The 144,179-nt window shown below is 38.3% G+C and overlaps 2 protein-coding genes across 21 annotated transcripts; one reads left to right on the plus strand and one right to left on the minus strand.

Moving 5' to 3' along the window:
• Positions 1-38,435: 38,435 nt before the first annotated feature.
• On the minus strand, positions 38,436-99,671 carry Ppip5k2 (diphosphoinositol pentakisphosphate kinase 2). Of its 15 annotated transcripts, XM_034521255.2 has the most exons (31): positions 99,359-99,551; positions 92,079-92,474; positions 89,835-90,030; positions 87,512-87,602; positions 86,550-86,635; positions 85,709-85,863; positions 83,546-83,647; positions 81,804-81,965; positions 80,764-80,885; positions 79,154-79,255; positions 78,017-78,103; positions 76,966-77,041; positions 76,728-76,837; positions 75,634-75,719; positions 71,491-71,616; positions 71,254-71,372; positions 70,881-71,063; positions 65,065-65,206; positions 64,019-64,242; positions 63,662-63,789; positions 62,456-62,570; positions 60,029-60,136; positions 59,825-59,941; positions 56,195-56,359; positions 53,750-53,923; positions 52,487-52,559; positions 50,140-50,259; positions 49,242-49,304; positions 45,540-45,680; positions 44,158-44,283; positions 39,807-40,129 (listed from the first exon to the last, which is right to left on the minus strand). In XM_034521255.2, exons 2-31 carry the CDS (start codon positions 92,190-92,192, stop codon positions 40,017-40,019), a joined length of 3,726 nt encoding a protein of 1,241 aa, XP_034377146.1. In that variant the 5' UTR covers positions 92,193-92,474; positions 99,359-99,551; the 3' UTR covers positions 39,807-40,016. The 15 variants fall into 15 exon arrangements, with proteins under 15 accessions (XP_034377147.1, XP_034377148.1, XP_034377149.1 ...); XM_034521256.2 differs by lacking the exon at positions 49,242-49,304 and having other exon boundaries at positions 38,436-40,129; positions 99,359-99,564; XM_034521257.2 differs by lacking the exon at positions 53,750-53,923 and having other exon boundaries at positions 38,436-40,129; positions 71,254-71,375; positions 99,359-99,513.
• On the plus strand, positions 99,620-121,343 carry Gin1 (gypsy retrotransposon integrase 1). 6 transcript variants are annotated; one of them, XM_076914689.1, is made up of 9 exons: positions 99,620-99,756; positions 101,022-101,215; positions 107,454-107,599; positions 109,308-109,501; positions 111,597-111,902; positions 113,517-113,708; positions 113,817-113,984; positions 114,777-115,059; positions 119,994-121,343. In XM_076914689.1, exons 3-9 carry the CDS (start codon positions 107,461-107,463, stop codon positions 120,266-120,268), a joined length of 1,557 nt encoding a protein of 518 aa, XP_076770804.1. In that variant the 5' UTR covers positions 99,620-99,756; positions 101,022-101,215; positions 107,454-107,460; the 3' UTR covers positions 120,269-121,343. The 6 variants fall into 6 exon arrangements, with proteins under 6 accessions (XP_076770804.1, XP_034377154.1, XP_076770805.1 ...); XM_076914690.1 differs by having other exon boundaries at positions 99,656-99,772; XM_034521263.2 differs by lacking the exon at positions 101,022-101,215 and having other exon boundaries at positions 99,624-99,756; positions 119,994-120,468.
• Positions 121,344-144,179: the final 22,836 nt, after the last annotated feature.

Here is a 144,179-nt window from a genome sequence, read left to right on the forward strand (position 1 = left end):
ATACAGGCTTTGGGCAACTAAAGGCCGTAAGAGGAACTATCCTGAAGGCAATGCCTCTATTCCTTGTCACATGAGGATAAGACAACGTGTGTGTTGGGGGTGAGGGTGGGGGACATAAACTAAGGCTTCAGCGTAATATCCACATTGTAAGTAAGAGGTGACGATTGTCATGAACCATGTTGAGGAGGGAAGCAAAAGGAACTTAGGTGGAATATGTCTGAATTGTTGACCAAAGCTATCGGGCATGAGGCCGGAAATATGGAGGCAAGCTTGGATGGGATTACAGGCTGCCTTCAGCTCCCGCTAGACAGTGTATGGTTCACTCCTGTATCTGACCTCTTGTCACTGCAGTATGCACAGTCACGTCCTGCACAGAGCATTCTTTACTAGTGTCTCTCAGGCAGACTCAGTCCTTGAGGTTGTTAGTGTCACCAGAGGAGTTGTCCTGGTTCCGGACACTGTGCTCTTTCATCGCCAAACCTCTCTCCACATGGTGCTGGCTTACATGTATATTTCCCTATGCTGGATGGTCCCTGAGACTTACATTGTAGTGTTTAGTCAGAGTTAGCTTATTTTTAACAGATGGGGACAGATGACCCCAGTTAGGCCTCCAGGAGTTTTTATCCAACTCAGAACTTTGTGTTGCTTTTTCCGAAGCCAGTTCCTAAGACATCGGTAGTTTGTAATCAGTCATGGAGAGGATATTTGCAGGAAGGAGGATGGTAAATCCTGTAAACAAGACTTCAGGGCTTTCCACCACTCTCCACTGTTCCTAGATGCCAAGAATCTGCTTATAACAAACCTCTGGATAAGGATCAAAGAGTTCCTCCTGTGTGCAGGAGCATAAAAGTAGGTCAGATAATTAAAACCTGTGACAGAAAAATCCAGAACCCCATGGTTTGCATAGGAAAATCTAATTCTTAATTTGATTATAAAAAGAGATAGAAAGGCAGGCTCTAATCCCAGCACAAGGTCGGGGTGTCTCTGGGAGGTCCAGGCCAGGCTGGTCTACAGAATAAGTTCCAGGACAGCCAGGCTCTGTTACACAGAGAAACCCTGTCTGGAAACAACAATAAAGGTGGAAACCAGAAGAGAGAGAAATAAATAAATAAATAAATAAATAAATAAATAAATAGGAGAAACTCTTATAAACATAACAAGAGAACTCCTTTGCAAGTTTCTGCTCTGGCAGTAGTTGGCTGTGGGAATTCAGATTGACCACCATGGACCGATAAGAAGCCTCTGAGCTATGCTCATGTGTGTGTGTCCCCTACGCAACAAATGTTCGGAGAACTAATCTTTGGATTGTGCTGATTAGCTTTACTTCTGTTGACCTCAGTTCTTTCATGGATAATTCTGAGGAGGTCAGCGATAGAGTTCTCCCTACCTGACTCCAAACAACTGAAAAAGAAGACAAAGGCATAATCCAGACGGAGCCATGTTGTTTCGACAGATCTGAGAAACATCGTTTAGTGTCCCATTCCAACAGCTGAATATCTCAGAATGATAATAAACAACACTGGGCCAGAAAAGCCTCTTTAAAGACAGACCACTTAAGGATCACTGTCTCATTTGCAGAGGACCTATCCTCAGGAAAATGGGGGACCAACCAAGTAGAGCAAACCTGATGTAATTCCCCAGCAGAATTCTTTTCTTGGGAAGCCAGAGAGAAGTTGTCGAAATGGCTCTACCTTCATGAGAAGTAATTTTCAGAGAAAGAGAGAGAGAGAAAAAGAGAGAGAGGGAGAGAGAGAGAGAGAGAGAGCACTAAGAACATTCAAACCCATTCCCATTCTGACTTATGAAGACACACTGTGTGCTGGATCTGTGTTACATACTGGAGGTACAGATAGAAGATATAGTCTTGCCCTAGCCAGCAGGAATTTAAGGCCAACTAAATAGGCAGATAATTAATTGTGGAATTATAATTTGGTTGCAAAACTGTTTCTAATTCTTTCTGTGATTCTCTGAGGATATATTTATATAGAAAAATTAGGTTTAGAATTTCAAATAATTGATGCATAAACTTGCAAAATTTAGTCCCATGTTCAACTAAGGAGAAATTTCTGAAATTTCCCTCTCTGGACCCTGATGGTCATTATACTCCCATCACAGAAGTAAATGCAAGTAGTGTCATCATTATTAGGGGTTCTTAATTAAGATGTGTACAAACTGCTGTCACTTTTTAAAAAGTTGCTAAAGATGAGCCTGGAAGTATGGCTTGATTTTGCTGTCTTTGTTAAAGAACAGAAAGAAATGACTTCTGAAGACATTTCAAATAGTCAAGAAAATTATGTTTGTATATTTTTGTTGACCTACAGTTTTTTTTTTAAGTAAGCAGCATGCTCCTCTAACCTTCTTCTCAGACACTCCTCAGATACCCACAAATCATCAGTGCAGACTTAAGTGCACAAAAACTGGACAGGCACTAAGGCTGGCAAGCACCAACTTGTCTGCAAAACACACCAACTGAGGGACCTTGAACTATAAGAAAATTAAAGAATTTCTCCTTCAGGGAAAGACCTGCAGACAACATCAGGACATTCACTGACACTGTGAGAGGGAAATGGGGGCCAGATTCTCCATCTCTAAGTCTTGGAACATACAATGTCACGTCACAAAGGAAGAAGATTTAGTGGACCCCAAAGGTATACCTTGTGCTGCTGATTTCTGTATTGTGAAATATGGTAGTTGAATTTAATACTCAGTAGTATTTTACTGAAGTAACTATAATGAACTAACGCATGTGATGCTACTCGTTGCAACATCATTATGAAAAAAAAGTTTATTTATAAGGAGCCTCACTAAAGAAATAATGATATTTAGTTTCATGATAAAATGGGTGTATATAAAGAAGAATGAAGCTCAATAATAATTGACATGTAAAAACCTCTGGATATGACAATTAACATAAATGATAAAATACTGTTTTGTATTATATCATTATCAAAAAACTATCATCAAAATATTTTTCTCTTCATTGTGGTTAGAATTAAGTGAAGAGATTTGTTAGGGAAGATAGAGTGGATGGATGTTTTCCTAGCCCTCCAACAAAATATAACATGAAATTCTTGACATTTTATATTAAACAAATACAAGACAATTGTTAGGTCTATAAAGGAACACCAATTACAGATACTGGAAGCCCATCCCATACTTGCAGTTGTTGACTCCCAGGATTTTTTAATGTTTACATACTACAAAAATGATGTCAGAAAAGATAATGGCCTAGAAATATCAGTGGGCACAGGTAGAAAAGGAAATATGAACAAAGTCCTGTTCTCTCTAACCACAGGGCAAGGAGAAGAAACATTCTAGCAACACAGAAACAGTCCATAAATAGCCAGTCTACTCCAACAAAACTCTTATTGATGAATTGGTTTTAAAACTGGTTCCTTGACCCATAGGAGTAGAGACCAAGCAGGGAGACAGAAGCTTCACCTTTGCTGGCTGTGAGAACCCAACACCCACAATCTGGACAGTGTCAACGAAGGTTACATGAGGAGCAGAAGTGCCCTACTACTTATAGCACCAGGGGCAGACACATGATAAGTCCATACCATGTGTACATCCATACCATCTGGCATCTGTACATATATCTTCCTCCTTCCCCAGAGTTGGTACCATGAGCCTGGTGGTGTGAGCATAACGGTGCCAGGGAACAGTAACAAAATGATTCTACCTATGTGGCATCAGTAGTGGCAGGCATAAAGCTCCACCCATTAGTGCCAAGAAAGGCTGAATGAAGAATTTGGATGTATCTGTTGCTAATTGTACCTTTGTTTCCCTTACCATGGTGAGGTACAGGGAACCTGATAAGTTCAGAAGCTTAAATACAATTCACAATCACACAATATAAAATGTAAAAGTTTCAGTTTTAAAGGTACCTGTAGCAAAACCAGAAAATGCCAAGTTGAGTGATATACAATAAATAAAAGATAAGATATGTTCTGGAATCACCTCATAGGTTTAAAAGTAATCTTCATGGAAGGTTTTAAACAATTACCAATATACTTGAAATGGATGAAAAATCACAAACTTCGGTGAAGCTGATGTTTGTTAGCAGAGTCCCTGGGAAGGGGCATCATTCAAACCCAGGAGTCTGCTGTCAGTCAGGGCAGTACAGGAAAATTCCATACTTAACATCAAGGACGAGGAGAATGGGGATAAAAGATGTTAGAAATTGAAAAAAGAATGAAAAGATGTTAGAAACTGAAAATATGGTTAACAAAAAGTTTTCAGTGGTTGAGCCTGATAGCATGGCAGAGATGACTGAGGAAATCATTAGGAATTAGAGTAATTTGGAATTGGAAACAGTGGAAATGGTGCAACCTAAATAATGGAGAGACACTAGACTAAAATAAATAAATAAATAAATAAATAAATAAATAAATAAATAAATAAATAAGTGGAATCTTGGGAGACCTGTGGAACTGTGACAAGAAATGTAGCATCTCTGTCATCAGAATCTTAGCAAAGCAAAGGCAGGGCCAGTACTGGGAGATGGCTTTTCTCTTGAGGACTGAAGACTTCCCAGAAGACAGACACACAGCCCTAAAGTGTTGAAGTTAAGAGAAGTCTGGAGGGAAAACCTAAAGAAAAACTGGAAGGGACCTGTTAGAGCCAAACCTCTGAGAAAACAAGGATCCAGGAAGCCTTGCAACAGGTAGGAACCTTTGTTTCATTGTAGCAGAAAATCACTCTCAGTGACAGGAGCCCTCACAGGGAAAGCCGGGAAAGCAGCAGTGCATTTCTCACGCCCTGAAAGAACAGAGCTGCCATCCCAGAATCCTATGTCCAGCCAGAGTATGTTTCAGGAGTGATGGGAAAATCAAGATCTTCACAGGTAATATAAACCAAAAGATCTGTTACTGTTGGACACACCCTCTCTTGATAATAGCTTGAAGGAAAACTTAAACAGAAATGAAACAACAGAAGGAACATTGGCACACCAAACAAAAGGTATGTGTGTGGGGGATTAAGTGAGAAAATTCGTGGGTATTAGCACACAGATTTCCTGTCCTCTTTGCATTTTCTAAATAATCCTCCACAAGGGGAGAAAATATTATAACATCTGATGTTATCCTCATATACATGCATTGTAGATACTTAAGCAATTAGGAGAGGGAAGGGAAATGGAAAAGTTTCTAAGTTGTGTTTTAGCTACGAAATGATGACACCACATGTACATACATCAGTATTGCATATCAACAGTGTATACTGAAATCAACCCTTCAAATCTCTACAAATGAGGTTAACTGAAAAAGCACCATAGATAAATCAAAACAGAATGCTAAAATACCCACAAGCTATACAAAAAAAGAAAGAAAGAAAGAAAGAAAGAAAGAAAGAAAGAGAAAGAAAGAAAGAGAGAAACACCAAAGAGAATTAAGGTCCTATCAAGAGTTAAGATAACATGGTCAAACCCTAGCAGATTAATAATAATATAAGGTTAAGAAGTTAGCTCAATGGTCAAGTGTATGCTAATCATTTTCTGTTACCGTATTAAAACCTCTTATTCTTCCCAACATATCATCAAACTCTGTTCTGTTTAATTATGAAGGTATCCAAATCTGAGTACCCACCCTTTGCCTGAAAAACAAAATAGTTGGTGAGGACCAAACCAAAGCTCTTGTTTCCCATTGCTGTGAGTTATTTGCACATGTGTGTAAGATGGAATAGTCTCGACCAGGTATCATAGAATCTGATTACTTCATGAGCTACTGTGTGACTAAATCTCAATAAACACTATGGACTTTGAGATCATGCAGTCAGATTGTATAGTTATATGACCTCAGCCATATGGTTTAGGCTACCTACCCAACACTCTTTTCTTATCCATCATGCAAATAGAGTTATGTCTGTTTGTCTAGACTTTCTGTATGCAGCCTATGTGCAATATATGCATGGAAAACTAAACTTGCTTAAGAAAGGTCCTCTGCAAAACCCAAGATTCATCAAGAATGGGGCCACTTTCTTAGCACTTATCACAGAAAGCCAAAGTACCTGCTGTAGCAATCTAAAGAGAGCTAACATGGTTGCTCTTTGATGCGAAGTATATCTCAACTTCCTACATTAGAATGCATTTATATAAATCCAGCCTTGTCTGCCATGAGATATACGTCCATCCTTGTGAACGCGCAAACATGCCTATGTACATAAATGCATACATCACACACACTCACACACACACACACACACACACACACACACACTTTATCCATTACCATTAGTTTCTTCCAGGAAGGATAAACAGTCATAACTCTATTGGAAACATTAGGATACGATACTCAACACTGGAAACAGCAAAGGCCATTCCATCTCTGCTACCTTTTGCTACAGTCCCTTGATCTTGTTCCTACAGTATCTTAGAGAGTTCAACCACATGGCTGAAGAGTGTTTCATTTTATCAATTGCGCTTTTAGAAGAGACAAATGAAAACTAGGACAAGATGAGTTCCGTGGGGGTGGGCGGTAGAGTTTTACTAAAAAAGAGCTAAGTGAACACTGTAGACAAAGGGAAAAGGAGAGCAAGACACAGAGTGTGTCCTTGTAAGAACCCATCAAGGTTCAATTCCTCTCTCTCTTTTTACTGTCTTCTATTGGACCAGGAAACAGTCATATTGAAGAAGCAGTTTTAGAGTTCATTTCTCCCTAAGTTATAATTCATTTTCTTGAATTTCTCTCAAGTCGTCAATGACTGCTTGTGTTCTTAGAAGTTCACCTGAACTTCTTCAGTAATTGAAGAAAGTGTGGAGTTTCCACATCACAGTCAGAGTCCAGCTGAGCATCCTTAGTGTGGAGGACAGAAGCCTATGGCAGAACTGGGAGAGCATGGTTTAAAGAGTCAGTTGCCACCCTCAGACCTCAAGACTAGACGAGTAATGTACCTTCTCCTTCACAAATCCAGTAGCGGAAACAACAGGCTGACCTGTGGGAAGATGCCACAGAGCAAAACATAGGCCATTAAACCATCCCTGATGAAAATAACTGCTGTCACTCTCTCTTCTTTCTCTCGGTGCTTTGCTTCAATATGAACAAACTTCCAAAGTCAAGCAATTGTCGGCTGTGTGCCCTCCTAACTAAAGGAGATAACACATCAACCTGAAGCCATTTTAACAGGATAACCCTTATTAAATTCGCAGATACTTACTAAACAGTGACATTGTATTGTGTCTGCATTTTAATCCACTGTAATTGAACAAAGCTTCTGATCTATAAGCCTTAAACTATGTCAAACGGAACTTAGGCAAAGCACACTTTCTTATTTCCACACTGCTGTCACAACCTCATACATTAAATTCTCTCCCAAATGATGTAAGAAAATAAGAAAGGATACATTTTAACTTTTACTTATGTGACTTTTTAGTGTGTGTGTGTACATGTGTGGGTGTGTGTGATGTACCTACAGAGGCCAGAAAGAGGGTTAGACTCCCTGAAGCTGCTGGTGTCATGGGTAATTGTGAGCACCGGAGATGGGATTGAACTCCTGACCTTTACAAGAATAACCAGTGCCATTAATTACTGAGTCATCTCTTCAGCCCCCACCCCCAGAATAGGTTTTCAAGATAAAATTTTCACATAAGTTTCCACTTGCTATCATGGGGTTCACATAATAACATATAATTCCATCTTTCCAGTCACAAAGTATTCTGCGTTTGTCAGTGCGCAATTTGCATTCTCTAAATTCTTAATTCAAACCTGTAATTGACTCCAAAGAACAATCAAGTCATAGGAATTTTCCTACTTAAATTATGTGCATATTTGTAAGTGCACGCTCTCAGGTGATTACCATTGCTTAGATATCTTCAATTCTAAGACATATTTGCATTTAGATGGTGATTCTATCTTGTCATCGAGTAGAATTAATGAACAGAAGACTGATGGGGACATATTGTCTGGATCCCAAGGTTCACTAACCGCAATCTTAGTGCTTTCAGCTGTATGTACAGTGGGCTTGCTAGAAGGAAGAGCTCAGCTTCAGTTCTTTTTGAAAACTGCTTTGAAGTGTTGTTGACAGATGTGCACAAAGCTAATATAATATCCAAAGAGTACCAACTGTTCCTCTTATTTCATGCTGCAATTTGACTACCCAACTAGAAAAATCACCCATACCCTAATAAAATTCATTACCTAGAGTTGTATAAAATAGATTTCAATAGATTTTAGTAGAAAAAACCCACCTCATCACTTCTCTGGAAACAATATATTTCTAGTAAGCAAAGCATTGTAATATTATGAGCTTGCCTCCTTAACATTTGATGAAAGTGTGTGTGAGCTTCATAGCTAGAGACTTCAGAATCATTCATGTTGATCCATTCTTGGGAAATACAGAAGCGCCTCAAGTATTCCCGTGTAAAGACGGTCAGTTCCTTAGCCTATCCTTTCTTGTCCTTTGAACAACTAAGCGCTGCGTTTATAAGGCTCCTCTTTCCAGGGAGAACCTCTCTGCTTGACCCTTTCTCATAGCATCTTCCAACTAGGGCCTTTTAAGGCTGCCACCACAAGTTAGCAAGCTTAATCAACAAGTTGTCACGTCAAGAACCATTACCAAGCTGTATGATGACCACACCTTCCTTATAAGGTGCCATGGTTTTGCACCACTGCTTGATTACTTGGGAAATTTAGATGCATTCTACTGACTCAGTTCTACAGGTCATAAATCTGCTCTTCGGTTCACATACTGTTCAGTAACAACCATCTCAGAGATGCTGTTTTGAAACCTTTGCAGAGGCACATGGAAAGCTTTGTTCCTCAGTGCTAAATCATCACCGGGTCGCAGAAGTCACAAATAGTGTAGTTCAGGTAGACACTTGACTGAGGTCTGTTGAGAGAAAGAGATAAGAGATATGCCACACAGAGTCCCTATTCTGGAATCTTCCTCTGGCCTTTCCCTTCCTGTAGACTCTGGACTTTCCTCATCCACACGTCTGCTTACAAGTAAACAACAGCTCTGTGGCTTCTGTGGTCCAGGTTCTTTGCACCTTCCAATCTCCCAGCCCATCCCCATGGCCCAGCATACTTAGCACAAACCTGACAAGCATTGCACAATGGCTCAGCAGTCTTCTAGGTCTTCTTGCAAGTGACTAATCATTTCCTGTTGGCTCCCTGTAAGTAATTCTTTTCCTGTTGAAGGAAGAGGAGAGGAAGTAGGGAAGGGAGTAGGAAAAGAGGGAGGAAAATTTTGAAATTGATCTGTGAAAAAAAGCTGAGTGCTTGGCATTTTTTATTAAGAAATTAAAATACAAAATAATGTGTTTCGATTTGAGCATTTTCACTTTTGCTTCCTTTGTATTGATCTACTTTCCCCCTCTGCTCCCAAACCTCCACCATCTCCCGCTCCTCCTCTTTCACCCCACAGTAATTCCCTTCTGTTTTCATTCCCACAAGTGTTCTATCATGCTATTTGCTCACCATAAGATTTCTTCTCCAGCCTCACTGACCCCTTTCTAGTTTATTGACCTGTATTCACACTCTGTCCACACGTGTACTCACACATACAGAACCAAACTCTATGTTCCATACAGGCGAGAAAACATCTTTTCCTTTTGTTTGTCTTTCTGATTCCGGGTTTCTTTGGTTCACATAATTTCTACCTTCACACATTTTCCTGAAAGTGTCATAATTTTGCTTTCTGGCTGAGTAAGTTCTACTGTGCATATGAACCATACATTTTATTTCTTTAGTGTTGATTGGCATCTAGGATTTCCCTATTTTCTTGGTGTTGAGTACTGACGTCATAGCTATGTCTCTATATGATGCACATGTGCATGAAAGACAGAAAGACAGAAACAGAGAAACCCTTGTTACAGAGTTTATGATGAGTGTGAAGAGAATAGTGATATTGAGTGTCGATGACAATTCTTGTTTCACACCAACTGGTTTTACCTTGATGGCCAATGAAAGATGCCAGGGAAAACTGCATTTCTGCAACTTCCTGCATGAACCGCTTGCTGCCAAAGCCAGGCTTTGCAGTAGTAGCACGTCCCTTGTAAATGTGTTCTCCAAGATTTAGTTTCCAGCTGTGTGCTATTTTTCTTTTATATCTCTTTTCTTGAAATTTTAAGAATCACTAATAATATTTCTCATTGATTTCAATGTCTGCATATATACATATAGATAAAATTGAGTATTTAAAGTATAAGCTCAAAGCTAAACAGTGATGGTAGAAATTGTATGTTTGCTATGTGTATTCCATGACCTTTCACACCTAAATTCTTGGAATCCTCTGCTCCAGGCCTCTTTCCTCTTCAACTGTTTTCTTCTGAACATTTTAACATGAACATATTAAATTCGCACTGTCCACCGTCCTTTGATAAACCAGAGTTTATCAGTAGTAACAACATGAACACATTCAAAAACAGACAAGAAGAAAGATTACTTTATGTTTCTTGTTATTAGATCATTGAATAACCATTTGTAAGTGTCTCTAATTGGGGCTACACAAATAGTGATAATTTCAATGCCAAAATATTTGGCAACAAAATTATTTCATGTAAAATTTTCAACTGTTTACAAACAGTGTTGTGTTTTTAGGATCATAGGACCAAAATAAATACATTCTTGAAAATATTGGAGGTTATTTTTATTTAAAAGATTTTGAATAAATATGTAAACAATAACCGAGAATCAAGATTTCTCATTAATTCATATGAAATTTTATTGTGCACTATGTTTCAACACTGTTAATAATTTTACTTTGAGATATGCTCTCTAAGTGCCAAGAATAGATTTTAGATGTTGAGTATTTTTTTCTGATAAAAAAAGAAAGCAAATCAGTCACATGTGCATATGCACGCATGCATGTGTACACACACACACACACACACACACACACACACACACTCAAAAACTACTACTGGCTGTAGAGAACACAAATTTGGTTTCCAGAACACGTAACAGGCTCACAATCAGTTTCAGCTCCAAAAAATCCAAAGCCATCTTCTAGCCTCTGAAGGAATTTAGTACATAAGCAATCAGTACATACAACACACACACACACACACACACACACACACACACACACACACACACACACTTTCTTAAAAGACAGACTTTACTTAACTTTTAAGGAAGCTGTCAAACTCTTTTCCAAAGTAATGTCCCCATTTTACACCTCACCAGCAGTGTAAAAAGTTCTAGTTCTGTGGTTGTCAACAGCTTTGTCACTGTTCTAACCCTGGTGTTAGAATGATACTTAGTATCAATAGTTTAAGTTTTCATCACTCTAACCCCTTTACAGGAGTTTACTTTTCTCGAGGAGCAACCTTGCTACACAGTTTTCATTCGCATCTCTTTGATATTGTTTGTTTGTTTGTTTGTTTATTCTGATTGATAATCTTGAGAATTTGGGGGAAGATGATAGATTCTGGCAGCAGGTATATGGTATATAACCTCCATCTTGACTTCTTTTCTTTCTTTCTTTTTTTTAACTGTGTCTTTTAAGAGCAAAATTTCTAAGTTTGGAGAAGTCTAATTTAAATTTCAGAACGATTTTATTCCTAAACACAAAACTCTTACTGTGATCGTAACAAACCCATACACACCTTGGCTCCATCTCTTGGGGCTGATGGAATCCCCTTAGCTGGTTCCCAGCAGCACTCTCAGCCCTCTATTTATTCTAGCCCATCACTGTTCCTTTTGTGTCAGCACTGATCCACAGAAACACTATGTACCAAGGATCCCCAGTGGCCTCACTGGACTAAGATGCAGGTAGGTGATCTTTTTACTATCTTTCTGGCCCTCCATTCCAGTCTCTTCAGAATTATTTTTAGTCCTGTAGCAGGCTGCATGCAGAACCCCCTACTCCCACGTCCTTCCACTTCCTGGAGACTCTCCCTCTTGGTGTAACTGGTCTCCTGAGCTCCTTTCCACTGTCCCTCTTAACTTTTTCTCCCAGTCTATTCCTATTCGTTTTTTGTCACTCCCTGACCTGAATGGAAACACTGTAACAGGGACCCCACAGCCACCACACTTGCTTAGCTTCTAGAGTGAGTAATAGCAACCAAAGAACAGAGCACCCACCCAACCAAGACAAGGCCAGATATCTAAAAGAAATACTGCAAATGTCATAACCTTAGAAACATGGATCCCAATACAAACATACAAATGTGAACAGCTATGATACCATGCCTCTTCCTTCTGAAGGCAGTTATTAATTTTACCTTTCCTAGTATGATGTTACCAGAACACTGGTGAGAGGGAGGCGGATATGGGCCCTGACCAAAATGGTGGTCAGTTGGTAAAATGTCAAGAAATATCCTGGATTTATCAAAATTAAAATTTGTGACTTTCAAAGCCATAATATTCTCATGTGCACACCCCATAGATGTAGTGGGGGTGGTTACAGCATTTCACAAGCTTCTTTGACTGGTAATAACTAATTTTCTGATCTCTATATTACCATCAGTACTTGGGAAGTTGAGAAAGCATCACTGAACATGTTACCTTTACTGAAATGTGGGAAGGTCTGTGGTGGAAATGTTAGGGGTTGGGGGATGGATCCTGAAGGTACCATTGGAGCTGCCCAGCTAGTTCTTTGGAAGCCTGGACAGTTTCCCACCACAATCCCAGATGTTATCCAGCCTCTGTGACCTAGCTGTAGCTTCATGCTCTAGACTTCACTCAAACAGTCACTGAAGGCCCAGCATAGCCAGGGTGAGCACTCAGCTTCAGTCCTTATTTGAGATTATAATCTTACCCAACAGAGTCTCCTGCTCTAGGGACTCTGGGCTGAGGATTGGAAAATATCACTTAGCTGTTTGAGTTCAAAATCTGCCCCCCCCCCCCGCCCTTGCCACACACACCATTGATCCTATTGGGGCCTATCTAGCCTCAGGAGTGTACTGCATGAAGGACTAAAGAGAGGAATGACTTCTGCTGGCGTGCTTTGACATCCCTGAGAGGTTCATTCATTTACTTCACAGAGTATGAGCTGTGTGCTTCAGAGACCAGCTAGTAGCAAGCATGGACTAAGAACATGGATAAAGTGAAAAACATTTATACACTCTGGTAAGTGTTTTTATATATGATAAACTTACTTATATTTTACCTAAGTATTTTCAATCCCTGGATGGAATCTGAATGCAAATCCTTAAGAAATTTTGTATTCTTAGCAATAACATCATCTGAAGTCTAGCCAGCAAGGTGGAAACTATCCCAGCATGGTTTTGCTACACTCTGCAACAAGGTGTGTGGTCTCTTTGATGGTCTTACTATCAAGTCTGACAGGTTACCCAAAGGCAATGGCTATAACCTGTACTATATGGAGGGGCATTTGGAGGTTTTCTGGGCAATAAATCCTAGAGAGTTATCCCATACCTGTTACTGGGAAGATTATGTTTATTACCCCGGGCTTCTGGGACTGGCATCACTAATTCCATGCATGGCATCTTCATTCTGAGCATCTTTTATGTTTTAAAATAAACTATTGGATTTCCATGTGGATTCTTTGTATAACCTTAATTTTCACTAACCCTCTCATGTACCCCATCTTCTCTATGGTTTCTGTATCCTCCCTGTTTAAGACTTGCCACCCCTAGTATTTCTTCTTCTGTCTTCAAAGCACATATGTTCTTCTGTCTCCATCCCAGCAAGTCCTCTGCTCCCCTCCAAGGCTACTTTCTTGTTTCTAATCTCTACAGACTTTCCAGCAGAAACAAACAAATCTAAAAAGCTAACACCATGATCCACATACGAGAGAGAAGATGCAGCATTTTGGGGTGGGAGGGGCCTGGGTGACCTCACTCAATATAAACTCTTCCGGTTCAGTTCATTTTCCTGAAAGTGTCATTTTCTTGACAGCTGAATAAAATTCCAACTGTGTATGTGTACCATATTTTCATTATGTAGTCATCTGTAGAATAGAATAGTAATGAACACAGATGAGCAAGTATCCTTCTAATAGGATACAGAATCCTCTGGGTACATCCATGAGTGTTGTAGCTGGGTGTTATGGTCATTCATTTCATTTCTAATTGGATTGTTTTTTTTTTTTTTTTTGAGAAAACTTTAGGCTGATTTCCAAAGTGGCTATACTACTTTCATTCTCACCAATAGTTTGTGAGGGTGATCTCTATTCATCTGTAGTACATATTCCTGATTGTAGCCACTATGACTAGCAATGAATTCTTTAATTAGCATTTCTCTGATGACTAAGGATGTTTGAACATGTTTCTTCTGAGAACTGTCTGTTCATTCCAAATCCTGTTTTTAAAGTGGGTTGTTTGTTTTCTTGATGCTTAGTTTTTGGGCTACTTACATATTTCTTCTAGATACTAATCTTCAGTCAGATGTATAGCTGACAAAAATTTTTCCATTCTGTAGGCTGCCTCTTTATTTGATGGCTAGGTCCCTTCTCCTTCTCATGACATGCTGCTTGTCATTTACCAGTACTATTTCCTGTTCTATTAAAGTCCTATTCAGAAAGTCCTTACCTGTGTCTACATGTTGATTCAAATTTCCTACTTTTTCATCTAACAGTTTAGAGTATTTTGGTTTTTTTTTATTTTATGTTTTATTTACATTTAAGATGCCATCCCCTTTCCACATTTCCCCTCCATAGAACACCCTTGTCCCATGCCCCCCTTTCCTTTTTGCTTTTATACGATTTTTTAAAAATGTTAATCAAAGGATTTATAAGTTTGGTAATGCTCAATCAGAAGCATAACCCAATACCCAACCTAGATATAAAAACTATCTTTGACTGGTGGAGACATGTGAACATCTGCCTCCATGCCCCCTCTCCCTTTCTCTCTCTCATCACCTAGCTTCTCCTCCTCTTCCTCTTCTCTCCTTGTTCCATCTCTTCCTCTCAATACTCCTTCCCACTTAGCTCCTCCTACATATCACTCTTCTTGTTAAAGTAGAACTTTTCTCTCAAAATACAATTAGAGCATACTTATTCCTAATTGTACCAATGAGGTACAAGATAGTCCTAATACCCAGTCCATCATTCTGTTGACTAACCAGAACCTCTGTCATCTCTTCTAACTAAAACACTTACTTTTGATCCTGGCTTTTTTGGCTTTAGAATGAATGTCAGCTGAAAACCATCTACTCAGATCTTTTCTCTCAAAGTAAATAGCCAGGATTGGCTATGAGACTATAGGTCTTCAACCCCATCAGAAATCCAGAATGGCTGAGTTAACTGAAGTTATGGGAAGCACTAAGCATAGCTTCTAAAACTTAGCCAATTTATAGAGACCACTGAACACCTGAAAAGCCCCTATACTACCGAACGTTGGAGCATCAAATCTTCAGCCTTCTGGCCCAGAATCATCTGACAGACCTTAGTGATGCAGAATTATTAAGGGTTGATTACTTTGTCTAGGCAGATATAATCAGTCGACTATTCTGCATGTGTGTCCTTTTCTGGACAGTAATTTGTCTGTAGATGGAGAGAGGCAATTCTTGCCTAGTGGCTGTCACCGCACAACTGGAGTATCTCCAAGGATGCTCAATTTCTTCTTAGAATCCACGACAGGAAGCTGTCAGGAACAGACAGGTCTCTAATCAAAATGAACATTAATATATAAATATTTGTAGCGTCAGTTCTATGGACTTCTGATGTTTTGAAAACCAACTATCCATGTAAGGTAACCTGGACTGTTGTCTGTTCACTCCTCTCAGCTATTTCTAAATAAAATATGGAAAACACCCTAACAATAAACTCAAACCATGAATAGTCCCTTAACTCATAGGTTAACCGTTCCAAATCAGTTAAAAAAGTTAAAAAAGGGCTAGGTCTAGGCCTTGTATTCCTAAATGTGTTATACAGGCACAATGCCCATGTGAGTATCAATATTCATCTCATTTTTATATTAATAAGAGGTTCATACCAATGAAAACCTTAAATTTGAAATCAAAGTAAATTTTGTACCATTTAAGAAATTATAACTTCATCTTGATAATAATTATACAGATTTCTACCAATAGGTTATGGCTATGCAATAAGTCCTAGCTAATCCCCCCGTTCCAACAAAACCACTACTTTTCCCTAGAAAGACAGACCATTATTAACCACCTTAGTCCCCAAGCTCAGGGAATAGGGGTGCTGACTCTTCTTTAACTTCTTCAAGCTGATAACGAGCGTTGAGATATTAGAAGAGGGGTGGGGGGAAGAGTAAATTGATAAGCCTCTGACGCTGAGTCTTCACTGAATCCAGATGGAATTCCAGGACATTGGAGGTTTGGGCAGATCTGCTCAGTATGCTTGATGAGTAGATACACCAAGGCTGTATATTCTGCAATATACAATTCTCAGAACAAGCTTTAGTATCAAGAAATCCCCCCCCCCAGGGGGCTGACATTTTTTTAAAGATGTTGGTTCTGGCAACTTTTTTTTCGCTTGTTAAAATTGGTTGTAGTATTTACGTTTCTGTGCTGTGTCTTATGGCTGCATCATATTTTGTGAATATTCCCTCCAACACCTTCTGATTGGTTTAGTGAAGACCTGAATGACTTGTAGCAAAGCAGAAGAGGCAGGACTTTCAGACAGAGTTAGGAACTCTGGGAAAGAGTCTGAGGTGAGAGATTCACCAGTCAGATATGAAGGCAGAAGCAAATGCTGGTACTCGGGAGGTAATGAGCCATGTGGCAAAATGTAGATTAGAATGAATGGGTTAGTTAAGTTGTAAGAGCTAGTTGGGCAGAGCTCCCAGGGTCTAAACCACCAGCTTGGGAGCACATAGGAAGGGACCCATGGCTCCAGCTGTATATGTAGGGGAGGATGACATTGTCAAGCAAAGGTGGGTGAGGAAGTCCTTGGTCCAGTGAAGGCTGGATGCCCCAGTGTGGGGGAATTCGTGGGTGGGGGCACATCCTCACAGAAGCAGGAGGAAGGGGGATGGGATAGGGGGATGCTGGGGGAGGGAATGGGGAAATGGGATCACATCTGAAATATAAATAAAATATCCAATAATAAATAAATAAATAAATAAATAAGAAAAAGAGCTAATTGGGGAGAAGCTTAAGCTAAGGCCAAGCTTTCATAATTAATAAAAGGTTTCCATGTCATTAATCTGGACCATGTGAAGGCATGGTTGTGGCATTCATGAACTCACAATAGCAGTGGGTACCTGGGTAGGTCCTCGTAAGGCTGAGCCAGCTATAGTCACAGGTAGGGAAGGAGCTCTGAGAGCACGTCCCGCCCTGGTTCATGGTAGTTAGTGGCAGTGCAGGACTGCTGGAAGGGAGGAAGCCACTGCCTTTAATGGTGTGGCTACTGAAGAGGTTTTCGCATTCCAGTGGATAACCTTGCACCTGTACCCATGCAAGTGACCTTGGTTAAATCCAGTGGGTCACAAAGCACACACACACACACACGGAATGGGAACTTGTTTTGAGGAAAGTAAAATTCGTGGGAGTGGGATTAGGATAAGAGTGTGTGGAAAGATGACTGGGAATATAAATAAATATATGTATAACACATATACATATATATATATATATATATATACACATATATACATGTCTATTTATATATATTATGATATTGTTAAATAACCAATGAACTTTTAAAAGTAGCATCCATGTCGTAATCTCTCCTTGATACAAGAATATTCTCATTTTAATAAACAATATGTTCAGTGCAGTACAGTAGTGTTGGAAATCCTCTTCAGAATCAATGCTCCTTACAAACTTTAGCTCAGATCTTCTCTGGGCTGTAAGACCCATGCAGAAGGACGGCAGAGGGAGAAAGAGCAGCCATCGTTCCCTCTCCTTGGGTCCTGTGTGGATAGTTCCTGGGTCCTGTGTGGATAGTTCCTGGGTCCTGTGTGGATAGTTCCTGGGCCCTGTGTGGATAGTTCCTGGACCCTGTGTGGATAGTTCCTGGGCCCTGTGTGGATAGTTCCTGGTGCTCTTGCTCTAGATGTGGAGTTGGAATGAGTTGGGTAGAAAAGTAAGGGACAGAAAAGTTCTACTTGCCTAGATGAGACATAAGCTCTGGGCTACCTGGGCTGATGATCTTCAGTGTTTTGGGTTTTTTTGTTTTTATGTAGCAGGGGTGTGTGTTTGTGTGCGTGTGTGTGCGTGTGTGTGTGTGTGTGTGTGTGTGTGTACATACGCTGCAAATGTGAACCACACAAGTTTAACTGCACACTTCACCTTCCTTCTTTGACAATGTCTTTGATTTATTACCTCTGTGTACACAAGACAGGCTTGCTGTGAGCTTCCAGGGTATCTTCTGTGTCCTCCTCCCATTCCTCTACAAGAAGCACTGGGATGACAGCTTTGCCTAGCTGTACATGGGCTCTAAAGATTAAAACACAGATTCACATGCTTACCAAGCAAATGACTCAAGTACCAGGTCATTCCCCAGTCACAACGTGGTGTCCTTTAAGATACTGCTGAGATTTTCAGACTGGGGCATTGCCAATGCCTGACTCAAAGATTCCTGTGGGGTAACCTGTGCATGTCTGGTGCATTGTCTCTGTAGAATATCAGTGTCCCTTTACAAAGGGATTCCTAGTGCCTTTAGAGCTCACATCTGGAGCACAGGAAACTGGTGCTTTGTGGCAGGTCAGCAAGAGGCATGCCTTTCTATTGAGCACTGCAGGCCTACAGTAGTACACTCACTCACTTCAGGTGCTTCAGGTCTATAAGCTCCAGCCAGTGATGCTTCTGAAGTAGTTCATTAAGATGAAAAAGAACATTAATTGTACTCAAACATGATGGGGATGCACACTTCTCGTAAAAATTTCCCTTTTCAAAAAAATATGAAATTTCAACCTATTCGTGCATCCTCATATTCCTGCACTACAGATATAGCCAAAATGTCCAGTTGTTTGACATTCACTTTGAGAGTGCAGCAATGGGGAACTTCTGTACGACTTGCTGTAGAAATCACTTTGCTTTGGAACTTTTGAATTTCAGTGAAAATTGGAATAGCAAATGATACTTCAGCATCCTGGTACCAACTTGGATCTGATTGCGAGTGACACAGCTCTTCACTATGTTCTAGGACCTAGAATATAAGCTTCATTGAATGCAAGGGTTTCTGGCCTTTCTTCACTTTTAAAATACATTAATCTTCAAGGTAACCAATATGTTTATGTTTCTATATATGCATCTGATATACTTTGTACATAGTCACACATATTCTATTACACTTTTTTATGTATGATCCATTCACCTCTCTAATAACCCCCTTTATTTTTCTTTTGCTTCCCTAAATTCCCCCAAAGGATAAAAAAAAATATGCAATACTTATTTTTAATATATCCTGAGCCAATGCCTGGCATAAAATAAGAGTGTAAAAAATGTTTTCAGACATTGTGTAGTGACACAGCTCAGAGGTGAAAATACTTAACTAACAAGTACAAGGTCCTGGGTCCTATCACCAGAAGAAAAAAAAAGAAAGAAAGAAAAAGAAAATTAAAAGTTATATGCTTGTAATAGTTTTCAAGTAAGAAAGTTGAGTCTTATAAATAATAAAATTGCCCCTGGCTATCTGGTCAGCAAATCATGGAGTCGTGATTTGAAAAATTCGTGACAAAAAGCATCTAACATCTATTTTAAGCTTAAATCTATTTTGAGCTATTCTCTTGCATATGCTTCCGTGGTCTAGTATAAAATTATTTGCGCTGCCACCTGGTGGTTGATATGTGAATTGCAAGTTCAACAAGCCCATATTACAGTCCTGTAATCATCATTTTCGAAACTTTCCATGTGTTTCCTTCTTTACTCCTCATGCCAACCCTAAGAAGAGGCATCTGTAGAATACCTACTTTATATATGATTTTTACAACAGAATGATCAGGACTTGACTGTAGGCTATCAGCACCAAACTTGACTTAGAACTATTATATTCTACTCTAAGGTAGAATTCCAGAGAATCCATTTGCAAGTAAGTCACAGAAACTTTCATTAGATGACAGTGGGATACAGGAAGGTAAGCTCAACTACAGGGAGCCAAACACAAGTGGTCTTGTGTTCTTCCTTTGTCTTGAAGTCTTAATAATGCCAGTGTTCCCCTATGTAGTTTCACATGAAATAAGTGTTTTTTTTTTTTTTTAAAGAAATATTTTATTACTGTGTTCATTTCCCTTGGGATTCTGTAACCAAACAGCAGAATCGCTGGCTTAAATAACAGAAATTCTTTTTCTTGTACTTCTGGGAGTTGAAAGTCCAAGCTCAAGGTTTATTCTGCGGTTTCTACCCTAACTTGAAAATGGGTTCAGTTTAGCTGTGTTCACGTGGGGTCATTCCTTAATTTGTGTGTGGTCCATAATTTAACCTCTTCCACAGAAACTCGTCATGTAGTGATGAGTTGTGTATAACAGCATTGTACATAGGTTATCTTCTTAAAGGTCCTATATCTAGATACAGTTATATTCCAAGATACAAGGAGATGGTCATGAGGTCAACTTGTGTATAGGAGAGATACAGATGGCTCATAACAACCCCATGTCCTTAACCTGAAGTTACTTTGATAGTGGACTCTGAAGCCTCCAGGACTAGGAGACAATAAATTTGTTTGTTATACATTATTCAGTCTTGGGTTTTAGTATAGCACCAAAAATAGGACTAACCTATTTTTTTTGTGTGTGCTTTTAGGGCTATTATTCTCACTGGTAGCCATGTATCTAAAGCTTAGAAGGGTAAAATTCAAAACCCTTACATTTCTAGCTTTCTCATTTCTTAGTATTTTATCCCTAATCCAAGTGAGAGGCATGATGCTGTGGTATTCTACATGCAATGAAACCGCTAACATGTATCCTCTCTAGGACAAGAACTCACATACAAACTGGTTGTAAAAATAATGATATATTTCCTGTGTACTTGATAACTTCAGAGCTGTGATGCCTAATGCAAATACTTTACAACTTCAGTGTCTTAAAATGAACAAGTCTCATGGAATTAGGGAGTTTAGTCACTGCAGATCACCAGTCCAAGGACAACACATTCCTAAGAATAAGTAGCCTTGGGTGGGATGGTGAACAGCTTTTATTCCAACACTCCAGAGGGAGAGGAAAGTATGAGTGTGAGGTCAGTCTCTTCTACACAGTGAGTTCCACGCCAGCCAAAGCTACAAGGTGAGACCCTTTCTGAAAATTAAAAAACAAGAAAATAAATAAATACTTTAAAACACAAATGAAATGCATAGGTCAAGCATTGCTAATGAGACCAGTTTTTAAGAGGGAGACACATTATATTCATAATGCATTATGCCTGTAAAATTAAAATACCTTGTATTTTTACAGGATGCTTTCATAGGATTTTTTATTTTAAAAAATCCTTATAATTGAAGTAAGCATTTGTATTCTATCTTACAGCTGAAGAATTGAGTCTCGGAAAGCTGAATGCACCATCACCATAGACAGTGCATCTCTATAGATGCACATCACCATAGACAGTGCATATCTAGATGCACATCACCATGGACAGTGCATATCTAGATGCACATCACCATAGGCAGTGCATATCTATAGATGCACATCACCATGGACAGTGCATATCTAGATGCACATCACCATGGACAGTGCATATCTAGATGCACATCACCATGGACAGTGCATCTCTATAGATGCACATCACCATGGACAGTGCATATCTAGATGCACATCACCATGGACAGTGCATATCTATAGATGCACATCACCATGGACAGTGCATATCTAGATGCACATCACCATAGGCAGTGCATATCTATAGATGCACATCACCATGGACAGTGCATATCTAGATGCACATCACCATAGGCAGTGCATATCTATAGATGCACATCACCATGGACAGTGCATATCTATAGATGCACATCACCATGGACAGTGCATCTCTATAGATGCACATCACCATGGACAGTGCATCTCTATAGATGCACATCACCATGGACAGTGCATATCTATAGATGCACATCACCATGGACAGTGCATATCTAGATGCACATCACCATGGACAGTGCATATCTATAGATGCACATCACCATGGACAGTGCATATCTAGATGCACATCACCATGGACAGTGCATATCTATAGATGCACATCACCATGGACAGTGCATATCTAGATGCACATCACCATGGACAGTGCATATCTAGATGCACATCACCATTGACAGTGCATATCTAGATGCACATCACCATGGACAGTGCATCTCTATAGATGCACATCACCATGGACAGTGCATATCTAGATGCACATCACCATGGACAGTGCATATCTAGATGCACATCACCATTGACAGTGCATATCTAGATGCACATCACCATGGACAGTGCATCTCTATAGATGCACATCACCATGGACAGTGCATATCTAGATGCACATCACCATGGACAGTGCATCTCTATAGATGCACATCACCATTGACAGTGCATATCTAGATGCACATCACCATGGACAGTGCATATCTAGATGCACATCACCATGGACAGTGCATATCTATAGATGCACATCACCATAGACAGTGCATATCTAGATGCACATCACCATGGACAGTGCATATCTAGATGCACATCACCATGGACAGTGCATATCTATAGATGCACATCACCATGGACAGTGCATATCTAGATGCACATCACCATGGACAGTGCATATCTAGATGCACATCACCATGGACAGTGCATATCTAGATGCACATCACCATGGACAGTGCATATCTATAGATGCACATCACCATGGACAGTGCATCTCTATAGATGCACATCACCATTGACAGTGCATATCTATAGATGAACATCACCATGGACAGTGCATATCTATAGATGCACATCACCATGGACAGTGCATATCTATAGATGCACATCACCATGGACAGTGCATATCTAGATGCACATCACCATGGACAGTGCATATCTAGATGCACATCACCATGGACAGTGCATATCTAGATGCACATCACCATGGACAGTGCATCTCTATAGATGCACATCACCATTGACAGTGCATATCTATAGATGCACATCACCATGGACAGTGCATCTCTATAGATGCACATCACCATGGACAGTGCATATCTAGATGCACATCACCATGGACAGTGCATATCTAGATGCACATCACCATGGACAGTGCATATCTAGATGCACATCACCATGGACAGTGCATCTCTATAGATGCACATCACCATAGACAGTGCATATCTAGATGCACATCACCATGGACAGTGCATATCTAGATGCACATCACCATGGGCAGTGCATATCTATAGATGCACATCACCATGGACAGTGCATATCTATAGATGCACATCACCATGGACAGTGCATATCTAGATGCACATCACCATGGACAGTGCATCTCTATAGATGCACATCACCATGGACAGTGCATATCTAGATGCACATCACCATGGACAGTGCATATCTAGATGCACATCACCATGGACAGTGCATCTCTATAGATGCACATCACCATAGACAGTGCATATCTAGATGCACATCACCATGGACAGTGCATATCTAGATGCACATCACCATGGACAGTGCATATCTATAGATGCACATCACCATGGACAGTGCATATCTAGATGCACATCACCATGGACAGTGCATATCTAGATGCACATCACCATGTATAGATGCACATCACCATGGACAGTGCATATCTAGATGCACATCACCATGGACAGTGCATATCTAGATGCACATCACCATGGACAGTGCATATCTATAGATGCACATCACCATGGACAGTGCATATCTAGATGCACATCACCATGGACAGTGCATATCTAGATGCACATCACCATGTATAGATGCACATCACCGTGGACAGTGCATATCTAGATGCACATCACCATGGGCAGTGCATATCTATAGATGCACATCACCATGGACAGTGCATATCCAGATGCACATCACCATGGGCAGTGCATATCTATAGATGCACATCACCATGGACAGTGCATATCTAGATGCACATCACCATGGACAGTGCATATCTAGATGCACATCACCATGGGCAGTGCATATCTAGTGTGCCATCTCAATTTTAAAAAGCATTCCTAAATGTCTATGCTAATCTCAACTTCTGCATCTTTATTTCCCACAGTGTCACATTCAGGAGAAAAGGATGCATGGTCAAATAAACTTGGAAGGAACAGTAGTCACTGCATTTCCTGGAGTCATGTATTTGTTTTAAATGATCAGAAGTATCATTAGTGGAGAATTTAAAAACCTGTTTAATGGACTCCTGGTTCCAAGACCCAATTGTTTATTAAATATTTTATCTCAAATAATTTCTCCTATTGTCCCGTGGACAACCCACAAAATCCTGGATCTCTATTGGGGCAGGCAATATTCCACATAAGAAAGATCAGAGCCAGAAAGTGACTTTAAGATAACAAAAGCGTATGATTTTGTTCTGCAGTCAAAATGACCTTCTCTACAACCAATAAATGAGTGAACAGGCACATAAGTGTGTACTATAAAAGTAAGAACTAATTTCTAAATTTTTACCTGAGACATAATCCACGATCGAAAACAGGTTGACGAAAATACACTAGCTCCATCCAATTACCTGTGAATTTTGTTATTTTTTGGACAAGTGAGTAGTGTTCCACTGTATAAATGTGCCACATTTTCTTTATGCACTCATCTGTTGAAGGTATTTAGCTTATTTCTAATGTCTGGCTATTATAAACAGAGCAGCAGTAACGATAGTTGAACAAGTTTCTCTTAAGTAGGATGAAGTTTCCTTTGGTTATCTGTCCAACTGTAATATAGCCTGAAGTAAATTCTGCTCTGATTTCTATACTGCCTGTAGCAATTTGCACTTGCACCAGCAATGCTAAATGTTTTCCTTGCTCCATATCCTCATGGGCATGAGCTGTCCCTTGTTCTAGTGACCTCAGTCATTCTAATAGCTGTAAGATAAAATTTCAAAGTAGTTTTGATTTGCATTTCCTTGATGACTAAGGATGTTTCACATTTGTTTGACTATTTTTTAGCTATTTTATTTTTTTTCTTTTGTGAATTCTCTGATTAGTGCCCCATTTTCAATAGTTTTTGTTTATTTATTTGACATCTAGTTCCTTTAGTTCTTTACATATTTTGGATAGCCTCTATCAGATATAGACTTGGTTAAAAAGAAAACTTTTTCCATTCTATAGGCTGCCACTGTCTGAATGACACTGCCCTTTGCAGGTTCATGGGATCGCACACACTAATTGTCGATCTTAGTGCCTGTGCTAACGGTATGCCATTCAGAAAGTCTTTTCCTGTGCCAGTGAGACCAATCTTCTCTCTATCACATTTCTATCAGGTTCAATGTGTTTGGTTTTATGTTGAGGTCTTTAATACATTTAAAGTTAATCTTTGTGTAGGGTGATAATTTTTAATCTACTTGGATTCTTCTACATGCAGCTATTCAGTTTGGCTAGTACCATTTGCTGAAAATGTTGTCTTTTTTCCAGTGTATATTTCTTGCTTCTTTATAAAAATGTAGGTGGTTTGTGTCTGGGACATCAATCCGATTCCATTGATCAACACGTCTGTTTTTGTGCTGATAGCACGCTGTCATAGTACAATTTGATATCAAGGATGGTGTTACCTCCATCAGTTCTTTATTTTTTTTATTTATTTTCAAAATTGTGTTAGTAATCCTAGGAGTTTTTTGTTGTTGTTGTTTTGTTTTGTCTTTCCATATGAAGCTGCAAATTGTCTTTCTTTTTTCTTGAAAATAGCTTCTCCTCTCATACAATACATCCCAACTACAGTTTGCCATCCCTCTGCTTCTCCTAGCCGCCCCCCCCACCTCCCCTCTCCATCAGATCCACCTTCTCCCCTCTGTTTTCTCTTCAGAAAAGAGCAGGTCTCTAAGCGGTGACAGCCAGGCAGGACAAAACAAGATACAATAAGACAAGGCAATGCCCTCATATCAGGGCTGGACAAGGCAAGCCTACTGGAGAAAAAATCTCAAGAGCAGGCAACAGAGTCAGAGACACACTTATTCTCACTGGTAGGAGTCTCACAAGAACACCAAGCTAACAACTAGAACATATACACAGAGGACAGGATGCAGACACATTCAGCCCCCATGCTTGCTGCTTCAATCTGTGATCATCATCTCCTGATGTCCTCCATTCCCTCTGACTCCTACAATCTTTCCTGCCCATCTTCTTCCTGGTTTCTCAAGCTCCGAAGGGAGGGATCCAATGGGCACCTCCAATTTACACACACACACCCTCTCTGCATAATGTCTGTCTGCAGGTCTCTACAACTATTCCCATCTACTAACAAAGGAAGCCTCTCTGATGTCTACTGGACACGGCACCCATCTGTGAGTATAGCAGAATATCATTAGGAATCATTTTATTGATTTTTCTTTCTTTCTTTTTTTTTTTTTTTTTTTTTTGCCAGTTGTGCTTGGTTCTCCCCTAAGTCTCTGGGTTATCCTGTCTCCTGTTCCTGACCATCTAGGCAGCATAGGGCATGGGTTCTCTCTCATAGGGTGGCTCTCAAGTTAAACTAACCATTGGTTGGCCACTGCCACATGTTCTGTGCCATCACTGCCCCAGCACATTTTCAAGGCAGGACACATTGTAAGTGCAGGGTTTTGTGGCTGGGTTGGTTTCCAGGTTTCTTTTTCTGTAGGCTTCAGAGTATCTCCTTGTGCCAGAGAGACTGGAATGTAGGGGTGAAGGCTGCAAGCCTGCACTAGTTTGAACTCTCTATGTTCAACGATCTGAGTGGAAATTGTTCTTGGCAATCGGGCCCTGTTGCCCACTTGCTGAGGTCAACCTTCTGTCCTGGCTTCAGCCTGGGTTGTTCAGGGATCTCTACAGCACCTCTTTGGCAAACCACTCAACCAGCTGTAACCCAGTTCCACCATCAGAAGCCTTGCCTGTGTACAAACAACGGCCAGTTCAGACTCCATACCCTCCATGACTAGAGTCCTCAATAGGGTCAACCTCATAGATTCCAAGAAATTTTACTGTACTAAATTTCCATACTGTCCCAAATGACCCCTGGGACTCTTTCCTTCCATCCCTCCCCCTGCAACTTGATACATCCCTCTCCGGTCCCCACCCCCCACCAGTCCACCCACACAATCTATTCTATTTTCCTTTCCCTGACCTCAACAGAAAGCCAGACACATTGGCCCTGGTAGAAAAGAAAATGAGGAACAGCCTTGAATGCATTGTCATGACACAGGAGACAACTTTCTGAACACAACACCAACAGCACAGGCCCTAAGATCAACCATTAATAAATGGGACTCCTTGAAACTAAAAAAAGAACTCAAGAAACTAGACATCAACAAACAAAATAATCCTATTTTAAATTGGAATATAGATATAAGGAGAGAATTCTCAATAGAGGAATCTCTGAGAAACACTTAAGGAAATATTCAACACTTTTAGCCATTAGGGAAGTGAAAATCAAAACTACTTTAATATTCCATCTTACACCTGTCAGAATGGCTAAGATCAATAACCTAAGTGGCCGCTCATGCTGGTGAGGATGTGGAGGAAGGGAAGCATTCCTCCATTGCAGCGGGAGTGCCAACCTGTACAGCCACTAAAAAATCAATATGGAGGTTCCTCAGAAAATTTGAAATTGTTGTACCTCAAGACCTAATGATAACACTCTTGTTTACATAAAATGCCCTCCATCCTTCTACAAGGTCACTTGCTCAACTATTTCTGTCGTAGCTTTATTCATAAGAGACAGAAACTGGAAACAATCTAGATGTCCCTAAGCTGAAGAATAGAAAACGGAGGTATATTCACACAATGGAGTGTTACTTAGCAGTTAAAAAAATGATATCACAAAATTTTCAACAAATTAATGAAATCTGCAGGCAAATGAATGCAGCGAGAAACATCCTGAGGTAACATAAAATGAGAAAGATAGTGTGTATTCATTATAAGTGGATATTAGCTGTTAAGTAAATGATAATCAAATTACAATCCACAGACTCATACAGGTTAGAAAAATCTCAAGATCTATGAAGAATTGTATTGGGGTTTTGATGTGGATTTCATTGAATCTGTAGATTGCTTTTGGTAGGATGCCCACTTTTACTAAATTAATCTTTCCATCTTCTGATATCTTCTTCAGTTTCTTTCTTTGATTTCTTAAAGTTCTTAATCAGACAAATATTTTGCTTGCTTGACTGGAGTTAACTCAAGGTATTTTATATTATTTTGGGCTATTGTGAAAGACACCGTTTCCCTGACATTTTTCTAAGTATGTTTGTCATTTTTATTTAGAAAGGCTACTGGGTTTTGAGAGTTAATTTTTTATCTAGCTACTTTTCTGAAAGTGTTTATCAGCTGTAGGAGTTTCCCAGTGGAATTTTAGAGTCAGTTATGTGTGTCATCACATCATCTACAAATAAAGATACTTTGACTTTTCTCTCTAATCTGTATTCCCTTGATCTTCAGTTGTCATATTGCACTAGTTAGAACCTCAACTATACTGAATAGGTTTGGAGAGAGTGGACAGCCTTGTCTTGTCCTGATTTCAGCGGAATTGCTTTAGGTTTCTCTCCATTTTAGTTGATGTTGGCTGTGGGCTTGCTGTAAACTGCCTTTATGGTGTTGAGATATAGATACAGGATTTTATTACTTTTATCTACTTGGTTAAATGTCATAATGTATTTTGCATTTATTTGTCCCATGTTGGACTATAAATGTGTCCTAGACAGCTTAAAATAGAATTTTATGAATTTCTCATTAATTTTGAATTCTTAGCACAACTCATATACAGTGAGAGGACACTGGATTTATTTCTGAATTTCTGCTGTTTTTCTCTTGTTTTCCAGGCCAAAATCTAAAAACAAGAAACAGAAAGAAAATATTCATGGAGAACAATGAATCTAATCAGTCATGTTGAATGTGAAACATATTTACCGAGTGAGAGACAATGGCACACTAAGCAGAAACAAATGTTATACAAGGAATCATCAAACGCCTGGGCTTAGAAATGAGCAGTATTTACACAGCCTTTCTGTGAAGCTCTGACTAATGACTTAACAATAGCATACCGCTGGGAGAAGAGTGGGGTTTACAAAGTTAAATTCTCTCACTAAATGAGAAGTCAATACACACTAGCAAAACCAATGAATCAAAACATCATCTTACATAACTAGTATATAAAAATGTGAAGGCAAATATCTGGAGAAAAGATAGAGGACTTGGAAGGAATTGTCTTTGAAAATGAGACGCAGAGCAGGTTGAGGCAGGGACAGAGTGATGACCTGATGGGACAGAGTGCCTGTAATGGGCAAACTAGTTGTAAACACCATTTTGTCATAGACAATGATTGCTTCTGAGTGTGTGGTCACATACCAGATTATAAGTTCCCTTCTAAATGGAAACAAGATGTCCACTTATGTCCATATGCTTATCAATGAGCATAGTCATCTAGAATACACTCATTAGAATGTATACATTATTTCACTTAGCACACACTAGAGGTTTTTTTTTAGAGCCTGTTTATGGGCTACCATGGGAATAGCTTCCAAATGTGGTCTTATCAGCCTTTAAAGTAAAGTAAAAAAGTCCAAGGACATTGTGTGTTTAAAAAGGCCACCTTTATATTTAGCACAGGAAGATCACTGTGTTTTCGTAATCTATTGTTTGGTTTAGTTTGGTAAGAATTTCAGATCCTAGATCTAGCAATCCCTCCCACAGTACATTTGATGAGGTGGTTTGAATGAGAATGTCCTTCATTGGCAATGCTTAGTCCCCAGTTAGTGGAACTATTTGGGAAGGATTAAAGGGTATGGTCTTGTTGGAGGGGGTGTGTTTTGGAAGTCCTATAACAGACACAATCTCCCTTCCTCCCTCCCTCCCTCCCTCCCCCTCCCTCTCTCTCCCTCCCTCCCTTTCTTTCCTCCCCCTTTCTCTCTCTGCTCCAGTACCTTGTCTGCCTGCCTACATCATCCCTACAATGATGATCATGGACTTGTCCACTAAAGCTGTAATCAAGCCCCCCAGTTAAGTGATTTCTTCTCAGAATTGCCTTAGGTTTGTGGTGTCTCTTCATAGCCAATCAGACTAGGCTAATCCATCACACATGGTTGGAATATTGAACACATCCTGAACACTAAAAATTCCCTTACGTGCATCTGCATTTAGGTTATAGGAATGTATGCCTACAAGGACTGACCCTGGACATATTTGTTGGTGGTGGTGTAGCAGAAATATACCCATACCTATGTTTTAATTGGATAATATAAAAACTAGCTAGCACTTATGATACCAACTAATACTCAGAACTATGCATATTCTACATAATAACAGGAAGCTATCATCTAAATCAATTCCATCCTCACAACACTGCTCGGAACAGCGCTGAGGAACAAGAGGAAGTGATAACGGGAATGGGAACCATCCACTTTCTGGTTATGTTCTTTAAGCAAGTGCTCAAAACCATGCTCACCAGGATGACAGAGGGAGGCAGTGATAATAGAAGAACCAGAAATGTCCCAGAATTCTAAGGAAGAGGGAACGGAAAAGCAAGCCATATGGACTTTGAAGTTACCGAACCTCAGGTGAACCTGTGGGTCAGGTAAGAAAAGCAAGACCTGGCAGAATGAGGAGCTTGCAGGGTTTCCCAGGTAAACAGAGTGAGAGTTGAGAAGAAAACTGAGATTTGCTTTCTCCCATTTCCTTCCGCCACATGCCTGGAGAGATTCAGAGAACATACCACCAAACATCACCACTACGAAACAGCACACATCCACTCATGCATGGCTGGTGCTTTACTCTCCTGCCAAGCCTGCAGACAAGCCTGCACGCTTGGTGCGGCTGAACGCCTCTGACTCCAAACCGGACGCTTTCCTTTCTTTTAGAGTTTTTGAAAGGGTTCCATGTTTTTCTTGAGCTTTCAGTCTATCAGTTTTAACTTTTCAAATCGTATTTCCCCAGGTGAAGCAGATTGTGTCTGTTCTGTAGCAGGACCAAAGGCCTGGCTTCCTCTCTGCTCCCCCATCCTGGGGAGTCTACCACGTGCACATGGCAAGTGACTTACACGGTTCTAGATGTCCTTCTGAAGCATGCGAGTTTCTTATTTTCAGCATGGAAGGGAGCTACAGGACAAGTCGGCGTTTTCGTGTAGAGTCAGAAGACAGACGTTAAATCGTATGGCTTCTGCTTTCTCTCCTGAGCAAGAGTGCTTCCTGATGATCTAACTGTGGATCGTTCTGCTTCGCCCATCCCTTGCTTCCTGTTTTCCTTTTTGTATGTCGATCTATCCATCCACCCTCTTTTCTTGAGCTTTCTCCTGAGCACTGACTCGCTTAAGGAAATGGGCTTTTAAAAGCAGCAACATTTCCAGAAGGCGTTTTCATAAACAAAACAAAAAAAAAAAAAAAAAAAAAAAAAAAAAAAAAAAAACTTTTCCATGTAGCGAGTGCTCCTGAAGCACCGTCCACAGACCCTGCTGTCCTCATGCCACATCATTATAAGGGCTTTTAAAATGGGCATCCAAACGGTGCTTCCATCATCCCGCAGGGTAACTCCATGGGTACAGTACGAAGTTCATGCATGGGGGCTTGTGCCTGTGTTCAACAGTAAACATGGCGATTTGCGAGGCTTTTCTTGTTTCCTCCAACACTGTTCTGAGATTGCACTGTTTCATTTTAAAGATTTTTTTCCCGAAAAATATGGAAATTCTAGAGTAACCTTGATGGGGGGGCGGGGTTATCTATTAGATTGTTACCACACAAGCTGTTCCCTTGGCAACACATGCATTCACAATAGTTTCCAAAGTGAGGAGAGCATCCTTGGCTCTAAAAATGTTAAAATGCCACCAAAACCAGAGGTCTGGCTGACATTTGTACAATGTATACAACCCTAATAGCAGAAGACTCAAACAGTGGCTCAGATTTGGTTTTCACCTTACAGTGAACTAAAGGTCATTTTATTCGATTCTGACAACGGCCTACTCTAGGTGGGGCTATCATTCGTCAAAATTTGTTATGAGGGGAAAAAGGGATGCCTAGTTGAAAAATGGACCAAAAAAAAATCTGTTTTCAATAATAAACAAACGTCAGATACAAAAATAGAAATAAAAACTGTCCTCAAAAACAATTAAAGGAGCTTTGGCCTCAATTCTGAGGAGCCAGGGCCGCCAAGTGAAATTCAAATTGGAAGGTGCATGGAGGGGGTGATGAACTCTTCATATAGCAAGTGATGATAGTTTCCAGTGCTGATGGCTAACTCGTGGTGGGGGGGGGTACCAGTGCTGATGGCTAACTCGTGGGGGGGGGGGGTACCAGCGCTGATGGCTAATGTGTGTGTGGGGGTACCAGTGCTGATGGCTAACGTGTGGGGGGTACCAGTGCTGATGGCTAACGGGGGGGGTGGTACCAGCGCTGATGGCTAACATAAGGGGCGATACCAGCTCCTTGTCTAAATGATGGAGGAAGGACGAGTGTATACCACAAAGCATTTCCTGTCACCACGCAGTACCAGAAGCAAGCCTGCTGAGGAAACACCAGGAACCACCCAACTGCAGGAACACAACTGAGAAACATGTCCTTGGGAAAACTTAGCATTGTGTGGATATTGTAGAAGAGAATTCCATCAATCTGAATATGAAGACTGTTAGGAGAGTAAGCAAAAATAACATAATTTTGAAAGCTCGAAGAATAGCTGGGCATGCTGACTTACTGTTTCTGAATTTCAGAGAGTAACCTTCCAGGAATTTGAAGACACTGAGAAATTTTGTATAGGTTTGTTTTTGTTTTTTTTTTTTTTCCTTGCCGTAGGTTGTAATTCTAAAAAATTACAGAAATCTATTTTATTTTTCAAAAAGGAAAGAAGTGATAGTCCAGATGCAGTGACACGCTCCCTTAACCCTAGCATTCAGAGGTTGAAATGGGAGATTCATGAGGTCGACACCACACTGGTCTACACGGTGACACCCTGTGTATAAAGAAATGAGCAAGCAAACATCTCAAGATGCAATAAATCTAAGAAACGTGGGACCACCACCGCCTGCGTCCCACAGCCTTCTGTTTAGTGGCAATGACTGATAATAAGTAGCTCTTCTGTAAAATAGCAAAAACATACATTAATAAGAGTGACATATTATCACTATTAGAATATTATGACTATTAGGTCCTACGTGTTATTTACAGTTGAGTGTGCAGTGTTTTTATAGGACTTGCAGCCCAGTAAGTTTGTTTATATCAGCATCATTAAAAAAAAAAATTACCAACATGTGGGTAAAACCCTGCACTGGATTACTAGGTGTATGAATGTTTTGGGTCCATTACAGTTGTATGGGACCACCGTCATACATGTGTCAGGCTGCGGAGCAAAACACAATTATATGGTACATGCCTTACAGCCATGCCAAACAGAAAGCAGCAGCCAGCCTGCAGCTGAGGCAGAGAGAAGGAAAGAGACTAAGGCTGAACATCCCTGCAGCTCTGATTCCTCGCCGCCTGAAAGAAAATAAAAGCTGTCAGATCCCTCAGGCTCACGGTCCTTTCCTAAGGAGCTTTGCTTTAAGAGGGAGTTTTGTGTTAGCTCCAACTGGTGCCCCACAAACTGTACAGATAAGATGAAAAAGACGTTTATTACCTAAGGATAAGTAGCAATTAAGAATGAAGATGCAGTGCTTATACAAAATCAGTCCAAGAAATGGGGGAAACGAGCAGGAGAAATGGTGGCATTTATTCTGTGGAGGAAAACCAACTCAACTGAGAAAACGGATCCACTGAACGCATGGAGACTGTGACCAAATATCCAGTCATATACCACGCTGGGTAAGAAAATGAACGGAGTGTGCAGACAGAGGTAAGCAGAAACAGTGTGGCAAAGCCACAAAAAGAACAGCAGCATCAGCCGAGTTCCTAAACAAAATGGAAAGAAGAAAATAGAGCCGTGCTGGCAACCAGTGTGCAAGAAACAGCGGATGAAAGAAAAGGGCAAAGGGTGACCAGGTGGAATAATTTCATCATCCTGATGAGCTGGGGGTTCAGGCATAGCACGTCAAATGATGAGCTTATGTGTGGGCAAAGAGATCAATAACAGAAGCTGCAAGTGGAGAAGCCAACAAACTAACACAGCAGTTGAATCGAAGTGCAGACCTACTGACTGGTTGGGTGCTGGGTATAGCAGTGAGGCCACAGCCAGCCTATGGTTTGTAGTTACGATGACAGCCTTTAATGGGACAAGCCAACACCAGCAGACATGCTCACAAGTGGTGCATAGAGACACTGCTGGTATTCAGCCATTACCCGTCCCATCCCCTTCCCATTCCTATCAGAGTATTATTTGGGTTATGCTCTTCTCTCTCCCATACATAATCATATGTGTTTCTAAGTAGGATACATTTGATAATGTGTATACCCTTTTGCCTGGCTATCTGGGGGGGGGAGGGGTGTTACTGGCATGTAGTGCACAGACTAGGATATGTCAGCTCCAGCTCCAAGTCCTGTGTGATTTTACAGGCTTACTCACGGGAAGGTAGTCCTGGTATAGTTCAGGTCAAGAGGGAAGGCTTAAGCTCAGAGCACAGCAATGTCTGCAGGGACCCAGCTTTACCCCAGCCAGGCACTCTATTTACTTCAAGGCCTTGACTGAGGGTTCCTCCACTCGGCTGTTTTCTCCCACTTCCCCACTTGAGGCCACAAAGCAGTAAGGTGTTGTTCATTGCACATCAGTGAATTTATGAAGTTCATTGCTATCAGTGATAGCAACGGATTACCAGTCCTCATGCCTGTCCACCAGAGGGAGATGGGACAGGAGCCTAGGGTACTCTGTTTTTTAACTCCTTCATCTTGGTCCCTTACCTTAAATGACTACTGTGGCACCTCAATTTCTCACAGATGTTGCTGCTCAGTATCATTAAACAGATCAGTTATCTTGTTCAAAGTGTCGGTGCTGAGGCTTCTGATGGGCCTATTGGTCATCAGCTCCAGGTTCATGCAATTTCCCATGAATGCTATTAACATGGGCGAGGACAGATAGGTGGTCAAACTAGTTGTTCTGACTATACTCAATGAGTGGCCATTTCATTACTGGGGGAAAACTGTCTTCATTTTTGCTGGGCTAGTTATGAACAAGGAAGGATTGTAGCCCTAAATGCCATTGAAAGCTAGCTCATAAGCAGAAGTGAAACACTGTTGTGATAAAGTTTGTTACCTCAGTGGAGATAGCTAGACAACAGAGGCCACTAGTAATATAATTGCAGATAGCAAGATGGCTGGAGCCAACTCTGCCTTTAGACCTTAAGAAATGTATACTGACTGTCTTAACAGTTTAAGTCAGTTTTAACTGGTAGTTCCTTCTCCACTAATTATGGTTACAGAAACATGAAAAGTTTAAAGACAACAGTACCAGAAAGCTTTGCCTCCAAAGGTACATCACAAATACATGGATTATACAAACCTCTTGCAAGAGATCTTAATATTAGTTTTAAAGCAAAGTCTATTGTAAATTATATGAAAACTCCTACAAAAGGAGTACAACCAATATAACATATGAATACAAACAAAATCATAGGCCATAAACACAATACATAACCACTTAGGGTTCAGAGCACTCGATAGGGTAAAATGATATTTTAGGGTAAGAGTACAACTTAAAATGGTCATAAATAATTTATATGTGCTACGAAACAGCCACAAATAAAGAGTAAGGTAAAACCAAAGATTAAAAGAATGGAGAGAAATTCCTAAGTGGAGATTTTGATTTTGCTATTTCTATCCATAACATGGTACAAAGGTCAAAGGGGAAGTAACTAGTGAATCTCAATGATTCACACACACACACACACACACACACACACACACACAGAGAGAGAGAGAGAGAGAGAGAGAGAGAGAGAGAGAGAGAGAGAGAGAGAGAGAGAGAGAGAATATACAATGATTCATTAAAAATATATAGTATACATAAAGGAATGTAGTTTAGAATATCATATATTCTAAAGAGAGAATTTGGGTCTTCCATAAACACAAATAGAAATATGATGGAGCTTCATGTGGTAATATTTTGGTGCCCAGCTTTCGAGAAAAAAGGAAAATGGTTTTTGCTCGTTCTCTTTCAAGAGGGATGAATCTCAGTGTGTATGGCCACACGAAAAAGAGAGGGGCTGGAGCGGCAGCTCCTGTAGTAGAGGTCCCATCCCCCACAAAACAAGAACAGGGTACTCCATGCCGTCCAGACAATGTGGCAATAGGAAAATGGTGTTAATAAAGCAGTCTGTAACGTTCACAGGAGACAGAGAACCTCCTAACAAAGCATGAACATCAAACAAGTGAAATCTTGGCTTAGCTCTAGCATGAAACTACATTGACAGTGGGAAGTAAAAACTCTAGAAACCCGGGTGGTCCTAATCAAAACACTTTCTCATTAGCTAACTTTTATTAAATAAATGAGAATTTCATACCTGACTATTGTATTTACAATTCTTCCTCTCTCCCTCCCCTCCCCTCCTTTCCTCATTCCCTCGGACCCATGACCTCTCACTCTCGCCCCATGCTCCTGCCCTTCTAGCCATTGACTGAACTTGCTAAGTCCAGTTAGTATTGCTTGTATATACATGTGCTTTGGGCCTGAAGAAGGATGATCATCACTGGAGAACATTTATTCTCTAAGAACCCAAGGATTGTCTGTAGCCCTTCAAGAGGCGAGGCCTTGTGAAACTTCTCCCATCCATGTTGGTATGTCAAAGAGTGTCGTCATTTTTCAAGTCTTGTTTAGGCAACCATATTCCTGAAATGTCATGCGTGCAGCTTCCCTATCAGGCTTCCAGCTCTTTCTGCCCTCTCTTCCGCAATGTCCCCTCAACCTCAGGCGTGTAGGGGTTTGCACTGCAGACTCATTAATTGGCATCTAGCACTCCAGAATCAGTAACAATCTCCATCTACTACAAGAAGAATCTGCTGATGAGGTAAGCGACCTATACTCATCTGCTGGAAAAAGGATAAATATTTAGAATGTATTTAGAAAGTGTACTTGTTTAGGAGAGGCAGTCATCGGTTATCTTCTGGGGTTCGTGATGTCTGCAGTCACAGGTAGTTAACTTGGTTCATAGAACTAGGCAGGACTTCCCTTCCAGTGAGTTGGCCTCAAGACCAATTATACAGCTATTGGTTGTTCCCAAGATACAAGTGCTACTATTGTACCACTGGGAATATCTTGCTGGGCTAGTCACTGTTATGATTCATGGGTTTATAGCTGGTTAGGATTATTAACGTCTTATCTATCTTGGCAGCTTTCATAGGACCTTTGGATACTCTTATCTCTAGTCCCCACAGTGATTCCCTCAAGTCCTATGTCCAAAATGTGTGGTATATTTAGCAATTAGGTCCTTCAGGTTCTGGGAGGCAACCTAGGACAACAGCAATATCCTATAGTGCTTTGGGAATCTCTTATTCTACTCCAACCAACAACTTGAGACAAGCTTCCCATTTCTGGAACTAGGTTTTTTTGCTAGCTAGGCTATGGCTTTTGGATGAAATATTATCACTCCAGGTGGCATATGACATAGCTCAATTTAAGTCTCATATATATATATATATATATATATATATATATATATATATATATATATATTCTTCCTATGGCTTTTTCAAACATCCTGTGTTATTTACCCTCACCTCTCCTTTTCCTTCTGTAGAAGCCCTGCCTCCAGTTAAGGGCTCCAAACAGCCCTGAGTTTTACATCAGACTCCTCTCAGAACCTTTAATTTTCTTCATGGCTGTCACCTATCGTGTTTCTGCACTGTACAAACATCAAGGACAGTGCCATGTACTCTGCCACGTTACCGTTTCCTTTCTGCCTCGATTTTCTGTTCGTGACTTAAAAACTGTTCAGCACATTTCTTTTTAATACAAAACTGCTGTGATGCCCTCTTGAGTTTGTTTGTCATTCAGAATGGACTATGTTCCTTATTACAGCAGTTCTGCAGGGTCTGCCAACAGGCTATTAGGCCCGAGATACAGGATTCCTGAGGGTAAAGGAAGGAATGAAATTACTAAGACTAACAGCTCAAGGTGAGGTGACAACCCCTCAAGCTTGGCTTCCTCATTTCTTTGGTGGCTGGAAAACTGGGCAGCAAAAAATAAAAGCAAACCAACCCCAAAAGTAAATAAACAAATAAAAATTTAAAAAACCCAACAATATGTTTTAGCACTTAAAAACTCTCAAATCCCACATCTCCTGAGTACTGTTGGAAACAGCTATTTCAGATAAACTTGCATAAATGGTGGTGACTTTATTTTGCTGTTATGAAACTGACTCTCTGATAGTGTGTTTTGAAAAAACAGTTCTAAGATTCTTGCAAAGTGATGAGTCTACAAAGCAACAGTATTGATTTGGGTGAATAAGGAAAAGCCACAATTGCTGAACGATACTGAGGAAACTGAGTATCATCGGGCAGAGGACAACACACTGCTATGAGCATGCTCATTCGTGAGTTTTATTAAATAGTATTTAATGGAAAATGCTTCTGGAGATTTTCTATTTCAAAACATAAAAGAAAGAACAAAAATAAAATGCTTTAAATTCAAGTCACTCTTATTCTAAAAAGAATTTTAATTCATTCCACTTAAAAAATAAAAGTAGTCTCCTCACACCCCATGAGTACATTAACCACATATTCACATATAGAAAACGTACATACATTCAATTGTTTACAAGATTTATCACCATAGAATCCATTTACATTCAAGTGAAGTATATGAACTTACTTATTTGTATATATTTGGAACTGCTGTATCTCATCCCTTTTTAAACCACTGAGATAATATAATGTGCCTATTCTCTAGAAGTCAGTTCATAAGATGACTTAAGGTTAGAAGTCTCTTTAGAAGAATTACAATAACTATTTATACAATAAGGGTCCAGTACTTCTAAACATACGCTCGAAATACAGCTCACTACCTTAAGTTACAGCATATCCAATGTTTGAGAGTTCTATTTAGCAGGCTGTTTAGTTTGTGAGTAATTTCAAATTTTTTAAACAATTATTTGTGCATCAAGGAGAAAAAGCACCAAGGAAAATGATGTCCTTTTTAAAAATATTAGATGAAATTACAATAGTCACCTCAATCTTTCTTCCAAATCTCATCATTTGTAAACACCATTTACTTACTACGAATGTTTAATCTTTTTGAGTTTTCTTGGTGAAATCAGCAAATACACTGGACATAAGAATGAAAACACAGGAAATACACCATGGGTGACACTGGACATAAGAATGAAAACACAGGAAATACACCGTGGGTGACACTAACAGCAGAACTCCATTTTAGATCTGAGTCCATAGGTCTCAAGAAAAACTCAAAAAAATCAAGTGTAAGATTTACAAATTTAGCAGTTACAGTTCATAAAAGGAACTCTAAAAATGCCCCTCTTGCTAATACAGAAAAAAAATTTTCTTGATGAACCAAGAAATTTTTCTTGATTGTAAAGAAATGTATAAAGAAAATATTTTCTACAGATTAACTTGTAAATTTATGTGTATAAAGGTATAGTTCTCCCACCTGCATTTGTAATATCTTAAATAATTCACAATAAAAAATTCAAAGCACAAATTGAAAAAATAATTCATGGTCTATATAATCCAGTCAATAAATATTGCAGCATATGTTACTGTAACAATGACAAAAGGATTCTAATGTTAATGGTCAACGAAGTCTCTTTGGAAATGTACTTTTTAAAAAATTCATCAACACGTGACCTTGCCTGTCCAATCTCACTAAGTGCAATCCTGTAGAAATGCAAGTGTGTAGAGAGGCACCTGAAGAGAGCGCACTTTGGTACCCGTCAGCTGGATTTCTGTGTCCTTTGTCTCTGCCACAGGCACGTGGGAATCATCACAGTGACAGCGATAGCAGTTGTCAGGAATTTCGTTACACAAAGCGGACAGACATTATTTTGAACATTTCTAGATCCTGCCAATGCTTCTTGTCTGAATTAAAAACAGAAGGTCCTCTAGCTTTCGAGGTGTTTAAAGAAATACACAGATGTATAAAGTAAAGCATGGTAACACATGAAGCTGGCTCTGACCAGCATCAGTCAAGATCTCTTAGACATCCTTTGCTAAGCAACAAGTCCCTTTCTAAGCACGGGAACTTCCGGTTCTGGTGTGTGCTCATCTTTTCTTCCCAGTGCTTTTCTTGGGTTCATGGCCCTCAGTTTTGCTACTTAAGCTCTTCTTCCGAGATGAGGTGTGGGAAGCCATTGCCAGAGATGGTCCGCCGACTGCTATACAAACAGAAGAGAGAACCAGTGCCATTGGGATTTGCACAAGTCATCAGGGTTAAGAGAATGCTGGTGGGCAATGTGGCTATGTGTGTTACAGTTGTGATATCGAAGGCTATCAATATAACACCGACTTTTCAGAAGTCAACACAAATATACAAAAGTAACAACAAACAGACTGTGTTCCTAAAACCAGCGTTTCGGTTCACTCTGTATTCTTCATGGCAAATACTCACTTCCCATCGCTGTAAGTACAAGCCATTCTACTGATCTCATTCATACTTGTGGCCTGGCCTCTCTCCTTAGCTCCTCGTATAGAAATCCAACTGCCCATTAGAACTGTCCCTGCTCATATTTGACAGGAAATATAAACAAAACTTGCTTAACACTGGATGTCATTTCATCTCTAGAAACCTTATCGTCCTATGCCTTTGATCTCGTTACTATGTTGGGAGGCTGGCACTCCCTCTCAACTCAGAACCCACATCAGGGCCAGGCCTGGTCAGAGAGCTCATCTAAATGAAGTCATACCTCTACTATACACGTACATGCTTGTCAGGCTGAGATTTCTTCATGACCTGCAATCACCTTAACGACAGCATATCAGGACAACAGAAAGTGACAGAATCAACATGTGTAAGGAGAAAGCAGCAAGAGTGGCCTTCCATCGCTCCTTCCTAATAGCTTTTATCTGAGAACCGTTTATCACAGAACTTGGCTAAATCTCTAGCGTAACAGTCTTACTAGTATGAAGAAACACACAATGATAAGTGAAACTGACAGAAAGGGCAAGACTGTAATTCACACATGAACTGTGATCAACCTACTGCATGCACAGAAAGCCTCAGGTGGCTCAGGCGACAAGAAAAGAAAGAACTGAATATTGAGTCATTGGCCACTTCAAGGACGTCATTTTACAATCTGAGTTTGGCAAATTTAACTCTTTACTTTTAAAATAAAACAATATTCTTTGTGGAAATATAATTGAAATACCAGAATCTAAAGCTTTTGTAACATATCATTTATGATGGCTAGGATTTAATTGTAAAGTTACTTAATACACAAGATTAATATATGGTATTATAAATATTTAATATAGCAAGGAACAGAAAACATCTTTCTTGTAAAGGAGAAAACTGACACAGGCTAATCAGAAAATGAATAATTTAAAAACAATTTTTAAAGCTGCAACTTCATGATCTGTAGTGAAATAAATCATCATGTTCATAATGAATGAAAACCTTTAAGTCTCAAAACAAAAACTAAGAAGAATCCAATAGAATGCTTCAAATTTAAAAATAAAAATAAAGTAACTGAAATTAAAACTGGTTGGATTTAAAAGGCATTTGAGGCAATCAGAAGAGTAAAGAGCAGTGAGGATTACCATGCAAATCCAAAGGAGAAGGAAAGGAGGAGGAGGAAGAGAAGGAGGAAGAAGAGGAGGAGGAGGAAGAGGAAGAGGAGGAGGAAGAGGAAGAGGAAGAGGAGGAGGAAGAACAGAGGCAGCCACAGTCACTGCTGAAAGTCAGGGGCAGACAGAGCACAGGCACACGCAGAGGCAGAGAAAGCTGAAAGCCCGCTGTAAGCACAGCACATTTAAATCAGCTAGAGCTTGTAGAGACACTGGGAACCAGAGGAAACATCAGCAGGACTGCCAAGCAAGGAATCCTTTCTATCCAGAATTTGATAGTAAAATTATGTTGCAAGAATAGGCAAAGACCTTTCTCGTCATGATAAAATAACTATGTTGTCAACAGACTATATGGTCAATAGTAAAACGTTTAGGCTAAAGGCAAATGAAACTGGACAAGAACACAGACTCCAGTGAGAAAATGACAAATATCAGGAAAAAAGCAAATCTGAGTAAGTACCCCCAGTCCCCACTTCATTTTGTTATGATAAATATAATTATTTAAGGCAACTATTACAGCATTGTATTTTATTGTTTATGTTGTGAGTGGAATTAACACACACACACACAACTATGTAGGAAGGATGGAGCAAAGAAGAGGTAAAGGAAGCCAAAAACTTCCTATGTATTGTTTTGGATGATACACAATTAGACCATGAAATGCTAAGGAGATATATTTACAACAATCAATAAAAGAATATTGGAAAAAAAAGAAGAACCTAGTTAAGTGAAATTTTTCAGATTATTGAATTAGTTCAAAATAAAGCATAATAGAATACACATGAGATAGAAAGAAAAAAATAAAAACAAAACCCCAACAACAAATAAACAAGGCCTGTCAATAATCATACTGAGAGTCAACGGAAACCAAGAGGAGAAATCACTCAATAGATAGAGCAAGCAGAGTAACAAGTAGAAGACAGTCTTTTGTAAAGTCCAAAAACTGGAAACAAAAAGGCAGAAGACAAGTGCTAGTATGTCAGATATTAAGACAGCTATGAAGAATGAGCAAAGCAGACATCTTAATACACAGCAAGTCATTCCCTGACAAACGTGAGGCATCAAATCTGCCATAAAAATAAAACATAAAATTCATTTACCAAGGGCTTCAGGTGGAAATTAAAATCTTATGAAACATATTCAGAGAACACAAAAGGAGAACTAGTTGTCAGACACTTATGAAAAAGGACACCCTGAACACAAACAACAGAGCAAAGCCTTCTCGTATGTGACACAGAAATCCACACACTTGCGTGTTGCCCACTGTGTTCCTGGAGTTGTGTGTATCACATATCATGAACAAGTAGCATTCACCTGAGGAATGCAAGAGGGCCACAAAACACATTCTACACCATTTTAAGTTTGTTACTTAAAAATGTTCATGCCATGCATTCATAGGATAATTAACACGTAAAGAACAGCCATGTGTCCTGTAATTCCGAGAGCATGCAAACCTCCGGTCACCTGAATCCTGGCCATGCTGACAGAAACAAGCCATACCCTTTCAGCTGTTTTCTTCACTGCCACGGACAGAAAACAGTATTAATATCTTAGGAAAAGGAACTGTACAATTGTCAATTTTATATTGTATAAAAAAGCATCAAAATTATATTTAAGACAAATGTACAGTTTTGAACCCTGTATAGCCTTATTTGACTGTACAAGACTTAAATCTACTTATACTGATTCATAAGGCAAGAATACCAGGCAGATTTATCTGGCAGAAATGGAGGTTAGCTATAGCAAAATAGCAGTAAAGGAAACTGCCATCCACTGAATGTTTACAATGTAGCCAAGTACTTTTTTTTTATCCTTGCATAGTCACTTTTGCCAATTCAGTAGAAGAATCATTACCCAGATTGTTTTTTCCTGGACACTGAGGATTAGTGTGAGGCAGGACATATGATTAACAAGTAGCAGAGCTGAGATTTTAATATATACGTCCTTCTGATATCCAACTATAAACTCATAATACAAAAATATGTAAAAACATTAAAAACTTAGTAAGAATCCAGACACCCGAGCCATGAGTTTTCACAGTGATAGCACAGAGCTCTAAGGTAAGCTGGTATCCAGGAGAGAAGATAAAGTGAGAACAACAGGAACAGGGCCCCATCTGGGAAAAGCACAGGGACAAACGTCATCAGAGCAGACAACAGAGCTGGACACCGGGGAAAGCACGGACATGGGGTAACTTGTCCGCAGCCACGGATGAAGGAAGGATCCACACACAATCACCCTGGCCAGAAGAACAAAGATGCTGGCAAAAGAGATGAATTTGGCAGTCACATCGCCAGACTACAAATGGAAGATAAAAAACCCTGGGCAACAGAATTGTTTTATTTAAATATAAATGATGTATTAGGCCTAGCAGAGCAGAACAGAGTTTAGAAAGAAGACTAGGAGATCTATGTTATTAACAGATATAGAAGAAAACATGAAGGCAAGAGAGGAAGGGAGAGTGCATGGATAAAGACGTGTGTGAGTGAGTCAGGACAACAGATTTTGAGCTCAGCATCACTATGGGAAAGCAGTGGTTTAGGACTTTACACCACTGGACAAGCGGCTGCCCCTGCTACCACCGCTGCACGGCAGCCACAAACTCACGCACATCTCTAACCTGCTTTGCTGCTGGCTTTGGTGCTCTTTAACACAGCCGGCGGTGTTGGGAGGATCTTTGTAGGCGTATATGTATTTAAGGAAATTTTTCTTCTCATTCCTGGACTGGAACGTGAGGCCATAGAGGCTGAAAAGAAATAAATACAACTGAATAGCTTCGTACCAAGTCTCTCTTAGTACTACAAAACCTCTTTTTTTTTTAACTATCATTTTACAATACTGGAAGTTGAACCTAGGAACTTCATACATGCTAGGGATGTGCTATAACACTAAGCCATATCCCTTGCCCTCTTTCTACTTTGTATTTTGAGACAATCCTAAGATGTTCAGGCTGGCCCTACATTTGCTCTGTTGCCCAGGCTAGCCTTGAACTTGTAATCCTTCAGCTTCAGTCTCCTGAGAGGGTAAATCTAACATTAACCACCTACTTCCCAAGACATCTTCAAAGGAAAATAGATTAGAAGCATCCTCATCACTAAACACTATTGATTGACAGCTGCCTCTGGTTCCAGAAACAAATGATATGGCAAAGGGTAACTAGAACAGCTCTCATTTCAAACTAATGTTTCCAAACTGGAAATTCCAATATGCTCAGGGAGACCATGGAGCTAAAAGCAACAAGTGTTATTTAAAAAAAAAAATTTTTTTTTTTTTTGCAAGAAAATCTGGATTATTTATAGAGCTTTAACACCCTAATGTAACTCTAAGGAAGCATAGAGTCAATTTGAAAACTTACTTATCCACGAACTCTCTTAATACACATGAATAGCTTCAGATTTTTTTTTTTTTTTTGAAATATAGTTTGATAGCCCGTGGTTCTAATTTGGTATCTTTTCAAAAAGATCTTTTAAAAGCCTAGATGTGGTGGCACATACTTGTAATATCAGCTCCTGGGAAGTTCAGGAAGGAAGATCACTGAGTTTGAGGAAAGCTGGGGTTACAGAGAAGCCCCGTTTCAAACAATGAAACAAAACAACAGTAGCAACCAAATGTCTCTAATCGGTTAGTAAAAACGGCGAGGGCCAGACATGTGTAAGTCCATGTCTCTAATCGGTTAGTAAAAACGGCGAGGGCCAGACATGTGTAAGTCCATGTGAAAGTTCTGTGACTTATAAAAGATTAAGGTGAGCTTTTAGACAAGTAAGACAAGTATAGCTTTTCAAGAAAATGACACTAACTCTATATAATACTGTTTACTTTTACTGTTAGAAAAACGATTTTGATATATCACACAAAGGAGTTACTAGTATTATCCCCTTACATCTGTCTCTCTTAAAAATTCTATTCACAATTACCACCAAGCTTACATCTTTAAAATTTGGGCTATATTTGTACAGTATCTACTGTCCAATAGTAAAATAACAAAGAGGGTGAATTCCATACTCATTTCAGGGACCTTGCGTAGAACCTCGGTTGATGGAGAAGCAATGGAAGCCAGAAAGTCATCCACTTGCTTTAAAAAGAGGGCATTGTGAAGCGTTTCCAGAGGACAGATGGATGGTACCATGGAATACAGCTCAAAGCCTAAAAGAGAAGACAGAATATAGTAAGGGTGGCTGTCTTCCAACTCAGTCGAAGTCAAAGGAAGGCAACTTACTTAAGGCTGGAATGTTCAGGTTTTTACATGCAATCACACAAGATCTTTCAAGTCATGACACCAGATGCTATGCGACATGGAACCAAGACAAGCTATGACCATGATCACTTTAGATGTAATCAGACAGTACAGCATGCACACAATCCTTCAATGTTACTAAAGCCTAAGAGTAAAAAAGAAGAAAACCTGGGGTCGGGGAGACACACATTTTCAGGTTTCAATCTTTTAATGTTAGATTTATTTAACAGATGAATAAGCTGATGCCGTGTTTTCCTGATACCAGAATCTTACAGTATCAAGATAATATCAACTTCAACAATTAAATAATAATGAAGGTAATTTGCTGACGCAAATTCCAGAAGTTAATTATGTAGTTAATTGTGAGGCATAGATTGTTACTTTTCTCTGAGGCCAATAACACCCTAACACAGTCCTTGAGCAATGCCTCCTCCATCAGGCTTGATCAAACATTCTGAAACATTACTTTACTGAACACCAGTAATTCCTTGCTTAGAAATCCCTGGCTGAGCAAAGTTAGACCAAGTAGACAGCAATACGAAGTGAAGGACCTCCATGTTTAGCAAGTGCACAGGCACATAAATTTCCTGGTGAATCATGCAGCCATGTGTTAATATAATCAGTGACACAACAGCACATGTACATACAAATTACGTTTCTAAGACAAAAATATTAGTTTTTCATTTTTAAGAATAAAATGACCCATTTAAGCTGTATTTAACTGAGTGGCTTTAAAAATTTTGTTCATATACTTTTGAGATCACAAGTGTTTCCCAAAATTCAAACTAAGTTTTCTGTGAAGAAATACCTTCAACATTCAAATTCAGATTGTATTATTGGTTAAAAAATAAAAATGATCTAAACTCAGACTGTAAAACAGACTCTTTTCAACATACATATGCTCATTATGAGATTACATGCTATTGTATTTATTTAAAATTTGGGAGGAATTCAAGAATTGCTGGAATTCTCAGTTGGAACAGGGGAACTTTTAAAAAGGGGAACTGAATGTTGTTATGAAAATAATCAAAGGATTAATAAAATTAATGCTTGGTTTCCAGGTGCAAACCAAAGCATGACAGACCATTTCACGTAATGTCAAACAAAACCAAACAGAAGGAACAATCAAGTATCACAGCAGCAGCTGAAGCCACCTCACTCAGTTCACACTGAGGAATGGCGCTTTACAATTCCTTTTCTTCTGAAACATAAGTGGTTCATGCAAACAAGCACAAATCCTTTCTTTGCAATATTCTTAACAATACGCCTTTCTCCTTTGTCAGGGTGCTCACTCTCGTTTGTGACAGTTCATTTGCCAGCTGGATTTCAAAGCAGCAAATGAGGCCCGATCCAACTGCTCTAGACTATCTACACTCTTGCCATTGGTCTCCTCAGCTCCCAGCACACAATGAAAGGGTTAGTGCAGCAAGCTCAAAAGCCACCCTGCCGACACGTTGGAAGCCATAAAAACATACCACTGGAGCCTAGAAACTCCCAGAGGAAACAGACCAGCACCTAGAGGGGGACAGGTATTCTGCACAGAGGCCCAGAGAATATGGTAAAGCACTGTCAGGAGATACTTTTCACCACACTCCTCAACTAAAGACAGAGGGAGGGAAGTCCATGATGTGGGTTAAGGTGGAAATGACACGGAGAGTCATTGGAAATAAAAAGTGAAAGGCTCACATGACAATTCACGCGACAGGTAAGACAGAACAGTAGTAAAGAAAAGGGACGTATGGAAAACCCAACAAGAATGTTTCTAGAATTGAAAGGAATATATTTCTATGTGTCAAGCTGAATAGTGTAGAAAAGCCACATGTAAAAGAAAAAGCCTAAACCAAAGGAATATAAAATTACTCTTATTTTCTATTAAGTTACAGTACTTACCACTACTACTACCACCACTCTCACTACCACCACTCCTACTAATCCTGTGACCTCAGTTAAACATAGAACTTTCTCAGAAAACCCACAGTGGTCCTGGGAAAGCACATGCATCATACAAAGGTGAGCCGCCTTCTGCAGACCCCTCCTTCCGCACGGACTCCTGTGAGCCTGGCTTCCTTAGGACTCCTGTGAGCCTGGCTTCCTTAGGACTCCTGTGAGCCTGGCTTCCTTAGGACTCCTGTGAGCCTGACTTCCTTAGGACTCCTGTGAGCCTGGCTTCCTTAGGACTCCTGCTGCTCTCTGTTGCTCTTCTAGGAGGTCACTAAGCATGCGTTACCTTTAGAAGTTGCAGCTGAATCAAATCAGAATGAGTTCTCAAAAAAAAAAAAAAACAAAAAAAACCACCCAAAAAACAACAACAACAAAAAACCCCATTTAAGCAGCCATGGGGGGCGGGGGGGGGTGAAGTTGGCTGAATTCTTAAGCTTTATAAAAGTGAGTTTTAAAAAGACTTATTTGCTGTTAGAAAATTAAAAATTAAAAACAAAACAAAACTCTTTTTCCAGGAATAGAAGTATCTTCATTACAAGTGAAAGGAAAAGCCTGTATGGAATTTGAAAACCTTTAGTAAGCCAAGCATGGTGGCTTCCATCTAATCCAAGCACTTGGGGAAGTCTATAGCAGGATGATTCCAAGTTTGAAGCCAACCTGGTCTGCACAGGAAGCTCTAGGCTAGCCTGACTAACAATATCAGATCCTATCTCAAGCAAAACAAAAACATTGCCCTAACACACACACACACACACAAAATCAGTAAATTCTCCCGCGGGCTCAGGAAGATCAAGCTTTTAGCAAACAGCTGTAACACCGCCACAACTCCATTTATAATAAACATGCCCCTATCCAGCCTCGCTATGACAAAACTTGAATATGACCAACTCGAGTTTCTACCAGAATTCTCCAATGTTTAGGAAAAAACCAACGGTTTACTGGGCCAGCAGTAAACCATGCAGTCCCCCAAGGACGAGGTGATCCTGGAAAGACTCTGAAGCGGTCCACACACACCACATCCAGCAGTGTTTCAGGCAGAGGGCCAGATGGCTGCTGTACAGTGACCTTGGATGTACAAGACCTCTCCATGTCTCAGTGGGGTTCTTTGTTATGGATTGCTTTGTATGTTCGTCGACTACCTCAATAAAACAATGTGATCAGAAAAATTAGAAAAAAATAATTGTTAAGAATTAAGAACAAATTAAGAAATAGTAATTGTATTTTTTTTAAAAAAAAATTGTATAAACTGATCATTTAAGAAATCAGAATTTTCAGCTGTTGATTTAGAATTAAAACTCATCATTCCTGTGGTCATTAGACAATTTGTAATGTTCAATTATTGTGGAAGTGACAGCGGAAAGGGGAGCAAGACAGTATCTGTGGTCTGGCACATTAGTTGGAACTGTATGCCAACTAAAATTAAAGATTGGTAGGTTAAGTGATACTGTGTACCCCACATTTTGAAATTTAAAAAAAAATTAAAAAGGGATGAAGCAGGGAGTATCTTTTAAAATAAAAAGCAAACGTACCATTGGTTGGGTGTCGAGCAAATGAGATAGAAAACCTTTTAACAGCAGACCCGCGTGTGGCGTCTGAGAAAGAGAAAAACAGGTACCTGAAGTTCACAGCTGCCAAAAGAAGAACACTTAAAACAGGGAAAACAAATATGTGAGGATGGCAGGATTAGGTGACATGCAGAGGGGACAACGGAGGAAGGAAGCCAAGGACTGGTTAGAAGCAGTAAACTGGCTTGATGGTACAGGCAAAACGTTTAATGAAATACACAAAAGAAAAGAAAGCAAGATGACCTGGCAATTCCAGTAAATCCATGTTTTCCTGTCTAAAGTCAATTTGTACACATAAAGAGCAAATGTTTTTAAACAGTGCTGATTCTAAAAGAGCCCCTTCTGTCATGAGGGACAAATTTTCAGGCCTTTCAGACATTTTCAACACCAGAATATTAAAACTGAAGTCATATCAACAAGAATCCTAAGAATGTTCCCATTCCACTTTGTTTTTATAAAATGACTACCAATCTATTTTCTCTTACTAATAAATATTCCATCTTTTCTATGCTAAATAGTATTTCAATATTAATAAATGAGTGTTAACAGTGGATAAGAGTTTAAATGTTGAGAAATTTATTCTTCATAATCTAGAGTCTCTTCAGCTGAAATAATGACGTTTTAAATTTTCTTTTTTGACAAACCACTTACTGTACATGTATTCTCTATTTAACTGCTCTTGACTGACAGAACCTGGACCTCAGATGTGGATCCCAGGAAGCACTGACAGACACTGACAAGCGTTTGGAGGGTGCTGAGGCGCCACGGCAGTCTATGGCCTTAGAGTTGCTTTTGAGAAACACCACTCGTGAGCATACGCATGGGTGCAGGTGTGAATCTGTGTGTGCGTGTGCGCACATACCATCTATGCAGCCAGAAGAAGTCAGCTTTTTACGATGAGTACGGGCATAATCCTGTAGGTTAGGTGCACTTGAAGAACCCCCGAGCACTGAGGTGCTAAACAGGCCCGCACAGTGAGACCCTGATGGGAGTTAGAGAAGATACATACAGCAGGTGTTCTTCCAGTCACTTTGGGAATGCATGCAGCATGCAATCGACTTGGCTCTTACCAATGCACAGGCAATCTTTGGCAGTGCCTTGGACAGAGTCACAATAGGCTTGTAACAGTCTAGTGACACCTATTTGAATACAGCGCTTCTAATAGCCAGCACTATTCACCACAAATACAAATGGAATAATAATTCAATACTGGAGGAAATGCCTTCTTTGAAAAATAATATGTCAACATAATCACTGAACATGTACATGCTAAAATTATTGAAAATACCACCACAAAAGTTAATTATAGCAAATTGTAATGCATTTATATATCATATTTATCTATGTATTATATAATCACATACATATGATCATATGTTGTGTTATATATCATGTACATATGATCATATGTACATGATATATATACCTTTTAGCACAAATTAAGTCATATTAGATATTTTAAATATACACTTAAGACATGAATGGTTTTTCCTGATGCCCCTGAACTAGAATTATACTTTCTTATGAAAAAAGCTTACTTATTAATGAAAATAGACAAAAGTCATTCCTTTTAAGCCACTTAACAAGGGACATAAAACAGGAAACTATTAATAAAGGCCTTCAAGGAAACATATCATTGATACGTAAGACACAGTCAGTGCACATCAATGTGTTACTTGTAGCAGAAGTCCAGACTTGAAAGTGTTCACCACCAAAGAAAATGTAAATAATTCCTGTTAAATATATAATTATGATCATCCAGTGAGAGTCATGTATGTTCACATAAATATGTCATAGGAAGGTGAAAAGCCCCTAAGACAAACTGGAGGAAGTTAACTACAGAAAGAGTCATGTACACAGGTACCAACACAGTTAAGACACTGCAGACAGTAGCACATGGTGACATCGAATTAGCCTTGTGTCAAGCCTACTTAGGTAACAAATTAGACAAAGTAATATGCCACTGAGTCACAGCTTAGTGTCAAGGAGCATAAGGTCAGTGGGTTGAGAGGGGTATTCAACAATGCTGTTCTCAATATGCCTGAAGAAGCAGCTGTTTACAGTCAAGAGCAAGACTGCAGCAAGTCCACTTTAATTTCCCAAAGAGTTGCTCTTTGGGAAAGAAATCTAGCTCACCCCAAGAGGGTCCTTAAAGTGTTGACTTAATTTGTTCATTCATCCTCTCATTTTCTTTTTTACCTGAAGTTGAAGCTATCAGCTCTTGCTATATTCACTGGTCAGCTGATATTTGCACTTTCTTTGAAATGTATGATCAATTCATTTTAAGTGAATATTATTTGTCCTAAGTAAGGAGTTTCATGTCGGCACTCCACACACAGAACTGGATCCAGTGAAAGCACTCTGGGTGACGCCTCACAACTTTGCTACACTTTAAAACAGCTGAATTATCGAGTTAGCTTTGACATTTCTGGCTGGGCATAGTGGTGTTTGTCTTTAATACCAGCTCCAGTGGCAGGTAGATTTAAGTTTGAGGCAAGGCCTGGACTAAATACCAAGTTCTAGGATAGCCAGGAATATATCAAGAGTCTGGTGTCAATAAAAATGAAAAAAACAAAACAAAAAACAAAACAAAACAAAACAATTTTTTAATAAAATGGCATATTTTTATCCTTACCTGCCTAACAGATTTGCTTCACAGTGCCAAGCTTGGAGCAAAGGCACACACACACACATGGTAGACAGGTGCTCTGCCACTGACCCTTGGCCCAGCCTTTTCATGATGACTAATCTCGGAAGTAAATTTTTCTTAATAAATTTAACTTGCATTGGAAAGTCTTGTGCCTGTAATCCCAAAACTAGGGAAGCTGAAATGGATGGTTCCCATAAATTCAAGGACAAGTGAGACTGTAGAATCCATATGGCAACAATAGCATCTCTCCCTCAGAAGAAAGGATGGAAGAAACAAACAAGCAAACAAACAGACAAACAAACAAAAGCCAACACTGGCAGTTAAGTCACCACAGAGTAATCATTCAAAGGGTTAAACAAAAATACTAAACACTACTTCTGTAGTATGAAAATTGTATCTTAAATTTTGAATTTTATATTCCAACAATTCTGAACTACTGCACACTAAATACAAACTAAAGCATAGCATTTGGTCATGATTTTACCACTGTAGAGTTTTATGTGTGTCTAATAGGGAGTTTCAAGAGGGCATAAAATACAATTTCCTTCACATCACATACCTACTGTAGGGTTCTGCTTCTGTTCCACAAGAGTTCTTGGTGTTCGGAGATAGTTGGCATTTTCAGACACAACCTGGATAGAGAAAGTAGAGACTGAAATATACTAGTAAAATGAATTTGAAAATCCACATTTCATATGCACCCTGTTCCAGACAGACAAAGGTTAATAAGCTGTATGATAAATATTAGTAGAAATACTTAAAACATGAAAGTTCATGCAAGATCCCCTCTGAAGGGAGTCCATTTCATATGAAGTCTTTGCAATGAAGGGGTGCGAAGCAGGCATTCATGATGAAACATGACAGGTGAGAGGAAACAATTCACAGATTGATGTAATTTCACTTTCTCTTAGAGGAAGCCCATTGCCCCACTGTTAACCAGCGCCTGTATTTAGAGGAAAAACAACCACAAACAAAAGAAATGACAGACACTGTTGAAGTCACCATACAATTTCTGATCCATGCATGGGCTTTATCAGAGTAACCTTTTAAGTATTCAGCCTTAATGGATACCATAATCCCTTTTCCTACAATCAAATGCATTACATTTCCAAGAGGAAATAGCTGAAATTATCAGAGAAGTCATGTGATGGCAGGCCTTCCATTATACACCAGAGAGTTTTAGTTTCAAATGTCATCAAAGAAAGTCCTTCTGAAGTTACTTTAGTGAAAACCATTTTACAAATTCACACATGCCTGTTGTTGTGTTTGGGAAACATGTTGCATATCTCCCTTACAGTCTATATTTCCAAATAAGGGGACCATGGAGAGACCAATCAATACTGTATATCTGTAACTAATTAAGACCAGGCCACATTTTTTGATATTTTCAAAAATTTCACATTCATAGCAAATTTTGAATGGAATGAAGCTTTTCAAATAATGAAGGGATATCAAATATTCTTAACCACCAAGGTGTGTTAAGTATGCTTCTTGAAGTTTATAGAGCAACTAAGGTCTAAGAAAGATTTCTTTCCTTTCTAATTTATTTTTATTACCATGGCTAAAACCCAGGAGAATTAGAATTTTAAAATCTCCTGCATATTTAATAGCTCCCCAGTAAAATTGCAAAATGCGTGCCACATAGATGGTTTCTTTCCACGAAATACTGAGCAATTTCAGAAGTATCTTGAGGTACATTCAAATTTAAGACAGAAGGATTTCCTCTGATGTACACGACAAGGGATTAGATGTCCTCAAAAATAGCTGTTTGTTGCTCTGAATGCAGGAATGGAAAATGTTTAATGAAATAAAGTTTAAAAACCTGTTGCCATGAGCCAAAAATACTGGATGTGAAAGCCAATGATTTGGGGGAGACAGGGGAAGAGGTGATTTGTTCCCCTGATCTGCGTCTTCGACGCCCAGTACCCACACCACTGGTGTAATGCAGCCAGGTGCCAGTGCCCTCTGGGCTAGACACACTCAGGGGGGTCTCTTCCTGGAAGTAAAAAAAAAGAAAAAAAAAAAAAAAAAAAAGCAAAAAAAAAAAAAAAAAAAAAAAAAAAAAAAGCAGAGCATGCAAAGTTAGATACATTAGAGCCAAATGACCAGGAAGAAAAAAAAAATACAGTTTATTTGCATTTGCTTATCCCTCAAAGGCAAATTATTAAACATTCTTTTGTGAGCCAAATAGTTAAATCCCTAAGAAATTATACAATTGGCATACAGCATCAATCGTAGAAAGACCTTATTACTTTTAAAGACATAAACTCTTATTTTCTACTAGTTGTTCCAGCTTCCTGAAAATCAGGAAATTACAGCGTTTCTCTTAAATGAAAATATTTAAGAATAAGAGGAATTTTGGCTTACTTTATATTAGACATTTAAAAGATTTTGTGCTAATTTTTGGTTGGAAATTGCAGTCTAAAGCATAAGGGGGTAAAATTAATTCAGTGTGTAGCCTAGAAAAGGAAATGTGTTGGCCAGAGGTGTAAACTTCAGAGGTGATCCAACAGACAGATTTGCTCCTAGTGTCTGTGCTTAACCTGCCTGGGAGAGCCAAGGGGTGCAGGAGTCTGAGCCTGCGGCAAGCACTCTCACTGTGCACACTGTGCAGGTTCAGACAGTGAGTTCAAATGAGATCTCCTCGTAGAAAACGAAGAGAACAACCTTTCTCTGTGTGTGTCTTTTCAGAGTATACACTGACACCCATGGATCTGGAGGACACTGGAAAAAGTCTTCTATTTCTTCTTGAATAATTTATCTTACAAAGTAAAAGTTTGGCCCATCATGACAGAAATAATCTCTTGGAAGCAACTACTTATATATTCATGAGAAAAAGGTCTGAAAATGTGTACTGTGTTTTAGCAGTTACCCACGGCAGTGGTTCTACTTGTTCACATTTGTTCCATTTGTTCACACAAATGGTGGATTAGGTGCATTATATTATATTATATTATATTAGTTTAGGTAACTTCTGGTTTATTTGTTTGTTTTCCTGAAGTTAAGGATATCTGAATAAAATTTCAGATTTCTCAATTTCTGTTTAAGTTTTAATAGAACACATGATCACAAGTAGTTAGCATCCCTCTTTTTAAATTAACCTTCTATAATTAAGTAGAAATAGCATATTAAAGCAACAATAGCATATAATTTCTTTTATAAAGTTATAATGATACACTTTATGAATACTTTTCCCCCCCGATATGTAACTGTCAATTATTTAAAGATTCAGAACAACTTGTGTTATTGTATAAGTGGGGTGGTGGGAATTCTTTTTGTTTCTTACATTATTATCAAATGCTTGATAATGTTAAACATAATTCTATATGTTTCTTATAGTTAAACATCAAAGAAAGTAGCTGATTTAAGAGTTCCTGCTTTTTCTCTTGGGAGCTACACTTCTTACTTCATATGAAGATATTTAGATAAGCACTGGCCTCAAGCGATGCGAGGAACATCAGGACAGAAAATGGGTGACTCAAAGGCTAAAGTATAAAATACTTAGACACTGAAAACTAATCTAAGCTTCCTTCTAACCAGGCAACTTTTATGTTATTTAAGTCTTATTCCTTAGCTGAGCATAACTGGTTTAACTTTAATTATAGATCTAAACACACTATTAAAAATGTCAATTATACCGTCACGCATCCAAACGCCTATACAGATCTCTGCAATCTGGCTAAGAAAGCTACAGTTTTAGTATTTTCAGGCATGATTTAAGCATCTCAGGCAATTTCTATCTACTTTTATACAAAAAAAAATACTGATATATTAGGATTTTAACTGAGTTACTTACTGAAGAATAGCTAAAGTGACAAGACAAAAGAAAACTGGATAAGTTTAGCAAGTTCTTAGACAAGCCTCTGTTCCAGAGCTGCAGCCAGCGCCATTCTGAGGGCTGCACACAGAACTCTGGGCATGTTGTTTGCTCATTTGTTCTGCAGAGTCTCACATGATCCAGGCTGGCCTCATAGTCACTAAGTGGCCAAGGGTGACTGAATGTCTGAACCCCTACCCTCCCTGTCTCTCCCAGAGCGCGAGGCTCATGGGCAGGTGCTACGAGGCCTGGTTTATCTGGTGTATTAGTTCTAACAGGCACGTGTGTTGTTTTTTTCTTTTTTTAAATATTTGTTTGAAAAATTAAAAGTGCTGATAACTAAAACTCTGTTAGGATTCCTAGCTGTATAATTAAAGCTGTATTTTCTTTTCTTTTGCATTACTATGGTTAGCTTGCCTTATACAGGACAGACCCTCCATGGTCACTCACCTCACTTGTAGCTATCTTCCTGGACCTCGGAAGTGGTGATTTCCTGTGAATATGAATTGGCTCTGACACCAATGGCTTAAACAGCATCACGGCCCGGTCCACTTCATCCCTTTTAGAGGTGTGGGGCTCATCATCGTCAATTCGAAGGGACCTTCTGCCTTCATTCTGGGAGAAAAGAGTACAGAGCACTTAAACTCACATTAAAGTGCCTCTCTGCGGCTGGGGTAATGGGACACGCCAGTAATCCAGCAGCGTTCCAAAAGCAAGTTTGTGAAGCCACACAGCAAGAACTTGTCAACTCTCACAAGCATCTAAACATCCATAAAGTGCTTCTGATCACTCTAACCACCAGCTGTATTAAGTTAATTCTTATACCTTCTTAGTATACCAGGTATTGTGAGAGAGACAAATTGCCTCAAGAAATACACATATTCTGTGGAAAAGTTAAGCCTAAAATGACAATTATAATCATATAAAACAAGTCTTTAGCCAAAGTATATCAAACATGCAAACAGATGAACAATTTTAACAAATAGCCATTGAATTTAAAATACTTAGAATATTTAAATTCTATGGTAAATATTTCCAGTAAGTATGAGAATGTATGAAAACCAATCACTCCATGATCCCATTGATATTTTACTGAGATATGTTGAGTGCCAAGAACTTAGATGAATAGGGTACAGTCCTAGGTTGTTAGACTCTTACAGTACAGACAAGTTAAAATATCACATACCAATATTATATCATTATGGATTAGAATATAAAATTATTAAAAACTTAAAACCAAGTGAGCTATTGTTGACTAGACAATAATATTATTAGTTATGAACTATAATAAAGGTTATTAAAACTGAGGCTCAGCTGAAAACTAGAACTTATAAAAGGAAACAAAGGGAAAGGGTGGTGTTAAAAATATAACTAAAGCCTATTGTTAGTTTGTAATAGTATCACTAAGTCAGTAGAGTTCAACAGAAAAGTGAAAAATATTACTGAACTGGAATAGAAGTACAAAGAAATAGTATATCTTAAATTGAGAAAAAAATAATTAAAATATATAGAAGAGTATAAGAAACACTTGGCCAATACTTTAGGATCCATAGCAAGGCTAATGTACCCAAGGGTAATTATTTAAAATGTTATTTTAAATATTTATTTATTCTAGTTATCATTTAATTAATTTGTTGATTTTAATTAATTAAAAATTATTTAAAATTTATTTTGACATTTATTAAATGCCTCAAGCAAGTATTCATTAAAAACAAACAAACAAACAAAAAAAAAACCCCACAAACCAAAAACCAAGAACAATGGCAGTCACAGGTACAAAAGCACTCCTTAACAAACAACAGATACAAATCAATTAACTGCTTAAAAAGATAATGTAAGAATCCTGTCAACAAGATGAAAGAATTAAAAGAAAGGAAGAAAAGACAATAAAGAGATGAAAGGCTACAAATATCATTTAAGTATATTTATGTCAATAATCACAGTAAATAATTGTTCATGACAAATCAAATAAGAGTATTAACCATACAGATAATATACACACATACAACACAAAATACTAAACAGACTCTTCAAGTTATATTTACATATTTATGTGTTCATACAGACTGAGAGAAGGTGGGGAACACGGGAAGGGCTGGGGAGATAGGAAATGGGAGGGGTTAGAGAAATGGGAGGAGATGTGGGGAGGGGTCATGGGAGAGACTGGAGAGATGTGATATGGGAGGGAAGGCCTGGAGAGATGGGACATGGGAGGGGCTGAAGTGAAGAAAGGGAGGTGGAAGTGATGCAACTACACTTTTAACAGAAAAACAACAAAACAAACCAGAAAATGGATATGGTGCAGTGGCGCAGGCTTTTAATCCTAGCACAGCACTGGGAAGCGAAAGTAGAGGCAGGCAGATCTCTTGTGAATTTGAGGTTAGCCTGATCTACATGGGGAGTTTCAGGCCAGGTAGGGCAACATAGTGAAATAAAGACTCTGTATCAAAGAGTTTAAACGATATATAGATTTTTAAAAAATCAAATTTCTTACTGCTTAGAAGTCTGACAAAACTAATCAAAACTGTCAGAACACTCCATAATCTTGGTGAGATACTTTTGCACAGTTAAGTAGCCGGAAGAACAATCAAACCAAAAAGACTCTGAGGGATATAAACCATCAAAAACACTTTTAGTAAGCTTTGCCTGACTTACACTTAATACTTGTCCTGAACAGAGTACAAGAGAATATATATTCAAATGCACATATGGCACTGAACAAAAAAGAATCATGCGCAGGACAGTAATACATTGAAGACAAAACCACACTCAACACACCCTCTGACAATGCCATTAAGGCAGTGGCTACTAGGAAAAGCCCAGTGTATTTTCTGTGGGGTTGGAATTAGACCATATGCCTCAAATATAGAAACCAAAAAAAAAAAGTGAACTGACTAAGAAAATATATTCATGTAATGTAGCTAACATGATAATTTAATTTAAAGTAAATGTATAGCTCCATGTGCACCAGCAAAGGCAACGTTCACAACAACGTAGGTCGTCTATGTCTGGATTGCCATGAGTAAGGTACAAGTGAAATGACGGAAAAGGGGGACGGACGGAGACAGCAGGACAGTGGGTAAAACAGACGTATGCAGACAACACCACATGAAAACCTGCTGTCTCCTGAACACAGGAAAATGTCAAGACTCCTTCCTAAATTCTTTAAATAAGCAAATACACATAAAAAAAGGTGCTGGTAAAAAAAAAAAAAAAAGTATTACACATTTTACAAAAAATAAAAAGATAATCCAAGTGTATTATTGACAACTATAGATCCTCAATTTTAAAATTTAAATAAAGCCAAAATATACATTACCTAATATAAAAGATATTTAAATTCTAAATTGTACATTAAATAAGCTGATCACATAATTAAAATGTTACTAAATACTTTTTAAAAATTATACATGCAGTTTCCCAAAGTTTAATATTAAAAAAAATCAGAAATCAACAATGCTAGTTTTCTAAAACACGTTCCAGAAATCACTTAGTCTAAATACAGTGCCAGTGAAAACAGAAGAAGACACACTAAGTGCTGGCTGGCACAATGCTCAGTATGAAGTAAGTATTCAACCAACAAAATAACTGAAGCTATAATTAAACTTACACATTCTAAACACAGATTAAAATCCAAACAATCAAAAGAGATAAAACTCTGAAATTTTGTAATAGACATCAACACGTTATTTACTCAGGTTAAATATATACTTAAAAAAATTTAAAAGATTCATTTACTCTTATTTTATGTGTATTTTGTTATGTGTATTGCCTGCATGCATGTCTGTGTACCATGTTAAGTGCTTGGTGTTCACAGAGGCCAGCAGATCTAGCCTGTTGGGCGCTGAGAATTGTACCTGCGTTCAACAGGTCACTGGCAACACTGTCGCTGACTGACAAGAACAGTCAATGCCCTGGAGTGCTGACACACCTCCCAGGTCCCTCAGGTTATACTTTTAAAAGGTAAACCTTTTTTCCTACCAGTTGATGTGGAAATGACTTGTAGAGTAATGGGAAAGCTTGTGAACACACCATGCAAAGCTGAAGCTGAGTAGCTATTGAACGCCTCATCTGTATTACCTCTCTGGAAGCCGGTCTATAGCCATATCCAGATGGCAAATTCTTGTCTTCTTCACAGCCTTTGGCTCCAGGACTAAAGTGTAATTCAACATGGAAGCGTTCCTCTGAAGAAAGATCCTGAAATACATGAAAAAACATGTCTCTAGTGAGGAATTTCGTGTATTTGCTTACCTCTGGTCACATGCACAAATCCGGAGCTGTTACCTTGTTAGGGTCCTCATAGAGCATGATAACAATCTGCGTCATGTAGTTGAGCTCATTAACAATGTTTAGATAATCCATAGCTCGTTTCCACTGCTCATCCTTTGATTCCTGAACAAAAGGTCTCTGGTAAGTATTCTTCATACCATTTCACATGGAAGTCACTTTATTACCATGACAGCTTATTTAACGTAAGTCATATCACATATATCAGGTGAATAGAAAAGCTATTTGCAATGTTTACCACATATGACAGTACTCCTAAGTTTTTTTCAAGACAATTTACAATATGCAAAAAAAAAAAAAAAAAAAAAAACCCTCTTGAAATATAACACATGCTATTGAAATCTAAGGGTAAGGGCAGCTTTATAATCCTCTAAGTCTGAAAGTACCTAGCAGAGTATTGACTCATAACAGAACATTATCTTCAAAGATTACTGCTTCTCTCTGTAGCATGTCTATCAAAAAAACACCACTTTTTACACTACAGTGATTCTCAAATAATCAGCATAAGGAGACATACAAAGTTTCAATTGATCTTATCACATCCTTCTTCATCAGATCTCACTTTAGAAAATCAATCATCTTCACAGATGTAATCACAGCACCAGAGAGGAAAGAATTTTAAGAGAACAAAAACATGAACACCCAAGACAGAAAGCTCTACTTAAAAAAAAAAAAAAAAAAAAAACCAGAAACTACTCCATGCATGAGGTAAAGCCAGTAAGGTCTGTTTAAACCAGAACAGCAAAGGAATGGTTTCTTCATTGTTCACACATAACAAACATTACAAATATGTAAAAATCCACCAGTTTTCTAGTATATCATGAGGGTAAATAATAAAATGAACTTTAGCATAGAATGTCTCCTATTTTACAAGAATAGAATTATGAAACTGCATGCTGACTGGTCCATTTTTAAATTAGGTATATACTTCCTTTTTATTTCAGAAAAGACTTATCTCAAAATTAAGGCAACGCTGTGGAATGAGAAATCGCATCTGCGTGTGTGCACGTTGGGGAGATCAGCTTTGCAAAGGTCTGTTCTTTGCGAAACTGATCTTTGGGTGAGATGAGGTATGAGCAATCCACACAGGTTATTATTTCCAACCCTCACATTCAATCCTAAGGTTTGGATGGTGAATTACCCACAAGCCCTAGTCCTGCTGCTTGGGCGGTACTGAAGCTGCACAGGTCACCCTCTCCTCTGCTCAGAGCCTCTTAGAACACAAACCACCATTTTGTACCCTTCCGTGGGTCATGGCGTCCTTGTGGTGCAGCGCGAGCCTCCCATCCTTCTTCGTATTCCTCCTGCATGTGCTACTTTCTAAGCATGTACAAGAGGGTGAAAGGGACCGTGTTGTCGAGGGAATCTTATGATTTCTGACTGGAAGTTTCACCTGTCAAATAAAGCTGATGAGCCTGGAGCTGAGGCAGGAAATAGAGGTGAGAGTTCCGGTGGCAAGCAAGGATTCTGGGACAGAGTGAGGCGTGGGAGGATTCACCCAGGCACATGGAGGACAGAAGCATGGGAGCTGACCAGCCGTGTGGCAGAACTTAGAATAACGGGATGATTATTACATGAAGTAGGTGGGGAACAGCCAGTGCTTATGGCCGAGACGAGTGTAAATATAATGAATCTCAGAGTCGTTATCCTGGGAGCTTGGGGACGGGAGGAAAAACCTCCATGTTTACAATCTATGCTAAATTAAGGGTTTGTTTACTCTATCTTTTATTAAAGTTCTACTAATTCATAAATGTATGCAAAGAGGCCACTTTTACTATTTCTGGCTTCTTTCCGGAAGTAGTGATTGAACCTAGGGTCTCTCACATGCTAGAAAGGCACTGTACAACTGAGCTACAACCCAAGCCCTCTTCATGGATAGAGGCTAGAGGTTTCAGGCTAGGACATGTGAGGCCACTACCTCGGCTTCTTCATGCCAGGAGGGATGGGTAGGGTCCACCAAGATGTAAACCCACTGTTTCATACTGCCTATATCACAGCCATAGCCTCTTGAACTAGGACAGTCTTCCTTACCACGGTGGACTGAACCCTTTCAAGACAGATGTCAAAATAAACCTCTCCTCTCTTAAATTGGTAAGGAGCTGTGCTGGAACACCTGCCTAGCACAGGCTGGCATAAACCCTGTGGCTTCTGCTGGGACCACGAGAGTCAGTGGTCGTATCCAGCTCATCATATACTTCTTTTATCAAGGGAAGTAAACATGTCTCTACTCCCCAAACCTAGCAAAATGCTTAGTACAGACTAGTATACTCTCAAGAAATAACAATAAATCACAAAAATATAGCAAATTTATCATAATTAACAGTAAAAAAAAAAGCAAGGGAAAACAACAACAAAAATTCAATTTGTGATCTGAGTACAAAATCTAAGTTATGTGTCAGTTACAGTGAAATAACCAGGACTTACATCACATAAGGCGCCATAGCGAAGAATGGATAGTAAGGAATGCACATGACTCTCACTGGTAAAATATAATCTGGTGCGGACATGCCGTTCAGGAGACAGAACACCTCTAGAATACCTAAAGTTAGAAGCAGACAGTGTGAAAATATAACTACATAATCAAAAGCATACCAAACATGAAAACAATGTTATAAAACGGAATTAAATCTTATTAGAAGCATAGCCCCATAATAAATCAATCCATCATTCTTTAAAGATATTCTTCTAATTAGAACAAACTAAGCCCTCTGAGAATTGTAAAAAAACAAAAAAACAAAAAAAACCCAAAAACAACAAAAAACAAACAAACAAAAAAAAAACAAAAAAAAAACCAAATAAACAAATTGCAGCCGGGCAGTGGTGGTGCACGCCTTTAATCCCAGCACTTGGGAGGCAGAGGCAGGTGAATTTCTGAGTTCTGAGTCCAGGGCCAGCCTAGTCTACAGAGTGAGTTCCAGGACAGCCAGGGCTACACAGAGAAACCCTGTCTCGAAAAACCAAAAAAAAAAAAAAAAAAAAAAACCAAACAAAAAAAAAAACCAACCAAACAAACAAACAAAAAAACCAACCAACCAAACAAACAAACAAAAAAACCAAACAAACAAACAAAAAACAAATTGCATACAAATCCTCCCAAAACACAAACAAAACAAAACAAAAAACCCACAAAACAGCATGACTTAGGTTCACTGGAAAGAGATGAACTTAGTTCCTCGAGTAGCAATAACAGAGGTACTCAAAAGAAATAAAGCTGCCCGGTGGGGCTGACACTGATTAGGACAGGTAACTGAGGAAAAATGTCTTCCTATCCCTTTTCCCACACTGGCACCAAAGAGACTAGCACAGGAAATATGACATAAGGGCAGAACATGGGTAAAGGCTAGACTGTGATACTGAGGTCAGCTTGCACAACAGACAGAAGCACTATCTCAGGGACGTAGGTCATGACAGAGCATGTGCCTATGGCATGTTTAAGTCTCAACCTTCCCCTTGCCACAATCCTAAGAGTACTTGTTAAAAAGTAATTAATAGGACTATCTAGGTAACCCTATTTCCATAATTTATCAAGTGACACACTCTTGACTTCTCTATAAAACCAGGAAGTATTTTAGATGTGAAATACACAAAACTAGATGATTACAAATGTGGCGAGCTGCCACAGGCTCTTACACAGGATGGAGTTTATTGACAGTGTCATCATCCTGTGTCCTCTGAAGATCCGACCGGATTTTTCTGACTAGTGGAGTACAGTAGCCTTTGGCGATCTCCAGTTTTTCAGCTTTAGTTATACCATATTCCTGAGCAGGAAACAAGTTACATTAGGAAAAAAGTCAGTATCATCAGATAGCTAATCAGGCAACAAGACTAATATTACCAATAAAAAGCTTATAATATTTCAAATTTACTTAATATAAAAGTTAAGAGGTATTTCTAGGGTCTTGCAAAGTATCTTTATCCAACAGTGAGTACTATGAAAGTGATTATTACATAATAGAATATGGAAATTAGCTCCCAAGGATAACTTACCTGAGGGATAACAATATCTGCTAATGCCTTTGAAAGCCTATATAGTTCCATTGTGTTTTCTAACTTCAAGGAACCGTTATGCTGAACATCGTATTTGATGCAGTCATATATGTCGGGGATCTTACTAATATCGTATCTTCCATTCTTTGTTTTAAAGTCCTTCTCCAACTTGGACCATCTACGCAGCATGAGTTCCAGGGTCTCACTATGGTAAAGCTGAATATCTGAAATAACATACAGTTCTCAGTATATCCAACCTAACAAACTGATGGAAAATTTATTTGTACGCTATTGTAGTTCTCCCTGGCCTGGAACTGCCTATTTTTCTGGCTCAGCCTCTGATGCTATGACTACAGCCATGTGACTCCATGACTGACTCCCTATAAGTAAAAAAACTTTAAAGAGAAAAAGGTAAAGCTCTAAGAAGCCAGGAAGTACTACTATCCACATCTATCATTAGCAATTGGATAATGTCAGGCTTGGATAAGTATTTAGCACAAGTAACTTGAATGAGAAGTCTGATATATTTACGAGACATTTTCCATATATTACAGATTTTGATAACAATGAAAAGAAAAACACCAAGAAGTACAGCAAACCTCTCAATTAATATGCTTTCTATGCTAAACTTTAAATACTTAATTTCCCCAAATTCCTGTAACTAAACAGAATAAGTAGACTATTTTGCAGAAAATAAGTCTTAGATATTAAAAAAAAAAAGAGTTCAAATGGCTTATTTTTGCCACCAAGAAATCTAAGGTGTCAACCACTGATTTCAAACTAACCTTTGAGCCGGAGTCTTCTGCCTAACTATCTGGAAATGCTACATACTCAATAATCAAATAAAAAGATGCTACTGCCTTTTTCTTACAATCGTGAATAAATGAGCATAACCTAGCTATTACTTCTTGCTAGATAAATACCTAACTCACACTATTTATACTCATATTTCAAAACAGAAGATTGACATCGTAAGATTCATATACTTTATTTAACATGTTTAGCAAAAATGACAGTAATTTCTGTTCTACATTTGAAGAAATTACCAGCTGATTTGGGATCTTCCATCCGATGTCTGATTTGGGAAGTCAAACTTTGAATCAAGGAATACACTTTGTCACAGGTTTTCACTGGATTTTTAATTAAATGCATTGATTTGATAACAGAAATGCTTCCAGATGGAGTAAGCTACAAATGAACAAGATGAGTGTTTTATATTAGGTTATGTCCCATTATCTAAAAGAACAAACACAAAGTTTCCATACCTGGGAAAATAATTATATTCTCTGCATTAAGATATTTAACCTACAGTAATACCATCAACAGGCATATGAAAGTTTCAGACATTCATGTTAAAACTATTTTAAACTTTAACTACAATTAGATTACCTAAAGAAGATGAAGTACCTAGCATTTGAAGGAAGAGGACTCAATCACAGGAAGGCTGGTTGCAGAACTCACACTGCTGACCACTATGCTATTATCCTTTGTTAATGAGGTTTCTCCAATTCAACAGGAGCCATTAATGAGTCTGATTATACATTCAACTTTTAAAACTTGCATTGGCAAGATATATAGCAAGTTGAAGTAGTTTTCTACAAATACAACAAAATGCAAAGAGGAATCGCACTTTTTGTTATAGTGAACTTGGTATTTGGGACCAATGTAACTGCTGGAGGTAAGTGAAACTCCATGGAGAACAGTAATTTTTATTCTTTAAAGCATCTAAGGGACATCAAGGTCAAAAAGAATCATAAAAGAAAAACAAAATGGCCAGGGATGAAGACCATGAACCTAACGGTAAACATGGTTTGTTTGTATTAGAGATGTTGGTTGATTCTGCAGAAATGCTGAGAAGAAATACAATTCTGTTGAGCTGAGAGCACCAGGTTCAAAATGAAGTCTAGGTTTCACAAAGGTAAAAAAGGGTAAATAGCTTGTATGTGAGATTCAAAACAGAAAGGGTGCATCAGGAGGGACCCAGGCAAGCAACAAACTACAGACCATAATTAATCAACTGGTTGGCTAAGCAAGATGTGTTTGTGAGGCTTATCTAAGACAATACCAGAATGATCTGCCCACAGGTATAGTAGAAACAAAAATCTAAACTGATAGTAATGTGTCACACAGAGAAGCCATCACACAGAGAAGCGCTGAGCATGAATCTCTGCAACAGTCATGCGCTGCAGAACACATATGCTGGGCTACTGGGACTCCCTGTATGTGCCATTCCATAAGAGAGAGAGAAAAACACTGTACTAGAGATTCCTGGTGCTTTATCACATCATTAAAATGTCTCTTATAGAAAATATAGGACAGATCTCAAAGGAATAGCTTATATGGTTAATGCAGACCAGACGTGAAAACCTTATCAAATCCATTAAAGTGCCCTGCGAACCGGCGGTGGCGCAGCCCGTAAGGCATCCGCCTGCAGAGGGCGCAGGGCCCTCTGCATGCTTTCTCTCTCTACCCCGCAGGTTCGAATCCTGCGTCTCATGGGGGGGGGGGGGGGGGGGGGAATCTATTAAAGTGTCATTTTTAGTTGTAAAAAAAGGTTCATATAGGAACAAAAGTCTCCTAGCTAAGAGACATTCAACATTACAAACTGTCACTGCTCAATTCCATCTAGACTTAAAAACTAACACCATTTATCTCCAACTATCCCATAAAAACATTGTAAATTCATCCCACAACCAGCATTTACCTGAGATCAAGAGCAGATATAGAAGGAAAGGTGTGAGGAAAGGGAGGCAGTGCAGGGCAGGGAAGAGGGAAATTATAGATCTATGCTGTTATAAATAATGTAAAACTGTACCGTAAAATACTGGCAAGCCAAGCACAACAGAACATCAAAAAATTATATACCATTATTACATTATCAGGTGAGATTTATCCTTTGAATGTGACCATGGGTAAATATATGTAAAAAATAAACAGCACAGTACACCAAACTCAGTAACTCACCCCGTAGAGGAAGAAAAAAGAGGGGTATATGCAAGGGTTTGGGAGAGGAAGGAGAGGGGGAAAATAATGTAATTATAAGATAATCTCAAAAAATAAGAGAAATAATAAAAACCATCTAGCCCTTAACAGTAAAATCTCTATGACGTTGGTACTGAAGGAACTTATTTTAATATACCAAAGGCTGTGTCAGAGTAACTCCGCCAGCATCACACTGATCAGGGGAAAGTCCGGTTTTTTCTAAGAACCAGAAGACGGAAATAACCATCACTTTACCACTTCCAGCACAGTGCTAGCAGACTTACTTAGCTAGAGCAATGAGGTAAGAGAAAAAGCAAAGCGTGAGCTCCAAATAGGTGAGAGAAGAGGGAAAGTTATCCTTCTTGTAGATTACATTATCCAATAAGCAGAAAAGGTAAGAGAAAAAGCAAAGCATGAGCTCCAAATAGGTGAGAGAAGAGGGAAAGTTATCCTTCTTGTAGATTACATTATCCAATAAGCAGAAAAGCCCAAGACGCCATCCACTACGCCAAGTACGCTAATGACTTAGGACAGCAAGTGCAACTACTCTGAGTTCCCAAGTGAAAGCAAAACTGAAGCAATAAAGTAAATCCTCCTCTCAAGAAAAGGAGAGAAAAAAAAACAATTAAAAAAAAAACACCACTCCACAGAGACTGAAAAGAATGCTAAACCTGATAAATCCAGTAAAGCTGCAGGACAAGGTCAAGAATCATTAACCAGTAGCATCTTGTGTTACAATTAATGATGTGACTAAGAATGAAACCAAGAAGGCAATCAAGTTCAGAGAAACAGACACGTAGACAACAACTCGGAGGACTGATGACGTAGATCAGTGACAGAGACGCTGAGAAGAAGGTGCAAAGCTGTAGATCAGATCTCCACAGATGCCACACACACTGCAAAGAACTCAGACGGAGTCAGAACAACTTCTGTAAGAACAGAACGGCAGAGACACAGACCTAACAGGCAGGTGCTGACCTATTCTTCGTTCCGTTAATTACAAAGGTGACACATGAAGCTTCCACGGGATTTAGAAGTACTCACTATTTAATAGTGTTTATTGTTTAGTAGTAACTTCACAGTATTTAGAATAATTTTGAAGTAGCTGTATACAAATCCTTCTCCCCAAGTAGGGAAGGATTTCCTTGCTAATTTTTCTTCAGTCTAGCATATTAATGACAAGGAAATGAAGATTTAATAAAAGTGAAGAAGACTGATGAATTCATGACTACAGATGCCAAATTTCAAGCCATAAAAATTAATTAATACCATATAAAGTTTATACTCTAGAAGCAAAGCATTTTCATGACATTAACTTAGCAAAAAAAAAAAAACCAAAACCACATATAATTTCATTGCTTTTTTTTAAAAAGGTAATTTAAAAAACAAAACAACAACAAAAGCAGAAAAGAAGTCAAACCTAATGGACAAGTACTAAATCTTCCTCTGAGACAGTGACCAGACTGGGAGGCAGAGGGAGGCAGGCGGATTTCTGAGTTTGCGGCCAACCTGGTCTACAGAGTGAGTTCCAGGACAGCCAGGGCTACAAGGCTACACAAAAAAAACCCTGTCTTGAAAAACCAAAAAAAAAAAAAAAAAAAAGAGAGAGAGAAAGTGACCAGAAAAAAAAAGTGCTACTTTAAGGCAGGTGTGGCAGTGCACCCCTCCAGTCCCAGCCTCAGGGGGCTCAGGCAGGAAGACCAATAAGAATTCCTTATTCTTCAAGACCACCAATAAGAATTCAGCGGTTAAGAGCACTGACTGCTTTTCCAGAGATTCTGAGTTCAATTCCCAGTAATCACATGGTGGTTCTCAACCATCTGTAATGGAATCTGATGCCCTCTTCTGGTGTGTCTGAAGATAACAACATATACTCATATACATAAAATAAATAAATCTTTAAAAAAAAAAAAGAATTCTTTCTGTCTAATACTGCTTATAGAATTTTAAGTATTAAAGTAAATCAAGAAAAACCAACTATAAAAACTGAGAAATAGCTCAGATTAATGGTATATTAATATTAAAAACTATACTTCTACATCAAAACAAAGAAGACCAAACATTTTCTTTTCTTTCTTTTTTTTTTTTTTTTTGATTTTTTGAGACAGGTTTCTCTGTGTAGCCCTGGCTGTCACAGCCCTAGGACTCACTCTGTAGACCAGGCTGGCCTCGAACTCAGAAATCCGCCTGCCTCTGCCTCCCAAGTGCTGGGATTAAAGGTGTGCGCCACCACTGCCTGGCAGGAACAAACATTTTCAAGTAGTGCCAAAGCCTACTGCATTAAAAATACCATTTACCTAAGGTAAAGTCTAACAAGAATAGGAAATACTACACAGTAAATTGATTATCATTGAAAATACTATTTAAAATCTTAAGGGATCTAAATAAATGTGCTATCGAATGTTTACATGTTGTGAACTTGTCCAAGATATATAAATCGGATGTCACGCAAGCTAAATAAAAACCACAATAATATTTTAATAAGCTTATTGTAAAGCTTACATGGAAATTTGAGACATGCCAAAAAAAGAGGGGTTTGTGTAGAAGGCATAAGGTTTTATACTTTATTACTACACAATGATCAACAAACAATGCAGGGGAAGAAACATAATGTATAGTTGACAAACAGTGTTGCAGGAAAGGAGGCAGAGATCCTCTTCAGATAGTGCTAAGTAAAGGTGAAACTAGATTTTCACATAGTACTCTCACAGCCTACCAAAAAATCAATTTTTGTATCAAGATTGATAAGATTTTATTAATAACAATAACATAAATAACACAAAAAGAACTTTTGTCACTGAGAAAAAAAAAGGACAAGATATATAAGAACTCATAACAAAGAACATCTGAGCAGTAAACTTGAAAGAAATGAAAAGGTATGTTGTAGTTTATGTTCCAAAACAAGCATCAGGAAACCCGAGACTCGCCCGAGTGAGGAGTGTACGAAGCTATAGCAGCTTTCAGACTCTGAGTCTTAACTAGCCCACACTTTGGAAAACTGGTGGACTTTACCCAGTAATACAGAATGAGCACACCATGGTTTACACCTCCACTCTTCGAATACATCTAAGAGAAACAGAATGTTCATGCCAGCAATAATTTTAGCAGCCTTACATTGCAACCTGTTGAATGCATCGTAAACTACAGGATCTTCACAAAATAAAATATGGTGCAGAAAAGTAAATTCTGCAGGCCAAGTAGAGTTGGTGACGTAAGCCTACAAGGCATGAATGGTTTTAATATTTTTCAAAGGGTACCAAACAATCAAAACTCAAAAAACAACACTAAAAACAGATGTGCACGCACACACACACACACACACACACACACACACACACACACACACGAGAGACAGAGAGACCGAGAGAAAACAGAGCAACAGAGACCACGGTCACTGTCATCTTGATAAGACCTCTAATTCCTCATGTCTCTGAGCATGTCTGTAGGCTATCTTAGCTGAGTTACCTCAGGTAAGACGACCCACTGTAGAAGCGGGCATCACCTTTCCGGGGCTATATAAAGGAGAGAGAAGTTTCGGATAAACAAACATTCATTCTTGTCTGCTTCTTGACTGTGACAGTAAATGTGCCCAGCTGCCTCAAGCTCCTACTGCTGTGTCATCTGTGACACAAGGGGCTGGAACCAAATTAAACCCTTTCTTCTTTATTTTTGTTGGGGCATTTTATCACAGCAACAGGAAAAGTACCCTCAACAGGATGACAAAGCATCATTTATTATGTGATTCTTTACACAGAAAGTATGCCAGCACTTCAGACTACTACATAGTGGAGATTATTAATGACCCATGTACACATGGGAATACCAAGAGTCCAGCTGAACTAGCCAAGCTCAAGCTGAGGGAAGAAGGGGTGAGACCTACCTTCTCATAGTCTTCCGCCGTAAAATCTCTGTCTTTCTGAAGTATTTCATGAAGCCTCGCTTTCACACGCTGCTGACAGCTACTCAAAGAGTCACTGTCACTATCCAAAAGGCCGTTCATATTTGCACTTTTCACCATCTGAACAAGAATGGGGGTAAGCTCCCCTTCTAGAGCCAAGAGACCCTAAGTACAAACAAAGAGTCGATGTTTTACACATATACAGAATCACAGGCCATCACAGTAATTTCACAAGATGCTAAATGTCATCATGCATAAGCTACTCTTCATAGGCCAGCTTCACTGATACTGTACTTTTATCTTTGTCAGCAATGGCTTGATTTGGGATTTGGAGCTATTATAAAGTGGCTTGTACCTTTGCGAACGCAGCTGCAGTCATCTGGACCCGCCCTTCATCGGAGGCATATATTTTGAGGTCATGTCTGTAGGTGCTGTGCAGTCGGAGCAAACCACAACCAGGAAACCCTGCATAATCTCCTGAAAACAAATCCTCACATCACTTAAGCTATGTTTCTGTTTTGTGGTACTTCTACAATTGCTTGAGACAATTACAAGGTAAAGTGTACAGACATAGTCAAATGATAGTGCTTACCTTGACCTCCAGGGTACATACACCTAAAAGCTCTCCCCAGCTCTTCAGCCTGAACCCTGCCCGCAGGGGTCAGTTCTCCTCCCCATTTTAGAACCAAAAGTAAGGACGGCTCCTCTCTTCGGTTATCTAAGACAGATGTGAGTGATAAAACAAATGTTATCCTGTATAATAACATTTAAACCAGCGTCTAAACAGGTCTCAGCATTGACCTTTAACCTCAAGATTAGCTCTTTAGCCTGAACCCTGATTTTTATTATTACATCTCTTCCCAGAACATTTTTGATCATAAGCACTGATATAAGAAATAAACCTTTATTGTTCTTGATCATGGAGAGATGATTGGAAATGTTAAACACATAAAGTAAAACATTCAAACTTGTATTTATATTTAACGTAGTCAAAGCTTCAACACAGGCTGGTATAATGAGGTAGCATGATAGCTCAGTCTTGCTCCAATCTCCTGCTTACCTTAGGGGAAAGACTCCTGAGAGCAGAATTAGGGTCAGAGCACAAGAGGTGCCGAAGTTTTCAATATGCATTGCGAACTACTTTTCAAAGGTGTGTCTATTTATATGTTTTCCAGAAGACTGATAAGCTGTGTACTGTATATGCTCACTCTTGATTACCAGTTTAAAAAGGAAACCCAGAAGACAGCATTCTGCCAGTCTGACAGGCTAGAGAAACCAGTAGGGGTAGAACATACTTAAGCCAAACTGAAAATCACAATCTGAAAGTCACAGCTCTGGCAAGTCTGTAAAACTAACATGATGATGATGCAGCAAATTCAAATTCCTCACAAGGAAACTTTTCCCATGTACAAAATCATTTCAAATATGGTACAGCTATCTTCAAGACACATGTAAGGTACATATGAGTCCTACCTCTAACACACACATGCATGCACACATACAGGCTCAAACACAAATGTTCTATACTAAAAATACAAAGTTTTAGAAATAGAGTCCAGAGGTTTATGGATAAAGGATACTTATCCTGTGTTATTAATACTATGCATGTAAGAGCTGCTACAATCCTTCTGGGTTTTCTTTCTGGATTTTAGGTATTAGGAGACCAACCATATGTAGGTAAATACTGAACTTAAATTTCAATTTTAGAACAAAATATCAAGATACTTTAGAAACACACTGGCTATGTGTACTTTCAAATGGTTTTTTTTTTTTCATAAATTTTGAGTTTTTTTCCTGTATGTGCTGTCATCTCCTACCAAAAACGGACAAAAGAAGATCTACTGAATTATAGGTAAAAGGCTTTCAGAAATAACCCTGGAAAAAAAAGTCCTGAGGAGCTTAAAAAAATAACAAAATTCACTTTTAACTTAAATTTGAAAAAAAAACAAAAACAAAAAACCCCCACCAACCCTTTTTTTCCCCAGATTACTTGTGGGACTCCGGCTCTTATTGAGGGAGGTGGGCAAAATAACAAAAGGGTATCTGAAAAAGCCAGTCATCCCATTAATTATTTACACATACCCCCAAAGCCTATCATGTATATACTCCATGTATAAAAAACCATATACAGCTTTAGGGAACTTCTCATCTGGGCTGATGACGCTCCCTCCAAGAACCAAAGACCACCCAACAAAAGCCTCAATATTAGACAGGAGAAGCCTGCTTTTGATCAGTTGGCCAAGGCTGTCTGACAGATTCCCAAAACATACAGTCTATATTGCTGTTGTCTTTGGTTACTGCCCCAGAGGAGGGTCCTGCATGAACTTCAGATGCAGAGCCTAGAGACTACTAGGCTGGAACTGATCTGAAAGAGCCATCCTTAAAAAGTAGCTTTCATGATACAGAAAGCCGTGCAAGCTTCCCAAAGAGTGAGGCAACCAACAGTTCAACCAGGTATGAAACCTATGAACCACACCAGTAAGTGGCAATGACCCTAAGGGTGCAGCCACGGTCACAATGACCCTAAGGGTGCAGCCACAGTCACAATGACCCTATGGGTGCAGCCACAGTCACAATGACCCTAAGGGTGCAGCCACAGTCACAATGACCCTATGGGTGCAGCCACAGTCACAATGACACTAAGGGTGCAGCCACAGTCACAATGACCCTAAAGATGCAGCCACAGTCACAATGACCCTAAGGGTGCAGCCACTGTCACAATGACCCTAAGGGTGCAGCCACAGTCACAAGGACCCTAAGGGTGCAGCCACAGTCACAATGACCCTAAGGGTGCAGCCACTGTCACAATGACCCTAAGGGTGCAGCCACAGTCACAATGACACTAAGGGTGCAGCCACAGTCACAATGACCCTAAGTGTGCAGTCACGGTCACAATGACCCTAAGAGTGCAGTAATGGTCACAATGACCCTAAGACTGTGGTAGTGGCATGCATACCTTGGCAGAAATCAACAGCTTCCTTTTTTTTCTCTTCAATGTTTTCTGCTTTTTTTTTTTAATATTTATTTTTTATTGGATATTTTATTTATATCTCAGATGTGACCCCCTTTCCCCATTCCGCCCACACCCAGGAACCCCCTATCCCCTCCTCCTGCTTCTATTAGGATGTGCCTCCATGCCCACACTCCCACCACCCCACCCTCAAATTCCCCCCCCCCCCCACCTCGGTGTTCAGCCTTCATGGGATCAAGGACCTCCTTTCCCACCTATGCCCAACAAGGCCATCCTCCCCTACAGGTGGAGCCATGGGTCCCTCCCTATGTGCTCCCAGGCTGGTAGTTTATAGACACTGGGAGCTCTGGTTGATTGGTATTGTTGCTCTCCCTATGGGGCCACAAACCCTTTCAGCTCCTTCAGTCTTCTCTCTAACTCTTCCATTGGGAACCCCATGATCAGCTCAATGATTAGCTGTGAGCATCCACCTCTGAATATGTCAGGCTCTGGCAGACCTCTAAGGAGTCAGCTATATAGGTTCCTGTCAGCATGCACTTCCTGACATCTACATACATTTGGTGACTGCACATGGGATGGATACCCAGGTGGAGCAGTCTCCAGATGACCCCTTCTCCAGTTTCTGTCCCATGCTTTGTCTCCATATTTGCTCCCATGAGTATTTTGTTACCCCTTCTAAGAAAGGCCAAAGCACCCACACGTTGGTCTTCCTTCTTCATGAGCTTCATGTGGTCTGTGAGTTGTATCTTGGATATTGCGAGCTTTTGGGCTAATATCTAATTATCAGTGAGTGCATGCCATGTGTGTTCTTTTCTAATTGTACCTAAGGCCTGCTCAACTTGAGGGGTAACATGCTTAGAACTAGAACTAGAGCTAACTATTCTGTGCTAGTAAAGTCATAGTTAATGGAGGAGAATCTACAACCACTAATTCAGTAAACCAGCATAATCCCTAACAATGATCTATAAACACATGTCCTTATTATAGCCACAGATACGTGTAGTTCTCACCCTCAATCAAGTCATCTCTTCTTTGTAGAAGACGGAAGCCACTACAGAAATCCACAACCCATCAAAACACAAAGTTGTGGAGCCCATTCCCCAAAATATGTCTACAAAACACTCCCACGCCTAAGAAAACACTGTAGAAGAGGAAGCAAGGGGATTGTAAGAACCAGAGGCTCCGGAGTCAGCTGGGAACCTCTGTCTCCTAGTAACTGCAGAAGCTACATCTGCAAAGTCTCACTAGCATGGCTGTCCAAATCTAAGCTGAGCAATGATGACATAAAGGAATATAGCAAGCTGGACATGAAAAAGCTCAGGAGGCCTTGACCCTGTACAAAACAGACAGACAACTGAGCGGAGCTGGGAGTGGGAGACGGGGTCCTGGATCTCCAGGGAAGAGCACACCAATTGGTTGTCCAGTGCCAAATGGTCAGCCCTGAAAACACACATGTAAGTAATACTGTTTGTATTTAGAGAAAAAAGAGGCCATGAATTTGAAGCAGAGCGGGAAGGAAGGGGTATTTTGGAAGATTTGGAGGAAGGAAAGGAAAGGAAGAAATATTAACTAAATCATAACCTCAAAAACAAAACAAAAGTATCTTTATTAAAGGGATAGAGGCATAGTTAGTCAAATACTGACTCTAGTTGTTTAAGCAGGACATCCATCCCAAAAGGTACTGAGCAGAAAACGGTCCAAGTTACCACTATAGTATAAGTTATTACATACACATAATTGCAATAGGGATTAAAAATGATATACCTTCCTCCTCACTGGACGTTTTCGGACAACCATGAGGAAGATAGGTCAACTGCACCTTACGGTTTATTCCCGAAAAATGACCATACCTGAAAAATAAAATGCCAATTAGAGCGTAAGACATTTATGAAGCATTGACTGAATTCCTAAAAAAAAAAAACTAAGATATACAGATAAAAACTAGTTCTCTTCTACTGCCTTGGTGGATCCTTCAAAAATAACCTAGCAAGCATAAATCAATAATAACAGCTGACCATTTATAGGAACTGTTTGATAAAAGTGAGATAATTCTGGACACACTGCACAGACAGGCACAACTACATATGCGAGCTGGCCTGTGGGAGGAGTGCTGGGAAAAGCTGTCGTGAGCAGAGCTTGGTTATTGCATTCATGAACTCAAAAAAGCCATGGCTGCCGGCACAAGATAAAGCCAGAGAAAATTCTGTGTGTTTGGGGGCGGGGGCAGGGAGGGTGCTCTGCAAGCCCCACCATTACTGAGGCTATTGCTAGATGACAGCTCTGGGAACAGAGAATCATTTTTCCTGCAGAATATGATCATGGATAGGTCCCTCAGTCTTCTGTAAATGCCGCAAATCCACGCATACACACATAGTCGGCACTAGTTGGCCTTGACAAGAATCACACAGTTAGGAGGAGGATGTGTCGGTGGAGGAGGGGGGTGTTTGGAGGGGGGAAAAAAGAAGCAGCTATGATAACATTTTATTGTATGCATATAGAAAATCCTTAAACATAAAAGAAAAATGTTTTAAAACAAAGTACAATTTAAGTATCATTACAGGACATAAGAACAGAAGTGGTTACCCATGTAAAGCTCACAACAGAAATACTGATGGGTATTAACTTTTGAATGGACAGTTTAAAATTGTTTAGCTAAACAGGTCTGAATCTCAGATTCAGTTTGCTATGTGACCTTTATTCTAAGTATTCAAGAAGGTCTAAGTACAGGGCTGCTTTCTTTCTCCTCATTGAAATTAACAGTGGAAACTAAAACAGTAATTCAGTATAATAAAATATTTTGTCACGTAATCCAAACAGAAGAACTGTATTCTAAGGAAGAGGGCCAAAGAGTTACTCACATCTCTAACACAGTCTTCAGTTGTTCAAGTTTTGACTTGTTTTCTTCAATTTCAGAGTCATTATTTTGCCCCAGCTCCATGAGAAGCTGCCGTGCAATATCCAGGACTTCCTATGCATGTTAATAAAGAGTTTAAATTTTTATATTATATAGTTTCACCATAAAAAAATTAAATATAACATACATTAAAACAAACAAGCAAACAAACAAAAAACCCAACAACCAAAACAAAAACTTGCCTGTAATTGTTTTGGCTTCTTGAGCTTTAACTTCCCTGATTTATATCCATCACACTTTTCAAAAAGATCAAAAAACCTTATAAAAGGATAGAAGACAGTTAGTCATTTGCAATAACTAATAGCACTGATAGGAAGCTGGGCATGTTGTGCACATCTATAACCATAGCATTCAGAAAGCTGACCCAGGAGGATCATGAGTTCAAGGTCAGCCTGGGCAATACAGTAGGACTTTATTAAAAAACAAAAACAGCAAACAAAAGCCCTCACCAAATAGTCAACCAATTAAAATAAGAGATATAACAATAAGAATAAAGTCTTTGAATATAAGGTCGGTGTTTCTTCTTTTAACTCAACCTTATGCTTCCTCCACCTTGTCTCCCTGGCAAAAAATCTTGTTACATATTTCCCGGTCGGCATCTATCTCCTTGGCTCAAGTGATCTTCCTGCTCCCCTCTCTGAAACACAAGTACATGTGTTTTGTGGTACTCACTGCACTTAGCATCTGCTCCTCTTTCTTGGCAACACTCAATGCAGGCCTAAACCACACCAAACCACTACCTACTATAGTACTTGCAAAATGTGTGCACAAGGCAAGCTGCACCCCATTAAAATCAAAACAGCTTCTGTTGTCAGTGCATCGGATGTCAATACATATTTAATGGCTCGGGTTTCCATATCAAACACTGAACAGAAATAATGGGACCTTTCTACACATTTGCTTCTGGAATGCTGAGATGTTTCTCACAGTACAATGTTAAAAAAACAAACAAACAAACAAACAAACAAACAAAAAAAAAAAAAAAAAAAAAAAAACAAAGAATAAGTAGAATATATTTATGATGATGAATGAAGGGCAGGTAGACTGACAGTTACAGATACACCCACAATAAATTTTAGATGCTAACACACCCAATATTTTAATGAGTTTGAGCACATTCAGTGGTTTAAATATTTTCACGATCAAAAGAATAGTAAGTAAAACTATTGTGATCCATCCATCCCTCAGAAAAGCGAAGGCCGCACCCGAGCCGAGCGCTTGCCTCAGACTCACTTCTGATGCCTCACTTCCATCTTCATTTTCTGTTTCGGTGTGCGATCCCCGTGTCGTATCACGGCTATGACACATCGAAGTTCCATCCTAAAGTGACAAAATAATAATAATAATAATAATAATAATAAACCCCTCTGGTGTCAATTCCCTAACATCAAAGGTTTCTTTTGACTTAATTTTGGAAGACCAAATCTTACAACAGAAGAAGCCAGACAGGCGCGACAGTCATTTTATATAGTATTCCTTCTCTTTCAGAGGTGATGACCTTAACCTGGGATAAAGTGCATGGACTCTTAATCTGGGCTTCAATATTCATTGAACATCTGCCCTGATGAATTATCAACAGAGATGTCATTAATCGAAGCAAAAATCAACTGTTACATGATGGCTGCCATAGCTGTATGTTTATATCTTGTTCTCCAAGAAAAACATTATTATAACTCAACTTAGAAACATGTTTAGCAGTATGCTACAATGAAGAGCTATCATTTCAATTTTCAAATTGCAAACCACTTAAACACATTCCTGAAAGACATTAACAGATCAAAAATGTCTATGTTGAATTAATTTGAAAATGTTGTTTCAAAAATATACTTAAGTCCTATCTATCTATCTATCTATCTATCTATCTATCTATCTATCTATCTATCTATCTAGTACACTTTCCCCCAATTAGGACTTATCAAAATATTGAAACCTGGTAATGTATTTCTGTAAAGTGACTATATAGCATTCAGTTAAATCACGTGACATTAAAGTGAGTGATTTTCCCTAGCAGAATGCTATCAAACCCTCTGGCAATAGTGTTCCGATTTACTTACCTAAGATAGACCTAGACGCAGACAAAGCTGCATGATGCTACAACCCACATAATGCTCCCAGAGGCATCCACACATGGTCAGGCTTCGCTACATGGTTCTATACTTGCTCAAGCGTGGCTCAAGATCGTAATGGAATAGTCTGAGCTTTAGTATACCCTTGTAAAAACATATCCATTCCCCCATCTTCAAACTGAATCATATGAAGATACATATAGTAACTAATAGTCATTCAGAAATAATTGTTTACTATAATAAGAGAAACTAATGTGGAAAGTGTAAGAAATTTCTGAATGAAAACTGAATAACTGAAACTTACATAGTTCCAGAGGTAGTTGGTACAATTGGAATATCTTCAGCTTCTAATGGTATTGACCAGGGAATATGAAACTGTGGTGCAAGCTCCCGCATTACGATATTGCTTTAAGACCAAAAGAATTATTAAAAATTAGTTAATCCAAAGATAGATGTGGGTATTTAATTATGCCATGATAAAGAAACATAAGAATTTAAGTCAAACTAACAAATGGTTATATTACCCTGATTATGTTATGATTATGCTATGATCAAGTCCTGAACATGAAAACCTAGATATCTCTAAATTGAACACATTAACAAAATGCCATATATTTGTTATTAATTTATACAGCTTGAAAATAAAACATGTTGCTTTAATTACGTTTCCAGTTAGATTTTTTTATCGTTCATTAATTGTCTGTCAAATACCTATTATGCTATTTTTCTTTGTGTCTGTGAGGTACTGAGCATGAAAACCAGAGCCTTGTGCACACCGTATGCCTTCACAGACCTCAATCTCTGACAAACTTTTTCTAAATATGATAACTTCTACCAAGTCATCATTATATTTTATTAATAGGAGGAACAGTGAAAGATGCTTAAATAATTGATTTGAGGGCTGAGAGATTTCTTAGTTGGTAAAGTGCTTACCTTACAAATATGAGATCCTGAGCTTGAACCATACAATGCTAATTTTAAAAAAAAAAAAAAAAAAAAAAAAAGCCATGCGTGGTAGTGTTTATTTTTGGAATCCCAGTGTTGGGAAGGCAGAGGGAGTTACAGGCCAGAGAGAGGCCAGGAGATCCTATCTCAAGAACAAGTGGATTGTAACTAAGAATGACGCATTAGGTTGGGCTGTCATCACCACAAGATCCTGCACACATGTGAACCCTCATAGATACAGCAATCTCTACACAGTGCACACAAACCCACCCCCCCCTCTTTTCCTCCCCTCTCTTCAATATTTCTCTTTTCTTTCCTCTTCTAATTCTCTCTCATACATATAATTTTTCTGGTATATTAGCATGTATTTCTGCTAAAGTAAGCAAGACACCCGTGCCTTCAATTTCTCTTTATTGAAAAGCTCGTGCCTTTGAAGTGCAGTACAAAAGCTGACTCTAGTGCTTTTCTCATGTCTGCTTAGAAAGTCTTAGAGATACTCCTTGCTTTATTAATCTTCTAAATCAAATGATACCTAAAAATGGTATTTCTACACATATTTTCTTTTCTACTTGTTTGATTATTTTATTAGAATAGCAAATAATGAACATACAGAATGAAGTCAAGGAAAACTATCCGAAATTTCAAAGTTTACTCTATGACTCAAGTATCTTATTTTATGAACGTTTATTTTATAATGTTAAGTAGGTTAACACTTCAAATACAATTACATAGAAAAAAAATGGAGGAATGTTGTATCTAATAATCCTGTTACAGCAAAATCCATGATATGAGATGGTTAGGAATATGTTATTAATTAAGCTGTCCTCATAACCTAAAGCACGACTCAGAATCTGGCATAATTTATGGGTATCTTATCAATATGGACTATTACCCTCGAGTGATCAGAAAGCTCCCATGGCTAGCTTGTGCACAAAGTCACACAGGAGAAGTATGGTGGTAAATGCTTACCCAAGAATTTTTGCACAGTCATCATAGTACTTCATGGAATTTTTCACAAAACTGAAGCCATTGACATCGCATACATAGGACTGTCCATTGGCGCGTAACAAATCAAAGCCACAAACTGTTTGCTATTTAAAACAAGGTAGAAATTTTAAGGTATCATTGGAATTACTATGATTCTCTATTCCAATTTCTTAAGAACATTATATATAAATGTTTGCATCACAAAAAGAAATGAAGGCTATAAATAACCATAACCTTGAGTACTCTGAACACACATTATGAATTCCATGTGATTATTCCCTCATCATGAATAGTATTAGTCTTTGGAATCCAAGTATAATAAACCAGTTTATAAGAATCATTACAACTTATCTACAGATCATCATTCTTCACACAAAATTACTACACAGAAGTAGTTCTTTTATTAATAACCAGTAATATACTTAGCTTCTGTTATGCATCTAGGATAGGCCTTTTCTAAAAAAATAAAATGCATCCTTCATTGAATGCAGGTTGCTTTACTTCCACTTGAATATTTACTCTATACTAGTAATTAGATAAATTAGTAGCATACAAGAGAGGACAGTCAAACAAAAGAAGCAAAGAGGTTTCTTTAAAACATATATATTGTTCACAAGAACAAGTTTTACTGTATATTAGGTCAAAGGACAAAACAATGAAGAACATTTATTCAAATAATATTTCTAACTTTTTTCATGAAAGTAAAAACTATTTATCACCAATTTAAAAAAAAAGAGTATGTTAGGCACTAGCACTAAGTATACAAGTTGCTGGTATTATTCTTTAACCTTAAGTTTTGAATAAATGAATAAGATGTATTACTTTTCTAGAATACAGAAAGAACATGCTGGAAGAGAGGGAAGTGACGTTAGCCCACAGGAACGTCCACATACACACACATATGAGCTCATGTATACTGACCGCCTCCTCAGCTTACTCCTCTAATTATAAGTCCAATAATGCCTAGCACCCAAAGGAAAGCTTAGGATACAAGGGTCTGCATGACTTGCACAGCATCTTACCTTAAAAGCAAGGCAGACTTTCCATGCAATCAGCTTCTCCCGTGCATTGAGAATAACAGGGTATCTTACTTCCTTCCCTTCGCTGTCTCGTTCGACCTTGCCATCGAGAGCTGGAGATTTTCGGGCTTCAGCATGAGCATAGTCTGGACCCACGGTATAAACCTTTCGTAAAATTAAAATACATATAATTCATATTGCCAGTTAAATATATAACCAGAAAATAATAAATTCAAAGGAAAATATCTATTTAAAATAGTTCAGATGCCAGACTATTAATAGGCATACCTTTGTATTTTACATGCCAGGATTAAGAAAAGGTTATACATAATTACTTACACAGCATAATGACTTTATTCTCTGTACTAAAATACAAAACTGAGCATCATGTACTAAAATGTAAAGATACAATTCTTAAACACACATAGAAGAAATGGCTACATGATTTTTTAAAGGGTGTGGAATTCATCTTGTGAGAGAACAAGGAAAGGCATTTTTACAGAGGTGATAAATAGGACAGAGAAATGAAGCAACACAAGGCATTCTGGGAAGAGAAAGGAATCCAACAGTACAGTACGTCCTGTAGTGATTGGAATGGCATGTGTTGGAAGAAATATCTGATGTGGCAGTGTTATGAACATGGACATTATCCTGTGGCCAATGAGAATCTACCAACGATTTTTAAAGGGCAAGTTCAAGATGAGATTTATAAGTTTAAGAAGAGCAGCCTCATAACATAAAGAAAGGCTGGCTGGGAAGAGGTCGGCTTCATCAGTTACCAGGTGCACTGGCATATTTATATCACGTTACCATGACCAGAGCCACATATCACTGACATTCATCACTGGTAGCCACTAGGATCGTCAATCTGATGCTGTCCTAATCAGTAGCCTTTAGAGTATCCCATGTATTTAAAACTTGACCTAAACATTTTTGTAACATTCACTAAAATCTGTCATCTTTGTAATACTGGGTGTTTTACTTTTAAGCCTTTAAGAACACTGTTCTTTAAAAGGAGTTCTTGAACTTCCAATTGTCAGTGATATTCACCATACAAAACAGAAAGAACAAGAAGCTGGACTTCTTAGAACTTAGGGATTGCTTGCCTACCTCACAAAAGGGCCTATATTCTATCCCTAGTACCAATAATAACAACACTGAAAAAGGCTAAATAGTTACCTTTCTCTAAAATAAATGGTGACTTCAAAATATAAACTAAAACTACATGGTCTCTATGATTTATATGGTCTTATGATAGTTAAACGTATGAGTTTTTGATCTGACGAAGATGATGCCACAATGATTTACTTCCAGTTGAAATTATCCTTCAGATTTCCACTTCTGGTTCAGTGAGGATACGGTATCATTCTCTCTCAAAAGCTGGACAGCAGTAGTTAGATGTAGCTTTTGCCAGTCAGGTAATTACCAGTGAGCGGTACCCATGTTCTGCATGCAGGGCACCACACATCGAAGCTATGATGGTCATGAGATTATATTTATTCAGTGTACTCTCAACTAAGAGTAACTTTTCTCCCCCCCCCCTTTTTTAAATAAAACTGGGTACGTAGAAAAGGCTTGCCTCAAACTTAAGATCCTCCTGCCTCACACCTGAGTGCTGAGATTGTAGGATACACTACCATACCGAGTTTTGAAGTTAACACAGAGTTTATCAAGACATGACTCAGTATTAATCAAGGAGAATCTGTACTTCATTCCACCATGCCATAATCCTAAACACATCCTACCTTAACATCAGTACCATCTGTAGGCATAAACTCTTCATATATATATGACCCCGTTTTTCGCACGTTGCTTTCTGGGGAATACACACTACTTCTACTGCCAATCTAGAGAGAAGATACAGCCATTAACATACAATCAGGGGCGCTCTCATTTTTATAATACATCTAAAATGTAACCTTTACTTGGCAATATATATTCTCTGCTATAGTTGTTACTTAAACATAACAACTACATACAAGCATAAAATATAATGAAAAAAATCAAGTGTGTTATGGGACTGAAGAGAATTCTTAGTGCTTAAGAGTACTGGCTGCTATTCCAGAGGATACAAGCTCCCCAGCACCCATATCAGGCAGCTAACAAATACATATATGTAACTCCAGTTCCACGGGATCTGATGCCCTCCTCTGGCCTCTCTCATATATATGTAACACATACACACACACACACACACACACAAATAAAAACACTTGAGTCTGTTTATTTCTGCTCCAGAGCTTCCACTATATAAACAACACTTCATTTTATAGTTATGTCTAGGCTGTTTGCCAAGTTTCTGGCATAATTCAACACTACCACTTTAAACACTCTTAAGACGGAAACAGGCCACATTTGTAGTTATGTTTCTAAGAAACTGCTAGGAGGTTCATGTTTATTCATATCTGTACTTAGACAGATACTGCCAAATCTTCTAGAAACTATGTTATCCAAGTCTCACAAACAAATATATAAGCTGGCTTAAATTTCTTAGTCTTATCTATACTTGGTATTTTTACTCTCTAATATTTGCCACTATAGTGGATATTTACAGGGCATTTATATTCTGTTTTAAGATATATTTCTATTTTACATGTATTGGTGTTTTACCTGCGTGTATGTAAATGCACCACATATACACAGTGCCCGTGAAGACCAGACGAGGGCACCAAATCCCCTAGACTGGAGTTACAAATGCGTGTGAGCTCCTGTCTGAGCATCACGCTCTCTTATGCTGCAGGACAGCAACAGTCAGATACACACAAGTGAAGACAGTCATATTCTGCTTGCAGTACACCATACAACTAAGCCATGATGGTCATCAAGTTATTTATTAACTGTATTCTCAGCTTTTTCTTCCCTTTTCTTCCTTTGAGATAAAACCTACTGGGTCCTCTTCCTAACCACTGAGCCATCTTTCTAGCTTTTTGCTTATCCTGAACATACAGAACCATGACTATTTATGAGCGCGCCTCGAGTCTTGATACATTACTAAGAGGCTGCAATCCTGCTAATACATGTTGGATTAGGCTTATTTCCCAACTACCCAATTAAAAAAAAAATCCTTGTCATTCCAAAAAGTAATATAATATCATTATATTTCAGATCTGATTTGCATTAATTTTATTGTGGGAACAATTTAGACTTACATAAGTAAAAATTACCAATATTACTTTTATGTAAACTGGCAATTTTTCCATATAATTTCTCTAAAGGGGAGCATATCTTTAAGTCCATTTCTAGTCTGATAGAAACGAAAGTGGGAGACTGAAGGCACATCCAGCACCTTTGTATTCTGAGGGCAAGAATTTTATGTAACTACACTTTCTGTGGTGGTAGTGTGGGAAATGTCTCCCACAGACTCAGGTATTGAACACTTGCTGCCCATTGGTGTCGATGCTCTGTAGATGTGTGCAGGCTGGCTGGAGGAAGTGTCTCCCTGGGGTGGGCTTTGAGAGACTGAAGCCTCAGGCAGGCCATTCCAGTCAGAGCTCTACTTCATGCTTGTTGTTAGAGATATGACCTCTCAGCTATGTTCCTGTCCCCACAACCATGCCTGTAGCTTGCGCTAGGCCTCTTCTGCCACAATGGGCTCTTACCAATCTGGGTCCCTAAGTTTGCTTGAACCGTAGTTCAAAGAAAGTCTTCCTTCCTCCCTTCCTTCCTTCCTTCTTTCCCTCATCCCTCCTTTCTCCTAGAAGTAGCTCTAGCTGTGGTGTTTTATCACAGAAACAGAGAAGTACACTTTTTGGTGGCATTACCACAGTTTCATCAATTTCCTCTAGACAATGACAGTTGAGTATCTCACCTTAGTTTATTAAGAAAGAGCCCGATGATGACCTTTAACACGCTTTAATAGAATGTATAGAAGAATGAAGACTACTCGCAGGAAGATTTCAAAGGCTCACCTTCCTGAAAAGTCTCTGACTTCCACCCCCGGCGGATGTTGGATAATAAATGTAAACATTGTGGTCTTCTGCACTGACTGGCTTTTCCACAAATGGCTTTTGGAAAACTTCCCCATTCACTTCTACATGATCTTCTCCTTCAATCAGGTTGCATTCTAAACACAAAGCATAATCACCAGTCAGATACTGATTTATCACCTAGGTAATATTATTACAAGAGCAAAAGTAAAACTTACTTTTCAACCTTCTAGTAAAATTGCCTTAGCAGACTACATTAATCAGAGCTGAGGCAGCAGAGGAGCAGAGGAATAGCCTGAATAGTATGTGCAATGCCCTGCCCTCCTCAGGGCCTCAAGGAAGAAACACAGCCTGAGACAAAGGACAAGAGGCTACCTACAACTACAGAGAGAGTAAGAATTGGCCTTCCCCGGGGATAAGCTTCCTAAACGATTATCCAGTACCAAATGGTCAGCCCTCAGATCATACGCATACAATTATACGTATAAGACCCAGGAAGATAGCTCCTATACTACTTAGCCAGTCAGCTCAGTGTCTTGTTTTGCTTTGTTTTCTGACACAGGGCCTCACAGTGTGAAGCTAGCCTGGCCCAGAACTAAATACATCCTGACTCTGACATTGAATTCCCTATCCATCTGCCTTAACCTTCTGAGTACTGGCATTACAGGCATGCCACTACGACAGGCCCACAACTGTTTAATTCATTAAGAAAAACTATTAAATAGACTATCAGGAATTCTTAAACTCTTTCTAGTTATTGTAGGGATGTGACAAAGAGTATGTCAAGAACCAAAAGGCAGGCTACGGAGCTGAGCTCTCTGACCTTTCGGGTTATTGGGATCACGGTTCAGAACTGCATACCGAGGAAGCAGGATGCCTTCAGCTTGCAGAATGCTATAAACGTCTCTTCTAAAGAACAGAGAAACATCCTTAGTGCTTGGCTCTCCACTACTCAATGTATTACACTCCCATACAAGTAGCTACCACTCTTAACTATCATGCTGTTCAAATATTAACCCTTTTTGTTTTTCTAAATATTTCAAATATCAAACTGCTCCTAACAAAATATTCACCAAAATGCATATAAAATGTCTTTTGAAAAGACTACACTTTAAAACAAGAATGTACATGCATGAAGAAAAATAGTCAAGTAAGACTAATATCACAAAGACAAAATATAGCCTAACTACTAAAACCCTTACCATAATATTGAATACCATAAAAAAATTCCTAGAATGTTAAGAGAAAAATGATTTTACTCTCATGTGAAATTAGTATACATGTATTTCCATATAAGTAATATAAGTAATGTCATGTTATAACACAAAAGTAGAATGCTCATGGAAAATAGAACTGCATGTAGCTACCAAAACAAAATACCAACTAAATGAATCAGACAAACACACACCCTTTCATAACTTCATCTGGAACCTAGGCTCAATAGGTTAAGATGTACAGTAGCAAAGTGCTGTAATGGTACACTTCACCAGAAATATCACCAGTTACAATGAATGAATTCTATGTAAGCACCAGCCATATGACAAGAAACTGCAATTTTAATCAGTTTAGTAGGCTTCGGAAATTAAACAACTGTCAGCAAGTTCCTTGTCCCACTACTTAGGGGACTACCTGTGACTAAGTGAATGACTCCTCAATTCTCAAGGTTCTTCATTGATAAAGTTTCTTAATAAATTTATTCTCTTAAGGATGCAAGGATGTCAGCATATACTAAGCAGTAAGGAAGCGTTGATTTCGGTTTCCCTTAGTTCAGCCAACTTCACTCACCTATCTTGTATGAGATACTGCATATTCAAGTCATTGATTACAAATGGATTCCTGAGTTTTGCATAGGCAACTGCTTTGTCCAGTGGAAATCCTAAGAACACATATTATTATCATATTCTGTACAATCTTAAGATAAGCTGGCATCTATAAATTTATTAGTTATCAACTTGAATTATGTCACCTCCCCTAAAAAAATAATTTCAGTATGTACATAACCACCTTCTATAAAAGATATAAAATAATAAGTATGTACATTTTTATTTAACTTATACTATTAAAATAACTTTTCTTGGTTATTATCATTGATATGGCACACCAAGTCACTAACTATGACGTGTTAGCCTGTATCTGACTATTTAAAGATACCTGATAGAAAGGTAAGATTATTTCATATATAAAGAGAAATCTATAATAATGTTTCACATCACTTTATTTTTAAAAATCTTCTCAATACACGAGTCTCTTTTATTTGATATTTTCATGTCTAAATATGAACTAGCTGACAGTACCTTTAAAAATAGAAGCAAAAACAAAAATGGATTTATATACAATAAAATGTGCAAAAGATAAAGATATGAATAGAAGCGTGCTGCTGCTGGGTTGCCTTAGGATATAAAGACTAATCTACTAAGATTTCTAGACTACTAAAATGATTAATAATAATGAAAATGAGTCAAATGTAGATGTGATTACAATAGATTTCAAAAAACTGTAAAAATCTTAGATTATCTTTTATTCTCTACATTATTACCACTGGCATTCTCCAATGCACCATCGCAGATTAAAGACAACATGCTGAAATCCTGCCTCTGCTTAGCTATAGAAGGCTAAGCTGACTCCTCTATCTCGACAGTCAAGCTCAGTCGTCAAAGGGCATGACAACCAGCTAACCAACAGGAGACGGCTAGAATTGAGAGCTTCCCAATGTATATAAGATACTTAGAAAATCTGGCATAATCTCCCAAAGAATACTACTTTTAATGGTTCTTAAGTGACAATTCTCTCATCAATATCTCCTCTATGGAAGATAAAAATCAATCAGCAGGACAATGTATGACTTAACTATGAACATTAACCCCTCCTGAGGACATTACATTTCTGCAGCACTACATGAAATTTTAGAAATGTTAAGTATTAAAATTCTAATCAAAAAGCTATGTTCAGTTAAAATGTATTCCTATTCTCTTGGGTTTTTAATAATGCATTAAGCAGCAGCTGGACTCTATAAAATATTCTGCACATGTAAAGGTTTCAATGTCATGATTTCAAGCTGCCCACCAGAACTGAGCAAATGGGAAGCACCTGCCAGTCAGTCCCTGATTTCATTTTGGTTAAAGAGAAAACAGTAGACTCTCGCCAACAGATAACATATAGAGTATGTCCTAAAACACGGCAGGGAGCTTTTAGGAGCTAATAGCTTTCACAGAAAGAACCATGCAACTAACAGGAAGAGAAGAACACTTTCATGTGCAGAAAACTTAAAAATTTCTCAAGAAAAAAGCCTCAGCTAGCCAAAATCAGACTATGTTTACTAAAAAATGAAATCAATCTTCATTACCAGTATACAGAAAAAAAAAACTTAGCACAGTACAGAACTATTGTTGCGGGCGCAGAGGGGGGTTAAAGATCTAATGATTAATACAGAAACAAATTCTAAAACTTACAAACTTATTAATGGGAAAAACAAGTAATTTATAAATTTAAAATTTTTTCAGAAATAGACAGCAATAATTTTTATTATTGTATTTTACTGTAACATTGATACTTAAGCTTAACTGCTATTGCCGTTCAATTTAAAATGGCAAAGAAGCCCTAAATTTTTAATTGAAAGTTCTTAACAAATGAACTATGCACACTTATAAAGACTATCAGGTCCCTTTCTATGTGGTAGAAATGTAGGGCTTAAAATCTCTAATAATTCAAGGATTTATCTGCAAACAAAGGTGTATAATAAAAGGCTAATCGCAACCTTACTGTAACAGTGAAGACTAGGAGTTATCCAAATGCTTGGTTATTAGTTAACTAAGTTATACATTTATATAATACATACCATGAAAAATATGGTGTGGGAAAATATGATAAAAATCTAAGAAAAGCTAAATGTAAAGTTACATGTAACTATGACGCTAAACTTTGAAAAAACACATTGAGAAGAAAAAGATTAGAAAGAAATATATCAAAATGTTAACATCCCCTATCTTTGAGTTAGCTTCATTTCTCATTTATCCAATACTCTACAACAAGTATGTATTATTTCTACAATCAGACAGGACAATATTTCTACAATCAGATAGGATAAAACACCCCGTCCACCTTCTAATACCTTTAGAATGGAAAGAAATAAGACAATCACATAAAGGCCAGTTTTCCACGGGTTCATTCAAAATAACTTCCTCTTCAAAAACTACTACTGTGATGTATTTAAACAAGGAGATCCGTTCCAGAATTTCCTTCATGGGTTTGGATTTAGATTTCTTTGCCATGGAACATATCCCGACCACAATCTGCCTTTCTGGTGGCTAAAACAGAAAGAAAACAAGATGACAGGTTGTCCGAATAGGCTTTCTAAAATATCACTAAATTTCCTTTCAGAAATAGACTTGGAGCAGGAATCAGTAAAACTGACATATTTACTACTGAAGTCAGCAAAATTCTATCACTTATAATACTTTACAATTAAAACAAATTTTAATAAAAAAAACCACCTTCAGCATATTGCTACTGTTTTCAATTAAGTTTAAAGTACAAATAAACATTCCTTCTTCACCCGCTCCCAGCATTTGCTTAATTATCTTCAGGCAGAAAAATACAAATGAGAGCAAACCTTCATCTATTCCACTAAAAAGTCCAGTAAGAGTCAGATGCAGAATTTTGTTGTTTAAAATCAAATGCATTTCCAACTACAAGGCTGCACAGTAGTAAGTCTTCTCACAGACCGAGCTGGGACATGAGCTGGTCACAGATAGCTTTTTGAACTTAGAGAAAGGCTCACTGCTAAATGCCAATGAACTCTGACACTCCCTCCAACATTCCTACTTGACGATCTCGTTAATCTTTGCACTTGTAACAAAATCAACGTTCAAACCTGAATACACACAGCATAGTAAAAGTAACATACTGAGGACCTCTTGCTCACAAAATTCTGTTATATTCATTCTCGATTCTTTGCACTTCACCTTGGCCTTTTCATTCCGGAGCTTAAGAGTTCTATCAACCATAAGGCCGCATCTAGTTTTTTTTCTCTTCCATGACTTTATGTATTTTATATAACACTACATAAAGATGTTCAAAGGTGGTTCATAAAACTTCTCCTTAAATGTAGCAATAAAAATTGGGGGATTAAATTGTTCTTTTCTTTTTACATTTAGAAAAATAATTCTACATTGCCTCTTCTAACATGAAAACTGGAGTTCAAATGAGTATTGGAATTGATTATAAATCAGACAATGTAACAGCAACCATCCTGGAATCTCCTATCTCTGACTCCCCCCATCGTCCAACTTAAGGCCCCTGTTCATTTTATTCCTCATCAAGAATCTTGAAAGGGCTCACTATCACCTTTCTAATAAAGATTTCACAGGTCAACTCTACTGGTTATTTCTCACAGCTCCAATAATATTTGTGACAATAATATCCATGGAGGACTTATTTCCTCAGGGTGATCAAGGTTCACCCACAGTTGCTTAGTGAGAACATCACTGCTACAGAAAAATGTCTCCTGACAGGAGGTTGAAAGAGTGTGACTCCACATAGCCCTCAGTGACTTCTCTATAAACAGTACTGCTCTTCTCACAGCCATAAACAACTGTCTAATCACCACCACAGTCCGATCTTACCACTCTTACCAAGCAAGACAGGCTTTTCTTTTAAAATGGGATTCTGTTTTTAATTTGATATTTAAGAGAAAAAAAAATCAACATATAGTTTATGTCTGCATTTCAAATCAGTTCCCAAAACAAAATAGTCTCTTCCCGAGGGCAAGGAGAATGGGGGCTAAGAAACACAGTGAGCACTAGAACAAGGAAGTGAATGTAACAGATGTGCTCCCTGCCTATGACACAACAGCACACGACACTGACACATTAGTTTCTTACACACGCGTGCAGCCTTTGAGATACTCTCGTCGAACAGCTTAAACTTAATTAGTTCCTTAGTATCTTACAGCAACTCTAAACTGTCATTAAACTAAGTAAGGATCTTATTGCTAGCTACCTTTATTACACTTTTTAATATCCTGTCTAGTCATATTACTTATACTTTTTCAATTTAAAACTTTTTTTAAACAAATTTGCATATTAAAAAGTCGTCTTACACGCCGTTAATCCCAGCACTTGGGAGGCAGAGGCAGGCGGATTTCTGAGTTCAAGGCCAGCCTGGTCTACAGAGTGAGTTCCAGGACAGCCAGGGCTACACAGAGAAACCCTGTCTTGAAAAACAAAAAAACAAAAAACAAAAACCAAAAACAAACAAACAAACAAATAAATAAAAATCACAGTATTCGTTTGTATTAGGAGTAATCAATGAACATTCTGCACTGTACTGGTTTATCATGAAAGAAACAACTTACAGAGTCCTCCTCCTCCTCCTCTTCTTCATCAGCATGGTGGAAGAAGCGTCGATAGTTTCCAGGATTGATTTCTGCATCTTCAGGCCCAACAAAGAATCTGGGGGGTTCACTCATTTTTCTTGAATTTGATATACATAAAGGTTAAATAATCTACACTAAAGCTGCTTCAGATAAATGGTGTCAGAAGAACACATTGTCACCCTGCCAGCTGACAGCAGGTCTGCTGCAGTGTTTTCACCCAATCCCATGAAATGTGCTGACACTTAGTTGGCCAGTGCTGCTCCGTTCTCAGATATCACTGCTTCATTGTCGACCTCCCGGTTGCTGCTGCAGTTTAAAGCGCGAGGACAATGAGGCTGCTGGTCGCCCGGGTTGGAACAGTTCTCCTCCTTTTACCTAAAACACAACGCAAGCAATTCATTTCAACAGAGTGCTTCAAAAATACGCACAAAAATAACTTTATATAATATTACACAATCAGGTCCAGTAACTTGTCAAAGGACACCAAAACGATAATCTATTTTCCTCCATAAAATCAAGTAATGAAGATTATAGTCCAGAAAAATATATGAGAGCAAGTGGATAAGATGACACAACACAACAAAAGACCACACTCGGTTCAAATCCAAAAAGTAGCTGATAATGAGAAAACGATGTCAATTATAAAACAAGATTTTGTTCAAAAGTCAACCCTTCGTCCTGAAGTATCCGAGAGGAGTGGACAAAGACAGACGAAACACAGCTCTTGTGCGTTCACCAGTGGGCAGAAAACAAGACCTCATTCAGCTCTTCTCAAACTGAGGGCTTGAAACTATTTAGCAAATCTAGAATAATTACTACAGCAAGCCTAGAAAAATTACTACAGCCTCCTTATATAACATGCTTGTCTAGAAACTGTATGTGATTCAGTGACACTCCCATATAAAAATCCAACATGAAAATCCACTAGTTAACTAGCATATGCTAATGACATAATCTCAAACTATTCTTTACAAAGCTATTTACATGTATTTGAACACTGGTGACATTAAAATTAGTTATCTGCCAAGATAAAATTGTGCATCAAATACTTAATTTAATGACTGGTGATATTAAAATTGAACAATATTCTAGATAGATTTACAATACAAAATTTTTATTTCTAGAGGTCTGATTAAAGTTTAACTGGTAGCTTTCAATAAAACATAAAATGCAATCAGTTTACTCAGTAAGTTTTGGCTTTAGAAAATTGTTAGGAAAGCTGAAATCAGTTACAATTAGACCTGAAAAAAGAAATAATTTACTTATTAAAAATGCTTTTTTTTCATTTCTACTACACTATTTAATATTAAGAAGTGTTTCTTATTAAGAAAAAATAGCCACAACCTTCGATGACTTCCCAGCAGATGAGCTCAGTTCAGCTTTGCTGTCACTAAGTGGATACTACACACATCCTTGGGGCCTGTGTTATGTTCTTTCCATTAGCCTTGGCTTGGAGTCAACTATACCAATATGTTACTAACAACTTATACTAGCATTTCTGAATCCATCCACCCCCTCAGCTGTGTGTGTGTGTGTGTGTGTGTGTGTGTGTGTGTGTGTGTGAGAGAGAGAGAGAGAGAGAGAGAGAGAGAGAGAGAGAGAGAGAGAGAATATACCAACAGCCTGTAACTGTGAAGACTGGGGTAGCATAGTGCTTTGCACAAAAACACTTAGTAAACCTATATTTCTATCTGAACTGCTATAAATTAACTTTCTACTAACATAACATGAATATCTAAAGGAATACTCATGGATATTTGTTAAAATAAATGTATTTATTCAATAAATACTATTTACTTCTTATAAAATCACTTAAGGTTAAACAACTATATCCCTAGTTTAAGTATCCTAACAAAAATGACTTATATAACAACCTCATTTTAGAGGTAGTGCTGTAGGGCTATTTTTTTGCTGTTATTGTTTTCTGTTTTTTCCCCCCATTTAAATATTCTTTGTGAAATGCCTAGAATTGTATAAATGTAAATTTTTTGAAAAACCCAGTCAAGAAGACAATGACCAGTGGCAGAAATATCATTGTTATTGCTATTTGCAAAATACTGGTTTGCAGGGTTGGAGAGATGGCTTAGTAATCAGTAGCACTGGGTTGTCTTCCATAGGTCCTGAGTTCAATTCCCAGTACCTACATGGCAGATCACAAGGGTAGTCTCATGGGATCCGATGCCCTCTTCTGGTGTGTAGACATACATGCAGACAAAAAAGATCCATCTACATTAAACACATAAGTAAATCTTACAAGCAAACAACTTCCTAGTTTGTATTTCATACTACCCTTTCAATGACTAGCCGACACTGGGAGCGGGAGTCATCAAGGATAATAAGGGTGAAGGCATGTATATCACTTCGATTTTTCTCCCCAAACAATATGAGTTAGTAACCGATCTGCTGCCTACCTCCGAAGCACACATCACTTAGGAGGTTCAGTTGAGTCTGTAATGCTGCCCAGATGACAAGAGTTCATGTCCTCCACACAACTCTAAGTGTGTGCCCTAGAACCTGGTCTTCTATCACTGCTGGAGAAGACAGGAGTAGAGGAGCCAATGAAGGAGCACATGCTAGGAAGTCAACGCTAATCACATGACACTGGATCAAAGCCAGAGGGTGATACATTGAGATCATATGGGGCAAGAACGTGAAATATTAAAGCACAAGTACACTTAGTGTATTTCCTGTGTTCAAAGACTAGCCAAGGAAAAGGAAAAGCGGAGACTATGTTAGAGAGGTAATGAAGGCCCATTCAGAGGACTGAGGGTAAAATCATTTTCTGAACTACACTCAAGAAGCAGGTGAGAAGAGGTCAGACAGTGAAGAATTCTGTTTGAATGGCAGGCAGAACAATTATCCCTCAGTAGAATATAAGGCTGGGTGAGGCTTTCATTTATTTTTCTACAATTCTATTTCAAAATATGAGAGGGAAAAAAAAAGAGACTTAAAAGCTGAACAATTGGCCGGGCAGTAGTGGCGCACGCCTTTAATCCCAGCACTTGGGAAGCAGAGACAGGTGGATTTCTGAGTTCGAGGCCAGCCTGGTCTACAGAGTGAGTTCCAGGGCAGCCAGGGCTACACAGAGAACCCTGTCTCAAAAAACAAAACAAAACAAAACAAAACAACAACAAAAAACTCTGAACAATTAGTGTTTAGAAATACAAACCTAGGAGTCAAAATACCAATGTTATATTCTCATCCCTTGTGTATTGAACTCTTGGGCCCTCAATTTATTTCTAGGTAAACTGACCCTGTCATATCCCACATAAGGGCTAAATATACATTCATACATTAAAGGCACCTGTACTCTAAATTCTGGACATACTCCATATCAATCAACATGTTTGAGTAGGACTCCACCATTTAAGGTTTTTCAGGCAGCTCTAGCAAGCAGCCATGAAAGAGAAAAGAAAATGAAGAGAACAATAGAAGCAGCAGGAAGAGAAACACATGTTCACCATTTTCATTACTGTGCACGGTTGATAATACAGAAAATCAGACTATCTTCTTGTCTTAGTAAGGGTTTTACTGCAGTGAACACATGCCATGACCAAGGCAAGTCTTATAAAAGACATTTTCTTGGGGCTGGCTTACAGGTTCAGAGGGTCAGTCCATTATCATCAAAGTAGGAGCACGGCATCATCCAGGCAGGCATGGTGCAGTAGGAGCTGAGAGTTCTACATCTTCATCTGAAGGCTACTAGCAGAATACTGACTTCCAGGCACTTTAGTGATGCTGGTCTCTTCTTAATCACCACTAATTTTTTAGCTCCAGCTAACCAGCATCAATTGTCCCAATAGACTCTTTCCCCTCTTGACTATAGAGTCACATGCCTGAAGCTGCCGAGGTCTGCTGCTTCCTGGAGCTGGAACATGGCCCCGATGTTCATAGCTTCCTCTTTTCCAACTCCTTCATTTCGTAGGCTTGGCTTGCTCTGTAGACTGACCTTGAACTCAGAGATCTGCATGCCTGTCTCCTAGGATTCAAGGTGTGTACCATCATGCCTGGATGTTCTTCACCCAGAACTTGCTCTCTCAGGCTAGACTTGAACTCAGAGCTAAGCTTGGCTTTTTATCTCCTGGGACTAAAGGTCTGTACCACCATCCCTGGATCTAAATTTAGCTAGGTAGGATCTTGCCCCAAAGTCCCACTCCCTTAATTTGCTATCTCCTAGAACACAGGATTTGGCTCCATTTCACTTCCTGGTGCCCCCTTTAATACTTGAACCATATATTTTATATTTTTCCTTTCTAAACTTGCTACACTTATTTTAAATACTCTTCCTGAGACTTAACCAAAAAACAAAGTCTATGAGGGTGGGAGTTTCAGGGACTTCCTTTGTCAGCGCAGTTACTCTGAGTCTCTTCACCTTAGCCTCAGGCAGCTCTTCAGACAAGGGCAACAAGTACCCTTTGTAAGCAACGGTCCCCAAATAGAGTGGTCACATCATAATAATACTGGCCTATCACAAAAAGCTTTGATCAGGAATTCTTAAGTAGAGAATTTATACTTTAATGAACAGACAACCAACTAGGTTTGAGATGTGTGCAAAAAATATAAAAGACTTAACACTAGTTAAAAACTGAAATGTGTTTCAGTTAACTAGTTTCCACACATGCCATGCAGCAACTAGGAGACCTTAACATTCATCAGAACCACTTGGTGGACTGGAGCTACTAAACTGTAAAGTCTAGGGTTGAGCCCAATACTCTGCCTTCCTAAAACTCCAAGGAGATGCCGACATTGCTTGGAGCCTCACTTTAAGAACTGCTCCACTCTAGCAAAATTAACTTTAACTCTTGCTCCTGGCCCCAAAATCACTGAACTAGGCAGCAGACAGAACGAGGTTATACATCGAATACAGTTTTAAAGATTAAATGGCAACGAAGGAGGCCAGAGCAGCTCCCATGCAGTAAGGACTCTGTAAACATTAGCTGTTTCTATTACCGACTAACTATGGTTGTAAGGAAGACTTTTCTGACTTTAACTGACAAAAAAAAAAACAAAAAACAAAAAACAAAAAAACCATAAACAACTCAGTTTAGAATGTGCCTTCTGGCAAAGGCTGCCTGCTCAGATCCTCTTGTGATGATCTTTGTGGAGACCTTTTTACACAGCTCCAGTCTTACTCGGCTGCTGCAGACTGAACTACCTACTGCCCTGGACAAACAGTCCTCTCTCTCATATGTTTACTCATTCTGGCTAGAGCTGCCTCTTCCTTAAATTAACACCCCGAATAAGCCATCAATCCTGTACAGTAGTTAGAGCTTCCTTACAAATGTCTCCCAAGCTAGCTTCCCATAGGTTCCAATAAAATCCAGAAGTCCAGCCACGGAATTAGTAAATTTCCACTCAAAACAAAACAAAATAAAACAAACAAATAAACAAAAAACCTGGACCTCCAACAACTGCTGTTCAACCAGAATACAAAATACATAACTGGTTTTCCTGAGATCTCAAAACATTTTCCAGTGAAAACATTATTATAAATGATAGCTAAGTTCCAAGACACTAGGAAGAAGTCGCATTAAAAGTGTTAAATACTGGCTTCTTCCTGCTAGGAAAGGCAAACTAGAATAGTTTTTTTGATTATATGAACCAAGACGGTTCCAAGTTCCATACAACTTTGGCAATGATTGATTCCCCTCACTCTTCAAAAGGTATGTCTACCTCTTTCTGCTGAGTCAGCCCTTCTGCCTGGAATTTACCTTTCTGCTGAGCTAGCTCTTCGGTTTGGAATTTACAGCCATTTTAGAGGAAGTTCCTATTCTCCTTGAAATAAACTGGAAGACTTCAAAGAATGCTTCCCAGACTATTCTCATGCATCTATCAAACCCCAAACATATTTCTTAACCTTTCTGTCTCCTTGTGCTCAGGGTTTTGTTTTTAATTGTCAAACATTTCAAATTTTCGGAAAGACTGAATGAACTACTCCTATGTCTAGTATTAGATTCAATATTTTATCAATTGTTCAATTTAATACCCTTATAATTATTAAAACTTAGCAAGCTTTGATTGTACAATTATGAGCCTTCTATTTTTCAGTTTTACCACTTGCCTTTTCGAAAAATAGCCTATGCTGGAGAAAATACATTCGGCAGTCTGAAATAGTTAACTCTACATCACATACAGAAGTTGCACAGAGATCACGACTGTCATTTGTTTTACACACACACAAGCACACACACACACACAAGCACACTATGGATACATAACCTCTGATAATGTTAGTGAAGAAACTGGATTAACAAGAGCAATGGCGGGACAATAGAATACAGATGTTGGATTCAAATCTCGTTTCTAGTAAACACTCAAAGGTTTACCCATGGCAAACTGTTACCAGGGTAAGTTACACAACATCACTAATTTTCCATTTTTCGGTTTAAAAATATAATAACCTAACAACCTTCACAAGACTCTTGAAAGGATGAATATATGTGCAACGCATGTGGTGCAGTTACACATTAATAGCAGACATCGTTATATTATTGCTCTAAAACCACAGATTTCAGTTTATTTAAAAAGAAGAAAAAAAAAAAACCGTAATAGCGAAACAAAATCCTGCCCTGGTGTAGGCTAAGACGCTAATGCTGAAGTCAGCCATGCTTCCTATCTCCACAACTAAGTCTTTCAGGTCTTCCAGGACGCAGAAAGGCAAACGACCATTACCACGAAACTCTAAGAATGGTAACTCTCAGCAAGTTGCCCAAAACCTCGAGGATGAGATCCAAAGGTCATTACCAACATGGGAGGACGCAAAGTTATCTAATTGATAAGGAGCGGCGGGTGCGGCACTGACCTGCAACCTCGTATACCGTGCAAGGCTGCAGCACTCACTGTGCTTTGTTCTTTGGAAGTGGGTGTGGAAAGCAAAGACAAACAGCGAAGAATAGGGAATGAAACAGACACTTCTCCCCAGCGAAGAACCCAAACAACGCTGGACACCTCGGTGGAAGGAGATCCAAATACAAAGAGAACTTGGGTGCCTCCCTACTAGCTGGACTGCAATTAGGGGCTTTTCAAACTCTAGAAATGAAAAGAGGAAGCGACGCGGGAAGTGGAGAAGAGATCAAGCCTAAAAAGGACCCTCCGCTTGTACTGTCACTCGTCCAAAACCACACTGCCGTTCGCGACTGTTCGTGGCTCTTGCAAGAGCACGTGTCTAAGCTCGGCAGAGTGGAGCCGAGACAAAGCAAACACCTGGAGGCGGCGGTGAGCCTCCGGCTCCGGTAGATATCGGATGTCCCGGTCCTCACCTGCCACGGCTGCGGTCATCAAGCGATCTGTGGAAGATGCTTGAGCCCACCCAGGTTTCGGTTCCTCCCCTTTAATTGCGGGGCCAAGAGTAGGATGTTCTTGCTCAGGCGGCTCTTGGAGGCGTGGACCTGAATCTTCGCTCTCCAGCAGCAGCGGAACGGCTGGCACTGGTACACCTCAGGAGCCTCGGACACGCCTCTTCCCTGCCCGCCCTCCACAGGTCTCACACGGAAACTGCACCGGCCAGAACAGTTTCCGGCGGACCAACGATCCGCTAGAGCCTTCCTGTTCCACAGCGCCCACCCGAACTCCGACCCCGGTAGTTCCGCTTCCGGCAGCACCAGATAAATCGCGAGAGGAGAGTTAAAACCTGCCGTTTGCATTTAGGACCACTTCGGTGAGTGGTCGTTCTGGTGCGTTCTGTCATACCTATTTTTCTTTTTCTTTTCTTCTTTTTTTTTTTAAACTGAGACGTAACCTTCCAGTAACTTTAAAACGGTCCCCTTCGACTGCTCTAAGGACGGGTTTGACTAGTGGAGGTTTCGCGCAGGCGCCGTTGGGACGGGAGGGCCTTGAACTTCACAGCGCCGCCGATGGTGGCTGCAAAGAGGCGAGGCTTGTTGGTCTCAGGGAGGTGGCCACTCGGTGTAATTGAGACGTCAACGGTCTTTTTCCTGCTTAAGCAAGGATTAGCTGGACCTAGCCTCAGGGGTCAGTTAACGAGGTGTCAAAAGGCTTCAGAGCTCTCCCTGGCCGGCGGCGGCGAATGCTAAACTGCATTCAAAAGTCCAGTGTGGCGCTTGTCCGAAGCTGGAGGAGTCTCGTCCTGCATCGTAGTCACCGTTCAATGTGAACACGTACGCCAGAGTAAAGGAACGAGCTCAAGGGGTGACTCTTAAAGCTCTCAAAGGAAATACACTTTTAAAAATCCCCTTGAATTCTCTCTTCGGGGACAGTTCGAACCTTGGTAGAGAATTTTCAAAATGGACATGAATTTGTCCTGTGTGCGCGGCTTTATCTGTATGCATATGAAAATAAAAAGATTTCTTCGCTTAAGCGAGGCAGGATATTTGGTCCGGAGTATTGCCCCCTCAGTTGTCTCCCAACTTCCTCAGTTAATATGTAAATTGTACAGGTTCAGTTTTCAGAAATTAAAGCAGAATAATTCAAAAGTCAGAATCCTAATCTCAAATTACTGTTTATTAAAATATTACAACTTTTATGTTTTTAAGTTGGAATACAAACTTACTGTGACCTTTCATTGGCTTTAATGGTAGCTTCATGCTAAAAAAAAATCCTTATTTAAAGGAATAGTTAATCGTTTTAATTTTATTGGATACACAAGATAAAATTATAGAAGTTAAGCAATATGTATCGGTAAAAATATTTGTTGTTTTTAACGTTGTACAAGGAACATGTTTTTAACATTGTACAAGGAACATGCTGTAAAAACCTCATCAGATATCCTGATGAAATTGCAACACTTAGAAGGTGTGATGATCCATTTTCAATACCTTTTCTAATTCCTAAACTAGAAGTTCTGAGGAAGTTGTGATCAGCCGTCTTTAATACATTTTTTAATTCCTAAATTCTTGAGAACTTAATATTTTTAAATCCCCAAAATATTTTTATATTTGTGATTTTTTTTCCCATTTTATGCAGTTACCATTTCTCGTTTTCATCTGTTTCTACCTTCAAAAGCAGCAGTTGATGAACTACATTAAACAGCAATAAACGTCATTATAAAGTCTATACAACTGGGAGGCTGAGGCGGGAGATCACCATGAGTGTGAAGCCAGCCCTGTCTACCTAGATCCAGGACAGCCTTGGCTACAGATAAACAGGACAGAAAAAAAGCAAGTAACATCTCTTACAAGGTCTTCTGAACTTTACCATTAACAGTAAAACAGATAATGTTCTAAAATATTAATTACGTGAATGAAATATTTTATAATATCTTTCTATAGATTTTGAGAAAGAAGGTTCCATTACTTTAAACAACCTGAATGAAAATATATAAGTAAAACAATGATTTATATCATTTTACCATTTGTAAAAGACTTTTAAAAATGCATTATTTTATCTTTTTGTTTTTTAGAAAAGGAGGGACAATTATTATGTTCTTTTTCCAAACATGGTCATTAAGACCTAGGTAAATGTCACACAGGTGAAATTCTTACTTCCGGTTCCATGCCCTGCAAACATCCCATCCACATGTGTGTCTGTATTCCCAGCCTCAGTGTGCAGCTCCTTGGGTAACATGTAGCACTCTCAGGTTTGTTGGCTGTGTTTGTGTACTCAGGCTTTTATGGCCACACTTGACATTTTTGCATTGTCTAATAATGTTGAACGCTTCTCACATGCTTATTAATGATAGCCCCTTCTCAGATTCTTGCTTCAGATCTTGTGCCATGTTTAAAGTTAGGTTGTTCACTTTCTTTTTAAGCTTTCAGAAGTCTTCATCAATTCTTTGTCATAGATAGGTACTATAACTATTCCCTCAAGTGTGTGTTTTTTCTTAGTAGTGTCTTTTTTAAAACTTAAGGCAGCAATGATGCCTTATATTTGTTCCTTAGTATAACATAAGCTGGGAAGCTATTTATTTATTTATTTATTCATTCATTCATTCATTCATTCATTTTCTCTTCTGGAAATATTGTCATTATAGTTCTTAAGTATGGGTCTGTGGCCCATTACCAGCTAACTTTTACATGTACTGTGAGATATAAGTTATAGTTCTTTTTTTTTTTTACATATATGATATATGGGTGTTTAATTGTTCCAGTATTTCTTGAGAACTATCATTTCTTTGGTATCCTAGTTGAAAGTCATTTAACCATATCTGAGTGATTGGTTCTACCCATTGTTCTGTTCCATGGACCAACTGTTGCCATTTTACAAGTCACACAGCCTTAAAACATGAATTGTTTTTTACATATATCATTTTTTTCATAGTCATTTTAACTCTTCTAAGTATTTTGGATTTTACATATCAATTTAGAATTAACTTACTGGTTTTATAAAAGATGGGCTAAAAATGGAAATAAATCATTTCTTTCTGAAATGTCTATGAAAACTCTGTCTAGAATATAAAGAACTGTAAGTCACTCCCATCCTAACAGAGAATAAAACTAGATAATTGAATAACCTGCCAATTCTCCACAAATTGGGATTGTGTTAGATCAGTTTGAGGGGATTTGGAATGTTAATGAAGTTACTTGATTTTTATGCTTGCCTTATTTATGTGTTTGTGTTAAATGTTGCCCTGTCTTCTAAAGCACATCATGCCTTCAGTCCTCTACCCTTGTTCTCTTCCTCTCTGTTGTTAGAACTAACTTTTGGGGATTATACCCTTCATGAAAGCCAAATCCCTTTGTTTCCTTGAGCATAAGGTAAGCAAATAAGAGATACAAATAGGAAAGGAAGAGGTCAAAGTATCTTTGTTTGCAAATCAAAAAACTCTTAGAATTGATTAAAGCATTTGGAGCAACTGACAGGATCAAAAGTACAAGAATCCATAACCTTTCCAGAGAGGATTAGCAAATGTGGTAGGGACAGGAGCAAGGATAGGGGCTCGTTCACAGCTGTTTACATCACAACTTGCAGTTAACTTCAGCAACAAGGTCAAGGAGATCTGTAACACATGCCGGAAAGTAAGGCTGGGGTGGCTGGGAGGCAGAGGCAGGCAGATATCTGTGAGTTCAAGGCTTGTGTGATCTACATAGGGAGTTCAAGACTGGGCAGGGTGACACAGTGAGACCCTGCCTCAAAAACAAAACTAAAGAAGCAAACAAGAGGACCAGCCTGGAAGAAGACTCCTGTGTATGCTCCTAGATAACAAGAATTTGTGTTATGAAATGACTATCTTACAAAAGCAGTGCAATCCAATGCCGATATTCACAACATATTAAAAAAATCATTTGGAAACACAAAAGCCCTTAAAGTGGCCAAGTCAGCCCTGAGCAAAGACAAAAAAGGTGGAAGATATCACCATATCTGATTTTACGCTATAGAACTGTAGAAACAATACCAACATGGTACTGACACAAGTTCCAGAGTTGAACCTATGCAGCTAGAGTTAAATGACTTTTGACAGATATGCCACAAATTCCTGTAGTAAAGACAGCCTCCTTTACAAATGGGGCATGGAAAAGTGGAACTCTACCTGTAGAAGGGCAAAACCTAGAGCCTTATCTCTTACCTTGTACAAAATTAACTTCAGATGTCTCAAAGACTAGCATGAGACCTGAAACTCTGAAACTGCTAGAGAAAAAAAAAAACTAAGGGAAAATATCCAGGCATTGAGGACTCTCTGGAAGGAAGGGCAGCATCAGAAATGATGCTGGAATAGTTAATATTGTCAATTTGACAGGATCTGGAATTACCTGGGAAACAAATATCTACCTTTGGGTAGATATTTGAAATTAGTTGAGGTGGGAAGATCTATTGTAACTGGCATTCCTGCCCTAAAGTTCATGGTGCTCAGCTTTTAGGGGAATGCGTGTGCCCCACTGCCTCACAAGAGCTGATTCACTTCCCTGTCATGGGACACTGGGCTGTCCAACTGTGACCCAGAATAAACCATTCTTCCTTAGGTGCCTTTCCCGTTCATTCTAGAGTAACAGTGACACAGTAGCTAATGTGGACACCTCACACAATTGAAAAGCTTCTGCACATTGAAGGAAACAGATGAGTGAAAAGATAGCCTGCGTGATAGGGAAAAATCACTACCAAGTGTACAACTGCTAGAGGATTAAATACTAAGGAAAAAGTAAAGAATCCAATTTTATAAATGGGTAAAAGACTGAGAGGAAATTTTTCAAAAGAGAAATACAAGTAATCAAAACTATGTTTTAAAATGGTTGAATATCTCTATTCACTAAGTAAATGCAGATTAAAACAAATTTGAATTTCCATCTTAGACCATTAAGGTCACAAGAGGTCAAATGACAACAAAAGCTCGGCAAATGTGGGAGAAAGGGTGCTCGTACTCAGTTCTGGTGGGGTGTACGCTGGTGCAGCACTACGGAAGTAAGCGCGGGTCCTCACAACTAAAACTAGATCCATCTCTCCGGCTTCTGGGCATGTCCCAGGGCATCTGAGTCTTTTCACAGAGACACGGGAAGCATATCTTTGTTCTGTTCACATTCTCAAGGAAACTGATCAGTACTGATGTCCATCATAGAGTGTGTGGGTAAGGAAAGCGTAGAGCACACATGCCATGGACTTTTATTCAGCCACAGAGAAAAATGAAATTATGAAAATCTCAAAAGCAAACCAAAAGGAATGGAACTGAGAGATACTGTGCTACGTAAGTTAGTGCTCAGGCTGAAAACAGCAGATACTACATGTTCTCCTATGTGTAGAACAGATACTACGTGTTCTCCTATGTGTAGAACAGATACTACGTGTTCTCCTATGTGTAGAACAGATACTGCGTGTTCTCCTATGTGTAGAACAGATACTGCGTGTTCTCCTATGTGTAGAACAGATACTACGTGTTCTCCTATGTGTAGAACAGATACTACATGTTCTCCTATGTGTAGACGCTTGCTTCTTAGCTCTAATTTTAAGACATAAATTCGTTAATTTAGGGACAGTTATGAGTACTAGCTAGGAAGGGAGAAAAGTGTCCATGGCTGGGGACAGGAGGTTCTAAGGGAGGTGATGGAGACTAGTTGAAAAGAGAATACAGAGAGTGTGAAGGTATAAGAAGAGTAGGGAGAGGAGAGAGAGGAGTGAGTGAGTGAGCCATGGGGCTGACAGGAACTAAGTGTGAGTGAGCATTTCATACAGAATCCTACTACCTTACAAGCTACTGTAATAATAATAATAATGGTTTAGATTGTAGTAAAGTACTTATCCAATAGGTAGTTCTTCAGTGACCGGGTCTTAAAGGGTATGACCAGAACATGAGAAGATAAAGAATATAGTAAAGCCAGGATCAGGATCCTTGCCAAAGCTGATGGCTTCTGCCAAGCAAGTTTATTAAGAAGCACAGCACGCCGGGCAGTGGTGGCACACACCTTTAATCCCAGCACTTAGGAGGCAGAGGCAGGCGGATTTCTGAGTTCCAGGACAGCCAGGGCTACACAGAGAAACCCTGTCTCGAAAAACCAAAAAAAAAAAAAAAAAAAAAAAAAAAAAGTACAGCATCTTAAAAAGAAGTCTGGGGGAAGAAATGGGACCATGTCAGTGGAAGGCACTGTGTTGCTAATCAAGTAATGTTGCACAAAGGGAACACTGAGCATCTCAAGAGTACCACAGACTGAGTCCACAGCGGCCTTGGCACTCCTGTCCATACCTCCTGTCAGTGGCAAGAGCTAGATTCTCCAGACCTAAAGCTATAGCTCCCTAGGTCCTGACCCCAAGCATGTTCCAGGTTTTAGAGAAGGAACTGTTCCTCCCCACATCAGGGCCTCAGGGAAAAGCTCCAGAGTCCTGGTTTAGGCTCTTAACGGCTCTGCCAAGGACTATTAGATAGTAATTTTTCTATCAACCACCCTAGCCTCAGTTCCTAGAAACCACCATTCTAATTTAATATGAATTTGACAACTTTTGCCTTTTTAAAAAAAAAATTTACTTAGCATAATGTTCTCAAGATATGTTCATGTTCTTGCATGTGTTAGAATTAGCTCGTTTTAAAGGCCGAATAATATTTCATTATGTGTATATGCCATATTTTTTATATTTATTTGTCACTGGGCACTTAGGTCGCTTCCAGTTTTTAACTACTATGAATAAAACAGCTTGAGTTTAGCTTTCAAAATCATCTCTAACCCAACTACAATGTAAACTTCACAAGGGTCAGGGGCCTATGTGTTTTTGTTGGTTATCATTGTATCTCCAATTTGTGTCTGGCATGTGCCAGATAATCGTGTGTGTGTGTGTGTCTGTGTGTGTGTGTGTGTGTGTGTGTGTGTGTGTGTGTGTGTGTGTGTTGTGTGTGTGTGTGTATGTGTGTGTGTTGGGGGTGAGGGTGGTCTATCTCTCTGCCCCTCTTCCTGTATATGGATATACTGTGCATGTGTGCAGTTGAGGTTTAAAACCAGGGCTTTATATATCCTAGTGAAGTACTGTCCTGCTAAGCTATATGCCCTGCCATGGTTCATCCTTTTAGAGAAACCATGATAGCTACATGTTTCATTTGCTTGAAGTATAGCCCTCTTCTATACAGGGCTAATAGCTCTAGTTGAAAGTAGGCTACTCAAGGTATGGCAATGCATGCCTCCATTTCTAGGACTTAGGGCTAAGGAAGGAGGATGACAAGTCTCAAGAGTATCAGGGTTCCAGCAAAAAGCAGAAAATGCATTCTTGGGATTTTGAAGGAATTACTGTACTGATGCTCCTGATTTCACTGTTGCGGAGAGAAAGCACGTGCAAGAGCATATGAGCCGAGAATTAGTAGCACAGAGAAAATACCCTGACCTGTTCTGCATTCCAACTCTCCTTGCCATTGACTTATGCTGTACAATTCCTACTGGAAAACTACAAATACAGCTCTCCTAGAGCATGGCAACCATGAAAGAAGGACCAGAAATCAATATGGATGATTAAATTGATAGCTAATCAGATAACTACCATATTGTTATTCTTGCCATTGACAATGTGAGAAAAAAATCTGTTTTTACTTTGAAAAGGTCCCCATATTAATGATAGTCCATAATGGAAAGGGACACTGTTTCATTTTCCCTCCTTAAATAGTACATACCAAAAGTCAGTCTCTGTGAATGACATTTCTTTTGATGCCAACAAAAGACTCCAAGCCAACTTATGAAGTATACTCACTCACTTCCTTCTCTTACCCAGTATTATAGTTTTTTTTTTTTTTTTTTTTTTTTTTTTTTTTAGCATTTCTTATATCACATGAAGGAGACAAGATAATCTGTCATGATAGATCTCAAAAGTAGCATTCAAGTACTTTAGTTTGTAGACATCACTTGTCCCTGTTCTGTTCTACAATTATCTCCCTCACAGATAATATTCTGGGAATGCTCAATTCATGCATAAGCAGAAATGTGACAGAGGCCTGAACGGAAATAGGAACAGAATTAGCTTGTCATTTGAGTAATGTCTTTAAATAATCTTCCCTAGGTTTGCGATGGTCCGTAGTGGGAAAAATGGTGACCTTCATCTTAAACAGATCGCGTACTATAAGCGCACTGGGGAGTATCACCCAACTACACTGTCAAGTGAGAGAAGTGGCATCAGACGAGCAGCTAAGAAATTTGTCTTCAAAGGTGAGATCAGTGTCTGATTGAATCTTCACATTACAGTTCTTCTCCATGTGTTGTAGGAGCCTTGGAAATTCTCTAGTAACTCGGTTATTGCTAAGTGGTATTCAGTTACATGGAAGATTATACTCAAAAGTAAAGTAAAACTCACAGTAAAGCTAACTGAAGGCTGGTAAACATGAAGAAGACATTAAGGGACTAGAGAGATGGCTCAGCAGCTAAGAACGTGTACTGATCAAGTCCAATTTCCAGTGCCCTTGCTGGGCAGCTCAAAGCCCCTCTAACTCCAGCTTCTAGTCTTAGTACATATTAGCACTTAACTACACACACACACACACACACACACACACACAATTTAAAATAAAAAAAATCTAAAAATGAAAAGAAAATGACCTGTTAAAATTATAAATCAAAAGGAATAATCATGAAAAATCACATAGCTTAATTTCTCTCTCTTTTGCCACCTAATGGTTCTTACATGATGCTCCTTCAGACACTAATGCCAGAGGGCTGAGAAAATTATTGTATGCTTAGTAAGGCGACATTAACCGAGCTAACTAGTTTGCTTACTAAAATAAAAGGCTGGAAGAATATAACTGTCCATAGCTGGGCTTGCCCACTCCCCTCCCCTCACTCTGTGCGTTCACTTATTCTCAGGATCACACTTGTTTTCTTGCCTTGATTCTCCGTCAATACATTAAATATTTGACAGGCAGTAGGGCAATTATGAAAGCTTTGACAGCTTTGCCTCCTTTTTGGCTGCTTCAATGGGAAAGCAAACAGCATGAGATAAGCAAAAGGCACCAGCAACACATACTAAATTAATGTTAGTGCTACTAATGGAGGTTTTGCCTGGAGATACAGTATTAGGCTTTCTCTAAATCAGGACAGAATACAAGGTGGTAAACTCTAAGGTCATAAATAAATTCCTGTTTATACATCCCTATACAGATTTCTGTTAGTAACTCCTATTAACAATAGGCAGACCTCTTACACTAAAGTGGAAGTGCATTCATTCATGTCAAAAATGCTTATTGAAATTCTGTGGTGTGCCAGTCATATCGTAGGCCCTGGAGATGTGTTGAGTAAAATAGGGTTTCTGTTTATTGATCACCTTAGTATCTTGATGTGTTGTGATGTTACCCCACGTGAGCTGGAGAAATAATGGTTCTCCCTGTCCCCTGCTTGCTCCTCCACTTAGGTATTTTCAGAAGAAAAGAGAACTGAGAATTGTGTTCCTCCCACTGTGACATCCTATCTCTATTCAAATCAGAACAAGGAAAGGAAGGGTGTTGCTTACAAAAACCAAACCAAACCAAAAAGCAGCTATAATGAGTTTTATAGAAAAGTTAGTACCGAGAAGCATCTCATCAATACAGAACTCCCTGTATAACCTAAGCCATTTTAATAGCTTCAGCTTCCCCAAGTATTTCCCTAATTTGAGTACTTCCATAAAAAGGGCGTGTCATATTCTCATAGTTAGCACATGATTTGGTGAGCAAGCTCACTCCGTTTCTGTTGATACCTACAGGATTATAGCAGGTAATGGTCCTTCTGAATGCATGGAAATATTATTGAAAGTAAATATTCTGTTTTAAGGAAAGATTTTATGAAAATAAAATTAAAATCTTCATAGGTTTAAGTTAAGGCTATAATCATCTTAACACTATGGAGCTCTGAAATTTATATTTTTTTTTTATGTCATTCATTTTAGAAAAAAAGCTGTTTTATGTGGGGAAAGACAGAAAACAAAATCGTTTGGTAGTCGTTTCAGAAGAGGAGAAGAAGAAAGTGCTGAGAGAGTGCCATGAGAATGGCCCTGGTGTCCATCATGGCATATCCAGAACCCTCACTCTAGTGGAATCTGGATACTACTGGACATCCGTGACCAATGATGTCAAGCAGTGGGTATGGCTTCCACACAGTGCCTAGGAATGTTTTATTACCTTTCTGATAAATTAGAGGTCAGTGCTGCCTAAGATGTACTGTATATTTCACCTGCGGAGTAAGTATAGTATAGATTATTTCTGAACTAAGAAAATATTTAGATTAAAAGTAACTGCATTTCCCTTTATAATTACTGTAAACCAGTAGTGTATGAATTAAATTAGAAAATACAACGTTTTGACAGGTTTATTGAGAATTAGAGCTCCATTTTGCAGACAAAATTCAGGTGAAGTTAAAATTCTTTTGCTAACCATCATATCCTTAACAGCATCATGAATGACTTTTTATATAATGAAGATAAGTCTCTTTGTAATAAATCAGTTCCAGTGTGAACTCTCAGCTTTTGTCCCTATTTTGTCTTAAGATAGAAAACTATCAAATCTGCCAGACTATGGTGGTGCACATCTTTAGTCCTATCGCTTGGAAGGCAGAGGCGGGTGGATCTCTGAGTTTGAGGCCAGCATGGTCTCCAGAACAAGTTCTGGGGGAAAAAATACAACAAACAAACAAAAAACAAATGAAAGGAAGAAAGGGAGGGAGGTGTCAAATCTAAATAATAGGAACTTACACGCGAATTGTAAGCATTCTAAGCGTTCCTGTACAGCATTCAGTAAAACAGCCATCAAGTGGTTACAATTTGAGAAAAGATGTCGTTTTTAAAGCCATGCTGCATTTTAAAGCCATGCTGGGAAGTGAGGTGGTCAGGCATCATATGATGAGGACTGTCCAGACTCTGTCCACTGCCATTTCTCGTAGTTACTTCTGTGTCTTTACACCATCTCTCTTCCTACCTGTTACCGTTAAACAGATGACTCTGATCATGGTGAGGAAGTTTTGTGGTTTTGTTCTACATTTTTTTTTAGACGTTGGTTTGAAAACACTTTCCTTACTGAAATTCTGGAAATGTTATAAAAATAGTACCATCTATAAATTAGTCAGTTAGCAGTGGTTCTCAACCTTCCTGATGCTGTCTGTCACCATTAAATTTAGTTTCTCACATTGTAGTGACCTCAACCATAAAATTATTTCTTTTGTACTTTATAACTGTAATTTTGTTACTGTTATGAATCATAATGTAGCTATCTAATATACAGGATATATGATATGCAACCCCAAAGGGGTTCTCAACTCATAGGTTGAGAAGTGCTAACATTAAATGAAGGTTCCTGATACCTAGGTTTTCCCTAGGTAATGTGAAGGTTTCTGGCATCTTTAATATTCTTTGATTAAAATTACAGTTTAGCAAATATTAGTGAAATAGATGAATGAATAAACTGTAGAATAAAAATTGTAGGAAGAAATATTATTTGTATGTATAATTTATTACATAGTTTCACGGTAGCTTAACATTATAGAAAGGAGGGATAGTATATGATAGCCCATTAGAGGTTAATTTTTCCTTTTTGTATTCTTCCTGGTTTTTTTTAGATAAGTTCTTATAGCTGGGTGGTGGTGGCGCACCCCTTTAATCCCAGCACTTGGGAGGCAGAGGCAGGCGGATTTCTGAGTTTGAGGCCAGCCTAGCTGGTCTACAGAGTGAGTTCCAGGACAGCCAGGGCTACACAGAGAAACCCTGTCTCAAAAAACCAAAAAAAAAAAAAAAAAAAAAAGATAAGTTCTTATTATATAACCCAACTTGATTTTTTGGTCATTATTGCCCAGATTTTGTGACTGTTGTAGAAATTTTTTTGTCAACTAAAGATAAAATAATAGAAAACTTACTTAAGATCTTGATTTAGTATATATTTGCATATGAACCAGAATTACGTTTCACTTGAGTAAGAACCCACTGAGACTGTTGTTTAGTCTGAGGAGCAGGGAGGACCGCTTAGCTGCAGCTGTTTGGACTGACTAGCTACACAGCTGCTGTGACTGATACTTGCCAGATGTTCCAAAGAAGAGGTGTCATTTAATGGGCTGTTCTCAGGCCAAGGAACTTGTAAGACACAAAGTACCTGTTGAGCATGTTAAGATTCTGCTTTTATAAAACTGATTTCTATTACAGTGACTATTTTAACATTTATGTGTATTTTCCTTATTCTGTGCCTCTCTGTAGGTATATGCTTGTCAGCATTGCCAAGTAGCAAAAAACACAGTTATCGTAGCACCTCAGCAGCACCTTCCCATGGTGGGAAACCCGTGGAGTGTAGTTACTGTTGATCTGATGGGACCTTTTCATACAAGCAACAGAAGTCATGTGTATGCTATAATCATGACAGATTTGTTCACAAAATGGGTTATGATTTTGCCTTTATGTGATGTTTCAGCATCAGAAATTTCTAAAGCTATTATCAATATATTTTTCCTATACGGACCGCCTCAGAAAATAATAATGGACCAAAGAGACGAATTCATTGAACAGGTAGGAAAAATTCTCACATTCGGGAGCGTGTGTTACTCTTTCAGTGTCTGGCACACAGTGCTTTGTACTTTATAGGTATCTAATACATTGAAATAAAGTGCTGTAGATATGGGGGTATATAATATGTCCTACTAGATTTGTTGTAAACCTATCTTTTGATGTCTTCAAACTAAAATGAGATGATTGAATCAAATAATTTTTTACTTCGAGCTTAAGAACAAAAGTAAAAATATAAAATTATGTTGGCAAGAGTGAAATAATTGAACATATTTATATCAGGTTAAAATATTAATAATAATTTTATATGTACATATTTTATATTTACATAGGTAGCTGTGATACTATGTATACTAATGTATATGTATGTATAAATATGTATACATACTAATATGTATACAAACTAAAACTCATGTTGTAGATTAATCATAGCATACTAAGTCCGTCAGTAGTCATGTGTAGTATGTGAAGTACAGTAGGAGAAAACTGGAAAACAGCATGTAGAAGTAGATTCCTCATTCATTCTTTCAATTCAACAGTTAATTAAATTTATGAATTCAAAATCTAAATTTCACAAAGCTTCTCATAGAGTGGTCATGTGACTTAAGAGTCTTATAGCCCTCTCACATAAGAATGGGTGAACAGTCATGCTTAGATGGAAGCAATAAAGAATTCCTTTCCCTTTCCCAAGATCAAAATTGAAATAGAAGTTGATTTTGTACTCAGGTAAAAGAAGCGTAAGATATAGAAGCTTAGCATGAAAGCTGAGCATCAGTGGGCCCCAGGCTCCACGCTTCTGTTCTCCCATCTTTGGAGTGGAATTGTCAGTCTTGTGCTGACAGTGTGGCTGCCAGAGCCCAGGTCATGATATTTATATTGTAGTTAAGAAGAAAGGACAGGGGACAAAGAAAAGCTAGTGCTTGTGAGTTTGTACAGCGATTTTAACTTACATCATTTTCTGCCATAGCTTTCATGTGACCACACCTACCCTCTGAGGGCCTGGGAAATGTATGTTTGGTTGGAGATGTATGAATATATATGTACATATGCATATACATATATATATATACACATATATACATATATACTTTTATTTCATAAACCTTATTTTTTTAATTATTCTGAGTTATTTATATCATATTTTTTTCACAGAGAAACTTATCAGTGGAAGGTTAACTAAGTTAAACTAAATAACAACAGCAACAAAGACTGGGAGCATCGAGGCAGGGAAATAGTTGTTTTACATTACTTACTTAGAGTGTCTGAATTAAAAAGTTACATGACCGCAGAATTCATTTTGAATTCTGTCCTTCCATTTCTTTGTTTGTGTATATACTGGGTAAGGTGCTTAGACTACCAAAGCTTAATTAAGCTTGTGTCTTTAAAGTGAAGTTAGTAAATACATCATAAAAGTGTCTTGGCATGAAATGACAAAAATGTAAGACAGAATTAATGTGTGGATCAGACTCAGTCTCTAGGACTTTATCCAAATGCATATGTATTTTATCTGAATGCCTATGGTTAATGGAAGACAAAATTTGGGTTTCTTGAAACATTTTTAAGCCAGAGGGAAAGTGTGAACTTTAAGCAGTCAGTTTTCTTTTTCATATTTTTTAGATCAATGTAGAACTATATAGATTATTTGGTGCAAAAGAGATTGTAATTTCTCGTGCTTCTGGAAGTGTTAATCCAGCTGAAAGTACACCTAGCACGATGAAAACATTCCTCTCGAAGCACTGTGCTGAGCACCCGAACAACTGGGACGAGCATCTGCCCGCCCTTTCCTTTGCCTTCAATGTGACTCACTCGGTATGTGCCTTTTGATCATTAATTGCTTACTTCTGACTTCCAGGGATATGAAAGGGTTTGGGGGGTTGTTTTATTTTATTACAAGTTCTCTGTTTTTCTTAAAAATAGGAGCCTACTAAAAACACACCATATTTCCAAATGTTCAATCGGAATCCTTACATGTCGGAGTGTCCTCCTGAAGATGGGGGTGAAGGTCCAAGTGTGTTTGCCAGAATTGTAGCTGCGGTTAGAGAAGCTGATGGAGTGCTGGGGAGCAAGACACCAGCAGCGGGCCAGGTGACTCTATCTACTAGGAAAGTTCCCTTTGTGAAGCCCTACAAAATTATGTTTAAAATCTCAGCATGTGGGCGTCTTCACATATGTGGCCATGATGTACCATTAAGCAAAAAAAGAAAAAAAAAAAAACGAAAGAAAGAAAGAAAGAAAGAAAGGGAAAAAAATTTTATTATGCACATGCTCATGTGTGAGCAAGTGTGTGGAGACTACTAATGGACATGTAATATTTTCCTTATATTTTGAGTCAAGGTCTCTCCCTTGATAAAAATGGAGCTCACTGATGCAGCTGGATCAGCTGACCAGAGAGCAGCTGGATGCTCCAATCCCACCTGTTTGCACTTTCTTAACCCCAGTTGCGGGGGTTACAGACATGTGCTGTTGTGTACAAGGCATACCCAGGTCCTCATCAGTGTCTCAGGCATTTACCACTGAGCATGTTCCCCAAATCCTAAACAGTCTGCTTATAAGCTATGAAATTCTGAGAATCTTACAGGAATGTCATGAGTTGGGGAAATTGAGTAGACCTGGTTTCTAATCTGTTAGAATCCTTTTTGGCAATTGGAGAATTTTGTTCTCAGTACTTTTACTAGTCTAATTACTCCAAATCACTCAGCCTGTTTTATTGCACCTTCTGTTTACACAGAATATCAATATTGAATTTAAAGTATTTTTAAAACGCATTAGGATTTCATTCTTCATTTCAGGAGCAAATCAGTAAATATCATTGCCATAATCTAAGCAGTGTATGCCTTTAAATTTAAGGCCTGTCATAATTATTCTTTGCATTTACAGATGGAGAACAGCAATTCGGATGAACTAAATAAAAGCAAAGTTGTTAAAAAGAAAGCAAAGCAGTTAAATCCCTTTCATCTGAAAGTGGGTCATGAGGTTTTAAGACAGAGGAAGAACTGGTGGAAAGATGGACGCTTCCAATCTGAGTGGGTCGGGCCTTGTGTCATTGACTACATTACAGAAAGCGGATGTGCTGTCCTCAGAGATAACACGGGGACCAGACTCAAGCGACCAATCAAAATGTCCCACCTTAGGCCCTATGTGAGAGAGTCCAGTGAGCAGGGTAAGTATCTGCTACCTCTCTAGTGTTTTATTTCCAAGAAGAAAGATTAGACTTTCAAGCAAACTTCCTTCCTTCCTTTAGTTAAAATTCTCTCCATCTAAATTTTATAAAACTTGATAGAATTTAGTTCTCTCCAGGAGTCTGTTTGATTAGAATATACTTTCACAAACTCATTTTTTATACAATATATTGTGAGTATCTTTTTAAAAACAATATATCCTGATTACCTTTTCCCCTTCTCTACCTACCTCAGATCCTCTTCACTTCCCCACCCACTCTCCTCCACTCTCTCTTTCTCTCTCATTAGGAAACCAGCATATAAGATTGATTGATTGATTGACATTGTTATATAATATGAAAGCAAACAAGGCAGGATTTTTGTTTTTACTTCTGTTGTACTTTTCATAACTACTATGAATAATGATGAACCTGTTTCAAATAAGGAACGAGTCCATCTTCAGTTCTGCATACTATCCTATTAACCGCTGCCTCATTTTTATGTGGGGAAACAGCAGCTCAGCTCACTATCGCCAAAGACAAGCATGTTGTTCAGAATCTAGTTGTGAGATAACTAAGGGAACTCTAAAAATGTGTTTCCTTTTAATGCTGCTTCATGAAGTCATACGTCGTGGGTTCCAGTGCAGGAGGACAGAGAATACTCAGAATGCTGTAGAACACACCATGGCATTATTTAGAGTCCCCACACTACGCCAGAGAGCATCCTGAACTTTAACTTTTCCTTGTAGACTTAGATGACATTTTGTCATGGTTTTCAGATTAAGCCTTCTACGTCAGCAAGATTATTTTATTTTATCCAAATGTGTTTGCTTCATGGAGCTTCTCTGGGTTAGACAAATGAGAGGAATTTGAGACTTTTTATAATTATTCCTTTTCTGTAATGAAGGTTATACATTGTGCCATTTTTATGCATGCATATCATATACTTTGCTCATTTTGAACAAGGAATATATGCTAGACAGTAATATCTCTACAAATATTCAAATTAAAGCTACATCTAATGGTGATGCAATCAATATTTGTAAATATCATTAACAAGTTACTGAATAGATATAATAACAAGCAATAAGGAAGGACCTATGCTTAACCCTATTCCTGTGTTGAGATTTGAAGCCCTTCTGGAGCTCTTCAGTATATGAGTTCTGAGCTCTTACCTACTCTGCTCTGTATCACTTCTCTTAAGAGCTCTTGGTCCTTTTCTTGTGATGGAACCAGTTGCTCTAGTTACAGACTTATCTGATTGTTCTAACTCTGAACATGTGGGTAATTTAAGTCTCCTTGTAAGGACAGTACATTCATTTCTTTGTGTCTTCTCACTTCAGGGCTGTTTATAGACCCTCCCGTCTACAAGCTAAGTAGGCAAAAAAGGATTCTTTGAGTTTTTTAATTTCACGAAGATCTCCTTCTCAGCCCTTTATCTTCAGAACACGTTTCCTTCTAATGTGTTAACCTGTAGTCATACAAGATTTGCCTATAAAATATTGCAGTGCCAGGGCCTTGTGCAACAGTCTTTAGTTTTTCTCTTATAAAAGACATTTAGAAAGGAAGCCAAATTATTTTCCTTCTGAGTACTTCAGAAACAAGTTGGGAACACAAGTTTAAATGTTCTGGAAATGTTTCTTGTTAATAACACAAGACAGTTGTAGTATTACTATTAGTAGTGTGAACATAGGCATTTGAAGTTGATAGGTGGGTTTATTTTAAAATTTCCTATCAACCATGCTACAAACTAGTTCTTTGGTCATACTTAATCCTTGTGTGTGTGTGTGTGTGTGTGTGTGTGTGTGTGTGTGTGTGTTGGCTCATTCACAGACCTGGCTTTTTCCATCTTTTCCTTCAGTATCATACATTTTCCTAAAAGCCTTTACTTGAACAGCTGACTTTGAAAAGTCCACAAAGTGAATTTAATCAAAACAGTATCTTTAACCATCAAACATTTTTTATTTGACGTGAGTCTAAACATCCGATATTCAAAAGGAGTTTAAATATCTGTTTATATCTATCAGTTACTGTTTACTACTGCTGATTTCTTGGCTGTGTTAGAACCACAGTCTAAGACAGGTGAACTTACACTGCCAAGTTCCTGTCATCTGCTTCTGGAATATAATACTTTGCTAACACACTCAGTAGTACCAGGATAACAGTGTTTGTCAATGCTATTTTTAGCAGACCTATTTGCTGTTTTGTCTAATTTGATGTTGAGCACTCTAAGCTACTTATTTTGATAAGAATTTCAAAAATATACTATTGTCCCTTTGTAATCATAATCTCTTTTAAAAGGGATGTGTGGTGTTGTACCACCCAGCACATTCTGGCTTTAAATTTGTTCACTTTGTCGATGGTAGATATTGGTCTACCTCACCCAGAAGTTTCCAGCTCATTCTCTCCTTCATGATTAAAAGCCCATTTATGAAATAATTTTTATTATGCAAGTTTTATATTGCTGCTATAACAATTTACAACAGATTTAGTGCTTCAAGCAGCATTCACTTATTACCATAAATGTAGGAACTTTAGACTTTCTACGTGAGTATTATCAGGCAAAAATGACGACATTGACAGAGTCATGTTTCTGGAATATGCAGAAGAGCAGAGAATGGATCTCCTTGTTCTTTCTAGCTTCTAGATCCTGCCTTTACTTCTCGATGTGCTCCTTTTCTCTGTTGTCAAATCAAGTAATGCCCCAAATGTCTCCCTCTTCTGCATTTGAGGACATGTGGTTTTGTATCGACCCAAATATCTTAAGATAATCTCCCTGATTTTAAGCCCAGATTATTGATTGGCAGCTTTAATTTTATGACTACCCAGATTCTTTTTTGCAATGTAAATCAATGTATTCACAGGTTGGTGAGATTAATGGGTGGACTCTTTGGGAGACTATTATTATGCTCTGACAGTTACTAGTTTCATTAATAAAACAAGTACTATAGCAGGAAACTCATGAGCTACACATTATTAGTAATACAGTGTATGCAGAGAAATTCTTCCTTTGTTCTTATAGCCTACGTATTCTTCAGAGCCCATCCAGTTCACTACTGATACTATTAATATTATAGCAATATCAATATAGTATCAAATTATAATTATTTTATCATGCAAAGAGTATATACCACAAGAGGAATATAATGTAAATGTTTGAAAATAATTAGATGGTTGTTTTGATGCCTCACACACCTGTTTTCCAACCAGAGTGCTGGGAATGGATGTAGTTTATATCCTGGTAATGTTTTGCTATCTGTAGGGCCTGGCCTCACCTGAATTCTCCCAGACTCTTATGTTTCTTTATCCCCTACATCTTGAGCATTGCCTCTCACTCAATAAAGAAACCATCCTTATGAGAGACATCACTTGTACTTTACAACAGTCTAGGTAACTTGTCTGTTATTTTAGTGCAAGACCAATCCTGACTCCAACAGACTCTTATATCTACCTTAGTAATTGTCCCTAGACTCTTATCTTAACAGTTGTTTTGGAGTCAATAGTACTCATCTTTATGAAAGAGGCCATATGTACTTTTTAAAGAGTTTCAATGTAAACATGTCTTAGGTTTTGTTGTACACATGAGATTGAGTTAATTATTGCCAGCAACCTTTTTTTCCAAAGTTGTCTTGTGCTTAAATATGACTAAAATAAACTGCCTTGTTATATCACACTGCAGACGTTTGAACCATTCCGGCTAATGTATGTTGGAGCAGAGTTCCTTCCTGCCTCTTGCAGAGTGTTTGTCTGTTGGTGGTCATGTTTACAGAGACTCCCACACACGCCCACTCATGCTGCCTACTTATAGTGTGGATTTCTAAGAGACACTAACGTTTATAAATTTTATGTTTTTAAATATATGAACTTCTAGAGAAAGGTCATTTTCTCAAACCTGCTACCAGAACTGATATGATTCCCACTGTTCTCTGATCTAAATGGGCAATTGGTCTTCTGTTCTTAAACTTAGATTGGAGGGTTCTATAAGCTATTAAAGTCTTCAAGAGAATCTGTTAATGTTTGGAAGATCCAGAAAGAGAATACAGGGATGATTAGGATATCAGATCTCATAGAAACGTTGTCTGTTGTATTCTTCATATTGAAGGACAGTGTTACTTTGTTATTAACAACTTATTTTAAAGCTGTTTTCCTGAGGGTTACTGATGAGTTTGCTAAAGTATAACAAAATACTGGGAAGGAAAGTTTCCTGTTAAGTGTAGATTAGGTAGACCTTGAAAGTTGCTAAGATACAAGCTAAATAAAAGCTTAGCTGCTTCACTGAAACTTGCCTTCTGGCCTCCCATGAGTCAGATTTTGGCTACTTTATCTTCATCTAGTTTATGGCTTTATATTATAATCCATTGATATAATTATACTACTATGAATTCTGTACAAATTGGATGGCATCTGAAATTAGAAATATATAGTGTAGCAATTTAGTTGGCTAAAAGGAGACTTATTAATTTATACAGAAGTGCTTTTGTAAAAGTGTATTAGGCATATCATCAAAATCAAAATTATAGTTCTGTAATTTTAACCTGTACTGTTCATGCCCCTTGTCCTATATAGATAATGTACACCAAAGAGCAATCAAAAAAATAGAAAACTTTATTTCAATGTATTCGGTGTTCCTACATTCTTTAAGTGTGAACTATTGTGGGGGGGGGTATGTGTACATAATTTGTTCGCTTTTGTGTATGTTTATGTTTAATGTATGGGTTGGGTTTGGGGGAGGTGCAGGGTAGGAAATTGGTTTGCCTCTGCCTCCCGAGTGCTAGGATTAAAGCTGTGTGCTACAGTGCTCACTGTGATAAGAAAGCATTTCAAGTTAATACTGATAACTTATTTTTATTGCTTTAAGTTTTGTTCCTCACTTAATGTTTAACTTTAAAGTTGATTCCCTTCAATTCTAAAAGGAAATGTTGGTCTCTCTCTTCCAGACAGCCTTTATCTCTTGCAAGGTTCAATAGTGGCAGATCACGACTACATTGGGTTACCTGAAATCCCGGTTGGAACATACCAGGCAAATATCCTGGTAGAAGATGCAACTATTGGGATAGCCGATAATGAATTATTGATAACAAGCAAGGATCATGAACTCTTAGAATATAGAAATTCCAAAATCTCTGCATTGGTAGAAGACCACAATTCTCTTGAGAAACAGACTTTTAGTCTACTGGATTCTTCAAATCAAGTTCTCGAGTACTTAAGTTAGTCAATACCAGCATTAATATAAAATGCTTGCATAGAATGTATATATTTCTAGTTTGTAAGTATTTTATCTATTAAAACAGGTTGTATAAAAGAGAGATCTTGGTACTATGTTAATAACTAAGTTCTGAAAGCTTATTTTAAACCTTCCTAAAGTTGTTACACGTTTGAATACAAATAAATATATGTAACAGAAGTATACAATGTGTAGAATTCAGAAATTTCTCAGAATACATTGTTAGGAAATGAATTCTAGTAGAGAAGTCTCAAACCTTTTTCTATATTGGTACTGCATTTTCTCTTCTAATTTTTCAGCAATATATTCCCCTTTTAAATAAATTTAAACTAGTTATAGTTTAGTTCATAAATATTGAGTGAACAGTAACATAAATTTAATGAAACTTTATCTGTGACATTGGAACGTTTTAAATTTGTATTTGTGTGTGTGTTTCTGAGCGTGGCTTTGTGCGTGTGAGTACAGTGCATGTGAAGGCTAGGTGAGGGTATTGGAGATGCTGAAGCTGAAGTGATCGGGCACCAGCCAGGTGAGTACTGGGCGCCACACTAGGATCCACTGCACCAACAGGACGTACTCCAGCTGAAGGATGAAGGACAAATGACTGTCAGGGAAAGAGTGAAGCCTCTGACCTCATATCACAGACCAAAGACATTGCAGACAGAATTCTAGAAAGAAACTACAACAGAGTGATTAGACTAGCCTTAGCCTGCTCTCCTGGATAGAGCAGAGTTCAGGAAGGGAGCCTACTGCAGTGCCCACATGGTTGATAGTGACTATGTCCTTTGTCATCTCAATGAAGTCACTTTCTTCTAAGTTTCTTTTAGAAATCATCTGACTTGAAATTGGCCAATTTTACTTGTTCTATTTAAGGAGGCCAGTTAGCTTTCAGACTCATTTCTGAGTGACAGATTCTGAACAGCTAAAAATAAAGTTTTCCTTTCCTGAGTAATTTCTCATCAGATTTTTGTTGTGTGTGACTCATATCAGTCTACATTATTCTTCTTGCAAATTATCCCCAAATCTTAACAGCGTAAGACAATAAAGCTTTATTTCCTGGCCACCTGCGTGTCCTTGATCATCAGTAACTGACTGCAGTTTCATCTCAAGTCAAGTGATGGGGCTTAGTTCCTGACATGAACTGAGCACTGGATCAAAGGGACTCACCAAAACATTGTGCACATCACTACAACGGTTAAATGTCATGTTCTGCCTATGGGCATAGAATTTCATCTTGTTTGGTTATTAATGGTGATAATTTATACTATGTGACTATTTAAAAATCCACTGAAGTTTACCATCTTCAGGTATTTCAGGCTTCTCCTTGTTACCTTTACCAACTGGTCCTTCCCCTCCCTAACCCACCCCCTGTTGATAATGGCATTATGATGACCCCTGTGATCAACCATGTAAAGTCATTATCAGATAAACCACCCACAGACTCTGGTCAGACTAGTAAAGAGCTGGATATTGAACTCGGGTCATCAGGCTCACATAACAAATATTTTACTCACTGAACCATCTCGCCTTTCCAGTTTAGTGATTATTAATACTTTCCAGACATATAAAATGTTGAAAGTAGTCTTCAGTACTTCAATCTACATATAATACAACAATATAAAATAAAAATTAAAGTTAGAGATTAAAGACTTAAATGTAACATCTAAAGTTGCTAGAAGAAATCTAAGAAACCTTGCTGATACTGACCTGCACAATGATTTTTGTATTTTGCCTCAAAAACACAAAGTAAAATAAATCATATAAGATTGCATTAAACTAAAATGCTTCTATCCAGCAAAACAAAATAAAGTGGAAGGATAACCTATGGGATGGGAGAAAATATACAGATATGATGACAAAACTATAAGGAACCCAATAGCTAAACTATACTATTTAAAAACTGGTTGAAAAAATGGACAGAAAAATTAAGACATTTCTTCAGAAAAGACACATTCACAGCATATATATGGAGGGAAAAAAATCTTATCATCAGTCAGCAGGGAGTAAACATCAAGAAACTTTGGCTAGTCTTTTAAAAGGTAAGGTAGTATAATGACTATTCTTCGTTCTCAACTTGACTACATCTGGAATTAACTAAAACCCCCAAATGGAGGACATACCTGTGAGGGATTTTGCTTAATTTTATCTGGGAATATCAACTTCAAATCTGAATCTTGTGAGGTAGGATGATACACCTTTAATCTAGATCTTTTAAGCTGGAAAAATCTACCTTTACTCTGGGCCACACTCTTTGCCAGAAGCCTATACAGGGACATGGAAGAAGGAAATGTGCTTTTTGCCTACTTGCTCTGGCTTACTAGCAAGTTCATTTCTTTACTGGCATTAGTGTCTACTACTTTGGGATTCCAGTATATACTGAAGATGAGCTGAGACACTGTCTTGTGGACTGATCAACTACTAGACTTTTACACTCATAGCAAGCTATTGTTGGATTAGCTGGACCATAGCCTGTTTGAGTCTCTCTCTCTCTCTCTCTCTCTCTCTCTCTCTCTCTCTCTCACACACACACACACACACACACACACACACACACACACACACACATGTAAAATTTATTTTATATATACGGGCATGTGTGTGTATGTGTGTATAGAGAGAGATTTAATCTATTACTCTAGAGAACCCCGACTAATACAATAATAACTACTGGTTATAAACCTAAAAGAACTTGTCATATTTGAAAAAAATATTTGTACTCACATGTGTTTTACAACACTATAATAGTAAAGATCATGTGACATGTGTATTAAAAGGAATAATTTACAAAGAAAGGAAATTCTATCATCTTCCAAGCATTAACTTGCATAGTTTTATACTAAATGAATCAAGCAAAGCACATCATATTGTGTGATATGACCTATATATGGAATCTCATTTTTTTCCAAACCATAGGAGCAGTTAATAGAATGTGGGTTGCAGAAATCAGAATTTGGTTTAAAAAGGAGGAGGAGCTGGGAATTTGTAGAAAATTTCAATGTCCAGGAATATTATATTTTGAATATCTAATGTCTATCATGTAGAATTTGTCAATAATTATTGTTAAAAATCTTAAGATATTGTCACCACACTCAAAAGTGTTTACTGTTAGTGTTAGCCATTCACTGCAAGAAAATATGAGGAATAGATAAACATGACAGGCAATATATTTATTTTATACTTTGATTTAAAATGTTTAAGTCCATAGTTGCTTGGTACCAACAATGGGCTTGTGGCAGACAAACATCATGCAAAGGTACACGTGTTCCTTATGTCACCAGACAGCATAGAAAAGGCAGGAAGAAAGGGAGGGTAAAAAAAAGAAGCAAAAGAGAAGAGGGGGGCCATGTAGAAACTGTAACTCCCCCAAGGGCACATCCCCAATGGCCCAATGCCTTCCACTAAGTTACACCTCCCACGTTTCTGTTTCCTCTAATAGTCCATCCCATTATGAACCCATAAATTTATCAACATGTTGATGAGACAAAGTCCTCCAGAGAAAATTGTTTACTTAAAATTCTCATTTCTGGATATTGCTTTACTGGGGACCAAATTTCTAACACGTGAGTTTTTTTCCAAGTTCAAAACATTACATTCATCCACTGCTCCTCAAAGTTTACATCCACAATGTCCCCAAGACATTTATCCTATCTCTAAGTCTCAGTAATCCCAACAGTCCTCAAAAGTCTAAGCTCTGCTCTTATATTTAGGGCACCTCTTAGCTGAGAGCTCTTGTAAAGCTCAAAAGACAAGCTATACACTTCCAACAGTGATGGGACAGGCAGAGTAAAGATCCCAATTTTAAAAAGGAAGACTCATTAAAGTGATGCTGGGATGTAGCAGGGACAGTAGAGTAGTAAGCCCTGTAACTTTATGTCTGTCATTTTGGGCATAGGATCAGAAGAATGTGTTCCCAAAACAGTTTGGGCAGCCTACCCTCTATGCCTGGGTGGCTGCATTTCACATGCTCAACTCTATTTGCTGGCTCTATTTGCTCCTTTTGTCTTTTCTCAGCAAATGATCCATATTCCTAGCATCTAGTTCTTAAGTTCTCTCTCGTATCTTTGGCTTCATTCTTACAGCGTTGTACATGGCCTTTCAGAGGCTGCTTGCGAAAGCCTCAAACTCTACATATACATTTTCTGGCCAACCATGTTTTATATGAATCCTCAGTGGAATCAGCTATGATCCTATAACTCCTGCATTCTGCATGCCTGAAAGAACCATCAGATGGATGGAAACTATGTGTGACCAGTTTTCACAGGAGCCAGGTATAGAAGAATTTTAATCCAACAACAAGACTACTCTGACTGTATCTAAAGACCTTCTAGGTCTGTGTGATCCAGCTGGAATGCAGACACACCCTTAGTACATACCTTTATTCCCTCTGGCCGGAATTCTTTAGTACACACCTTTAATCTCAAAAGGATATCTAATTGAGACAAACAAAAACATCCAACTGAGGGGCAGACAAAGTGATGAATCAGAGAAAGATTTGACAGAATGAGTCAGAGCTAGGATACACACAACTCTCAGAAGAAAAGCTTTTTAAGAGCAGCTCAGGGAGAAAAAGTCAGTTTTGTTCAGACAATTGAGTTCAGTTCGTGCTAAGTTGGGAGCTGAGTTGTTTGGGAATGAATACAGAGCAGTGCTGAGTTCATTCATGAACTCATGCAGTTCAATGCAGGTCAGCAGAGGCAGTTGAAGTCAGAGAAGAAGGAACCAGAAGATTAGAAAAAATTGCCAGAGTTAGTTTGAGATCAAGCACAGAAGTTCAGTGAGAAGCTGAAAGAAGCCAGATTGAATCAGTCAGCTTGGAGAGGAGTTGATCCAGAATCACTGAGTTGAACCAGCCTGCCATAGTTCAGAAAGAACTAGAAAGATTGAGCCTATTCAGCAGTAAGCCTCCAAGATAACAATTACATCATGTAAATAAAATTCCAGGCTTGCTAGGACTACAGATGCAGCAGTCCTGAGTGCCTGGATGAGGATTAAGAAACAATTTTGTGGGCTGTACTTTATAAGCAGCCACTCTGGTACTGTCTTCACAAAGTGACTTTACACTTTACTCCCTCTGTCTACAATGGATAAAGTCTAGCCAATTCCTGAACTTCTACAAGAGAACCTAGGAAAATAATCTTCAAGCTCAAAGATGGAATTAAAATTTTGTAGTCAGAGGAACCTTGCTAATGGTACTAATTTCCTTAGCAACCCATTCTTCTGTGCTTATGTATCTTGTAAACTTTATCACACTATATGAGTTTATGTTCATTAGTGCTATGATAATTGTATCATAATGTATGTGAATATGAAAACATTACATTGTATATGATGATGTTCATAATTTTTGGCAGTCATATGTGAACTTTAGCAAACAAATAGAGAAGTAAAAGTAATTCAGTAATTCTAGACTCAATAGCAGTTCTTACCAGTAAAGAAAGCACCTATAGAAACAACTTCAAAGGTGTCTCAGCTACTTTTTATTCCAGCAAATCCTGGATGAAATTTATTCACAAGGCTTCTAAATACATTACTATTTTACATCTCAATAAACCCATTGTTATCTTTACCACAAGTTGGACCTATTAACCCTAGGTATTTAGAAATCTGAGGCACTGGAATCACCATATATCCATGGCAAGCTCAGTCTAGGCAATATGGTGAGACTTATTATTAAAACAAAAACAAAAGCAAAAAAGGAACAAAATCTAAAGCTTGAATGTTACTCAGTGTATAATCTTTGCTTAGCATAAACAAGGACCTACTTTGATTACCCAGTATTGTGACAATGAGAACAAAATCTAAACCACAGATGTAAAGAAAACCAAAGCAGTCATAACATAATAATATAATGAACAGGTGAATTCTATCACATACTGAGAAGGAGACAAACGAGAACATTAGTGGGCAGCAATAATAGTAGCCATACGTGTCTTTGTTAAAGATTTTATACCATATAAGATAAAAGAAGAAAAATTAAATGAAATAAAACATTAAAGTTCTTATTTTCTAATAAACTAATAGCTAATACAAATTGTCTTAATAAATTACTGAATTTATGAAATTTCAGAGTTGTAATGTAGATTCTATAAAAAAATTTAATTAAGCAAATATCTACAGAGAATATTCTGATATATACCCACAGTCTTCTCTTTAATATGTGCATGGTGTTAAGAGTGGAACTAGAAGCCTACATGCCACATACCCAAACATTTGAAAGCTATGATTTAAGCTGATAAACCAACACACCCTTTTATAGTCCTTAGGAGAGTCTTCATGTAGCCTATACCTAAGAGCAACAACTCAGGGAGAAGGCAGCCTCACAGGGTACCCATTCCATCATCTTTGTTCTTTTCTAAGGACAACTGACCCCTCAACTCCTGTAGAGGCACCCTATCCTCAGCCTAATCCTGAGGATTGTTAACCCAGTAGGGACAAATCAAGGAAACCCTAAAAGATGCTCCTTAGGTAAAAAAACAAAATAAAAACAAAACAACAACAAAAATTCCTGGGTCCTTAGGTCTAACTCTGCGGCGCATGACTTGTAAGTTAGATTTGGACACAGCTTACTGTTCAAGTAATAGGCTACTCTTGATGATATTTAGGCTAATACAATTTACTTACAAAATGAAATGAGGAATACAGGGGTGAGCAAAGGGATTCAGAACTGGGAAGCTTTGTATGCCATCTTGTGGTGGTTTCATGAATCTGTAAGGGCACGCTATAGAAGGAACTAGAAAATTGGTTTTTCCTGAGAATAATGTGTTCATTTGAACAATTATTTTAAGTGTAATTAACATTTTGAGTTTGATTTTTGTTATAGCACCATGTATCATAGTAAGTCACTAAGATTTATGATATAGCTTAATGCCCCTTTAGCTATGAAATTCATCTATGCATACAAGAAAGATATAAAATGTGTATTTTGGTCCAGGTATTCCGGTGGTACTGAAGTTATCCTAAAGACAGAAATCCTTGCCTTCCAGGACAGTGAAATAGCAGCCAGTCATTCTTGTTTTTACATTTCTTTACTAGAGCCAACTGAAAAACCCCCCTCATTGCCTTATACATCTTAGCTGAAATTTGGAAAAAAATAATTCTAATATGCTTACATTCTCCCCTCTCAGAAAATTTTAAAAGAATAAATTGTTTTTATGTCTCAAGATGATTGGGCCACTTCTCCTTTTGGAGTTTCTATGTACTGTAATTAATAAGTAAAAAACAAGATGAGGTGTTTTTTTTTTTTTTTCATAATAAGTGTCCACTTTCTTTTTTTGTTTGTTTGTTTTTTGGTTTTTTTTGTTTTTGTTTTTCAAGACAGGGTTTCTCTGTGTAGTCCTGGCTGTCCTGGAACTCACTCTGTAGACCAGGCTGGCCTCGAACTCAGAAATCTGCCTGCCTCTGTCTCCCAAGTGCTGGGATTATAGGCCTGCGCCACCACTGCCCGGCAAGTGTCCACTTTAAAGGTTTTGTTTTTTTACAAACATATTTATTACTTAGGGAGAACTGTGAATTTTGCCCAGGCTTGTAATTAGTATTGATGAAACAAAGACTAAGTAAATGTGACGAGACCAAAGTTTTGATTATCACTTGACCTTCTGCAGTCTGTTTCTCATTGGTGTGGAGGAAGCCTACTGATTGTTGTGTATTCATTTTGCATTCTTCCACTTGCTGAATGTGTTCATCAATTTAAAGGTCTTCAGGGTCCCATGTATAGAATTTTTGGTTTTTTTTGTTTTGTTTTGTTTTGTTTTTGTTTTCTTTTGTTTTGTTTTAATTTAATTTAATTTTATATTATATTTTATTTACATTTAAGATGCCATCCCCTTTCCACATTTCCCCTCCCTAGAACACCCCTGTCCCATGCCCCCCCTTTCCTTTTTGCTTTTATACGATTTTTTAAAAATGTTAATCAAAGGATTTATAAGTTTGGTAATGCTCAATCAGAAGCATAACCCAATACCCAACCTAGATATAAAAACTATCTTTGACTGGTGGAGACATGTGAACATCTGCCTCCATGCCCTCTCTCTCTTTCTCTCTCTCATCACCTAGCTTCTCCTCTTCTTCATCTTCTCTCCTTGCTCCATCTCTACCTCTCAGTACTCCTTCCCACTTAGCTCCTCCTACATATCACTCTTCCTGTTAAAGTAAAACTTTTCTCTCAAAATACAATTAGAGCATACTTATTCCTAATTGTACCGGTGAGGTACAAGATAGTCCTAATACCCAGTCTATCATTTTGTTGACTAACCAGAACCTCTGTCATCTCTTCTAACTAAAACACTTACTTTTGAACCTGGCTTTTTTGGCTTTAGAATGAATGTCAGCTGAAACCATCTACTCAGATCTTTTCTCTCAAAGTAAATAGCCAGGATTGGCTACGAGACTATAGGTCTTCAACCCCATCAGAAATCCAGAATGACTGAGTTATCTGAGGTTATGGGAAGCACTAAACATAACTTCTAAAACTTAGCCAATTTATAGAGACCGCTGAACACCTGAAAAGTCCCTATACTACGGAATGTTGGAGCATCAAATCTTCAGCCTTCTGGCCCAGAATCAACTGACAGACCTTAGTGATGCAGGATTATTAAGGGCTGATTACTCTGTCTAGGCAGATATAATCAGTCGACTATTCTGCATGTGTGTCCTTTTCTGGACAGTAATTTGTCTGTAGATGGAGAGAGGCAATTCTTGCCTAGTGGCTGTCACCACACAACTGGTGTAACTCCAAGGATGCGCAATTTCTTCTTAGAATCCAAGACAGGAAGCTGTCAGGAGCAGACAGGTCTCTAATCAAAATGAACATTAATATATAAATATTTGTAGCATCAGTTCTATGGACTTCTGATGTTTTGAAAACCAACTATCCATGTAAGGTAACCTGGACTATTGTCTGTTCACTCCTCTCAGCTATTTCTAAATAAAATATGGAAAACACCATAGCAATAAACTCAAAACCATGAATTTGCTATAGTTCCTTAACTCATTGGTTAACCGTCCCAAATCAGTTTAAAAAGTTAAAAAAGGGCTGGGTCTAGGCCTTGTATTCCTAAATGTGTTATACAGGCACAATGCCCATGGGAGTATCAATATTCATCTCATTTTTATATTAATAAGAGGCTCATACCAATGAAAAACCTTAAATTTGAGATCAAAGTAAATTTTGTACCATTTAAGAAATTATAACTTCATCTTGATAATAATTATACAGATTTCTACCAGTAGGTTATGGCTATGCAGTAAGTCCTAGCTAATTCCCCCTGTTCCAACAAAACCACTACTTTTCCCTAGAAAGACAGACCATTATTAACCACCTTAGTCCCCAAGCTCAGGGAATAGGGGTGCTGACTCTTCTTTAACTTCTTCAAGCTGATAACGAGCGTTGAGATATTAGAAGAGGGGTGGGGGGAAGAGTAAATTGATAAGCCTCTGACGCTGAGTCTTCACTGAATCCAGATGGAATTCCAGGACATCGGAGGTTTGGGCAGATCTGCTCAGTATGCTTGATGAGTAGATACACCAAGGCTGTGTATTCTGCAATATACAATTCTCAGAACAAGTTTTAGTATCAAGAAAAAAAATCCCCCCCAGGAGGGCTGACATTTTTTTTTTTAAGATGTTGGTTCTGACTTTTTATTTCGCTTGTTAAAATTGGTTGTAGTATTTATGTTTCAAATTTTATCCCCTTACCCTACTTCCTCCCACCACCCAGAAACCTCCTATCCCATCCCCCTCCTCATGCTTCTATGAGGCAGTGACCGCACCTACCCCCCCTCACTATCCCCTCCCCACCCTCACATCCCCCCCCCCCACTCTGTGTTCATTTTTTTTATGGGACCAAGAAACTCCTCTCCCACCTATGCCCGACAAGGCCATCCTCCCCTACATATACCTCTGGAGACTTGGGTCCCTCCTATGTGTTCCCAGGCCGGTGGTTTAGACCCTGAGGGTCTCTGGTTGTTTGGTATTGTTGCTTTCCACCTGGGGTCACTAACCCTTTCTGCTCCTTCAGTCTTCTCTCTAAGTTCTCCATTGGGAAACCCCTGATCATATCAGTGGTTAACTGTGAGCATTGTCCTCTGAGTGTGTTAGTCTTTGGCAGACCTCTAAGGAGACAGCTATATCATGTTTCTCACATTATGCACTTCCGGCCACCCACAACAGTGTTTAGCTTAGGTGGCTGTACATGGGGTGAATACCCAGGTGGAATGGTCTCCTGATGGCCCCTCCTTCAGTTTCTGTTCCATGTTTTGTTTCCCTATTTGCTCCCTTGAGCATTTTTGTTTCTTGTTCTAAGTAGAACTGAGGCATCCCCTCTTGGTCTTCCTTCTTCATGAGCTTCATGTGGTCTGCGGGTTGAGTCTTCGTTAATCCAAGCTTTTGGGCTAACATCCGTGGAGATATGTTTGTGTAGCTACCTTCCTTTACGGTTTTTGGAAGATTACTTTCTTGCTTTTTCTAGGTTGTAGTTTCCTTCCTTGTGTTGGAGTTTTCCACCAATTATTCTTTGGAGTGCTGGATTTGTATTGAGATACTGTGTAAATTTGGATTTGTCATGGAATAGTTTGGTTTCTCCATCAATAATGATTAAGAGTTTTACTGGGTATAGTAGTCTGGGCTGGCATTTGTGTTCTCTTACGGTCTGTATGATATCGGTCCAGGATCTTCTGGCTTTTATGGTCTCTGGTGAGAAGTCTGGTGTAATTCTTATAGGTCTGCCTTTATATGTTACTTTGCCTTTTTCCCTTACTGCTTTTAGTATTTTTTCTTTGTTTTGTACATTTGATGTTTTGACTATTATATGGCAGGAAGTATTTCTTTTCTGGTCTAAACTATTTGGAGTTCTGTAGGCTTCTTGTATATTTATGGACATCTCTTTCTTTAGGTTAGGGAAGTTTTCCTCCATAATTTTGTTGAGGATATTTACTGGTCCTTTAAGTTGGGTGTCTTCCCCCTCATCTATTCCTATTATCCTTAGGTTTGGCCTTCTCATTATGTCTTGGATTTCTTGTATATTTTGGGTTAGTAGCTTTTTGTATTTTGCATTTTCTTTGACAGTTGTGTCAATGTTTTCCATGGTATCTTCTGCACATGAGATTCTCTCTTCCATCTCTTGTATTCTGTTGGTGATACTTGTGTCTATGACTCCTGATCTTTTTTTAGGTTTTCTATCTCCAGGGTAGTCTCCCTTTGTGATTTCTTTATTGTTTCTACTTCCATTTTTAGATCCTGCGTGGTTTTGTTTAATTCCTTCTCCCTTTTGGTTGCATTTTCTTGCAATTCCTTAAGGGATTTTTGTGTTTCCTCTTTAAGGGTTTCCATCTGTCTACCAGTGCTCTCCTTAAGTTCTTTGAGAGTGTTATTTATGTCTTTCTTAAAGCCCTCTATCATCATCATGAGAAGTGATTTTAATTCTGATTCCTGCTTTTCTGGTGTGATGGGGTGTTCAGGGCTTGCTCTGATGTGGGAGCTGGGTTCTGATGATGCTATGTAACTTTGGTTTCTGTTGCTTACGTTCTTGCTCTTGCCTTTTGCCATCTGGTTAACTCTAGTGCTGCCTGTACTCGCTGTCTCTGACTGAAGCCTGCCTTTCCAGTTATCTAGCTTGTGTCTGATCTCCTAGGGGTCTAGATGTCTCTGTGATCTTTTCCAGCTGCACTGATTAAAGTGGTACCTCTAGGATGCCTCAGGATATGGTGCCTCCAAGGTAGCAGTCCAGCTAGGTGTCTGCTGTTCTGGGTGCAGTGTCTCCTCTAGAATATCTCAGGATATGTTGTCTGACGCTCTGAGTTCAGTTGTTCCTCTGTGGCTCTGGGTTGAGTGGACCTTCCAGTATGTCTCAGGTGGAATCCGGGGTCCACACAACATCAGACCTGGCAGAGGTCTGATCCAGGCCTCAGATCTGAGAAGTAGTTTCTAAGACACTGTCCAAGTTAGAGTGCCTGGGATCCCTGCTTCCTCTGGGTTCTTGGAGGTTGGGGGCAGAGTTGCCACCCCAGATCTGCTCAGTGCTCTGGCCCAGACCGGAAGGAGATGTATAGAGTTTTGTAATGTGCTGGGGGATAGCTTTATTCTTTTTACATTTGCTTCTCTTTAATTACTTCTTTTATGTATCATGGGCTTAAATAACTTTGTTGTCTAGTAGTGGAGACAGTGGGCACTCTTGTCTTCTTTTTGAACTTAATGACAGTGCTTTGACTTTTTCTTTATTATGAGTTTGACTCATAATATATACATTGCTGAATAGAACCTTTATCATATTAAAGTAAGCTCCCTCCATTTCTGTCTTTCTCACGACTTTAGCATTAAGAGATCCTGGAGACTGTCAAAGGATCCTTTTCAACATCAGGACGATCATATGGTTTATGCATTTTAGTCAGTTTACATAATGAAACAATGGTTTACATATGTTGAGCCTTCCCTGTATTTCTGGAAGAAAGTTATCTTGGTTATGATGAACTTTCTGATGTGATCTTTGGTTTGCAAGTATTTGATATTTTTTTTTTAACCTATGTTTTACAGGGAGATTGTTTTGTAACTTTCTTTTTTTTTTTTTACATAGTGTTTTTAATTGGTTTTGATATCAGAGAATACTGGCTTTGTAGAAAGAGTTTGGAATTCTTCCCTTAATATCTTGTGAAATATTTGAGTATTAGTTCTTTTTTGTTGTTTGTTCTTCTGATGATCTGCTAGAAGAATGCAATGGATCCATCCAGTTCGGGGCTCCGTTGGGAGATTTTTTTTTTTTTTTAATTAATGCTTCGATCTTATTATTGGTTATCAGTATGTTTAAATTATTTCATCTTGATTCAATTTTGGTATGTCATATGCATTCATCTGTGCCTTTAATTTTGCAGGCTTCTTAGCTTGCGTGTAATGGAGCTTGTAGTGATATACTGTGTCTTCATTTTCATTCAACTCTCTGACTTTTGTGTTCTTCATAAATTCTCTAGTGATGTATCATTTCCTGATGTGCTGATTCCTTTGCAAGAATTTGTGTCTTTCTATACTTCTGTAGTCATTGTTGTTGGTGGCTTTATTCTCATATGATCAGATGGGGGGGAACATTATATCAATTTTTCTGTGTTTTTTGAAACTTCCTTTATGTATGAATATCTGACCAATTTTGGAGAAAGTTCCATGGACTGTTGAGAAGAATGTGTATATGTTCCTTAGATGTTGGTTGGGTCTCTGTGATATATGATTTCATTTAATCCAAATGTTTCCTTGTTGAGTTTTTGTCCAGGTGACCAGTCTATTAGTAAGTATATGGTACTGAAGTCACCCACCAACAGTGTTCTGTGGTGATTCTGTGACTTTCCTTCTGGTAGTATTAGCTTTATGAAATTAGATATTTGTGTGTGTGTGTGTGTGTGTGTGTGTGTGTGTGTGTGTGTGTGTTGTGTATACATTTAGAATCGTAATGTCTTCTTATTGAATTCTTCCACTGGTGAATTTCTCTTTTGTAATTTTGGTTTGAAGTCCAATTTGTAGGTAGGAAATTAACTATGCCTACTTGTTTCTTAGTTTTGCTTGGAATATAATTTTCTACCCTTTTACCCCAAGGTAAAAGGTACCATTATCTTTTATGGTAATGTTTGCTTCTTTGAGCCAACAATAAGATGGATCTTGTTCTCTAATCAAACCTGCTAGTCTCTTTTAATTAGCAGATTAAAACTGTTAATGTTCTCAGTTTTTTTTAAAAAGATGATTACTAATGCCTGTTATTTTGTTATGTTTGTGGGCTTGTGGTGCTTTTTAAAGGTCTCTTTTGATTAATTTTTCTGGTACAGTTTACTTATACTGTGTGGGATCATTTATTCTCTTCAGACCAAAATATTTCTTCCAGTGTCCTCTTTCAGAGCTTGTTAAGTGGTCATAAATTCTTCAAAGTTATTTTTATTATTTATTTATTTATTTATTTATTTATTTATTTATTTATATTTATTCACCTAACATCCCAATATCAGCCCCCCTCTCCTCCCAGTATCCCCTTAAACATATCTTTTCCCCATTCCCTCCTCCTCTTCTCTTCTGAGAAGGTGGAATCTCCCCTTCCCCTGGGTTTCACCTCACCCTGGCACATCAAATCTAATAGATGTATTTCTCCCAGTGAGGCCAGATCAGCAGCCCAGTTAGGGAAACAGGATGCACAGGTAGGGAACAGATTCAGACACACCCCTGCTTTGAACCGCTGTACTTCTGCTACATATGGGTGGGGGACCTAGGTTCAGCCTATGCTTGATCTTTGGTTGGTGGTTGGTTCAGTCTCTAGGAGTCTCCAAGAGTTCAGGTTAGTTGACTCTGTTGGCTGTCCTGTGGAGTCCCTGTCCTCTTTGGGTCCCTCAATCCTGCCAACTCTTCCACAACACTCACTAAGCTCCATTTACTGTTTGGTTGTGGGTCTCTGTATCTGTTTCCATTGGCTCTTAGGTGAGGCCTCTCAGAGGACAGTCATGCTAGACTCCTGTCTGCAAGCAAAACAGAGTATCATTAATAAAGTCAGGGATTGGTTCTTGTCCATGGGATGGGCTTCCATTTGGGTCAGCCATTGGTTGTCCATTTTATCGTAGGAAGTTTTTCTTTCCTTCAATTTTAATGGGTAGTTTTCTGGGGTTGATAGTATAGCATCTGTGATCTTTCATCGATTAGGAAACATCTTTTTAGGGTTTTTTTGTTGTTGTTGTTTTAGTTGATTTGTTTTTTTCTTTTGTTTTCGTTTTTTTTGTTTTTTTTTTTTGTTTTGTTTTGTTTTGATTTAAATGTTTCTACTGAATTGTCTGGTATTAGTTCATTGGTTGACCTTCATAAGAGGCTTGACTCATCTCTTAGTCATCAATACCTTTTCTATAGTTTGTGATTTTGATATTATTAATATCTCATGGGGAGTATATTATGTCCTGTTGGTGTTCTGTAGGGTTTTTGTACCCAAATGTGTATCTTTGTTTCTAAGTATTTGGGGGAATTTCTTTTATGATTTTTATTGAAAATAGTTTAAATACATTTTGTGTTGTATTATTCCACCTTTGTCGCCATAATTTAAAGATTTAGTCTTATGGTCTTCTACATTGTCTTTCCTTCCTGATGCTGTGTTTTCCACATGATCCATTCTGCTGGTGATACTTTCCACTGAGTTTTAATATGGCTTGTTGAGATTTCCATTTTCACGATCATTTTAGTTTGTTTTTTCCTCAGCACATCTTTGCTGAATTCTATTTTTTATATCTTGGACTGATCTCCCTACTTCATTCTACTCTTTGTATTTGCTCATTCCTTTATCAAATTTTGGTGGTGTTATCTGTTGGGAAAAATTAGATCTTTATTTCTTATTGAATAAAATGACAACAATCCTTCACAAATTCTGTACTGTTCTGAGCCTAACAGTGCACAATCTCCAAAGTATTTGTATCAGTGCACTGTTCTACAAGTGCGTTTCCTCACACCTGACTCATCACCTGACATTTATGCCTTATTCCTTTACCCAGTCCTCTTTCAGGCTTGCCTGACTTTAGAAGTTTATTTCAAGACTTACCTACCTTAGACCTTAGACCATGACTTTCACTTACCTGCCAGTTATATACATAATGACACAGAGTCTTTTTAATATTTTAAAGCGTAGACATTAGCTTGGCAGTCTCCTAACTACTCTATGTCGACTAATTCTGGTCTATGTCTTTGCCACGTGGCCAGTTCTACCTCTTTGCTCGCCTCTGTTCACGTCCTAGCCCCCTCGTCAATCTTCCGCTTCTCAATTCTCCTCTCAGAGCCCCTGTCTCTGCCCGGAAGTTCCGCCTTCCACTTCCTGCTTGGCTATTGGCCATCAGATCTTTATTTCATCCAATAGGCAATTTAGGAAGGATGAACATTTACAAAATATGAGGTCAGCGATAGGCCGTAGAAATAACAATGCAAGATCTGGCTAGAACATAGCTCTCTGCCGGCCAGTATAGCATTCACAATTGAATATACAGAGACACATCTTCACATAGTATATCATAACACCTGGAAGTTCTAGTATTCATAAGTGCACTGTCTGAAGAAAGTATTATAACACATATACTGTTGTTATATATGGTATATAAATATGTTTATATACTGTCTAATGTAGCTTTTGCTTTCTTAATTTGTTAATCATTTATTTGTAATAAAGTTGTATTTTTAAGGATGCGGGCCATTATAGTATATTACACAGAGCTGAGAATTAAGGTAGGCAGGAGGAATTCTTGTTGGCTACTAGCATAAAAGGCAATTTACCATAGGTCAAATAAATTTATCTAGAAATCTAATTAGCCTGAAAATGGTGGAGTAAAACCATCATCAATTAGCTTCATTGACACCTGTGATCCTTTAAAACTAGTCCTCCAGTTTCAAGTCTCAAGCCTAGCACAGTTGAGTCCTTTACAGTGTGTTAATAGACACTGTGAAGAAGACATGTACACTTTCAGTTCCTATGGGACATTTTATTTTCCAGATACTGATACCAGATGTTTAAGGTGACCCAGATGTAACAACCGAACAGGTAAATTATATATTATTATATTCAGACAACTAAATTGAAATCATTATCTTAAAGGCAGACCCATAATTCATTTAATAGAATCTGTTTTTTAATGAATGTACAAATCCACACAAGAATTTTTCTCAAGTCTTACCACTAGATGTCAGCCACTCACTATTGTGGTAATAATTTCTTCGAAGAGCTCTATGAAGAATCTATTTGTGGATGTCTGTTATCTGTCTTCTCTTTCTCTTTTATTCTTTCCTGCTCTGATTATCAGTCTACAAGGGACATAGCAATCACGTGACATTTTAAGAAGCCAAATATCCACTATATTTTATATAAAAGTGACAGGGCTATTTAGGTGATTTGAGGAAAAAAGCACATTAAGATATTTAAGTATTCATATATACAAATATGAAAATAACACAAAAACATTTATATATTTAGAGTGGAGTTGGGATATTCAACTTTAGTAATTTTGAGACCAATGAAATATTTTGAGCCTTGGTTTTAAAATAGTATTTTTGTTGACTTTGGGATTGTATGTTTATAGCAACACTCATTTTCATTTGTTTTGTGTCATGTACTGCCATTTCTGTACACATTAACACATTTCTATGGACTTTGTCAGTAACTTCCATAAGGTGAGGTGTCTGGATCTCCTTCCATTACTGAGCTGAGTATAGTGAAGTTGTACTTTATGTCTCTTCTACATAGTAGGCTACCTTAGGCCAACAAATTTCTCAAGCCTCTTAATGAAGGGATTTTCCTCCCTCAGCATACCCTGAAGCCAGGCTGGATTGTGGTTTTGTCACCTACTCGGTAGACACTTTTGCCCTTCCTATGCAGACCTTGTCTAGCACTTCAGTGGGATGGGAGGCTGGAGGGGATGCTTATTTCTCAAGCTTCTTAAATCACTCTGAATATCCTAAAAATAATCCCATTCTCTTAACCTTGAAGTTGTCCAGATGTTGATTCAATATGTGTGGGGAACGTTTTGTAGGGGCTTCAAGGTTAAGTTTTACTTGTGAAAAAATAAACTATAAAGACTGGTGAATAAATCTTTGCAAGCCCATTAGGATTACATACTATAATTACACACGAGCACGCGCGTGTGCGAACACACACACACACACGTTATCACATGTTATTGTATTTCTGAATCCTTCTGGTGATAGAGATGTATATGAAACATTGTACAAAGAGAAAGCAGGAGTAGCTGTCTTTAAATTTTCACAGGTTTATGACAGTTATATTTTAAACAAATGAAGCCAACTTGAAGAAAAGTAGAGCTTTGAAAAAAAAAAACATAGCAAGATAGAGGTAGAGAAGGCACCCCATACCCATACCCATACCCATACAGATATCAAGTATTTCTGAATCACTCACTGTACTCTATAGCCCTTGAAATTTTGAACCAATATCTACATACTTCTCTCCTTTGGAAACTAAGTTATAACCCAGTGAGATAATATCTTTAATAAAAAGTAATTAACATTTTTGGGTCTGGCCAAGATATAAACCCAAGTAAGAAGCATCATCATTTTTTTACCTGCTTTCTTGCATCCCTCAATAGCAAGTGCATCTAATAAGTTGCTGCTGTGGCTGATGCTGCCATTCTTCATAATATCATGACTCTGTTTCCTTTCATCATCTATGTAAAGACCAGGAAGGTTCCAGGAACATTCCATAACTGCTAGGCAGGATTGGGACTGATGAGACATCTAGCCTCAAAATTGACCAGCTCCTGGGTGCTGAACCTCTCAAGCAAGTGACTGGCTATTGACTCGTTTCCTATCATTCAAGCCAATCTGATAACCCACTTTTCACCGTGTGTGTGTGTGTGTGTGTGTGTGTGTGTGTGTGTGTACATATATATTCATTCTAATGATTTAATTTGTCTAGAATAAACAGTAACTCATATGTAGCTTGTTGAAGGGTAAGTGTAATACAAAATTCACCCATAACAAAAATGATTCTAACTCATATGTAGCTTGTTGAAGGAATACAAAATTCCGTCATAGCACAAGCTATTTTCAAGTGGTTCTGGAATTCTGAAAAAAAAATCAGTATATGTGTGCACATATGAGAAAGAGACAGTGAAATATTGACAAAGTGTTAGTCGCTACTGAATCTAAATGAAGAGAGATCAGGTATCATTGTATTTGTCTTTAATAGTTCCTGTAGCTTTAAATTTTTTTGAATACAATCATTTTATTTTGTATTGTTTTTGGTTTTTATTGGATATTTTATTTATTTACAATATAGATGTCATCCCCTTTCCCCATTTCCCCTCCCTAGAATCCTATATCCTATACCCCCCTTTTCCTTTATGCTTTTATACCATTTTGATTACATGCATGTATATTAAGATTGGTTCTAGGCTGAGGGTATAGCAGTACAATAAATGCAAATAGTTGAGGAACAAGCAATACAATAAACACAAGTAGTCAAAGAAATAGCAAGGCATTTAACCTAGCTATGTGAATACTCCTGGGATCACTGTTTGTAAAGGCTTATCAGGATGACCAAAATATCTGAGCCTACTTCCCTATCCTAGCCTAAGGTCATTTTCATGTCTGAAGCCTACTTCCTTGTTCTAGCCTAAAATTTAGATTCCTGTCTGAAATTACTTCTTTGTTCTGGCCTAATATTTAGATTCCTGCCTGAGATTACTTCTTTGTTGTAGCCTATGATTTAGACTCCTACCTGAAATTACTTCTTTGTTCTAGTCTAATATCAGATTCCTGTTTGAAGCCTACTTCCTTGTCCTTGGCCAATGTCACATTTCTGCCAAGCAGCCCATTTCCTTGTCCTTGGCCCATGTCAGCTTCTTGCCAAGCAGTCCCAAAGGCTCTCCACCTCTCCCACTTTTTATTTTGTTAACAAGACTGATCCTGTCTTAGGTCATTTTGACAAGAATGCCTTCGTTACCCATCATGGAATATGCATTATAAAAGGCAATGCACTTCTGTCTTAGGTTAGTAAAGCTCTGTGCAGAATCTTACCCATTCTTGGCTTGCCAGCCTGTTAATTTAATAACTCTGTTGGAGGTCCATTTCAGGTTTAGGCCATGTACTTTGGCTGCCAACATGTTGATGTTGTTAAAGATAAGCTTTAACACGATGGGCAGGAATAAAAGTATTCCCAGGACAAGAAGGGCTAGCCTGACTAAGCTATACATGCCATTCCTGAGGTTTGTCCAAAATGGGAATACTGAGATCAGGCCATGTATAATTTTATTGGTATTATCTGTAGCATCAAAGGTCAATAGAGCAGCATAAATATTATAATAAAATTATATAATTTTATAATTATAAATATCATAATTAAATTATATATTAAATCACAATATCTTTATGAATTTAAAGATATTCATAATATCTTTATGAATATGCAAAGTTAACACACCCAGAGAGATGTTAGAATTATGCCAAATATCCTACAGGTGTCTTTAAACTTTTTTCTAATTACAGTGACAATTATTGTGAATTTCAAAAGTAACACTACTCCAATGATATTTGTTATGTTTTGAGCATTTGGTGTTTTGATTATTATGTGACAGGAGATATTTCTTTTCTGTTCTAGTCTATTTGACATTCTATAGGCTTCTTGTATGTTTATGGGCATATCATTCTTTAAGTTAGGGAAGTTTTCTTCTATAATTTTGTTGAAGATATTTATTGGTTCTTTAAGTTGAGAATCTTCACTCTCTTCTATACCTATTATCCTTAGGTTTGGTCTTCTCATTGTGTCCTGGATTTCCTAGATGTTTTGTGTTAAGAACTTTCTGCATTTTGCATTTTCTTTGACAGTTATGTCAATATTTTCTATGGTATCTTCTGCACACGAGATTCTCTCTTTTATCTCTTGTATTCTGTTGGTGATGCTTGTGTCTATGACTCCTGATTTCTTTCCTAGGTTTTCTATTTCCAGGGTAGTCTCCCTTTGTGATTTCTTTATTGCTTCTACTTCCATTCTTATGTACTGGATGGTTTTGTTTAATTCCTTCACCTGTTTGGTTGTGTTCACTTGTAATTCTTTAAGGGATTTTTGTGTTTCCTCTTTAAGGGCTTCTACCTGTTTACCTGTGTTCTCAATTTTTTTGAGAGTTGCATCGCATTTGTTTCCATTTAAGTTGATGTTGGCTGTAGGCTTGGCATAAATCTTCTCTATTATGTTGAAGCATGTCCATTGTACCTCTTACCTCTCTAGGAAGATCATGAAGGGGTGTTAGATTTTGTCAAAGGCCTTTTCTGAGTGTAATGAGGTGATCACATGGTTTTGTCTTATATGGTGGGTTACATTTACCCATTTATGTATATTGGACCATCTCTGTACCTCTGGAATGAATCCTACTTGATCATGTTGGATGATCTTTTCTATGTGTTCTTATGTTTGGTTTGCAAGTATTTTATTGATAAATTTTCCATCTGTGTTCATAAAAGAAATTTCTCTCTCTCTCTCTCTTCCTTCCTTCCTTCCTTCCTTCCTTCCTTCCTTCCTTCCTTCCTTCCTGTCTCTCTCTCTCTCTCTCTCTCTCTCTCTCTCTCTCTCTCTCTCTCTCTTTCTCTCTCTTTCTTTCTCTCTTTCTTTCTTTCTGTCTTTCTTGGATATTTATGTGCTTTAGGTATCAGAGTAATTGTTGCCAAATAAAATGAATTAGGCAATGTTACCTGTTTCTAGTTTAGTGGAGTATTTGAATATTCCAGTCAATTTACCTGAGAAAGACTGGCAGAATTCTGCAATGGCTCCTTCTGGCCCTGACATATTTGTTTATTTGTTTATGTTTGATAAACATATAATTACTACATCTATATCACTAGAGGTTATAGGTTCATTTAAATTGCTTATCTGATCTTGATTTAGCTTTGGTAGGTAATATATGAAGGAAACCCTTTCCTTCTTTCCTTCCTTCCTTTCTTCCTTCCTTCCTCCCTCCCCATCTCTCTTTCCCTTCCTCCCTCCCTTCCATCCTTTCTTTCTTTCTTTTTTTTTTAAATTTGTCTGAGTACAGATTTGTTTGAATAAAGTATGTCCCTTATGATTTTCTGGCTTCCCTCGGTGCCTGTTGTTATATCCCCCATTTTTGTCTCAAATTTGGCTAACTTAATATCTTCTCTCCCTACCCATTAGTCTGTTTGGCTAAGGGTTTGTCAATCATACTGATTTTTCTCAAAGAATTAATCATTTGTTTTATTGATTCTTATATACATTTTCTTGTTTGTTTCTATTTTATTAATTCAGGCCTGAGTTTGATTTATTTTTTTGTTTACTCCTTTTAGATGTTATTTCTTCTTGTTGATTTAGAGCTCTCAGGCATTCTGTTGAGTTATGTACTGATAGGAGATAGATCATTTTTAAAGGTAGGTACCCAGTGTTATAAACTTGCCTTATAGAATTGCTTTCATTGTTTCCTATAAATTTAAGTATGCCATGTTTTCATTTGCATTCCATTTTAAAGAAATTTATTGTCTGTTCTAATTTTTTTCTTGACTAACTTTTCAGGGGTGGGTGATTCAGCTTTCCTAAGTTTGTAAGCTTTCTGTTGTTTCTGTTGTTGATAGCAAGCTTTAATCTATGGTGGTCTGATAGGAAGTTATTTCAATATTTTTTCTCTGTTGAAACTTGCTTGATATCTGCATATGTGGTCAGTTTTAGAGAAAGTTGCTGAGAAGAAGATATATTCTTTTGTGTTTGTGAAATGTTCTGAAATATCTCCTAGATCCACAGGTTCATCTGATTCCTGATGTCATTCATCTCCTGCAATTCTCTGTTTAGGTTTTTTTTCTCCCTCAATGACTTATCTTTTGCCAATAGTTGGATATTGAAGTTATCCACTGCCATTGTTTGAGAGTCAACATGTGATATCAGCTCTAGTAGTGTTTCTTTTATGAAATCAGGTGCCCTTGTATTTGATGCATAAACACTTAGAATTGCAATGTCCTCCTGGTGGACTTTCCTTTTGTTGAGGATGTAGGTTTTCCCTCAATTTCTGTTCCATCTTACACCTACATCTTATATAGGCAGAACAAATTGTGTGTCAAAGGTTTTGTGGCTGGGTTGGTGTCCCAATTCCTTCATTTTGGAAGTCTTTTCTGTTTACTAGAGATGGCTATTTCAAGTTCCATATTTAACATTGCTAGGTGTCTTAGCTAGGGTTTTCCTTATACATTCCTGGCAGTTTCCATTGTCCTAGATTTCAGTTTATGGCAGAAATGAGTCCCCTGCCCACCGATTCCAGCTCTCTTTCCCAGTACTCTCTCCCTCCATCCTCCCCAACTAGATCCCTTGTGCTCCCCTACCTCATCTAGTTCCTTCCCTTCTAGATCTTGTTTTTGAATCTGTTTTGTTAGGCTTTGTTCATTATTGGGAAATTGAAACCATTAATGTTGAGAGTTATCAATGTTTGTTGATTCCCATTATTTTGTTGCAATGCAGGTTGCTTTTAAATTCTTTTTTTTAATTGGATGGTCTGATATTATTTATTCCTTGTGTTTTCTTAGGTGGTTAACTCCTTCAACTTGAACTTTTCCTTCTAGTATCTTTTGTAGGACTGAATTTGTAGATAGATACTGCTTAAATTTGTTTTCATTATGGAATGTCCATCTATTGTGATTTAAAGTTTTGTTGGATATAGCAGTCTGTGCTGACAGCTGTCATTTCTTAAAGGTTGAAGAACATCTGTCCAGATCCTTCTGGCTTTTAGAGTCTCCATTGAGAATTCAGATGTTATTCTGACTGCTCTGACTTTATACTTCACTTGGTCTTTTCCTCTTTCAGCTATTTTAATATTTTAATATTAAATTATTTAATATTTTAATATTTTTCTTTGTTCTGTACATTAGTGTTTTTAATATTAGGGCTGTGTTAAATTTCATTTCTGGTCCAGTCTATTTGGTGCTCTATGTGCTTCTCACACCTTAATAGGCATCTTCTTTGGGTTAGGAAAATTTTCTTCCAAAATTTGGTTGAAAATATTTTCTGTGTATTTGACTTTGGTTTCTTCCTTCTTTCTTATATATTCATAGATTTTTGTGTTTTTGTAATTAATGTCTATATTTTCCGGATTTTTTTGGCTGGTTGTTTTTAGATTTAACATTTTCTTTGACTGAAGTATCTATTTTTTCTATCTTGCCTTGAATGCCTAAGAGTCACTTTTCTACTTCTTGCATTCAATGCGTGAGGCTTACTCTGAGGTTTCTGTTTGATCTCCTAAGTTTTTCATTTCCAGGGTTAGTTCAGGTCGGATTTTCTTTAGTGATTCAGTTTTTACTTTCTGTTTTCATTATTTCCTTTCACTATTTGTGGTTTCCTATGTCATTAACGGGTTTCTACAGATCCTATTTAAGGTCCTAGAACATATTCATAATAGCTATTTTGTAGTCCTGTTTT

This window comes from Arvicanthis niloticus, chromosome 17 (genome assembly GCF_011762505.2).
Source record: "Arvicanthis niloticus isolate mArvNil1 chromosome 17, mArvNil1.pat.X, whole genome shotgun sequence".
NCBI lineage: Eukaryota > Metazoa > Chordata > Mammalia > Rodentia > Muridae > Arvicanthis > Arvicanthis niloticus.

Excerpts from the sequence above, each read along its gene's own strand:
- Ppip5k2 (XM_076914681.1), bottom strand. The coding sequence starts at position 92,192 with ATGAGTGAACCCCCCAGATTCTTTGTTGGGCCTGAAGATGCAGAAATC. Across the intron at positions 80,886-81,803 it reads AAGTCTGCCTTGCTTTTAAG|CAAACAGTTTGTGGCTTTGA; the intron begins GTAAGATGCTGT and ends TGTTTTAAATAG. Across the intron at positions 63,790-64,018 it reads CAGATATTGTTATCCCTCAG|GAATATGGTATAACTAAAGC; the intron begins GTAAGTTATCCT and ends TTTCCTGCTCAG.
- Gin1 (XM_076914689.1), top strand. The coding sequence starts at position 107,461 with ATGGTCCGTAGTGGGAAAAATGGTGACCTTCATCTTAAACAGATCGCG. Across the intron at positions 109,502-111,596 it reads CCAATGATGTCAAGCAGTGG|GTATATGCTTGTCAGCATTG; the intron begins GTATGGCTTCCA and ends GCCTCTCTGTAG. Across the intron at positions 113,985-114,776 it reads AGACACCAGCAGCGGGCCAG|ATGGAGAACAGCAATTCGGA; the intron begins GTGACTCTATCT and ends TTGCATTTACAG.